The 107,259-nt window shown below is 38.0% G+C and overlaps 3 protein-coding genes across 3 annotated transcripts; 1 reads left to right on the top strand and 2 right to left on the bottom strand.

The window, feature by feature from the left end:
* The first annotated feature begins 36,304 nt into the window (after window positions 1–36,304).
* On the top strand, window positions 36,305–87,715 carry sema4f (sema domain, immunoglobulin domain (Ig), transmembrane domain (TM) and short cytoplasmic domain, (semaphorin) 4F). The gene is made up of 15 exons (XM_041986125.1): window positions 36,305–37,056; window positions 78,284–78,429; window positions 79,128–79,187; window positions 81,873–81,971; window positions 82,417–82,528; window positions 82,684–82,803; window positions 82,907–83,061; window positions 83,144–83,325; window positions 84,251–84,392; window positions 84,485–84,698; window positions 84,893–85,002; window positions 85,093–85,244; window positions 85,515–85,570; window positions 85,724–85,914; window positions 86,025–87,715. Exons 1-15 carry the CDS (start codon window positions 36,969–36,971, stop codon window positions 86,751–86,753), a joined length of 2,556 nt encoding a protein of 851 aa, XP_041842059.1. The 5' UTR covers window positions 36,305–36,968; the 3' UTR covers window positions 86,754–87,715.
* Window positions 87,716–90,638: 2,923 nt separating this feature from the next.
* Window positions 90,639–92,475, bottom strand: LOC121640409 (carbohydrate sulfotransferase 12-like). The gene is made up of 5 exons (XM_041986126.1): window positions 92,412–92,475; window positions 91,921–92,096; window positions 91,396–91,539; window positions 91,014–91,321; window positions 90,639–90,879 (listed from the first exon to the last, which is right to left on the bottom strand). The coding sequence occupies exons 1-5, from the start codon at window positions 92,464–92,466 to the stop codon at window positions 90,639–90,641; spliced, it is 924 nt and encodes a 307-aa protein (XP_041842060.1). The 5' UTR covers window positions 92,467–92,475.
* Window positions 92,476–100,725: 8,250 nt separating this feature from the next.
* LOC121639260 (carbohydrate sulfotransferase 12-like) lies at window positions 100,726–103,915 on the bottom strand. The gene is made up of 5 exons (XM_041984420.1): window positions 103,795–103,915; window positions 102,070–102,245; window positions 101,547–101,690; window positions 101,165–101,472; window positions 100,726–101,030 (listed from the first exon to the last, which is right to left on the bottom strand). The coding sequence occupies exons 1-5, from the start codon at window positions 103,913–103,915 to the stop codon at window positions 100,790–100,792; spliced, it is 990 nt and encodes a 329-aa protein (XP_041840354.1). The 3' UTR covers window positions 100,726–100,789.
* Window positions 103,916–107,259: the final 3,344 nt, after the last annotated feature.

Here is a 107,259-nt window from a genome sequence, read left to right as displayed (position 1 = left end):
CCATAAACTGTAGAATGTCACCCATTGGTTTGTAAACTCCTTCTTTTAACCCTTCCGTCATCATGTTCGTTTTTAGACTCACAATTGACCAGAGGGCAGATAATTGCCTAAATAATTATTGGACAAAAGGATTTTTGAGGCCTGATATCTATGTATGGAGTTTTTTGTATACAGAGATCTTTTGGAACCAGCATCTGGTGTTTGTCAGTGGTTTGGCACTTCTGGGTTATTATCCCTACTTGCAGTGGACAGCCAACTGTTTTTGTATATACAGTCCATGGTGGAACCAGAACAAGTAAGGCTGCAGCAGCAAAACTCCAGAATGCATGTACAAAAGTTTTTTTTTATGTATAATTAAATATTATTATAATTGTTAATGGTGATGTAGTTCCTGGTACTCTGAGACCAGTATTGTTTCTGCCAAACCTTGGTTCATCACATAATTATGATTGTTGTCCACACAAAACGCAAATGAGCAAAACTTTAAAAGTACAGTACAAAACAAAATCAAAATCAATGACAGAAAAATGTAATAAATCCTTAAAAAAAATGTGTTCCTATTGGTATATAATCGCTTTATTAAAATAACTGTTATGCTCTTATTCTATGAATGAGCCATAAATATATCTACTTGTTGTGGGTTGACATGACAACTACTTTATTTGTTCCAGCATTTTTACTATGGTGCCTTTTAATGGAAAAACATGTCTGTGTATAAAATGAGAACCCTCTGAGCTTTAGAAATGCAGTAAGAGATTTGTTTGATAGGTGCTACAGCACTGTTTGGAATAAGTAATGCCTTAAGAAGCAGACGGTACACAATTTGGAAGTAGTTACATGTAGTGGAGTCATCGCTGCACCCGAGGCCACTGGATCCACTTGCAGATGAAAACATGTTTATGTTTGGCCAGCATCCAACTGTCCCTGGCATTTGCAGTAATTTCTATGCCCATTTTTACCACTGGATATTAATAATTGTTAGACACTATCTTTTAGTTTTTGTTAGATTCAAGCCCTGAGTTATTATCTTTTCATCCATACTATTGTTTTATCCTCTAAAATTAAATGTCTTAGGAACCTGTCAATTGAGGATATCCTGCACATTAAAGCCAATTGGACAAACATGTTTTTTTTTTTTTTTAAACCTTTCCAGGAGCATTAAAGGAATTTAAAAAGCAACCAAACAATCAAACAAATAAAAAACACAGCACACTGAAGAGGGCTATTTGATAGCAGGGTTTTCCCTTTCTGCCAGGATATAGTTTGTATCTTTGGACTGATTTTAAGCTGCTGTTAGTTAATATTTCCCATATTATATGTTATAGCCTGTTGACAGTGAAGTAAGCAAAGAGAGTTCATTCAGCTTTACCCCACTTCTGTCGATTTTTAGACAGGAAGACAGATCTCCTTTGGGTGTACCTGCTTCCTGTCTTGCTTAGTAACAAAGAAAGTGTGACCAGCGGCTGCCAAAGGGGTCAACATGCAGCTCTCTGTCAATAACAAGCAGCACAATGTACTGACATTGTATCCCTGGTGAGTTATTAAAAAGTTAGTTAAAAATACATTCTCTACTGTGCACTGGAGACTTTCTTAGCAGTCACCAGAAAAACTAGGAAAAGTGACTCAAACGTCAGATTTTGTTCTATCAAAATAAGTTTAAAATTTTGATTGGAAAACAGTCCCATGAACCCTGGATGTAGACATGCATGTACAGGTGGATATAAGACATGGTTTTAGAATGTGTGCTTTGGCATTGTGCATGTATATGTCAGAAACTGGACTTTAACAGCTCTGTACCACTGATTAACTCATCCTCTGCCCACATGCTGCCAACATCCAAAACACTAATTAGCAAATAGTCTCGCTCTAGTGATTTACTTTACCGACCTGGAACACAACGTCATTTGCGAACACACGCACAGACCTGACTGCATAATGGACAGTCATTTTAAAAGGATGGTTTCTTATCTACTCATGTCTGTATATATGTCATATAGAATATTGTTATCAGTTAAAAGTCCTCATATGCTGCAGCTTTGGACCCAGAAAGTACAGCAATACTCTCAATGTACTTTTCCCTCATGATGAAGTGCAGCAGACATACATGATAATGGTTCAGAAATTAGATTAATCACAATGAAATGAGATTACATTGAACTGGAAAACACAAATATGGTTCCAATTTTAAAATTTTACATAATCAGCCTCTCCTCCTGTTTGGCTTCATATGTAAAAAGCACAACAGCCTTCAAAGTGCCATCAACAGCAAAGTAGATGAGGAAGCAGCAATAACATCTTGTTCTATTATTTAAGGTCATTTAACAAGGTTACAACATCAAGGAGAAATGTCTCCTAACATATAAATTTGTTGGATTCTGACAGCAGAAAGAAAGTTACCGCAGTCTTGAATGCAAATGTTAAGGGCATTCATCCCTGCAGAGCCAGGACAGCAGAGGAAAACACAATGTGGTTAGCAGAGCAATGACAGCAAAACTGACTGCGAGTCTGGCAGTCAGATATACTTGTTGTTTGTGATATACCAATTTAATCTCTTCCCGATTCTATGCAAGGCTATGCAAAATACTATGTATGTGTAAAAGATAAGACTATCACTGTTTTCCAAAAAAGACCCACTAAAATGGACTTTTATAATGTTGTCTAATGTAGGGAGCACAGCAGGCGAAAAGATAATTTAAAGTAACATTTTGAGTTGATTAATGGTCCTCCCTGTGCTGCTGACTCAAGTAACTAAGCTACATTAAGTTTAACAATAAAATCTAAGAGTTTTGAAGCTGAGAAAATAAATTTATAATGTTCAGTCTGCTTTTTGTTGAAGAAACCATGACTTGCATGGGTACCCTGCCTTCTATCATTTCTTGTGACCAGTACAGCAGGTCTTTGCCTGGGACTGCTCAGGATGCAACAGATTCTTTGCAAGATGGACATACTTGGCCTTGCAATCCACTTATCCTGTGCCTGCCTGTCCAAACTACTCAGAGAATTATGCACTGGTCATTGATGATCCGAAAGCATTGTTACATCAGCACCACCCTCCAAACGGTAGGTGGTGATGCTGAAAAAATAAGACAATGCTACACAGCAGCAGTGGCACTAGATGGGTAGAAACTACAATATAAAGATGTTCACAAGTCAAGTCTCAAGTCTTGAGGCTCAAGCTGCAAGTCACTTTTAATTGAATGAGTAATATGCCCTATGACGTTTGCCGTCTGGTTCTATAGGAAGGAATTTAAATTACATGTTTATCCTTTATCTGCCAGCATTTTGTAACAGGCTGGAGTTAGCTCAGAACAAAGCCGCTAGATTAGATGCAATACTGATTGATATGTCTAATAAAAAATGTAGTTATGACTAAAAGACCAGAAATATTGTATGGAAGATTTTCAGACACACTCAGTCGTTTCAAGAGCCAAATGCTAGCAGGTTACTTTCTGTTGCCTCCATGTAGAACAAACTTAAAACAGAAAACAATTAATTACAGAGCAATGGTGGCATGGAATGAGTTACCAGACTTTTTGGTTTTAGATAAAAGTATGGTAAGCTTTGAGAAGAATCTAAATTTTTTTATGTTTACTCAGCGAGAATAACATCGACTGTGTGGAGGGGAACTATTGATATTTTTTTCTGAACTATTTTGAGATTGTGTGATATAAGTCCTTACTCTGCAAAGAGAGAATGTAGACCTACAAAGCCACTGTGCTGGTTGCAACGCTATTGGTAAGTGTCCTTGTGTCTGTTGTCTGTGAATTGTTGTGAGCGTGTTTGTTTATGTGTTTTAACAATAAACATGTTGCAATTCAGTTGATGATTTTACTGAGTCCCCAGAAAGAATAGCTGCTGTGAAGTCAAAACAAATAAAACAAACAAAACAAACAGAACTGATAATAAATGTTCCATCCCTCTCCACTGGCCAATTTCTTGGCTTTACTAAATTGAGAAGACCTGTAAATAAACATGGAAATGTATATGTAGATTAATAAATATGCTCCTTCCACTTAAAGTCACTGAACGTTCTTTCCAAACTGCATCTGGACCTACAGAGAACCTTTCAAAACAAATACTGCAGTTTATTTTACCTTCTTTTCTAAATGTAGACAGGGTGGCCAAAAAGTTATGTATGTTGATATAACTATTATAACTATATTATATATAACTGAAGATTGAGTCGCTATTTCTGGAACATATTTATGCATAAATATACTAGGTTCACAGTTTCAACTTTGTTATCCTGTCAGACATTTTTTTTCTTTTATATTAATTTCTTCTGCTTCGATGGTTGTACAAATGCTTGTAGAGATGAGCCTACTTGCACACTTTTCTTAAAAGTACTTCTTGTTTTTCAAGAATGCGATCAGCTGGGAATAAAATGGGAGGTGCATAACCCATTGAAGTAACACTAAATCATCTGGCTCACCAGATAATGTGAAGTTGTGAAGATCAACCTACATGATATCTTGGCAATGCATATGAATAACATGCCACTGAGGGCACTTTGTGTGTCATTTATATTCATTTTAATCTTTTGCTGTACCATTTTATACTATTAAAATATCATGCCAAATACTTCCGACTGTGGTAAAAGGGCAGGATGTCATTGATTCACAAAATATACGCAGAACATGTACGGCCAGAGATTGTCTCTTTCGTGGTCACTACATGGCACTGTGCCATTTTGCCAACCGCTGGCACCTTATCGATGGCACGCCAAGACAAAAGACTTGGTCACGCCAAACCACAGCCACCACAAGAGATGGAAAGAAGCGAGCCCACATGCAATAACTACAACTTTTTATGACAAAGCCAAGAACAAAACTAAATATTAACCTTGACACAGTCCCATGGATTTGACCTAGAGTAATCCAGTGGATCCATGTAGGTGTCCAGAGCCAGAAATACTGAGTAAAAGTTATTTAAGCTTAATTTTACATTATAGACATTAATATGGATAATTATATAGAATAAATAAATAAATAAATAAATAAACAGTTGCACATGCTGCAGAGCTAATGAGCCACTCAAAATCATTGCTGGATAAATTCCCTTACCTTTACAGCCTTAGTTCTCACTCCATATAATGATACTACTAACAAATTGTATTTGTATCTTTTTATATGGTCATGTGCTGGTTCTCTTTTCAATTATTTCCTTGGTTTTTTTTATTTTATAGTCTCATATAGCTGCCAGCATGACTGAAATATGGTTTGAAAGAGGAAAAATGCTCCAATGTGAAGCTAACAAAAGAAACAAATACATTTTTATCTCCAGCCCTCCCCTTCCTGAACTTTAACAATTGCTGTTGCCTCTCCTGCGGTGACTCTTTCATCCAGATGGTCTAATCACCCTCATTTCTCATCAGTGGTGGTAAACCTACAGCTTCAACTTCTCCCGCTGCCTGCTGACAGAGTTGAATAGGTCTAAAAGAAAGTGAGCCAGAAAACGAGAGGGTGGGTAAGAGAGCACTGATGATGGGAAAAAAAATGTAAGACTAAACAGAATCTAAAAAAATACAGACAACGACAGCTTGTTCTCTCAACTGCTTTTGTCCCATTGGCTAAGGGCCCATCCGGCCCCGGCGGCAACTGATGACATCACAGTGTGAAACATGGCAGGGGAGGGTGGGGCCTCAACTACCTCTTGTCACCCTGGCAACAGGTTCACTTATTTAAATTGTGCAGGCACCTCTGTCAATAATTGCCCTGCAATTTTTCTTTTATCATCTCTGCCTTTCTTATTCTTCACTCTTCTCCAACTCAGATGTAGTTCATCATCTTGAAAGTGTGTACTCATTTTAAAGCACAAGTTTAGTCACAGGTGTCCTTGTCCATATTTCCACCTTCACTCTATCCTCCTTGTCCAACCCTATTCATCTCCTGTCTATACCCTTTCAGAGTTTTCCCTTCTCCCCTCTTCCTACCTTCTCCTTTCAACTGATCTCTTCCTTTCTCCTCCACTCCTCTCCACTCCTTTTAGTATTCAGTGGAGTCTATCGTAAGTGGATTGGTAGTGCGCCCACTTAAAAGGAGTGGAAGAATCACACCACTAATCCCATTGTGATAGAACAAGGGCTGAAGCAGGCCAATATGTCTGAGTGTGTGCGTGCTCAAAAGACAGTGAGTGTCTGCGAGTGAACGACGTTTCAATGTGGAGAAAGTGTGTTTAAAAAAGGGAAGAGAGAGGGATATCCTATGGATGAGAAAGATGGGGGAATAGAAGTCTCTTTGTGTGTGCCTTGTTAAATCAGGCATATAACACAAGCTTTTATAGGAAAGCCTCTCTAGACCTCTGTGATAAGTGGCAGGCTACTCTGATCTGAACATGAAAGACCCAGCACAAGAAAGGGAGAGAAAAGAAGGTGGAGAGGAGAGAAGGTGGAAGAGGAAGAAAGGACATTAAAGCAAAAAGCAAATAACAGAAGATCTCTGTGGTTTGTCCAAAAGAAAATGTCATTTTCTTACTATCTTGGAAACTCTGCTGTTTTACTAATGGTAAAGTTAAGGAGAAGGGAAATTTAATTTTGCATTCATACATCAGTTAACTGAAGTAAACAACAGGTCCTTCAGAAGGAAAGAGTTTTTTGTTTGGCATAATACAGAAGTTCAAGTCTCCTCTAAGCTATGCTTTGCCAACTAGATCTTATGACAGTAAAAACATGTGCTGGTTCACAGGAAAACAAGGAAGGATCTCCATGATGAAGGTTCAGAACCTGTACAGTAGCCACATTTTCTTTCCTCAGTTCTCCTGCGTGACATGGCTCCAATTGTGCTACTGATGATACTGATCTTGTTGCAACCTGATGACTCTGATGCTCATGTAATGATGCCAACAGCTGCTACTGGTGACTAAGATATAAACGCGTATGAAGAGTGAGGCGGGATTAATAAAGTGTAAAAACCTGAACTTCCAGTGAAAGATTGCTAGTTCAGATTATGTCCTGCACTTTTCCACAGCCATTTTAGTTGCTTGCTTTACTAATTCTCACCCACCCACTAATGTTCAGGGATAGGAGTTAAAAGCACACATCAAGGTTGGAAGTAATGTATAAGCCTAGGTTTATATGTCGAAAAATACATTGTGGATATTAAAAGAAGCAAAGAAAATGTGAAATTGAAGTTATGCATGTTTAATAACATAATATCAATTTAATAATACTTGAATAATCATATCAGAGTTTGTGCAACCTGTTGATTTAAGCACAGAAATGTATCACAGTGTTTTGTTCCTTCATTGTGGTATTTTCCCAGATAAATTTTTTTTAAGTTTTTGATTACAAACAAACATGAAATGGAAAGCTTGTTAAATCTGAACAAAAATCTGCATGGCAAGCTTGACATATGTACATTGTTATGAAGTATATAGATGCAACAGTTTTAAATAGTTAAACTGAATGTAATCCTTTAAAAAGCCAATAGGATCATCAATGTAAGGGTTACTAAAAAAGATTAAGTGATAATACATACCCATGGTTTATATAAAGCTGATAACTTTTCCTATTTCAGCAACTTTTTAACTTTTTTATAAAGGGACAATACGAAATAATGGACTGTATGCTTGTTGTTACAAACAAACCTTTCTTTAGATTGAAAGATATGGAGAAACTTGTCATTGTTCATTGTTATTATTATTTAAACCAATGAATCGTAAAGTCCAAAAGCATAGGTTATACATTAGGTTTAAAGACTTAATTTTCCCCAAACATGTCTGAAAAATGATGATGCTTCCTGCAGCATGTAGGTGAAACCACAAATGCTCCTGTCTGTTCTATTTTTTAAAGGAAATGAGACATACAATATTAATTATTATCATTTAGGGCACTAAAACAGTAATTTACTAGAGATGGGATTTATGGCTCTTTGACGGGAGCCGGATCTTGAGGTGCCGTTCCTTTCAAAGAGCCATTCAAAAGACTGACTCGTTTTCACAATATCTTACAAAATTTCACAAAATATATGAATATCAAACAATCAAAATATGTACCTATATGAAATCTACTATACAAGATTAAAAAAATTATAGGAAAAATATAGATGAAAAAGGATAAACCTGAGCAGTCAGTGCAAATTCTAGTAAATGTTTCGGATAGAACTCACAGTATTTGTTTCCAAACAAAACTCTCTGTCGATAGATGCTTCACATGACTGGAGCGTGTTGGACATCAGACTTCTATGATGTCACAAATGTTATTTATTTTATTTTCATTTTACTCAACTGTACTACTTCTTATTTACTTATTTATTCATTTTTTTTATTCGTTCAGTCATTTTTAGCTGGAAGGGGGGTTGGGCTTGGCGTGTGTGTATGCGTGTGTGCGTGTGACTGTGTGAAAGATTTCATTGAGTGTTTTTATTCTTATGTTTTTAATCATGTAAAGAACCTTGTGTTGCCTATGGCATGAAAAGTGCTTTACAAATAAAGTTTGATTTGATTTGATTTGATGAAGGCAGTGTCTTTTTGTTTGTATATAAAAAGAATGGCTCACAAATGAACGACTCACAGCTGTGAATCGGTTCCCGTCGTTCATTTAAAAGAGTCGTTCAAAAGAATCAATTCGTTCATGAACGTCACATCTCTAGAATTTACTGTCCTTTATGATTTTGACAGATAAAAATCATATTTCGTGAGAACACAGATTAACAGCTGTAGTGTTTCTCAATACACACAGAGATCCTGCAGATTATAGGAAGACTGTGTTTATCCTTATCCTTTCATAAAATCTATTTCTTTTTGCCTTGATTTCCATGCTCTCATCATGCCAACAAGAGCTCTTTTCTCTTGCTGTTCCTTTTCCCTTCATCTCCTGTTTTTTCTTTCACATACTCTTCACCCACCAGGATCGAACACACTTCTCTTTCATTTCTGACACTCCTGTTTTCTCCTCTGTGCTCCCACCACTCCTCTCCCTGTGGGAGGTAGGGAGAGATTTATAGAGCCTGAAGTGATATCATTGTTAGTATTTGTCTCCTGATCTCCCCTTTGAAACACAGAGACACACACAAGCAGAAATAATAAATGATCAAACATATGGAGGTGACTGAACAAGGAATAAGCACAAACACTGCCACACACAAACTCCTTTAAATACACACACATGCAAGCATCAACACACACTCTGTAGCACTTTCTTGTTTGCTGTCAAGGGAGTTTGTTCCCACGCTGTGGGGAGTGTGCCTTATGATCGGCCAGCTGTGTGTTTGTGTAGGTGGTGTGTGTGTGTGTGTATCAGGACACTAGGGGCTCCTCCCTGGGGATTAGACTCATGTCTAAGGGTCAGACAGGCCTGCAGTGACTTCCACCCCTCACTCTCTCCACTGCCCCAGCCCGGCCTCTACAAACACACACATACATGCACATGTACATGCAAGGCTAATGATCTTGGGCCAGAATTAGCCAGCATCATTGTTCTCTAACAAACAGCTGATTCCAAATACAACATGGTGTGCTACTGATCATTCTGAAGAATAATCCACCACAGTGACTGCTGCTCACAGCAACCAACATCTTTAACTGGAGAGTTGTTGCAGTAGCAATGGTCATGGTCCATTCAAGACATACTGTGGCATATAAGTCATTTTAATTTCCCAGTGATCTAAATGTTACAAATCAAATCAGCATATATTAACCCATTTTTGTACAGATGGGATTCTATGATTCCTTTTAACGCCCAAGAAACCAACAGCCAGATTGTGATACTATTATGAATTGGACTAATAGGATTTCTGGTGAGACCTGGCAGAAAATAAACTGCATTTTAATTGTCATTTGATAGCTGACGGTTTCAAGATTACATTTTGGCTGATACTTTCTGCATCTTTTGCCCTCCACATGACCTCTTGATCAGTCTAGAACCTAAGCCCTTTTAATCTTTTGTGGTCTATCCTACTCAATACCTACAAGCAACAGCCAGCAAGCTTCCAAAGCAGAAGCAGATATTTGTTTATTGTGTTTATGAATCACTGTATTTGTAGTTTGGTTTTTACACCTGATTCTGCCCTCTCCTCACACTGGAAGAACTGCACCATTCCTGCTGCCTCCAGAAGGCTGGCAAAATAATCTAGGACTCCTCTCACCCAGGTCACCACATGTTTGATCTGTTACCGTCAGGCAGACGATACAGATCAATCACTGCAATGACAAACCGGTTCAGGGACAGGTTTTAACCGACAGCAGTAAAAGAGCCCTGAACAAATGGTTGAGTAGTTGATAATTCCAACTCATGTGCCTTAGTATCTCATATGTCCTTTATATTGCACTTAACACCTGTGCCTTAACTAAAATAAGGGGGCGTTGCAATAACTATATAATATATTATATATTATAGTCTGGCAGCTATTTTTTTACTTTATTTTATCTTATTTACTATATGTTATATAATTTGTCTTATTTATTATGTTGTTGCAGTTATTCTATTTTATTCTATTTTATTATTCTGTTTTGCACTGACTGTAGGGTTTTGTAATTTTTGTTGCACTTTTGCTCTATTGTATTGTATTGTATTGTATTGTATTGTATTGTATTGTATTGTATTGTATTGTATTGTATTGCATTGTATTGTATTGTATTGTATTCTATTCTATTCAGTGAGCTCGTTGGTTGGACATTTTTAGATGTTTTCCACCCCAGAGATAAGGCTGTTATCTGTAATCCATACTGATATTAGATAAACAGAGAGCAGCCTACTGCAGGAAACCTCATGGGGTCATTTAAACAAGTGGCATAGAATCTCTTTCAGTGTTATTTTCCGGTGTTTCTTATCTTAAACCAAATAAGAACTGTTTACTAAACCTAATAAAGTCATTTAATGCCTAAACATAACCAAACTTTATGCTAGAAGACACAATTAATGGCACATAGAAGGACGCAAAAGAATGGTACTCAATTAATGGAATATTATCTTTCACAGCAGGTTTTAATGATCCAATACTAATCTAATTACATCACCTATAAAAAGGAATAGGTGTGTTTAATACTAATTAGTAAATGTCAAATAAGAAGGTGAACATGTGGTAAACATTACAGTCACTATTTTAAAATGTGGACATTTTCGCACAAATTCTGGTATTATTGATCCCTCAAATCAATAATAATTGTCAGACATGAACACCAGTGTTTGTTTTCTGAATGTGTAAAGCCCAGATTACTGAACCAGATGCATAATGGAACCCAGAACTTGTTACAGAATGAACTGCAGTGGATATTTGTTTGTTTTCATGCTAAATTGTACAATATGTTCTGCGCCACATGCAATGCTCAGTTTGTTGTTGATCTACAAGAACTCACCCTTCATATCACGAGTCTCTCATCCTCATATGACCTTGACTTAGATTATAATATTTGGATGGAATAATTTACATACTAAAATAGCATCGGTTACAGATATTGATTGCCCCCAGTGTGAATAAAATCAACCCCATTGATCCAATCTGAGCTAATAACAATTACAACTGGGACTCTGGTGGGGTTAACATGATGTCATTAAAATCTACACTGAAGGTTAAAGGTTGAGATGGATTACAGTTTTTCATGTTCAAATGAATTAAATGAAGGTCAGCATGAGTAAGATCTGGATGATTTGTGAAAAACAAAACATTATACCTTGGAAAGAAAGAATCAGCTACACTTTATCGACTAAATTGTGAGCTAAGGAACTAATATAGATTATTTCTAATTCTTGCTATGAGGCATGTGAATTTTGAACAGTGAACTAAAGATAAAATATCGAGCTCCACCCTTAAGCTGATTAATTGGAGAATGTTTTTTATTGTGAATTAGGGAAGAGGATTACAGAAAGGGATAGACAGGTCTAAGGGCTGTTTTTGAACATGAGTATTAACTCTGTTTCAATCCAATTGTTGTGAGACGTTGTGGCTTCAAGGCATCACTGTTTCTCAGTTGACTGGTTTTGTGGGTCATGCATTTTGGCGTGATCCTGTGACTGTCTAGACGGATGACAGCATGCTTATATGTTTCAAGTACTCTAAAGGCTCAAAGTACATGTGTTCATATTAATATGTACTGTAGTTCTCAGGCTTTTGAGAGCTTGATCTAGGAGCTTATAAGATAGTTAAAATTGGAATAAGGTCCGTTGGGTGATGGGAACATCACCAGAACCTTGACTGGGACACAAAGACATTTTTCATAGTTTAAGGTTACTGATTTGTTTAGTTTGTGACACTGTTGACCTTGAAATTTGATGTCACAGTGTAGTGCTCGGTAAAAAAGAAGAGACTGTGCACAGAAATTCTTACTTTATACACTGAACTGAAAACATGTTATATTTGTCATTGTGGATCCTTGAGAAATACCAAAAGAGGAATATGAAGCAATGCCTACCTTGACTCATGTTTCAAGATGTTTACATGTCTTGTTGGTAAGTGCATATTCTCCTGTATAGTTTTGTAATAATCAAGAAATGTGTTGTAATGTTAATACAAGTTAATGATTAGTAAAGCTCAGGTTTATTTTTTTTAATTTATTTTAGATAAGCTCAGATTTTAAGTTTTCCTCCTGCATGGTCATGCAAACAGATGTGAGTCTGTTTGCATGACAAACTGGAAAATAGGTGGCACATGTAAATAAGACCTGAAAAGAGAAAATTAAACAAAACAAAACAAAATAAAACACTGTCATCTAATGTAAAAGCAAAACCAAATCGTAAAACCAAACTTGTATGCAGAAAAAATTGGTGTGATGAATGGTAGGTGAATGTTTTTGCTACAAGTTTTAGCAATAAGCACCACACAGTTGTTTTAGTTCTTGCAGAGTCCCATGTCTGCTTCACCACTGCTGGTTACAGCTGCAGCTTCACCCAGGTGTAATCACCTCGCCTCTGCCTCCCAACCTCAAGCAGGAAAGTTGACGAGCTATTTCTGTCAAAGTTTTTACCGATAGTGAAGGCAACAGACCAGAGCAGCATGGTTACTAAACCCTCAGAAATGTTGTGCTTCTGGAGTTACAAGACCAGACAGAAAGAATAACTGGTTTTGTTGTTACTGAACGCTCTGGTTGTCGCGGTGTTCAATTCACTTGGTGTACTAGCTGCCTCATAAATACAACCAGACCAAGTTCCAACGTCTCCCTGACCCACTTTCTCATCTACATGCAATGAAGGATCCTAGAGCCCAAAGGATGTTAAAAACATAGCAAAGAAGAAAGCAAAAAATCATGGATGGAAAAAACACATTATACAAATAACATCTCATACATGTTTTAAAATTTCCCTATAGAGATTAGTAGTTTTCATTTCATTATTGATGATGTCATCATGACATCACAACTAATTGACTGATTGCGGCTGCCAACCTCTGATTCCACAATATGAAATTAGATGAATAATTTTACTGCCATCATAAACTCTGGTTCATATTAAGCATTTTTTCTCTTTTACAGTATGTCTTCTAAACTTTAAAAACTCCATCGCCTAAAGCAGGGGTGTCCAGCCAGTCATTGAGGGCCACAATACTGCAGGTTTTCCATGTTTCCCTGCTCCAACACACTTAAATGAAATTAATGAGTCATTGTGCAGAACTTCATAGGCTGTTGGATCCATTTAATTTGAGTCAGGAGTGTTGGAGCAGGGACACATCAAAGACCTGCAGGACAGCGGCCCTCGAGGACCAACTTTGGACACCCCTGGCCTAAAGGGTTAATTTTGTACAGTTATCACATCTGATGGTTTTATACATTTTGCTTCTATTTTATAAAATGTTTAAGAAGTTGACAAGATGTTGCTGTATGACTGCTACATTAACAAGAACATGGTAAAACTGCTGCAAAACATCATACAACAACACAGAAGTACAAGACATGCTGCATTCACTTGCAATTGAGTGTGCGTCGTTTACCACTGTAAATGTCAGTTTTCACTGAATATATAATCAAGTTTGGCTGTCTGTTTCTAGGGTGTCACCTGGTAGGCCAAGCCACATTGTGGGAGTGGACCATGGCCCTCTAGACCACCCCTTTGGCCCAAACCTTTAAGCAAATAAAACTGTATCCTCCTAACAAAATAAGCTTTCTTCTTCCAACTTCCAACTTGTTAAATGGGCTTTTTAGTGCATATGTTAAATGGTGGGTTTAGAAGAAAATAAGGTCTTCATTCAAGTTAGTTAAAGTCTGTGCTTTTAACTAAACATGAAAAAAGGACAAAAAACCAAAAACAACAAACAACAATCTGTTCAAACTGATCTTGTTACAAACTTTCTGTTTGTCCAGAAAAAAATCTTTCTCTTCCCTTAATTAAGACTTGTAAGGGATACATTCAGTACGGGCAATTTTGTTACAAGCAGATTTCTTCCATGTATTAAAAACCAATTTAAATTTCCTGCCAAATGATTTTCCGTCGCAAATTAGCTGTAAAAAAATTGAATTTGAGTAGAGAGTGTATGACCGCAAGGGTAAAATAAGACATAATCTAAACTGGCTCTGAACTTTGACGTCTGCCTTATTGTTGCAGTCAGCCCCAAAAGCACATCCTGACCTTTAACTGGCCAACCTTCCAAGACTTTAAGGACAGCCTGGGGCCAAGTCAAGTACCCCACCCCCCCCACCCCCCCCCCCCCAAAAAAAAGAAAAAAAAAAACACCATACAAAATGCGAGTTTCACAAAGCACCTATGCCACAGAGCGGTCTTAAAGGTGGAAGACATTTCCTCTCAGCTACACAAGAACAAGATGATCCTGAATGTATCAGTTTGAGGCGTTATGGCTGTTGCCTTGGCTTGTCAACAGCTCTGGCGGGCTCTGGAAAGCTGCAGCATTTTGTGGTAGCTGCCGGAAGTGCCGCTGGTATGATTTGAGCTGCTGTCTGTCACCAAATGAGGATCAGCAGGTAAAGAATGAAGTCCTATGTTACTTTACACCCCTCAAAAGCACAAATCCTTCCCATTGCAGGAATATTTTATCAGAAACTCTGTGAAAGAACAGAAGTCTGAAAATGGCAAATCTACACCATTTAGGTTCACATCCATTCATATGCGTTGGTGGGTGTGGTTTTCTACCCCTTCAAGGCGACGACCCACCTATTTGCATCTGAAGGGAAGGGGCTGTGTGGTTTTTAAAATTTTCTTGTGATGTAGAGAAGCACCATCGTGACTCAAGTACGGCTTTATACTACGACAAACAAAACCTGAATTTACCCTGTAGGGGGGCCGTATGAGCCATTTTTGATTAACAAAATCCCATTTTTTAAAAGAAATTGAAGTATTACCAATTTTATCATCAGTATAGATGATTTTCACCACAATTAAGTAATAATGTGTTGTTCACAGCTCAGAAAACACATTTTAGGGTGCACTACCCCTTTAAGTTCTAATCATGAATTACCAAAAGAACTGATAACTTTTATTTTTCTTTACAACAAAACAACATTGGGACATTTTATGTTGAAGCCCACAAATAGCCAACACGTTAAGTTGTCAACAAGCTGCTGTTCAGAGCTCTCCACACCTGCAGTGCTGGGGTTGATTGCTGATTAAAGCGGCATTTGGTGGGCAGACATCCAATCATAGATGGTATATAATTAGCTGAGAGCGAGGTCAACAAACATTTGATTGAAGCACGCACGGAAATGAGGCAACAGGTTATCAGTGTGTTCACAAAGGAAGACAAAAAGCAGGAAGGGGTGTACCTCTTCCAGGATACCATGCATTAACTTGTCAGCTTGTGTACTACTGTGCAGACCAGTGATCGTCTTCACAGGGTTGCCTCTGCAGCACTTAAGCTGTATTGATGGTTTAGAAGCCCTGTACAATTTTCCAATAGGTTATTAGTTCTAAAAGATCAGTGCTTGCATTGCTATAGAGGTTATTTGTCCAATTTTAATTATTATTTTAAAGTATATCTATGGTTGTTGTGGTCGGTATTGATTCATTTATACTGAATGCATGCTGTCAATACTTCCAGTCAATTTGCCCCGCCATTAGTTTGGATCATTTGTTCAGATGTGTATCGATTCTGATATTGAGCAGACAGCACTTTTATTGTGTATTAAAAAAAGGTCTAATAAAGCAGCCAGACAGTGCAGTTTCATGTACATAATAATTTATTTATTTATTTTTATTATAAAGGGCTTTTACATGGTTAAAAACATAGTTCTCATTACTCAGTTCCATCACTTTGTTTTGCATCAATAAGAGGGAAAATCATTTATGACCTTAAAAAAAGAGGAAAAGTTAAAGCCAATCTTCTCACAACGTATGCAGATTTTAATAAATGTATGCAGATGCTGGCTATACAAGTAGATTAACATAATTTACCCCAACTGTGTACAGTATTAATGACTGTAATCAGGAGGCATGTTATTCTCATGCACATGGTAAAATACATGCACATTCTCTTTTGTACACAGCACACACCCTCCCCCCTCCTCTAAATGTCAGAAAGCATTGATTTTGAGATCCTGAAAAGGAGCCTGCAGGCAATTTCAGATTTTGTTTGTGTCTCAACAAAGACATATAAAAAAAACTGACACTATATTTAAAGGTCAAAACTAAAGAATTGCGTGTGTTTCACCGCTTATGTGAGTTTTGGGGTATGTGTAATGGAGGAGGATGAAGCTATATAAAATGCAGAGAAACCGGGTTATAATGATTACTTTAATTAGAAATACCACTGTTGGATCAACCAGTTATAAAAGAAAACAATATAAAACATTTATTTTCTTTTTTTGTGCAAACAAATGATGCATTGGCAATTGAAACAGAAGAGTAAAAAATGTGAAATATATGTACTGTCGTTTGAGCTTCAGACTTTTGTTCATAAGGGTTCTAACAAACATAGAAACTGATGATTTTATAACTAAGTCTCAGGGGAAATGTGAAATGAGATTAAACAATATTTATGTATTGATGCTGATAAAGACAAATTATGGAGTTTTTTTTCCCCTTTTCTTTGTATTTTAATTACACCCAGCACAATAAACCACACACAGTTTCATGTGTACCTCCATTAGAGAAAAACTGATGATTTTGTTTAAAGCGGCACTACATTTAACACTACACTGCTTAAAACTCGGTGCTTCGGACTTGTTTTGATGGCACACTGACATTCATTGTTCATTCCTGGAGCTGTTGTTGTCCTGCTGTGTCCCGAGGCTGAGAAACCTCACTTACAACTTTGTGTTTCAGCTTGGAGCATCGCATAACAACTGCATTTTGGTTTATGGCACCACATCGCGTCCCAGCAACTGGATATCAGCAAGCTGGCTGCTTTGGATGCATATAATGGCTGATTCAGCAAAGAAAAGAGGGCATTAATGAGGGAAGCAAGGAAACAAAGAAAGTGAAAGAGCAAGAGATAAGACAGGAGTCAACATCAGACTGGCTTTTCTCCCACAACAGAACTTAGAGAAGAGACAGGATGTAGGTCGGGATCACAAATCAGACTTGGTTAGATGGTGCCAAAGTGCAAACATGTTCAGTAGTGCTGCTCTAAGGCAAGAGATGACATTTTTTTTTAATCATAATTATCTCATTTTTTTTGGTAAATTCAGCCAAAGAGCCAGTGAAAAGAAAGATGACTGAATTAAACAATGATGAAAACAAATTTTGTAGATTGTACTGGTTTTGACTCAGACCGCCAAGGCTGGTTTTTCACTTTTTTAAAAGCTGTAAGCACTCTATTTGTGTCAGTTTCATAAAATGCAATGAGATTATATTTCTTTATTTAGTCATGTTTCCACTTACATGAAGAAAGAAAAAAAATGAGAGAGAGAAAAAAAAAAAGAGTTTTGTTCCAGGACACAAATCAGTAGATTACAATGTGTGACAGTTTTAAAAACATAACTGGGACTTTATTGGAGTTTCCACTATTTAGTTGGAGTAGATTATTGTTTTATTTGTCTTCTTGCTATTACCTGGCATCAGTATGGTATATCCTTAGCTACAAATAAATTTGAGTTTTATATCAAATGTGTTGCTTTTCTCTTGCGTCTGTAAATCTTCCTTCATGTAACTATAATCACTGAATGTCTAAATTGGTAAAAAAAACAAAACAAAAAACCAAAAAAAAAAAAAAAAAAAAAAAGTTCATCTCAAGCTTGATGAAATATTTAAAATAGACTCATTTTATCTTTTCACATTGCCTCTCTTCTTTAAATGTGTCCCCAGTGATGGTAAAGGACCCCCCACACGCACAGATACTGACATTAATCTCTTCTTCCTCAGTAGGAACCTCTGCTTGGTGAATTTAATCTCAGTCTCAATCCACAGGCATTAATCCAGCAGATGATAGACTTCTCAATAAAGACACACACATACACACATGCCCCCACACGCACCACACACCACGTTAATAACACCGTCTTTATTATATGTGACAATCCTCTTGAAGGGATAGCACCCTCTGAGCCTTTGCCCACATGACACCCGGTGAGACTATGAACGCATGTAAACACACATATGTTCACATGTTTTGTCCGCAAAGCTGCATGTCTTCACATGCATGTTGTATGAATGTTCATACACCTACAGACAATAAACAAACTGCATATTAAACCACAATAATTTCCTTAAATATATTAGTAACTTTAGATGAATTGAAGCTTTAGTGTAGCCTCACATGCACATACAAATACACAAATAATTAAGGTAATTAAGAAGGTATTGCCAAATATAACAAAACATGCTGACTTTCACCACATGCCAACTGAATGCTGTTTATAAGGATTATACTGGTACACAAGTCTATATTTGCCTTGTAATCGCATGTAATCTGCAATTAAATAGACACTGTACATGGGAGACACATAATGTATAATCCCTCTGACCTGGTAAAGATACAGATAGAAACTAAAGTACTTTTTCTCCATATTTTATGCATTGCAGACACATGAACAACTAAAATAAAACCCAACAAAAAGAAAACACTCCCGTAGAACCTATAGAGACTTTATGAAATGATATGCTTGGACCCAGATGCTAAAAGATAGTGACAATTATTATAAGGAGTGTCTAGATTTGCTGTATATTCGAGCTAACCACCAACTTGGGACCTAGCTAAGCTAGCTTGGTTATTTCCAGGGTTTATTCTATATATTCTTTTCACGCTTTGGTTTATGTTTGTCCTTATAACCGTTCTCCAAGACTAAGTTTACACTGCAGGTCTTAATGCGGAAATCCGTTTTTTTTTTTTTTTTCATAAATACGATTTTTTTGGGTTGTTTTGTGGATGCGTATTATCATTTAAATGCTACATCTATCATACTTAAGTGTGCACCGTGCACTTATAAAACAATTTGATTTGAGACTTTAGTTTTCAAACCAGTTGTTTAACTTAAAATTGAATTCAATGAACCATATGACTTAGATGATCAATTTAAAGCATATCACCTCGGGAAACATTTCTACTCACATCTTTCTATGTATACAATTAAATCATTTTTCAGTTTGACAGATTCAGCTTATATTTAATCCAGTTTTCTTCATCATTCTGTGCTCTTCTTTAGACTGGGGCTGGGGTGATTATGAGACCATACCTGCTTTTCCTACTTGCTCAGCTGCTCTTTCCTCTTAGTTCAGTTGAACAGGCAGCAATCATGTCACATTCTCTTCTGCTAATGCACCTTATTTTATATAAAGAGGTGCTGATTGAAAGAAAATTATATATAATTATTAGATAATATAATTATATATTATATAAGTGTTTCCAAATTACAGCATAAGCTAAACTAACTCCAGCTGATTCAATAGTTACGGCTACATTCTAGTGTCCTGTGGGTAGTGTCAGGTGGGTATGTTTATTGATGAGAGAGAGAGAGAGAGGCAGACAGACAGAGAGGTAAAAGATGATTATAATGGAGAATTGCCAGGACAGACTGTATTTGTGTTGTGAGATGGAGTGATGCCAAGAACTCTGCATTAGCCTGAGAACAGAGTGTCATGTCTTGATCCTTCTACAGAACATCGTTCTGGATGCTCATGCCTGTATGTGCAACCGGCATGGTTAATCACTGTGATACTGATAGCTTCTCTCTCTCCCACTATCTGTTCATTCTGTGTCATTTGGCTTTTATCAGCTTCCAGCTCAGCCAATCAGTTTACATATAAGCAGGCCATCCGTCTTGCCACCAGCTCCACAAACCAGTCAGCGGCTGCTTGCTCATCCTGCAACCCTAAATGTCATGTAGTGTTAATGTTCATTTCATGCCCTTGTTTGTAATATAGTGAAGTTTGCTGCAAATGAAACACACATTGCACACATTATCTATGCACATTTACAACAGCCCTGATTTTCACTGTAATTTTTCCCTTCATTTTTTTTTTTAAAGTAATAACAATGATACAATTGTAATGATGAAGCTGACAAATTCAAAACTCCATCTTCTTTTGAATAAAGTCCAGACTTGACTTTTTCCAAATAAATCTTTTGCTTTCTTGGATCCTCACCAGGTTAATGCTTTGAATTCCTAGTTGTGATTTACAGTCATAGAATCATTTGTTTGCATTTTACAAAAATGTAGATACTTTTGATTTGCATTTGATTTGGCTAATCAAAAAGAACTATGCAATATTTACATCTGTTTGTCTTCCATTTTTCTATGTTAAATGCAACTTTAGAGATGAACGTATACAAAATGTTTGCAACATTAGCTATTAATAAACACTATCTTTACTGCTTTTTAATAAAATGTATTATTTTACTACTTTTTAGTTTAGTTTTGTGCTGCTGGAACTGGTAACTTTACATTAAGGTTTGGAAAGGTTTCAACATGCAGCAACTATTTTATTTTTCCTGTTTTGTAAACCATCATTGTCAGTTTGCCTTCAGCTAAATTTATTGCTGTCTGTATGTTTTGATATGTCAAAAACATGTCTTGTTTGACTGATCTTGAGTGCAGTTTCTTCTGAATGTGTTTGACTGGGCACCATGTTGGTTCTACAGAGCAGTGCTGGACTGCAGCCATGATGGCAGATGGCAGCTTGTCTGCAGGGTTTGGATTCCTACAGGGCCTCAAAAACAGCAAACACAGCAGACAACTGAGTGGAAGAAGATACTGTTAGGACAAGGATGCTGGCATTTATTGTTTCGCTTATTGACCCTTGATTCTCTCAGTTACTCAGTTCTTGTCTTCTTTTCCAATTTAGATAAAACATTTTAGCTCAAGTGAAGGTAAGATGTGATTTTAGCATAGTTTGACAACTTTGAAGTATTTGAGTCCTCATAAAGGGTAAGAAATAAGTGGTTTCTCAATGTTTTGTTAGTATCTACATTTTCTGTTCCCATTGCATAACATTTCTTTTTTACCTAAATGTTCCTGGTGTTCTCATTTTGTTTATTTTGCATAGAGCTATGCAGCACATTGAGCTTTAAAATATAAAAAAGAAAATCAGCTGCTGACACAATTTTGGCAAAAAAGAAAATCACAAAGTTGTCCTTGTAATGAAATTATTCTTTATTGTTAAAGAAATCAATATAAAATTAGAAATCTGAGCACTCTAAGAGCAATTACATGTAGACTTTTGTGTGCTTTTGCTCAATTTTTCCTATTCCTACATTTTTTATACTATTTTTGTATCCATTTGTCATCCCTTGCATTTTTATCTCACTCTCCTCCTCCTCCCCCTCCTAATTCTCAACATTTTCTACAATTTTTTGTCTTTTCTGCTTTGTTTTTTTTTGTCCTCCCCTGACTCCATATCAGTCTAAGTCTCTACACTCTCATCTCTCTGCATCCCATTCTCTTCTCCATCTCTCTCCCGAAGCAACAGTACAGTATGTGTACACCCGGTTGCCGTGACAACTGGAGGAGGCCACATGAGCGGGTGGATGAACAAAAAGATCTAGAGACCCTCTTCCACAGAGAGAGAGAGACAGAGAGAAAGGAGTGAAAGAAACAGATGAGATGGAGAGAGAGAAAATCAGGTTTCATTTTTAGGAGAGGGGTTTGGCCTGTGTGTAGAAAATGAGGAGGAGATGAAGGAGGAGGGAAGAGGGGAGGGATGGATAGCATTGGTGAAGTGAGTTCATAAATGAAAGGAAAAAAGAGATGGGGGAGGTATATGGTTAACTGAAGGGGGGGGGGATCTAAAACAAGAAGCAGTGTATCAAAACCAGCAGCCATCTGAAAAATGAAGATTATTTCAAATCGCTCAGATTTTCAAAGAATATCTATGAGGTTTTGAAAGTAATGAATATTTCATGTTTCATGCAGTGCAAATAATATAATAAACACCAGACATACTGGCAGAAGAGAAAAAGCAGAAACGTTAGTGTTGGCTCAAACCATCAATATGTTTAAGAAGCATCACTTGTGGATCATTTGTTACAGGAGACAGGGTTACTTCAGCAAGATGCAGCTGAGAATATAGCAAATGAAATTAAATATATGACTAAACTTGAATGGAAAAATTATTTATTTACCCCCATTGGGGGAATAATAATGTTGTAGCTGTGTTTAAATTAACAGCTAATTGTCAATCAAACAATTTCAGAGGGCAATGGCTGTTGACAAAATGACTTCCTGTTTCTTTTTGTGCTGCAGCTACTTGAAGAAGGTAGTAGTTGTGCAGTAACTAGAGATGGGCTTTATGGCTCTTTGACGGGAGCCGGATCTTGAGGAGTCGTTCCTTTCAAAGAGCCATTCAAAAGACTGACTCGTTCTTACAATATCTTACAAAATTTCACAATATATAAGAATGACAAACAATCAAAATAAGTACCTATATAAAATCTACTAAACAAGATTATAAAAAATTATAGGAATAATATAGATAAAAAGGATAAACCTGAGCAGTCAGTGCAAATTCTAGAAATGTTTTGGAAAGAACTCACAGTATTTGTTTCAGAACAATATTCTGCCCATAGATGCTTCACATGAAAGGAGCGTGTTGGACATCAGACAAATGTAAAGAAGACAGTGTGGAAAAATTTGTATACAAGGGAATTCTTCCATGTAACTGTGCTGTGTAGCAGTGGTGCACATGAGGTCAAGCCTTTATATCCCTTTATATGAGTATTAATCCAGCTTCACTCATCTCATATTGGTAATTGTTCTGGAGCCGTGCTGTCCCAGTCAGTCCAGTGCTTCACCTTTAGCTGTAGCTTTCAGTATTGAAGTGAGAGACCTCTCATTGTCATTGGAGGAGGACTTCATGTGAAATCACAGGGTTAATGTTTGGATTATGTGGGAGAGATAAGAGACACAAAACACATAACTAGAATATAAATTTAGTGAATTATTTTCTTTATCCAGCTGGTTAAGATAAGGCAGCAACACTTAATGTGGTTTAGGAAATCATCAGAGTTTGGATCAGAAATACATAATTTTTTTATACTCACATCCTTTTGTACTGCAATTAGACTCACATATTAGCTGACATGCTTCTCCCTTTTCCAACAGGCTTTTGCTGCATGTTTTTGCTCAAGAAGTTAAGTTAAGAATCTCCTACAATTTATGTTGGAAGTTATGGGAGTTTTGTTGTTTGTTGATGTTGTCTAATTTAATCTAAAAATTATAATACACTATAAAAAGCTGAACTGTAATTATTCTTGCTCCAGCTGTGAAGAAAACAACCAAATGTCTCTTGTAACCACTTTAATCAGCATCTCCAGCCACATTGTTTGGATGATAATTATGTTGCCCTCATTGTAGCTCACTCTGAAGAAGGAGCAGACATTTATTTAGTCTTTCAGACTAAGCTGCAACCCAGTGATAATTAGGAAGAAAAATTACATTTGGGGAAAAAGTCACATTAATTTCCATTTCAAGCCTTTTCCTCATTAAATTTGCTCTCTTTAATTAACATTTACATTCAGGTGTGGATCCATGCATGAACAACATCAACTTTGTTACCAGGCTAATTTTACATTAATTTGTTTTTTCAGTGTCTTATTGGTTGTTTCTCTCAATTAGCTATAATAGAAGACTCCATCAACTCAACTAACCTTTGAAGTCTATAATTTACAGATTAGCTGGCAGCATTTGTGTTCTTATTTGTCTAAGTAAACATAAAGCATGAGGCCCTCTGCAATGTACACAGATAGACCCTTTAGGGCGCTACTGGGAAACCCGTATTCAATTACCCTGCCTTTTAAAACTCATCAGGGTTCTGTGTTAGCTGAAATGGGACAGCCTTATGCAAATATAATTACACCAATTAAACCATGGAGGGGTCTCAGAGGGGGGGGGGGGGGGGGGGGGGGGGGGGGGGTTGTGTGGAAAGACTGGCAGCGTTTGTACGGAGGTGTTGGTGTGTGTGCCAGTGGGCACAGAGATTGTAGCACTGATGTCTCCAGCGTGCATGTGTATGTGTAGATTAATGTGCATATGTGAGTGTTGACATTCTAGGGACAGTGCTCTTCACACCCTTTCCTCCATCCCCCATCAGCACCACCATCACCCCATCCCCCAAAGCCGAGTTCCCTGTCTGCCTGTCTTCGGGGACTTGAAGGAGCTCAAAGGAGAAGCTTGGGATTGTTTGCAAAAGAGATGGAGGAAGGGATGAGGACATGGAGGGAAATACAGGAGGGTGAATAGATGAATGGGGAGTTTGAGTGGCATCAAAATGCAAATAAGCAGCCACAATATAATAAAGAATCTGCAAAATGGGCAATGAATAAACTTTCACTTAATTCAGTGATTCTGGGCTGCAGCTGGAGATCAGCGGCAGAATGCATCGTTTTGGCTTTTTATCCTTACACCATTAGTAGTAAAAACCTTTTCTCAAGTATATATATCATCTAATACCTGTAGTAGACAGCATTTAGAGCACTCTCATTAGAAGAATCAAGGTATTTGGAAGGGGGAATTAAGTTAACAGCTACTAGAACAGGGTCACCAACTTAAACTCCCAGAAATTTTGTGTAACAACGACATTTTAACATGGTCACATTTGCATCAGGGAGCTGCTTACATTGTTAATGCATTTTCTTAATAGCAGACCAACCAGAATAGCTGCACATAACTGCACACAACCCCATTTCAAGATGGAATATCCCCACAAAATCCTGAGGAGTCAAACCAAACTAAATATTCCATTGTGTATATCGTTTATACACATTGTTATGCAGTCAAAAATTGTTATAAGATGTGTAAAAGCATCTATGTCTTCAGATAATCCTCTTTTTCTCAAACTTTAACCTTGAAAGAATTTCAGGATGAAACAAACAAAAAAAAAAAGTGATGAAGGTGTATAAAGGACTGAGTGACTGGCTAAACTGATGAAATACTTTCTGACATTTACTGGTGATTTTTCAGCCTGTTTTCCTGACAGTTCTTCCAGAGCAGATCAGTAGTCCCTGATTTTCCCCCTCAGGGGTAACACCGGGAAAGAAGCCTGTCAAGTTAAATCCATTCCCAACAAACTACCTGTTCATGCAGTAAATAAAAAAACCAGGAAACAGAATTTCTTTTGGCATTGTCCAAATAATGTTCTCAGTCATGCTCTCGAAATAGATAAAATGTGATGACAACACAGTGGAGATGATTATAATCCAAACATCAGCTGCTTTTTTTTTTGTCCTTTTATCTCTGAGAAACAGCACTCCGGGAGCTGCACTTACAGGATATTACAAGACAGCCTAATTTTTAGAGAGAAAACACAACAGGTTAGTATTAGTCTTCTTGGTGCGGTGATGGTGTTCCGGGCCAACTCCGGACTGGTCACCTTGGTAACCCAGATAATAAGTTGCAACTTCCTGCCGATGGGAGAGATTTGTCTTCTAAAATGAGGTTAACATTATCAGGATCAATTTCAACCTAATCTCACACAACAGATGGTTTGTTAGAAGGAACCATCTGGAAAGTCATCCTTGGAAAGTTTTTGGAAAAGGGCGGGCACTCAAAACATATTTGGCAGGTGATTGGATGTGCCATCTGCTTGGCAGAAACGTCCAACAATCAAATCAAGTTTCATTGGAGGGGTCATACAAAAAAATTTCTTCTAAGTAAAACCATCATCTTACTTTGTTTTTGTTTTACAGAGAATAAATGCCCCTCTTTAGCTATAACAGATGAAAAGTCATCAGTTCAGCAACCATCTCAGCATCTTCAGGTGTCATCATTATTGATTGGCAGGGAACTTCAGTAATACTGTACATCCTTCACATAATTTTTTAAATAAAAAAAAATCAAAATGCATCGAAGTTGTTCAAAATTGCTTTATGTTCACTGTTTATTATTCTCCTTCTCTTTCTATGTGCAGACATTCAACACGAGAACAGAGGTTAGCTGAGGTGAGATAAGGACTGAATACTGCTCCTCATGAGAGATGAACCCTAGTTTTTAAAAGGAACCTAATGTTTAATAATACATTATCTGCTCTCATACAGTATTTAAAGGACATATGATTTATTTTCTCTGCTCACATCCTTTTCAAGCTCCCTAAAAAAAAAAAAAAAATCACTCTTTGCTTCTTGGTTTCCCCTCCCTTCCTCCCTTGATAATCAGTCAGCAGATGCTTGGGAGGAACAGATGTCGCTATCTTTCTCCTCTATCCTGCCCTCCTGTCACTCCCTCTCTCCCCTGTCAATTCCCTCTGAATTTCTTTCAGTTTTCAGATGCTAAATCTTAAAATTAAGGGAGCTCTTGTCATTTGAGCAGACACCCATCTGGATCCATCCTTCTCACCACAGGCTAATGTGCATTCTTTAGTCTAAGCATTTCCCCCTTCCAACAATCAATTTAGACAATAGACAATTCTTCGTCTATACTCCTCATTCCAGCCTCTCAGTGCTTTCTCTGTCTCAGACTCCGCCTCTTTACTCAACCTTCATTCAATCAGTTATTTTCTAAGTCAGAGAAAAATGCAAGCACAAAGGAGGCTAATTATACACATACACACATAGAAAGATGATGTACTGAAAAGAAATTTAAATTAAAAAAAGGTATGTTACATACAGTATGCTTCCACATCTCTGTAATACATTGTTCTCTTCCCAAAGATGACCCCACGGGTCATTAATTTGTGCAGTGAAACACAACCTATAATTACAGTGAAAGAAAATGCAACTTCTAGTTAAGATAAGTGCAACTGTATATGAGTATTAAACTAGCATTCTTTGAGATTATAGCATTGTAGAAAATTTGCATTTTAGTTCCAACCATTATATAGTTTAACCCAAATAAAGTAGTTTTGATTTCTAACCTCAACTTTGTAATGTTATTATTACTAATGTCCAACCAGAATCCAGAAAAGTGCTGCTCACAACTGTGCCATCGACCCCAGTCCTTCCTCCTAAGAGAAGTGGCTTGTCAGGAAAGTGCTTGAATATGATCTTTGCTCTGGAGTTAAATATGACTTAGTCATTTCAACTGATTAACTTAATCCATTTCAAACAGGTTGTAATGTTTGGAAATTCAAGCTGGAGTCAAATAACCCTGGACAATCAAGTCCAAGTTTGGTAGAGTTGTTTTTAAAAGAATGCTCACAGGAGATGTTTGGCACCACTAAAGACAAGAAGTTGAGATGCTGAGAAATGAACCCAGGACCTCAAACATGCACCCCACCACTGAGCTACATCCCCTCACAGGTTATATAAAAACACAAGATCGGCTCCTTCTTAAATCTCTCACATGAGCTGTTTAATCCTAGCAGAGTGTAAAAGTTGATTTCATTTACATTGTTAAAAGTACAGCATGAAAAGAAGCCTGCTTCCACTGTGTGTATTGTGCCACACATATGCACTGTGAATTACTTCAGCAGTGACCTGTAGTGCTACATAATCTGTGTAATCAGCCACTGAATCAGCTGAATGAAATAATCTGTGTCCTCCACATAATCATCATCTCTCATCCTCTCAGTACAGGCTGCTGTGTAATTACTCCAATGGGATCTTGCACCGTCTGATAGCGGTGCCATTCTCCCGGCCAATGGCTGTGCTCTTTGCCTTATTCTACTGAGATGAAAAGGAGGAGAAAAAAACACATTCAATAAAAGGTTTTTTAGTTGAAATTTGATTAAGCATATTTCAGAGTATTAGGAACTTTTGAAGAACAAGTTCAGTTTAGGAATGTGGCTGCACAGTGGTGATTAAGCTAAGCTGTGCGCCAAGAGTGTTTAATTAAATGTATTGTGTTGCTGTTTGCTAATCAAGCCCAGGCAGAACATACTGGGCCTCCACATTCAGTTTTCAAGGTGTACCCAGTGCCTCTTGGGTGTATTCACACCTGTACTTTGAACTGTCTATTTCTGATTGGATTATAAGTCACATGTTAATGCTGAGTGTGAAAAGGGCCTCAGGCTAATTTCAGCCATGCCAAAAAAGATTGTCCAAACACAATGCATTTTACCCTGAAGAAAATGTCACGACATGCTCTGTGCTAAAGATGGCTTCTAAACAGATTGATCATGTTCGACTTGAGTACAACCAAAGCTTTCTTCTCCCTCAAACAATAAGGGCTTTGACACAGAAAGGCCTTGAACACTATCAGCAAGGCAACTCTAAAATGTGAATATTCCACATGTGCTTGGGCCCACATTGAAACACAGTATAAAGCCAGCAGAAGCAATCCCAGTCAAAGCTGTGGTGGTGTTTATTGTAAAGGTGTGTGTGTGCAACCAGGCACCCCACAGCAGTTTATCTCCCAATGCTGGGTCCTCTGCTTTTAAGCATGTGTCTACAAAGTCAACTATTTCACTGCATTCAGACCCTGTAACTTTTGCTGATGATGACCAGCATTTTAACCATGTCACAGCTTCTTCTGGCCATGTTCAAACAAATAAATGAATACAGCTTCATATTCATATATTATAACATTATTTAAGAGGGCAGGTTTTGTCATAAAGAAGGAATTAACCTAGTCACCTTAACTGCTACATGTTGCGAATACACAGAAATGATCTCTAAATGATTTGAATGTCTTGATGTGAAACAGTCGTTCTTTGCATCGTAGCAGCAGAAGTGTGCCCTGCAGTGGAAGTACATCACAAACTGGAAAGATGTACCTGTGATGAGGTAACTCACATGGAAGAGAAATTAAATAACATGGATTTAATGACCTTTACAGAAAAAGGAGATGTAGCTCAGAGGCAGAATGCTTGCTTTGCGTGTATGAGGTCCTGGGTTCAATCTCAAGTATCTTTATTTGTTGCTTAAGAACAGATTCATTGGTGGGTCTCAGTTTCCACCTTGTGTTACCTCAAAGTTCATATACCTAATTGTTAAAAGAACCAGTTCTAAAGAAAATGTGCATCATACAACATGTCACCCAGAGTTCATCAACCCTGTTTCAGATGCTTCAACACATTCAGTTGAAATTAAGCAAATTTCCTCAACACAAGCCTGTTATAGAGCCATTAACTTGGGCCAGGTGCAGGATAGTGGCCATGCAGCACTCGAGTGTCATGCAACATACATATTATGCGCAAGAAGATGCATCTTTTCAGTGTGAATTGCAACACTAATAGAGTTGAGCGGATTTATTGTTATAGAAATGTATGCCAGCAATCCACGTAACTGCAATCCTTGAAAACATTAAAAACGTATTAAAACTGCAAATTAAAAATGGTTAGACTTGACTGTTTTTACTACTTTTTGCCCACACCTGTAGAATTGGTCATTTGTCCTGCAGCTGTTCACTTCAAATCAACGACAATGTAAGCTGGTGTTAAAATTCATTTCCTTTTCTTCAGTCCCCACACATTCACAATCACATTTATTCACTGACAATCACTGAGTCTTTTTTCTTTTTTAAATATTATTCACACGAGTCATGTATCAACATCCCAGCAAGCTGAGGGGCTTCACTTTGTACCGAACACTTGTTTCTTCAATTAGATCTCAGCGGGGTGGAGGGGCTAGGACGTCGTACTCGCTGCAGGCTCTCTCCTACTCTCTCAGCTTCTTCACACAGTTGGAGTGGGTTAACAGGATTAAAGGGACATGCATTTGGAGGAGAGGAATGCGGTATAGATTGGCAGTGACTCCATCATCATACTATGTAGTCGGGTAACGCAGAGATAACCCAACACATAGTGTATTTAGGTCAAATTTACACATTGCATAAATTAAACGTACAACTACACACCCTGTGGATGTTAGACGTAAGACTTGGGGGGTAGATAGATAGATAGATAGATAGATAGATAGATAGATAGATAGATAGATAGATAGATAGATAGATAGATAGATAGATAGATAGATAGATAGATAGATAGATAGATAGATAGACAGATAGATAGATAGATAGATAGATAGATAGATAGATAGATAGATAGATAGATAGATAGATAGTTTCTAAATGGGGTTAAAGAGGTGGTGTTGGGGGCTGTGTATCTTCATGCTGTATGTTGATCTAAAAGACTGGTTCATAAGGGAGTTGATGTTGGAATAATCTCCTTAATCTGATTGAGGGCAGACTCATCTTCACAGGCTCAATAATTGATAACACCATCTGCTGTGGAATCTGTCCACCAAATTACAAGGAACTAGGTTAAAGTAGCACTGACTAATTACATTTTTACCTTTGTCTGAGACGAGATGGCTGCTGCTGGGTAACTGTATTTAACACTTTTCTTTCACTGTAGCTTGTAAGTGTGTGTAGCTCTCCAGGACTGTGGATGCTGCAGGTTTGTCCTTCAGAAAACATTATAAGAAATCAGGTGGCTACAGTGCAGGCTGTTGCAGCATACTTCCATGTCACTGAAATGAGCGCTAAGAGGTGATTTTTGTTCATTTAGCTGTTAATTACACACCAGCTGTTTCCATGTTATTGTTTTTTAGGCAAACATTTAGCTATTATTTTTTTATTTCTTCATCTTAAACTTCAAATCATGCAAAATTTTTTACACATGTTCAATGGAGGGGAAAGTCACAAGGTCATTCTTTAAATAAGTGGCCATTTTTCATGCTTAAATAATTCATATGTACGACTAAAGGACTGAATAAAAAAATAAATCCTCTGAAAAATGGTTAAGTTCAAGGACTGGACTGCAAATGAGTAAGAAACACAGCCAATGCTGACAGAAACACTTTGAAAGACCATCAGGAGACCTGGAAAACATTAGCTTAACACCCCATTAAAAGACAAGACAGTCTAGTACCTTAGAAGTAAAATATGAAGTAATAACAAGCGACTTAACAGTACTCAACCATTAAAAACTCCACCATGCTTCAGTTCTGCAAGATGTGAAAGTTACAAAATGAATGTTTGCCACATCTACAGAAATTCTCCACTGCACAAAACAATACACACAAAATGCTGCCATCGCAAATAAATAGAGCTTTAAATTATATGGAGTAAGACTCCGGGCTGGATTCCACTGGATGAGCTCACTGAATCAGCTGATTAGATTTATTGGGATTCAGTTTAAGTGATTTGCCTCAAGCTTTGTTTGTCTCACAAGTAATGACAAGTGCTGTGTAGTTCTTTGACGGAGGAGGACACTGATTCAATGGCCACACTACAGACTTCTCCCTTTAATCTGACCATATTGTGTTTGTGTGTGTGCAGACGTGTGCAGATGTGCTTTCAGCAATGTGTTCACCATGACTTTTGTATGACGCATGAATAATGAATTGCTTGGCGTTGTTTGAACATCTTTAATTCACAACACCAGGAAGGATAGCACACACGGTTCTCCCCAAGAAACTGTATGTATGAAAGAAGTAGCTACTATTATACCGATTAAAACATGTTCATTAACTCATAAAGCATGCACATACATGCATCGGTGGGAGAAAGCTTTGCTTTGTCTGCTAAGCCAAGTGATACAGCACCTCAATAATTTGCATCTGTAGCAGCAGGAAAAGCTCTCAGCTTCTATCTCTCCTTTTTCTTGGATGCATCACACATGTTGTGTTGGTGTCACGTTGGAACAAGTAAATAAAAAACAAACAAACAAAAAGAACAACAGGTTGATGGGTTAATTTCCAGCTTGGGTGAATTACTGGTTAAGTATTTTACCCCTGAATCAGAGCTGAGGTTTGTGTTAAATGTGAGATGATTGCCTGAACATCGTGAAGAGAATGTGGGGACCTAAATACACAATTAATGTTTTTCAGATTAATTTTAGTGGTATAACAAACTAAGCTTTCATTAGATGCGAAAAAAATATTTCTCAGTAACATACAATTTACTTTACTAGAAGACTTACAGGTAAACATTGAAATACTCAGGACTATTTCACATGGTATTGTAACTATAACCTGAAAGGTAACAAGTGGAGATGCTGGGTCTCAAACACAGGTCCTCATACATGCAAAGCAGGCACTCTACCACTGAGCTACATCCTCCCTGCAATGTAAATAATTTGCGCCACTTAAGAACATTTAACTGCATAAATTGTATTAGACATTTCGCCTGCTTCAACATGACCAACCCCAATTAATAGCTCATAATGCGCTTGTGCAGAATTTGACATTAAGCAGTTTTGGAGATATATTTTATTTGAACTAATAGTCTTAGAGCTGGTAGATATCTGAAATCTGCGGTACAGTGGCCCTTGAGCACTAAAATTGGATATCCTTGCTGAGTTACAGCCAATAGCAACAATATATATCACTACAAAACAGAGTTCATTTATATTACACTAGTCAACAGAAACACGTCTGAATCCTAATAATTCTTTTTAGTTTTTTGGTAGATTGTCTAACTGGAAACCTAGGATAAGTACATCACAATATATGGAGTACAAAGATGAAATGAAAGAAAAACAATAGCTTACATTTTCAAAAGTCATGTGGAGATGCTGGTAGTTGAATCCAGTACCTCATACATGTAAAGAATGTGTTCTATCACTGTCACCAGATATCGCATTACGATTCTTTCAATATTCACTGCCTTCACTGTTATTATTAGAAATGTATGTTAAAAATGTATCAGATCCATTGACCGTGATATATACACCCATTTGCAATAGCAGAGGTGCACTAAAATGACATATTTAGAGCAACAACACATTTGTGGTGTCTATAAAAGAGCATGTGTGCATCTGCACATTAAATCTTATAACATTACATGGTGGCAGCTTAATATTTCTCTCTCATTTTTTAATCCTATGTAACCTGCACAAACATAGGCATTCACGAATCAGACAGGTAGAGTGAATCTAATAAAATGCTTTAACTGGGACGTTAGTCCAACTCTCCAGGATTACCTGTGTTCAGTCCCCATTACTTGAATCCCTTCCATCTCTGTTCTGAATAAAACAGCAGAATCCATTGTTGGGGGATTAGAGGAAAAGGTTTGGGATTATTTGTTCCATTTCCTCCTCAACAGAACTGAGGGACGGGGGTAAATCAGCTGGCAAGCAGCCAGCTGCGACACAAACAGCATGTAGTATGTGAGGTAATGACTGACCCCATGCTTGTCCTGTAATCTTGTTAAATGGGACATTGTAAATGAAATGTGCACATACATTTTTTATAGTGTGTTTTCGTGCTTTTCCTTGATTTATCATTTTCGATAAGGAGGTGTCACATGGGGATATGTCAGGGACATGGGAATAAGAGAGAAAGGCAGGGAGACAGAGAATCTTGGGTCACTATATGTGAGGTTTAATTAAGAAAATAAAAGCTTTTAGCTAAATGAATGTGTCTGTGTTTTCTTTTTTCGTTAGTGAATAAAGACCTCCTGTTTCTAAGGGCAGAGGTCTCCTGCCTTTTCTCCTTCCTCTCTGGCACACCATATATGCTGTGATTAAATAAGATCTAATCAACAATATTAATGACAACATGCATTACTTACAGTTACTGCAAATCAGTCTCAGATATGCTAGACTGAGACTTGTATTTCTTCAAGAAAGGCAGTGCTTCTATGTCTATGTCCAAGGACAAGGTCAATGTCACATGTGTGTATGTGTGCGTGTGTTTGTCTGACCCAAAGCTGATCAAGGAGGAGCTCCCTGAGTGATTCAGTCATATAATTGCATTTGCTGGAGGAGGTGGTCTCCAGTCTGTCTCTTCCCATCTCTTTCCTTTGTCTGATTTGCTTTTCGGTCATCTATTCCCTCCACAACAACCGTTCCAGCTTCAACTGATGGCTCTCCGCTATTAGTCACACACATTCACACTCATGCATACCCAGAAAAAAACCTTTGGCCTCAGCCAGTGTCTGGCTATGGCTGACACACATTCATATACTAACACACATTTACAGGCAAGTGGCAATGCATAAACAGCCATGCAAACTAACACACATATTAAGTAAAAGAGTGCAGGGTCACGGATTGCAGTCTCCTTACATCAGGTTCTGAATATTAATGTGTGGGGACACATAAGCAGCCATGGCAATCCTTTTACAGGCATAACCCTCTTTGGTTGGTGTCTGCGGTTAATTTATGCCGAATGGTACCCCCTACTTTATGCAAATACTGTGTTTCAAACTGAACACATGTGTGCAGTGATTTGAAAGCTTCAGTCAGTCTGACAGCATCTGTGTTTTCCCATTTCATTTACTGGTATTTGAAACAAACCTCTGCACCTGAACTGAAATGCTTATTTACCATCTGTTGCTAGTGCAATCCATAAACAGGAGACTGGATAACTACACCTTCTCTTTTAGTCTTCACTCAACCTGCCCAGAGGGGGGCAGCATCTAAGCTCCCTGACCTCTCCAGATGGGCTGCAGTTGGTGGAAACAGTGACTGGCCCATGTATGCTTGGATTTGAACTTCAAAATGACAGTGATAAATTTGCTCACCACGCCAAAAAGCCATGTGTGGTTTTTTTGGAAAATGGCCTCCACTCTGATGACCGCTGTGCCTGTCACTGATGAAGACATCTATTGTGGTACAGAGTGATGTTTAGTCATTCAAAAGTCACCGGCAGCGTAAAGACGCGACATGCACAGCTTGAAATTAATCAGGCTCCATAAAAGATGGCGCCTCTCGCCTCTTAGCTTCTTTTGGCTTTTCTTAAACACTGTGGCCTCACCTCTGACCCCTCTCCTCCTCCTGCTTTGCCCCCTTCGTTGGTCAAATCTTTTAATCCGAGCTCCTCTGTGACCCCTCCCTTTATCTTGACGTCGGGGTGCATGTCTGCTCTCCCACCCCGTGAAATCAGCTGGTCAGCATTGCCAGCCGTGCCGCTCTCCTCCTGGGAGGAAAAAGGAGGAAGCGGGAAAGAGGGCTTAAGCTGCTGCACAATTAATCAAAGTAGATTAGAATACTGGCTGAGCTAGGCTACGGTTAATTGTTTTTTTTTTTCCAAATAACTATTTTTAATTAATTTTTTATGTTTGCAAAAACCTGTAGATCTTGAACCTTACATTACATGTATTATATTCTATAGTGGAGAAATCCCACTCCATTTTAGCTAATGCTAGCTTGTTCAGTTAAGCTAATGACAACCAAAACAGACTTTCAATGAATGTTTGTTTGACAGCTCTGTTAATGTTAGATGCCTGAAAGATAAAAGCAAATGTGTCACGTTTGATCCACAAGTTTCTGACACTTCTGTATCTGTATCACCCAGAAGTTGATACTGAAGTTCTGCAGTTAAAATAATCCTTAAATTTTCAACTTTAAAACTTTGAGTTTCCTAACTCATATTGATGGCACACTGACATTCATCATGCACATTCCTGGAGCTGTCATTGCCCTGTAGACCCTGAGACTAAGAAACCGAACTTCATAACTTTGTGCTCCATCCCGGAGCATCACGTGACATCTGCATTTTGCTATTCGGCACCATGTCACATACTAACAGCTGGATTTAAACACACTGGGAAAACAAAACTGCCAAAGTGCAAGAGTTGTGCTGCTAATGATGCTAATGGTTATGGTTTGTTTAAGGGTTAAAATAAAATGTATATTTTTTTCTGAATGATTTAACATGTCACCTTCACATGATTGAAAAATAAAGAAATTAGGAATAAATAAAAAAAGAGGAAGGTATTTAAATACACAATCAATCAAGAACATTTGTTATTTTGAATTTTACAGAAGGATAACCTAGGATACTTGGACAGAAACTGCATTTGGCTTTGTATCCTAGATTTATTTGCAAGTTAGCAACATTGACAGAATGTCTTTTTCCCCTCCAGAATCAGTAACATGATGTAAAAGTTTCTACAGATTGTAGTTATACAAACTTGACCACAGCTATAAAATAGACATTTCTGAATGAAAAGTCCAGGGATAATGTGACCACTTCCAAAATTATAATAATCTTTTAAACCCTGCAATTATTCGTGATTACTAAGGATTTTCTCACTAATGGAATAACTAATTCTGAAGAATACTCTCACGGTGTGTGCCAATGATGTTCCGAAGAAAAATCGGTCTCCACATGCACCCAAACCTGCCGGGTTCGTGATGTCATCGTCTACCTGAAGGCCCAGTACATTGGTGGGCGGGGCTCGAAAGGCTTGGCTTTTACTCAGCTTGCCTCTCATACAACGCGAGCGCATCTACCACCAGAGCCGGCCACGATCCTCCATATCACTGTGATCACGTTCCTGCGCTGCAGTCTAAGCGACACGAAGCGCTTTCGAGACCTCAACGGACCAAAAAAAAAAAACGAGATTTCCTTATTTGAATTTACATCGATTATTTTAAAAGGAAGAGGAGTAAAGGGTCGCTTCTTGCAGCGGGACAAGCTCGCGAGGCGACACCAGGGTGCTGACCGGGGGAAGAGCGAAGCTCTACGGCTTATTATTATTATAGCCGGGACACTGAACATGATTCCTGCACGAGGTCATGGTACTTTGGATTACTTTAGTTAGTAGTTTCGTCTGAAATACACCACAAATATAACTACAACCTACATCCCGTTTCTCGGTATGAAACGTTTCTTGGGTGAAGAATAAAATCCTCACATTTGCGCTGAGCGGATGCTCACACTTCTGCGCGCTTTGTGCAGATGGCACCTCCCGGAAAACTGTAACCTGTGGCAGAACAATTAAAATTATCACTTCACAATATTCATCCCTGCACTGGACCGACTCCAAAACCATTTAAAAGTCAGATGAACCTGAGAACTGATCAGAAACAGGATGCATAGAAGCTGAAACCACGAGTGCGGGACTTTGGTGGTTGAAATCAGATCTACCGTGACTACAGGACGGGAGCTGACAGGATGGCTGTCGTCGGTGTGATGATCTTTCTCCTGCTGTGCTGTGTGCTCTCCGGAGGCTCTCGGGCTGCGACTCTTGGCGGATTTGGAGGTGAGTAAAAACGGAAAGGTGGAGGAAAACAAAAAGTCAGCGTGGCAAGCTTGCTTACGAATGTTGATAATAGATCTGTTGTTTATAATGGTTTTTCGTTGTTTTGGCATGAGGCTTATTTGCATTTAATGCCTTCATGTAAAAAGGCGCATGGTCTCAAAACAAGCGCGCATGGAACGAGGATGGAGCGACACCTGCAACTTTTTATTGCGTTCGCATGTTCCTGAGTTCTGTTAATGGCATGTTGAGCTGACAGATTTATCCCAGAATGAAGGGAAGTTTAGAAAATGCTGAACACCGTTTTACCCCAAGTTTAGTTTGAATGTGTGTAGTCAAACTCTGCCCCGCACTACTGTTTTATACGCTCAGTGCGCGGAGCCAAACGATGCCTCCAGCCTTCATTGTTGCTTGATAAATTATGATGGTGGTGAAGCAAGCAGGTGCCAGACTTGTTCCGCTCAACCGTAACAAGTACACGGACAGCGTTGGTAGATCTAGACACGTTTCAGCTTTGACATTTAAAGCGACAGTTCAGTAAAACGTGTTTTCCTCTGGATGGACAGATGCATAGAGAATCTGTCTTTTTATTTGTCCTGATGGCAGAGGTCAGACTCTGTAAGCTGGTTGTGATTCAGCATTTTGCTTAGGGTCAGTCTAACAGAGACAGAGAATTAATTATAAAGTAGCAGTGCAGCAGAATCCCCGGCTATAGTGCAAGTTATGTGCTGACATTTAAAGAGTGATAGTGGATGAAAAAGAACCAGACATGTGTTTTATGGCTACATGTCAGAGTGAACAGAAGACAAGGCCAGCTTTTTAACAAGCTCCTTCTTTGTGCTGCTGACCCTCGTGGTCACAGATTTTCCAGCTATCCTGGTCTCTGAAAAACGACTGACAGTTAAACTGGTCCACAAAAAATGAAAGTGGGGCACCGATCACAACATAAAAAGTAACACAGCTATTTTGTATCTCTTTATAGATTGTATTCCAATATTTTTATGGTTATATTTCTTTTTGAAGTTGGATGTTTTGCAGGTAATAACTCTGTGCTACTTTTTTTTCTCCTTACATTTACTTTTCAGTGTTTGGTGCCTGATTATTTGCTCTCGACCTGTTCATTCTCCCTCTGCAATGGGACCGTGTTTACACCATGATCCAGTGAGGAGGAAAAGATTTAGAGGTTGCGTCACTCTGTCCATTTACCATGAGTCTGCACTCAGGTCACCTGACAGTATTAATGGGCTTTGCCTGGTTGATGCAGAAGCAGCAGAGCCTATTGCACTTTAACCCTTTCACATCCTCACATTTGTGATCAACCTCCAGGTTCTAACACTGGAAACTCGCTTATTGTTGGTTCAGGCTCGTTTGCTGAATGAATGAAGTGTCTGTAAGTCAGCTCCCTGTCTCTGTATCATTATGCAACTCTTGCCTGTAGCATACTGGACTCACAACAAATACAGTTTGAGTGAACGCCAACAATGAGCAATCAGCGTGAGAGAAAGAGTGGGAAACCTCCAGATATGTTTACTACTATGCAATGTCTATAATTTACACTATAAAGCAATAGACAAAGAAATGCATGTGTTTCATGAGGTTCCATGCTAAATGTAAACACAGATCTTTATGAAATCCCTTGCAGAGTTAAGGCAATCCTCATCAGGGTGTGTGTCTCTGTGCATGCTTCTTTGTTTGCTTAAGTGTTATGATGACTAAAGAAAGCATCCTTATGTAAGACAGGGTAGAAATGGTCAGGTGATGTCTTTGCGTGTGTTAAGCTTGTTTAAATATCATCTAAGAAACATCTTCTATAAGATGTTGCACTTTAGATTTTCCTGCTATTCTATATTATCCATCTGTCTTGCACCAGAAGAATGTCCTTTTCTGTCGTCCTTATGGGAGTTATGATTTTTATGGTGCAACTAATTAATGTAATACTTAATATTAAATACTAATTAATTTAATTAATAGCCATATGACTAAAAATGTGACTAAAAACAACTCCACCAAACTGTATCTTTGTGTGACTGGACTGGATTTACCCATCTGCCAGCTTCAACCAGTTTCAATGCTTTCTCATGTTAGGGAGTCGCCAAACATGGGGTGGGGTCTGTTGCCCACCCCTGAAGCGACTTGATGGATCAAGGTCCATTTACAATAAGACAAAGCAAAACTATTTCTTCTGTCATGGTTAGATAGAAACTCCTCTGGTACAATACACACAGGCATTATGTTGATGTTGAGGCCACCCAGTGTCCACCTATTTTACCACCTGCATGGCCCACCAAAACTATACTTTTCCCTTGTTTGCAGTCAACAGCAGCTTAACAGAATCTCCATTCAAAGATTTTCTCACTTCAGTAGCCTTTGGTAATCGAAGATTTATTGCTGCCTTGTGGCTTTTTGTTTTAGTTCCAACTTGGCTGGTGATGGCTTCTTTGTGAAGCTACAGTTTGAGCCATCATATCATTGAATGCTGTTGTGTGTGTATGTGTGGGAAGGTACAGGGGTGGTTGCCATTAAAACGGGTCTGCTCTGGGATTCTTGTGAATTTCGAATGCAAGACGATCTTTCTGCTTCACACTAAATGACGGTGGAAGATAAACAAGGAAGCATCTGATTCTCAGTGGTGTGCATGAAAAGTGGGGTCGTTGCCAACTTTCTGGGCCATCAAGTTTAAAAAGATTCCAGAGCGGACTTAAATTATTCCCACCCCTTTCTTCAGATGCTACTCTTCACCATTCTTTAAAACTTCATCTTGATATGTGACAAAAAAAGTGTTAATTTTTTAGAAAAGCCTTAAATGTGGACCTCAAATACCACTGGGTGAAATTTCATCAAATTTAGAGCACTTGTGGTAGGTACAAGTATGAAGAAACATCAGTAGACCTGAAATGATTGATGTTTGTGGGTTATAATCATCATTCCACTTGGTTCCTTGGTTTACTGGATTTTGGCTTCATCAGGTCCAATTAAACATCATATACTGAAGACATACGCAATACAATTCTAATATTCTATTATTTAGAAATCTATTGTATAGATGAGAGATGATTTATATGGTGGCTACAACTGATCCAAAATGCTCAAAAAGTGTGGGGCTATAGATCAAGTATCCTGATACTGAACACAACTCAGACACATTCTGATTAATTGTGAAAGAGCTGAAGATGATCGTGGAGCAATTTCAGTAGTCTCTGCAGTGCTCACATTGTGTATCAAAACAGTTCTGAGTCATAACAATTATCTTAGTACAGTAATTAGTTCTCTTTAGTACATTGATGGATATACAGGATGCATGATGAACATCTGCTTGCAGTTGTAAAAAAATCACTCACTCACTTACTCAGTGATTTCTATGAGGCCATGCTTCAGTCTCAGACAGCTAACTTTGTCTAGGACAGAGGCTGGAAGTGATACTACTACTTGAAGCTAACCATCTAACAGCACCTGCCTAATCCAATGCAGGGTTGCAGGGAGGGGTTGGAGCCAAAACTAGCTGCTGTCAGGTGATAGGCAGGATACACCCTGGACAGGTTGCTAGTCCAGCTCTGGGTCAACGTAGAGACAAGTAAGACAAACTATGTTTTTTGACTGTCGGAGGAAAGTTAATATTTGTGGATTAATTCTAAGATTTCTTGTTTGGTGTGATAATCCAGCTCATGACAAACACAGTTCCTGTATAATGTTTCCATCATCAGGAAAATATCAGGGGATTAGAGCAGGAAGAATCTAACCACCATCTGTCTATAGAGAGCCTTGCCTTTGAGAATCCATTTGAACTCCTTCCATTTATGTGTTCGGGTTGAGGCTGCATTGTTGTCACCCCTGGAGAATATGATGTGGTTTTAAGGACTAAAGAGCTGCTTCCCTTTTGTCATCCCTGCATCCCATTGTCTCCATCTCTGTCATTCTTTTGCAGCCTATTGGTTCTCTCCTTTCTGTAGTGTAGCTGATCGGGTGTGGTGGAGTTGAGTGGTGCCATGGGAATGGGGAAATGGCTTTTAGCGCTTCTTTCAGCTTTGTCTTATAAACCCTTGCATTGACCACAGTCTGAGTGCATAAACAAAAGCTGTTGCATTTTTAAAACCTGCCTTCCTAGCTACATCGCTCCCTTGCTTCATCCAAAATACCTCAAGCCGATTTCTGATGCACAACCTTCCGTCTTTTTTGTTGCAGCCTTTTGTTTTTCTGTCTTTCCTGTGCCTTGCTTTTTTTCTCTTTATCCTTTTCATGACGTTTCTCAAATCCTATCTGAAAATAAACTTAACTAATCTTCAAGCAAAGCTTAAGGATAACAAAGCAAGGTAGCAACAGGTGTCAGCAGGTTTAAGATACAATAGGACTTTTTCAGTTGTAGGATTTATAAGATCAGAAATTGTTAAAGGAGTGTTTAAAATTGGAAATTTTAATCCAGATAAAAAAGAGGAAATAGAATCAAATTCAAATCAAAATATGTCAAACACAAGAGGAGGAAAAGAGGCAGTGAATAAAAGAAGGATCAAAGGAGTAAATTCTCAGCTGTCGTAGGCCACCTACAGGAAATCCTCCCTCACACCTTCTTATATTCAGCAGCAAAGTTCATAAGCTTCTCATACGCTTTGACTCATAATGCTCTCTTTATGAAGCCCAGACGTTGCCTCTAATATGGCGAATTATATTAGCAGCTCACACACACGTCAATGTTCTTGCATGACCTCTTATTGTTTGTCAGTTGTCAGCCCACAGAATAATTTCCGTGGCTGGAGTCGGTCTAAGTACCGGTCAAACCGAGTCAGATGCCAAAGGCCACGCACACTCTTTGTCTCCTTTTCACACACACACAAATAAGTCAACAGATTGACTTTGATTGTTGATTAGGAGGATTTCAGGGATTCTTCACACTGCTCAGATTTTTCACCTTGTGCTCATCTCGTTTGAGGACAGCTTGAAATGCAAGGTATGTTTAAGTCAGTGACTTTGTGGGCGGATCCTGTAGGTGGATTCATTCATTCATTCATTCATTCATTCATTCATTCATTCATTCATTCAACCTCTGCCTTCCATGCTCTCACTCCCTCGTTCAAAAAGATCCTATGAGATTGTTTCTCTATGTGAATAAATGCCTGTTAAAGGTTGTAAAATAAAAGTTTTTAATAATTTAGCAGAGTGTGTTTGAGTGTATTACCTGCAGAGTGTTGTTAAAATGCAGCAAACAGCTGAAGCATGCATCATCGACTCATTGGGATTCAGACCGCTTTTGCTGCTTATCTCCAGCTTTTCCAGCTCTCCGTAGCATGAAATTCCCATCTGATAGAAGGCAAGCTGAAACTGAATATAATGCCTGGTGAGCACTTTTTAGCATTTAAATAAGACACTGCGCTTAAGTTGGATTTATTCATTTTTTTTAAGTAAAAGTTTCTATAATATTAATTACATCTTTTTTTTTTATCTAGCTGCAACTTATAACCATCATCATTCAAACATAACAGTTGTATCAATAGTATTGCTCATCAAATTGAGGCGAAGTAAGAGGAAACAAATGAAGGGAGCTCTAAGTGAGTAGCTATTGATTGCTTTAAACATGGGTGGATTTTCCTGATCCTGGAAAAAAAGGGGTTGAAAAGGATGAAGGGCAAGAGAAAAGAGGGTGAAATTAACAGGAAAAATGATCAGTTAATGAGAGCATTTAAAGCACATCAGACAAACTTTGAGATCAGAGACAGAAACTAAATGATGCTGATGGAAAAAAACAAAGACAGAGAAAGTCATTGATCTTGTCTCACACATACCAACCAGACACACACAGGGTTTGATGTGCATCACACGTTTAATGCGAGTTGAAAGGTCACACAGAATCACCTTGTTCAACTTGAGACCCTGCATCCACTTAACCTGTGAGCCTCTTTGAGATATCTACACACACACTCCCACACACACACACACACACACATGCTCAACTGCTCACAATGAGATGATCCTCTGAGAGTTGGTGGCTGTTTACTCAGACAGATTGGAGATTTGGAAGCAACAAAAGTCATCAGTAGATTGAGCTATCAGTTCATCTGTTGGTTAGTCTGGGTGTGTGTGTGTAGGTTTGAGCCCATCCATTAATGGAAAGTCCAGGATGTGAAGCCATGCTCTGCACTTCTACCTCCCTTTATGACATTTTTTTTGTCATGAAACTTTGAATTATTTAGTGTTGGATTCATTCAGTGTTGCTTCAAATCTGGATGATCCTTGTTTATACTGAAGGTGAACTTGTGTTTATGTGTTTGCTGCTATTGTGCAGGACCTGTGTCAGCAGTAAGGCAAAGGGAAGTGTGTTGGAGGGGGAGGAAGGAAAAACACACATACACACACACATAAACAAACGCACATTCTGACAGATCTCTCTTCTCTCGTGAGTAGAATACTATGCTTCCTTGAGCCTTTTCCTGTTAGATGCACACACAAACAAACACACCCTCCATCACACTACACTTGTTTTCAGCTTTGGATTTCTTCGCTCCAGGTGTTACTGTTTCTGCAGAGGTCCAGAATAGAACTTAATGCTTTATGAGCAGCATGTTCTTGTGTTTGTGTTAGGTGTTGATTTCAAAGGTGGACACATATTAACCTCCTCACATTAGTGCTGCAGTCAGTTTTTTCCCCTCCAGATTGTGTCTTTTGGCATTTTTAACTCTTTGTGACAGCTGGAAGCTGGAAAAAGCCACTATGTATGGAGTTATTTTTGTGTTTTTATTAAATGCAAAAAAAAAAATAGTGATCTGAGAGTGGAAAAATTATCTGAAAGGAAAAAAATATATTTGATATAAATATTTTTCACACTGATAGCAAAAGATAATAATATTTGAGACTAAAAAAAAGTTTTGAGATAAAGTATCTTGTTACAGCACATTTAAAAAATAATTTGACATTTAAAAAAATAATTTCCTAGAAAAAAAAAAACTCTCAAAAGCCTTTCTTTACTCTCAATTATATATTTTTTTTGCTATCAGAGTGAAAACTTTTACTCTCCCAATTTTTTCTCTCTCTTAAAGCTTTTTTCTTTTCTCTCTCAAAACCGAAGTCTTTGCTATCGTTTCAAGATTTTGCTATCGATGTGAAAATTGTGTCATGGGCGGGTCCATGTTACTATTGGTCATTCTCAACCGAATTGACAGCTGGGTGGCGATCATTTCTGCATACTGATTATGCCTTTCTCATTAATATTCATGACTAACTCCTGCTATCCCTGCGCTGTGATCCACCATTGATTCACTGGGAGGTGCAGACATGCAAAAAAAAAAAAAAATCGGACCTTATCACATTATAACGTGATATATTTATTGTAAAAACCTGAAACGTATCACGTTATAACGTAATAAGGTCCGATTTTTTTTTTTTATTTGGGTGAGAGCTCCACGCTTCCGTACTCCGCCGCCAAAAACAACAGATCAATGCATATTCACCATGTCTGCACCTTTATCTCAAAACTTTTTTTAGTCTCAAATATTATTATCTTTTGCTATCAGTGTGAAAAATATTTATATCAAATATATTTTTTTCCTTTCAGATCATTTTTCCACTCTCAGATCACTTTTTTTTTTGCATTTAATAAAAACACAAAAATAACTCCATACTATGTGCAGGCTCCTGAGTTTGAGTGCAGGGAAAACTTGTTAAATACAGTTTTTCTGCCTCCTCACTGCACTGACACTGAGCTATGGGAACAAAGCCATTTCATCAGTGGTGTAGCATGACAAAGCCAATGTTCTGCATAATATTAAGCATGTACATATACAATTTTTAAATTACAGTAAAAAAAAAAAGAAAAAAAAAAGAAGAACAAACTTGTAGACATTCATAGACTTTTTTTTTAGCAAACAAATTTATTTATTTTATCAATTACAAAATCAACTTGGGTAACTTGGACAGCCATGCATAGCCTAACTGTGATTGGTCCCTGTCAGCTGCTTGTGTGGGCTACTTTCTCCTACAAGTTTTTAATGTTGACAGTAAATAAAGCATTTAGGAAGTTAAAGAAAAGCTCACTAAGCTGCTGTTTTCCAGCAGCAGACACTTTGTGAATCCACCTGCAAACACAGTAACCGTCCGGTCTAAAAATAGAAGCTCATTGCTTATTGCAGCTCAACTCTTTTGCAAAACTGTAAACCCAACTCAACTTATAAGACATTAAGGCATAAGGAATTGGTCAAATTTCAAGGTTGGATTACTGTACCAGGAACTGGCTGTGCCTTGGGTCTTCAGGGATCAAAGCTGTATTTATGTTTTGTGCACTACATCAGCTTGATGTTATAAGTTTTTAATATCATATCACACTGCTGTATTCAAAAGCACATTTTTTCCTGAAGGTTTAAGACTGTTTCTTGTGTTTAAATGTTTTTTTTATGTTATGTATAATCAAATTATAACAGCAGAGCTTGGATGAGTCTTACAACAGACTACAAGTATACAAAAAGCAAAGCCATTCAATGTAATAGGAGGTAACATGAAAGTAATGGGTAGTATCTGTCATATACAGTATAATTAAAGGGGGAGTTTAATATTCTTTGAAAATCCAAGTTGTAAGGTTAATTCCTGGGGCATATGCTTTGAAGACATCATTAGCCAGGTGACAACAAAGTATGTACTTTGCATACACAGATTATTACGCAGACTCAGAAATGCGAACTGGACTGTCAGGTTTAACGGGTAATCCAGCTGTCAACTTTGACGCCCTTTGGTTCAGCCAGTTACCAGAGGAAGTAGATATACAACTTACTATTAGAGATTTCAACTACCAAATAGAAAAGCAAGAAAATGTGATGAGGCATATTTTGCTCTAGGTTTGACCAGGCAATGCTAATAGTAATGGTAATAGTCAATGGTGGTTAAGGGACACCGGAGTCTGTTGTATGACTCAGAATATTAGCATCTGACTGTATGAAGTCAAACAAGTTATAAATCCACTTTGGGACTTCTCATCCTGCACACAAAAAAAAAGCCTTTTGACTTCTTTAGAAATAAACTACTCAACTGTCATATATATAGCAGAGTTGTTTAAGTAAACCGGCATCTGTCTCATCGAAGGCATAACTCACCTGAAGTAGTTTGCAGAGTTTCCTGGTGTAAAACGCCTCACACTATAGCAGAGGAATTGATAATTCCTTCTGCCACTGACATGGTTTTACTTTAGTGCTTCTCAGACTTTTTCTGCAGGTCGCCCTCCAATCACACTATCACAAAATAGTCTTTGGTTATTGGCTGCTACTTTGTTAACTATAGTTAAAACCACGATCTATTGGTGTTTTTCCAGTTTCGGAAAAGGGGACCCTGCTGAAAAGTTTGGGAACCACTGCTTTATCTCATGATTGTGTGTGGCTATAAACAAAAACACAGTGTAGGGTGCTCGGATGCCCTGCCACGATCAAGGTAACTCACCTGCTCATAAAGTCAGAGAAGCAGCTCATCTGGCAGACACACTTTTAATCTTCAAAGTGAAACTCAGTAAAACATATTTTAAATATGAAGAACAAACTGCTACTCCGGCTACTGTGTGTGCATGTTTTATTTTGTGTGTGTGTGTGTAATAAACCAAGATATCTATTTCCTGTCTGAATTGTGCCTGGTCTCCCTTTGGCAGCTGAGTAAATCAAAGCACCTCTTTGCACTCTTTCTCCCACACCCCTTTTGTGCATGTGTTTGTGTGTGTGTGTGTCTTTTGGCAGTCGTAGTTGGCACATAACTTTAAGGCCTATTTCATCCACACACTAACACACACACTCGCACACAAAGACAACTTGACAGTAAGGACTACCCTGCTGTGTCTGCTTTGTGTTTATTGATTGATCGTGTCTTCCTCTGCAGAGAGTTTCTTTGGTATAATTTTACATGTGTGTGTTTGTGTGCATGTGCATGTGTGAGTATGTTTTTTGGTCAGTTTTAAAAGTGTAAACTATATTGCTATTATTTATGTATGTTGCCTCCATGACTTGTTGATCCTGTTTTGTTTCTATAATACTCTTTTGACCTTCTGTCGCTTTCTTTTATCATATTGATGTGTGTGTGGATGAATGTGTGTGTACCATGCTTTTAAGGAAAGCAGAGCAACATTGGGAACCTTAATGGCAGGAAACGAGCTTAGGCAAACACAAAGGAAAAACTGTCAGCAGTCCACACACACATACACACACTCTTATTCACAAACCCATGTGTGTAAAAGTGTGAACATTTACACAAAAGTGCTCATGAACAGATTGTGCACAGAAATACTGTTAAGTGTTTTCTTTATTTTGTATTATATCTTATGTTTCTCTATTTGAGAAAAACTCAAGTTTTTAAGAGACATTAAACCTGCACCGGCAGCTGGTTTTGCAAGAGGTGTGTGTGTGTGTGTGTGTGTGTGTGGACAAACTGCTCATTAAATTTCCCTGTCTCTCCTTCCCTTATACCTCCCCCTGGTCTCCCTCCTCTGCTCTCCTTATTGTGGTTTCTTTTAATTGGAGTCTGAGGTGGTAATTACAGGGTGGGAGGGAGGGAGTCTGGGAGAGGATGATGATGAAGGGGAGGAGGAAGAAAAAGGAAGCAGGAGGGGAAGGAAGAAGGAGGAAAGGAAGAGCATGGTAAGACAAGGTTCACTGGAAAATGTGTAATTGATAAGTTTGTTTTATTTCCAAAATGTGGAATTGTCACAGTCCATGCATTGAAACATGAGAACGTATCTCCAGCATGTTGCTTTAGTTGATGAATTACCATTTAACATGACAGGAAACAGGTTAGACACTAATTTCCTATTAGTCAAAGAGAAATAGAAAAATCAAAGAAAAGTGAAAAAATCAACAGTCCCAAATATATACATTATTGTGTAGCAAGATGTTGAATGTTTTTAAAACAGATGGGCGTGAAATATCATCATGCACGGAAATTGAATCCAGTTATTGGGATACTACAACATTTTGTGCTGCAGACCATCATGGTTTTCCAAGTTATATGGATCTTGGTGGGCTCTTGGATCTTCTGCTTTCTCTTCTTTAGTACCACAAAGCAGCAAAAAACATTTGGCAAAGCTACTTTCAGCCATGATGCTGCAAGCTGCTAGAAGAAACGGCCAAAAGTTGTGAGACAAATCTTTTAACCATAAACTGAAATCCCATCTGTTCAGCTGTTATTTTTGTCATCTTGCTATTTTATGGTTTATTGTTTTTTATTTTATTTTAAATATATAATATATATCTGATATATCTACTGAATATTTCTATTAAGATAATGCTGCATATCGCTATAGCTCAGTGAATTCAAACATACACTTACTGACTCCCCCCCCAAAAAAAAAGTCACAGCCAAAAAAAGTTCACACACTTAGCTCTGATTACGGCAGCATTCGCTGTGGCATTGTTTCAGTAAGCTTCAGCAGTGTCACAAGATTTATTTCCATCCAGTGTTGCATTAATTTTTCACCAAGATCTTTTATTGATGAAGGGAGAGTCCGACCACAGCGAGAAGCCTTCTCCAGCACATCCCAAAGATTCTCAATGAGGTTCAGGTCTGGACTCTGTGGTGGCCAATCCATGATGTCTCATGCTCCCTGAACCCCTCTTTAACAATTTGAGCCCAATGAATCCTGGTATTGTCATCTTGGAATATGCCCATGCCATCAGGGAAGAAAAATCCATTGATGGAATAGCCTGCTTATTCGTTATATTCAGGTATCAGCTGACCTCATTATTTGGACACATAATGTGGCTGAAACTAGACCTGACCACCTACAGCAACCCCCAATCATGGTACTTCCCCCACAGGCTTATACGACACTAGGCATGATGGCTGCATCACTTCATTTGCCTCTCTTCTTACCGTGGTGTGCCCTGATGTGTAACATCTTATCCACAACCACGGAATGTGTCTTTCGACATGGTTGTTTAAGAAATAAGCGTTAGTTGGGGTTAAGTAACTTGTTGCCAACTGTAAGATAATCTTCCGTGCACTAGTTATGCAATAGGAAGTATCTATTTGCTTAGTTAAATCCAGGTGGCCAAGAAATGTGTCAGTAGTGTATAATCAGAATTTTTACAGCCCAAATTCATCATTTTTTATGACACATTCAAACACATAATACATTTCTTTATCATTTCTGGAACTTAAGGTCTTACTGTCTAAATTTTCCACATTTGCAATCATAAAGTTGGATTTTTACAGTATATGCATAAACAGTTTGTGTGATCTTTGTGCATATGTAAATGCTGAGGATCTCAGCATATTTCCTTTCTGCAGTGAGTAAACCTACATTAAATGAGATACAGCAACGGGCCCCTCCTGTCTTGCTGTCTGGGACACATGCACACACTCGCATGCAACATTGTTGAAAGCCGGCCGTGCTGTAAGGACACATTAATGCTGATCCACATTATCATAATTGAAGTGTCTGCAGAGCTTGTTTGTGTACTTTGTGTGTGCATGACTGTGTTGCCCATAGGGAATACAACAGCGAGAGCGGCGGTCCAGACAGACACCATAGTTTCATCCTTTTGCTCAACATTACAATGGAGGACAGGCTCCTCTGAAATGTGTGTGTGTGTGTGTATGTGAATGTAACATCAAAAGCTGGAAAAGCTTCCTAAAAGTATTATCACACTGATCTAGAAAGCATGCCAACATTACAGAGCAGCACACAGATGCTGCATAAATGTAGATGGTTGCATCACAGTAAGAACACATTAACTGGGTTTTTCATAGAAAAGGGATCAAAGCTCCATGAAATGACAGAAAACAGAGCGAATATTGGGTTCTTTGAGAGAAAATATTCTCAATATTTCACATAATAAATCAAGTCTACAGTGAAATTGCTTGACACTGATCTACTTGTGATTTAAAGCTATAATTAAAGCTTCCCAATGACATCACACCTCAGAGTCCACATGCAGACAGCACCATGACATCATAGCAGCCTCTGTCTTGGGCGATCTCATTAGCTTAAGTGCTTTTATATAAATGGCTCCCTTGTCCGCATTGAACAGAATGAAAATGAGATCCCTGCAGTCCAGATTTGATAAACACAATGTTTCCTGATATGTTGAAAAGACAGTATGGAGCAGCGTGTTTAGGGCCAAAAGACACAAAAGCCGACCAGTCGACCTACATAATATTTAATCCATCATCGCTGATGTAAAATTATGATCTATGAGAGTGAGCGAGCATACTGTAAATTTGCCCTTTCTTCATATAAATAAACATTTCATCAGTTGATTGATAAATGTATTCTTTGTCATTTAATGAATTAGAAATTGGAAGTTTTTTAGTTTTAGACTTTAGGAAAGACAAAAAAAAAAAAAAAATAGTTTGAGACTAAATGATTGTTAATCTGGTATATTTCAGCTGATTATTTTTATGAAAGTTAATCTGGATTCTCCTTGAGGGATCCTTATGTAGTCCCAGATGAGATACATATGTAATCCCTTGTGGAGGTCAACCCCAGGACTCAGCTGGATATACTGAGAAGTCCTCCAAAGTTAAGTACCTCCATAAGCATCCTAATAAGGTGCCAGAGCTGCCTCAGTTTCCTCCTTTAGACACACAACAGCATCATTTCCTTGTAGCGCTCCCACCAAATTGAATGCAGCTTTGCCTGAAACTACTTTGAAACTAATTTTTGGGCTACTACCCAGAAGTCCTGACTATAGGTTGGTTAATTAAAAAATATTTTCTCTTGGCTGAGCTTCCTTTTCACTACGATTTTCTACAATTCCCGAATTTGTTCTGATGTAGCATCAACTGCCTGTCCATCTCACACAACATTTAATACTTAAATGTTCTCACAGGTGAAAGCAAACAAGTATTATAACCTCAACACCCTGTTTACTCTTCACTAAACTGAAATGCTGTGAATTCTGGGTTTGTCTTACAGCAAGCACAACATCCAGATTAACAAGTATTTTCTCCACTGTCATATCTCCCTGTGCAGTTGCTTCTAGCAGCAGTAGAATGTAGCAAATAAAAGCCTTCAGCTACTAAATCAACAGAGATCTGAATGGAGAGGAATCTTTGAGTGCATAGTTCGTGTGTCATTATTTAAAGCAGGCTATTGCAATGAATGTACGTAAAACACTAGTGTTAAAGACACTGGACTTATCCCACCCAAACATATGGGTGAAGCCAATCTCTTTCTGTGTTAATAGGGAATTTAGGGATGTGACAATGGCTAATGAGCTTGAACCTTATGAGAATTACGTTGATAATGGGTCTTTTTAATCTTGCATGTTTGTGTATGTGTGTTGAGTTCATGTTTGTACTCACAGTATCTGCCGTATGTGTTTGTGAACACACATGCAGTAACTTCTGAAGTTTCCTTCAAGCTTTCAGTGTTGCATGAATGATTAACAACATTAATGGTTCACTAACAGATCCCAGGAAGCTGCTACGCACCTATCTGTGCAAACAGACTTCTCAGCAGATAATGAGTCACATCTTGGATTGTAATGTGCTGTGTGACAGCGAAGTTTCAAAATATCTTAGAATTTGAACAGCTAAGATCAGTCTTTGTGTAAGACAAAGATATTTAGGTAAAAGAAATTAAAATCCCCATGACTGAGGATTTTAACAGTAAAAATAAATCTTTTTCAGGGTGTTAATACTTTTTTGTCCTTGGAGCTGTGAAATAGTTCCACTAGAATCCAAAGAAATGAGACTGTCAGTTATAGGTAAAAAGGCTCTGGAAAAACAAAGGCTTGTGCATGCATGTAGGTGTGTGAACACACGTTTTTTCCCCATGTTTTTGTATTCATTATCTTCTTTCTATGTGTGAATTTTATCATATGGTTGGTTGGTTGTACAATGCATGAGCTCACAAAAGAAAAACAGGCTATGAAGGTGACTACAGTTGAAGGTGAAAGGTTTACGAACGGCATAGTACCCACCATTAATGTCTCTTAAAGCACTGTTTATAGAAGAAAGAGTGTGAGAGAGAGACAAGGCTAAAATGCCAGCGGAAGGTTGACTTTAAGATGAATTAGATAAATTAGTATTTGTAAAGTCTGCACTCATGGTGGGAAATTTAAAACATATTTAGCTGTTTTTTCAGGTTGATGGTTTGGGTGCTAAAAAGCCAGCTTTAAGATTGAAATAAGTTTAGTTTATTAACTTTGACAGGGAAGTAAAATTATGCTGTTGACTGTGCAGTCTTCTGTGTCAGTCATATCGCCTTTGTATTCACTCACTGTCACGTTGGACGTCACAAGTGTGTTTGGTTTAGACAGCCAGGCTTGTTTGCATCATGAGTGTGCAGGCAGTTTGCATGTCATTGATAAGCCTCCAGCAGAGATGCCCCCAGAGATGCTTAGAAAGATGAAGGCAGAACAGGTTCTGTAATGAAATGCAAGTTTTCTTTAAGTTACTCACTTCAAAACCTGTTGAGGACATGTAAAAAGGTAACAGTCTTAAGCAATTTCAGGTGATGAAATTGGCTGAGCAACAGAGAAACATCTAACTTTCTGCTGAAATGTTGCTTGTTACTCCAATTTTACTGTTGACTTCACCGCTGACTTTTACTGTTGACACAGTTGCAGAAAATGTGCAACTCCGTGTGCAGAAGCTCTTCTTTTTCACATAAAAATAAAGATTTATTTGTATTGTCATCCATAAAATGTGACTGATGAGACAGTTAAATAGAAGTTACAAGAGGCTAAAATGTTACAGCATCTTTACAAAAACAAGTCTGTGGTTTGAACTGTCAGAAATTGTGAGTGTGAAGTTGATTTGAGCCCGAAACAACTCTGTTTTGACACATGGAGCATAAAGGAAGACAGAACTACGAAACTAGTCAATTATTTATATTTTGCCCTTTTAAGAGTCTGTTTTTTTGTGGATTTCTTTTGGATTTCTTTAGAGAAGCTCAAACTGTAAAGTCAAGTGGATGTGGATGTGTGTATGTATAAGAGTAATACTTGCTGGATGTTTAAATGTTGCCAAGAACAGTGTGTGAGGAGCCCTTAGTTAAAATGGATGTAAATGTAACCTTTGTAAAATGTGTTTTGTTATGCTTCAAGAAACGTTTTTCTTGCTGAAAGCACTCACTTTTATGATTTTTCATGTTTTTATCTTTATGCCTGCTTATCTGTTTGTGTGTGTGTGTGTGTGTGTATGGCTTGTCACCAAGGCAGTCCTACTGAAGCACTCTTTTTAGCCTCAAAGCAATTAAGCTCCAATAAAGATAAGACATAAAATTCAGTTACTGCTATGAAAATAACTTTTGTGGACCCCAAACTGTCAGCCAGATGCTTTTATTTCATGCACATGGAGCTGAAATTTTGTTCTGACACACTCCGTCATGCCAACTTGTAGATGCTTATATGCACAACGTGTAGGTGCACCTGAAAATTCTAAAGCTGGCATAGATGTGACAATTCTTCCTGTTCTGCTCATGCAGAAGTGGATTAGCGGGTTAACTTTTAGCTAAAGGACAAAGCTTTCCTTGTTAGAGCAACCACACACACAGACAGACACACACTCACACAGACACACACACACACACACACGCACACACACAGGGATCTTAGTATTTACAAGGAATGAGCTTGGGGTCATTAATCTTACTTTGCTTGGAGCAACCCGACCAAATTCAACCTTACACAGACATTGAATATTCATGGTTATGCAGAGCTGCATGGACGCTCACGCACACACTGACATGAAACGTGTAGTTTAATTTCTCCATCTTGTTTTTCAGGTTTACGTGAAGCCTCTCCCTTGGTGTTTATTAGCTTTAAGATAGAAGGTACCATTTAAGCTCCGCCTTCAGGTTTAGGCCTAGATACAGGTGCAGCCACATATTTGCATGCTTTCATGTGTAGAAACGTGTAAACAAATGCAAAAAGACAGGGTGGTGCAGCTTACCTGGAACACTGTTGTTTTCCTCTGTGGTCACAGGGAGTGATTTGCTCTTCTGTGCACGACTGTACTTTATAAAATGTTAGAATGTTGTATGAAAATGCAAAAAAAAAAAAAAAGAAAAAACAAATAGACCTGGCAGATGATTGTTTGGGTGGTAAAGGGATTTTTAGTGCTTGAGAAGAGGATTTGAGGCCTTGGGGTGATTACAAGGGCAGGCGATTTAGAAGATTAACATGGTTCCTCTTATTGTCACTGTTGATCCAAAGCTTGTCTTTTGACCAAAACTCAGTCCTTTGTTCACGGTTATTAAATGCATTTTGAAATCTGCTGTTATTGATATCTTGAGTCATGATTATTGGTGCATTGATACTCTGTGTTAGTTGGCTTTTAATGCTATATTTGGTAAAGACAAACCTTTGCATGTACTTATATTTTATAGTCAGAAAAGTCTTCACACTAAAGTTTTAAAAAGCTGGAAAACCAGTATGTTGACCAGGTTATTTATAGTTATTGATGGTTGGAAGATACCACTGGACAACAATACAGAGATACTGGTATAATATTTTTATTATTACCTTAACAAAGGATTTTAGGCTTTGGAATAGAATATGAAATAAAGAGAATAAAATACATATAAAAGATTTATACTGGAGAAAATTACATCTACAAGAGTAAGTATGCAAAAAAAATTGGATGAAGTGACATGGTTCCATGACTTGAACATGGAGGGAAGGGAAACAAATATAAACAAAAATGCAGAAGATAAAAGAGAAAAGAAAATGAAACAGTATCTCTACTTTCAGTAGAATTTGGAATAAATCAATAGGATGATGGTTGAACCCATGGATAGAGAGAGTTCAGAAGAAACGCAGGCTAAAAGGACATTTTCTCATCACTAGAAGAAAATGAAAGTGGATGTTAACAGAGGAAGGAGATGAGAGAGGCAGGGCAAGAAGTCAAGACGAGCTGTCAAGTCTTATAAACTGATGGCGGCCTGAGAAGAGGAGAGCTGAAGAGTTTTTTTTCCTTCTCTTCTGTCTCTCCTCTCTCACCTCGCTCTGTCTCTCCCTTTGGGTTGAATCAGGCAGGCGGTTGGTTAGACCTGATCCAGGGGGAGAACTATCATCAGCGGGCACTAATCTGTGTGACAGGAGTTTATTAGATGAGAGCGACCACCCCTGCTGGCTTACACAGTGGATGGAGCCAGTCCTGACAGAGTGGTGGCTGAGGGGAAAGTCACTCTGTCGGGAAGGCAGGAGAAGAGATGGTGATTTAGCTTTGAGAAACTATTCACCCACAGAGGGAGGAGAAAGAGATGGAGGGATAGAAGGAAGGGATTTATATTTGTTTGCTCTGACTTGAAGGTAAATTAGAGGCTCGGGAGAGATCGGCTGTCTTTGTTTGAAAGGTCAACACTGGTGATATGTGCAATGAAAGCTGAAGCTGTCCATGTCAACATCATTACACTGCTCAGTGAATGAGTGTGTGTATTCCTCTCTCTACCCGGACACACACTGCCCTCACACATGAATGACTGATCTTTAGTGCTGATTACGCAACGACACAGCAGCTCTCCAAAGTTTTTGTTGTACAGTGTTTCCTTAGGCAAAGGGAGGATGTGATCCTTTTAGTACTTTGCTTCAGCCCTGGATGCTTCTTCTCTTTTTTCTTCTTTAGGTACAACCTTTCAGTCATTTAGATTTATGAGTGGTGATTTTGCAGCAGAGAGCATTGCTGACTCACTTCTCTTTGTATTAGAAAGAGATATTTTTAAACATGAACATCTCACAATGCAGCAGAATCAGGTGTGGACAGTTTTCAGACAGGCTGGTTATGAATGCATAAGACAACAATAGGTTTTTACTTAAAATACTCCTGGGTGGCTGTAAGGTGGAGTACACAGAGCACATGCTTGATGCTCGCTGAGGATGGCAGATAAGGTAGAAGACAGACTCTTTTAGATAGATTTAATCACTTCATTCACAACACTAAATGCTGTACCAGACTGTCACGGCAGATAGAAACTATGATTACATGCAAAGAAAATGCCATTTCTAGTGGGTTTGAAAGCAGTTGCATGTCAATGGAAAAAGTGGCATCAATAATGGTTATTGTTGCATTGTAAAAAGAATGTATTTAATCCCTAACCATCTCCAACAGTTACCAAGTGATCTTACACCCTATAGCCAACCAGTAAATAACAAAGTTTTGCCATAAGTTGTTTTTATATGTAACTATTACTTTCTGTAAAATGGCTTTCATCACGTCACTTGGGAGACTTGTTGATTTAAGTGTATCTGTAATATTTTGAGTGTACACAAGACATAATTCAGGTTAACATTACAGAATGCAGGCAAAAAAAATCTCATTAAGCTTCTTGAAAAATATATAATTGATATTAGCTGGTAAATAAATGTTGAGGGAGATAATAACTAAAATAAAACAAGTGAGTTGGAATCAATATGTGTTTAAATAAAAGAGAAAAATATTAACTCCAAGAAATTAACAAAGAAACATATATAAAATACGTGTTTAGTTAGGATAGTATCTGTGATTATTAATAAAAAGGTGGGGACTGATTATTTTAAAAAAATGGAATTTGCTGAAGGAATCTTTAGATTGGATGTAAAGTGAGGGGGTGGAGAGCACTTGGGGATGCAGGTTCTCTGTAACAGCCTGGAGGCAAGAGACATGTTCAAATGTATGAATCTGTGTTTCCTTAAATCTTGACTGGAGCTGTCTTTTTTTTTATATAAATTAAGTGATTTTCTGTGTTCATTCTGTTTATTTTTCTTGTAAAACAAGCCAAAAATTGAAGGAGACAAGGAGCTGCTCATTGTCAGTCTCTCTTAACTCCTCCTTCTCTTTTTATTCTCATCATAATGAAGGAACTTGAGAACTGCCCCGATCCCAACTGGATCTCATTTAGTCTTGTGTAATCGGTGTCTTCTTTCAGCCTAAGAAACGGTTGTGTTGCTTTGGGGCACTGAAGTGGTGTGTAAAAATCTAAGCTGATCTGTTTCCTGTTCTTGTAGTAGCTTCAGAGCAAAACTAAGCACTGATCATATCAAGCACTGATAAATATAATTTGCTTCTCTGTTTGGTGTTTTGCATTGCACACATTTTATTAAAGAGATGTATCAAGTGCGTTTCAGGTGAAGCACATACACACACACACACACACACACACACACAAAACAGAAAACGTAAATCCTTTTTATTTGAGAGCATTTCACAAGCTACTACACTGAATTTATCAACTAATTCTTAAGAAAATGTATTTTTTTCCTCCAGGTTTGGTACTAAATAACTCAATGCTGCGATTTATTTGAATCATACTTTTCCGTTTTAATGACGAGTCTATCAGACCGTGATTGCCTGTCTGTTGTTTTGGCTCAAATGACCTGCACAGGAAGCACAGTGCTTAATGAAGCCATAACCTCAAATCCTGCTTTCTGACTAACATCAATAGCCACGATGCCACCTGCTCTAGTTCCACTTCCTGTTGCAACTGAGAAACAAATTTAGACTCCAAAAGGCCTTGTTCTGTGTATCTTGTGTGTATGACTCCCCCTCCAAACGTGACTGAGGAGTATGAAGTTCATAAAAAAAATAGACACACAAACATACACACAAAGTTTGAACCCAAGCAAGAGCTTTTCCTGCACTACCCTAAACAGTGTGCGTCCCCATTGTATTGGAGATTTGGTCAGGAAGGAAAGCCCCGCCTCTTTATTTCCCTTTGTCGCCCAGAGTGACGATGATATCACAGAGAACCCTTGAGCTGCAGGGCATCGTGGGAAATGACCTTAGGACCTGTAAACATGAAGATGCACACAGGCACACACCAAACACATTTGCATTGTGCATACATGCAAAGGAGAGGTAGAAAAAAAAAAGAAAAATGTGTATAAAATCAGGGTAGAGGGCTGGTCACATGAGACTTGGTTATATTCTACTCTTGTCAGCAGTTTGTCTCTAAGTTTGTGTGAGAAAAAGGGTGGAGCAAGGGAATAGATAAAGGGATGGAAGGAACCTCACTGACATGATTAATGACCAGACATTTGATGCTGTAGTGTTTATTCTTGTTTGTGTGTTGATACCAACCTTAGTGTGTTTGTGTCAGAATTACATTAACATTAACTAATGCTCATGAAAACAAACTCCAGAGTGCTGCTGCACAGATAATGTGTGTTTGCATCCATTATGCTGTAGTTGCAAGGCCTTAAATTGGTCACTAAAATGGTTTAGCTGAAATAAAAGTGTTGTACTTTTAGTACTCTTGTATCTTGTTCAGCTCAGTATGAAGACTCAAAGTAAGAAATATAACTAAACCTTATGCATAAAAAAACAACCCACAAAGCATTTCAGGTTTGTGCATTTTGCTTGTGTTTATATTGTGTGATAGCTGGTCTTAAACAACATTAAATGCATTTTCAGTGAGTTTGGGATCTTATGTAAACAGTGAGGGATAATGTAGTGGAATCTTTAGAGATGAAACCCGTCCATCCATCCACTGAATGCATCTTTGTTGAGTACAGCATACAGGCAGCTGCTTGTGTCTTCCTCACTTCCTCTCAGCAACTGATATTTTCTAAATGTCAAGCTTGTATTATCTGAAACCTGCAGGCAAATATAGGTTCTTCACTGTCATAGCAGTATCTCACAGCAGAAGAGAGAAAAGAAGAAGCCCTCTAAATGGCAACAGAGACTAACAGCTTTGTGTCTCATATTTTCCAGTGCACACTGTCAGATTTTTGCCTTAAATGTACAAGCATTTATCCATGGGTCAAAACACAGCATTAGCATTGCACATAGCCAGTCAGTGAGGAACATCATCCTCTCTCCATCCAGCCATACCAGGGGTGGAGAGTATTGATTTTTGACAATGATTAATTATATGAGATGAATAACGGGATTGCTTTGTGTAAGTTATTGCATGTGTTAGTTTTAATGTAACACAGTTGAAAAATTAAAGATATGAAATAAAAATTGTTTAAAAAAATCAAGATGATTGTTTTGGGTACTTTCACTCCCAAAGATACCAGTAATAATGGCAACACTGCAAGAAATGCTATCTTTCCACTTCACCTTCTGAATTGCTTTCCTGTTTGCAACTGCTTGACATCTCATCAAAATGAGTGGCATAGACAGTTTTTGTAGGAGGAAACTGACTGGCTGGAAAGGTACACCTTGCAATGCGAGAGTTTTTTTTTTTCTTTTGCAAGGTGTGAAAAAATATGCAGAAACTGGAGCTGTAGTTTTGTATTAGCAACTGTTTTCTGCTGCAGGAAAGTATCTTAAACTTGATACTTGAAGAATGAAAACACTTCCTGTAGTTCAAGCCTTGTGTGGCATCATATATATCTTGTAGTCCTGAACAATATTAAAAAAAATATATATAATTGCGATTTTTTTTAATATGGTTTGCAATTTAATCTTTTAATTCCAGCTTCTGTTCAGTGTTCATACAAAAATATATTTTTTGCATGAGATGGAGAATCACCACAAGAAATGACATCTAAATATGAAGTGCTCTATATTCTAACAAGGACGTAAAGCTGAGCTATGAACAGCTTCACTTACGAACCGTCAGATGCAACCTGCATGAAAACACTGAGTCCTGAAGGTCACATTTCCTCCAGAACAGGTTTATACTTTGTCCTTGTAGTAAAAACTAAACAGTTTGATGATCTTTATCTTATTTACACCACACAAATACACTGTAAACAAACTGTATTTTAAATTTTAAAATCCAGACTGGATGCATTTTTTTAAACTCTCTCTCAAAAAAAGGCATGTCAGGTAAAAAAGTATTTTTGGTCACCCCAAGTTTAAATAAACTGTGGCACAAAAAAAAGTCTGAAGTGAGTGGACTTGTAAAGCGGTGGACACTGCAGGTGAGTAACCAGGATCAGGCACCATGTTGCATAGAAATGAATCCCTCTCATTTGTGCATTGCAAATTTTAGCGTTTTAAATTTTGATTTCAATATAAAAACGATTAATCGATCAGCCATGATATCTTGTCTTTTGTTAATATTTAAAAGAAAGCACACACTAATAACCAGCAGCCACTCATCGGGTCCTGAAGCCCCAGCGCGCCCCACCAGCTGCTAGAGGGCTGAACTTTACATCACCCATGATGTTCTGCATCATGAAAATCTTCACATAAACAAACTTGCATGACTTCTACATTGCCCCTTCACTGCTTCACCTTCTTCCCCCCCGCTGTGCTACAATGCTCCAACTAACTGGCTTTTAAAATAAGGGTTTTGGGTTCAGGAAAACCCCATGCTTCATGTTTAATGTTTCAGTGCAACCTAATGATGTGTGCGTGCTGAGTGTATCAATATGTGCATGTACACCAGCTCACTGACACTGCAGTGAATCAGCACAGGAACTTCAGCCATGTGAAAATAACACACATCATTTATTTAGTACTGAGTGTCTTTGTGCGTGTGTGTTTAGGGTGCTGTAAGGCCATATGCTCTTATCATTATGTTGAAGTGGCGGCAAACTATTTGAGTTGATGTTTTGCATGTTATATGTGAGAATAATCTGCTGATGTGACAGCAAGATTTCTCATGGAAGGGGTAATTCTGACATTCAAACTTACAAAAAGGAAGGCATGCACACACACACACACGACTTAACTCGGAGGAGTATCTGATAAGGATCATGCTTATATGCTCAGTTTTAGGCTGACATTTGCACACTGTCACATATGCACTAATGTGTCACTGATAAAAGATGTTAACTACAGATTAAAATAAATGAGTGTTAAATAGGAAACTCTGTGATGATGTAATGCTTAGCATCGTCATAGCCTGATTTGAACCTCACCTCATGAGTTTGCTTGCTGTCTCCGTGCATCTGTGGGTCCTTTCTGGCTTAATCACACAGTCCAAAAATGTGCATGTAAGGTTAGCTGGGGTTTTTAAAGTATCCATAGAGTAAGCAAGGGTGAAGTATTTACTTAGTTCGTCTCTGTGTTCGGCCAATAATGGGCTGGTAACAAACATTAAAACTGATATGCTGTGAAAACTGTGGAGAATTTAGTAGATGTAGCCTTATAACGAAAGACTCTGAAGTGGACACAATGCATGATGCAAAAAGAGCTCTAGATATATTATGTATATTTATTTATGTATATTTATTCATTATTTATATTAGTATGTCAAGAATTATGGATGATTTGCTTTTGTGTTGATATCAAATACCAAGTGTTGTAAATGTTCAAAATATTGAGGAGTGAGTGGAGATGCTCTGGAGTGCTGAATTATACAATGTCTTACTGGCTGATTTTCCATAATTCGTACTAGTAAGTTGGGCAGGCTATCTTCGTTAAAACATAAAAAATTTCAAAGGCAAATTTCAGTAATATCTGGGTTCTCACGTGCACCCCTCACATTAGATTTCAGGGCTGAAATGTGAGAGTTGATTTCATTAATGTGTAAGGAATAGTTGTAACGTTGAAGTTTTAGTTGACCAAGAGCTGATTGGTTAATTTGGCCTTGTCTTCTGTATTTCCTCCAAGGCCTAAGGCACAGACTTGCCTGTGTTTGTGTATAAAATGTCTCCTCATTTGGCTGCATCAGTGGTTACTGCAGCCTGTGCAAACAATTTATAATAGTTTAGTTGTATTACCTCCAAATATTTTCAAGTTGCACAAATTCAATAACGTCTATATTTTTATTTGTGTCATAGCTGTGAATCAATCAGAGATAAACTTTTTATTTTTCATTTTTATACAACTGTTCTCTCTCACTTCCCTCATTCTTTCGCAGTGAGCAAGCATCTTTCTGGTTGAACGAAGCGGCAGGACAAACAAATATTCCTGCCATAGAACTGAAAGTTATATCTTATCACCACCAGAGCCCACATATTAAATATAAATATAGGTCATCACCCCTTCCCTAAATAAAACAGCCCTAGCAGAGAAGTACTTTTGTAATAGAAAACTACAAAAGATGGTTGTGGAAGGGTCTAGAGAAATAGAAAAACTCATTATACGAAGCACATTGAGGTTCTTCAGATGTGTGTTGCTATACAGATGCAGGGGCCTTTGACTGTGCCGAAATAAAGCCTATAGCAGTAGAAATTTGAGTGTTTAACCATATTAACTATTGTTATAACACATAATAACACACGCCCTGATCTCTTTGTCCAAATATTTTGTTACTGCATGACAGTGTGTTTGGTTGCAGGTGTGGCTCCTCAAGGTAGACAATGAATTTAGAGCCTCATAACTTGCACAGTCAGATTATTTCTCATGCAATTTCTTTGTTTTCCAGTTTGATTCTAGCATGATTTATGTTTTACCCACTTAATAGTATTAAAGGTATAAGTTTCACAACCTTTTGGATCAGAAAAAAATCCTTCTAATATTAAATATAAACGCATGGGTGTCCAGCAAAATTGAAGACTGACACACTGATTACCTGGAAAGATGACATTTTCATCCAGCAGCACACATGTTTTATCCAAGTTATATAAGACACTCATGCTCTTATAAGTAACTGAATCTGTGATAGCCGGTGCATGCATGTTGTATGATGCTCCTTCTGCTCTTTCCATTTGGTCTCTTGATCTTGAGAGCTATCTGCAGGACAAACACAGATATGAGCTCTTTAGACCACAGAGGACCCTGAGCAACCGTTTCACAAGAAGAGAGCAGTTAACCCATCGACCTTTGCTGCTGTATATCACCTTAGACACGTGCACTGAACCACAACAGCACTGCCTGTAAAAGCAGACTCTGAAAATGGCCCCGTTTGAATCACAATGCTGTATCTGTCCACCCTGCACTTTCCATTTGCGTTTGTCACGTCAGCAAGTTCCTGCCTTATTGCACAGAGAGACTCGTGTGTCAGTCTTTATTGATATTCCAATATGTCAATATGGAAAAATAGTCTTGTGCTGGACTTACCTCCACTTGATCGCATTATACCTTGAATCACATTCATGCCATGTTCATACACATGACTTCACTTGTCAATTTAGAGCACATCTTTTTTAAAGATTTAAAAGACAATGTAATTTTATTGATTCTCATCCATGAAGTTCGTAACTTAACTTAGCAACTTATATATAAATATATATATATATATATATATATATATATAAATCAGCTTTTGAGCTGAGTTTAGAGATGTAAGCTGCTTCTCTGCTGGGGACTGAAAATGTACCCATGTGCACTTTATTTATTAAATTTCATTCATTGTGAAGCTGCAACATTTTGCATAGTGAGCCAGTGAACCTATTATACCTTCCGTCATTTAACTGGGTTGGCTGAGCAGTTGCAAGAGGAGGTGTTGATGCTTGTCCGTCACAGACCTAAGTTCCTTGAGCATATGAAGCAGAAATGCTCCTCTGCAGGGGCGGTGTGATGGATCCATGCCTGTGTGCAGTTTTGGTGACAAATCAATGTTTTTTTTTTTTTTTTTGCCAATCTTGTGCATTTAACTGCTGACTGTAGCCTACAAAGATATTTAACTTTATTTAACTTATCATTTACTTCTCTTATATTAATCAAACAGTTTCCTCTAACTATTTGCATAATTTGTTAGTACTTAATAACTTAAACAAGTTCTCCCTCTTTATTTACTTTGGCATAGGAGTGTGCAAATTTATATGACTTATTTTTTTATTGTATTCCTTTTTGTTGCCATTCTTTACCAAAATTAGATTTATTGTAACAATAACAAAAAGAGCTTGCTTGTATTTGGTCTTCATATCTGGACTTTTCCCCATATTTCCATTTTCTGTTCCTCCTCTCTTTCCCTCACTCTCCCTCCCTTAATTTCCATCCCTATTTTACCTTTATTTATTCAGATTCTCCCGTGACTTCTCCTTTTCGCTTTCTCTCTGTTTCTCCCTCCTGTAGAGCTTCTGTTGTGTGATTTGGTGGTATGCTAAATACTCTGAAGCTGCTCACTGACACACATGCTCAGAAAGAGGGTGGTAGTGAACCTCTAGCAATACAATATGAAGGAGGATCAAACAAACTGGGATCCAGCTGACCTTGATAAAGCAGCCAAATATGGAGGGGAGGATGGAGTGTTCTCAGCCTCTCTTTCTGCCTCTGTTTTGGAATCCATCCATGTTTTATTGTGTTATTTGACCGATCTGGTTTGAGTGCAGCCGCAAGGTCTTTCCTTGTACTATCACTCCTCTGTTCTGTTACAGATTCCACATAGTTATCAGTTGATGTGGAGCTAAACCCGTGTGAACGTATCAGTATCAGTATTTGGATGGAGTCAGGGTCAGAGGTCATGTTTGTGTCGATGTCTGCTGAGAAGCGCTCTCATGTAAACATACTGCGAGCCACATGGTGAGGTGTATGTTTGTCTGACTTTAGCTTTGTGGAACACAAGGTAGCTTGGAGTGTATTAACCAGGAAGAGGCTATTTTTTTTTGTAATGTGAAACAGGGAGATGTACAGAGTCATTTCAGTCTGCGTACAATGTGTTCACTGTTCTGTCCTCAAAATGACAAATGAAAGGAGAGGAGTGGGGAGCCAATGTGATGTCTGAGAGCATCTCTTCCCTCTCAGATGGAGCTGTTTTAGGTCTGAGCTACTGTCTGGAGAAAGGCCAAACACTGTTCAAGGGAGGAAATGCAAGAAAGATTTACACCTGCTAACACAATACTATAGAGCATTAACAGATTTTTAAGTATTATTCTTCCACAATAAAACTTGTTCAGACATCAGTAATAAAGGCTTTATGCACACAGTTCCCCTCACAAACACCCACATCCCCTCAGGGTTGGTGTGCTAAATGTTGGTAGCTTTGATCCATGGTCTGTGTCAGTGGCCAAACTCGTTCCAACACATTAGCTACTTTGTTCTGTGTCAAGAATAGACCCACTTCCAGACACCATGAATGCAGCTGGTGTTTTGGGGACATAGACATGATGAAGTTATTCTCAAGACACGTTTTAATGATTTTGAACTGTTACAATTACCAGTTGAATTCTCTTCATACTGGACAAGTCTTTAAGTTAAATTTCTGTCTGGTAACACAATAATATTTCTAGGTTTCATTCACAGTGAATCATGCATTTCTTTGAATAAAGTTGCGTCTTGTTTTGCATATAAATTGATTTTTTTTTTACTAAAATCTACAATTTGGGACTCTGGTCACACATGGTTTGAGCTCTTACCACCAGGCAAGTGTTACAAAACAATCCAGTCTCATGCCAGCAGGCTGAAGAATTGTCTTTTCCCCTGTAGCTTGTACTGTAGCTTCCATCATCCCCCTCCCATCCCACCCAAGCTACTCAACCACTTTTATGACTATTCAATAACTTTTAGATTTTTTATTTTATTGCTTCTTTTTAACATCACGTCTAGTGAGACATTGTTTACATGCTACCAATGTTTTTAAACACCTGAGTTTTAAATATAAATTAATTTTTATAGTCTTATTTGACATTTATAGATGGACTTTATAATTTTAATAAATCTTATGGTAAAAATGGCCAGTCTTAAATTTGATTGTACTTGTATAATGACAAAGCTGATTGATTGATAATGTTAAGTGAACCATCACAGCTGGGGGAATCTTTCTGAATTGAGGAGTTTTGTAAAGATAAGGTTGTAAAAACAAGATAATATCCAACAAAAGATCCAGATGCTCTAAATTAAAGAAGATGGTCAATATTGGGCTGATGGAAAACCAGTCGTAAAACAAACAAATGGCAAGGACCAACAGATTACTATTAGAGGCTTTTTCTCATCATATGCAGGTGCTATGATTTGTTTAAAGTAATTACACTTTCAGAAATAATTTGGAGACAAATGTTTTGCACTGCAGGTTTAATAGTAACCACCCTCTCACTAAGACCAGTAAACCCAGCTGGGTTTTAACATAATATGTGATGGAAATGTGGTCCATGGAAACAGATGTTTATGACACTGTTAGAGGGTTAAGTTGTGGGATCAAGGATGTGGGCTCACCTGTGTGTGTTTCTGTGGTTTTTCCAAACTGGCTTGATGGATGAGTGGAAATTTTTTGGCTCTGCCAGATGAAAGGTAGATCTTTTAAGTTTCCACTAATGCTTATGGACCATGTGCAGGACTGATGGGCCTCCTCATGTTTAAGTTAAATTGCTGTATTTTAATACTTTTCCAATACAATACTTTGCCTTGATAGGATATGTGGTAGTCGAGGAAATATGTGAAGAAAAATTTGGACACAAAGAAAATTAACTGTGGTTGGAGAATACAACTGTTCTTACACCTGGATGCATTATTATCATCATTACCATTGGTCTGAAAAGTGCATTGGACACTTGACTCTGTGTATTCCTACAACATATTTTCACACAAGCAACATAAACACAACCCAATGAACATGTTACTTGATATTCAGGACTTATTAAACATTTAATACATGAAAACTTAGTTTTAAGGCACAATGGGAGATGACCTGTACTATCCTCTTATAGAGGATGACATCTTTGACTCAAGTCTCACCTCAGCTATTGTCATTAACAGGTGTCATTAACTGTGGTTATGAAAGTAAAAACAGCTTTTCTCACTTCCTCATGACACCTCTTCACCTCAGTACTTTTCCACTTTCTTTTCCCACCAATTTACATCTTGCTGAGAATTGGATCACTATTAATAATGTGACCTTTAACCTCTGAGTCTAGCCTAAGGGTACAATGACATCATTACTGAGGAGAGAAACAAGGAGAAGCAGATGATGAACGGAGCTGAAGTCAGGGTGAAAAGAAATAAAGAGATAGGTTGATAATGATACATAGCTGAGGAGCTTATTTATTTTAATACAGTATTAACAAAAACTGGCGTCTTGAATTCTTCATCCTCAGCGATCCAGGCCAACAGGCAGATGTACCCATTATTGATCAGCTCAGCCTCCCCCTCCCTTTCAGTCTCTGTTATCGCATGGTTCACTAAGCTGTTTTTTGGCCAGTCTCCCTCGTTTTCTTTGTGCTGGAGTCCATTTTTGGTAATTTTGACAGCTCAGTTTAAAAGCAGAGGAAGTGAAAATGTGTGACTCAGTCTACAGGAAATCAGCTTGGTTAATTATTAGATGGGTATATGTCAGTTCCTTTTAAATGTAGGTGTCGTGTTACCTTTTACGTATGACACACAACTTGGTTTTCCGTTTAAAAGCCAATATAGCACCAGTCTTTGTCAAAGAAATGAAATGTCTGTGGTTTTTCAGAGGTTTGATCAGTTTCCAGAAAAAAATATCAAGGTTGATGTTAAAAAGAAAACAAACAGTCAAACAAAAGTAGAAAACAGCTTTGATCATTTAAAGACTGACTGAAGTACACCTGAGTGTGTGCTTTTGGTCTTTGTGTTAATGGCTTTAGATCCAATTGATATTTCAACTCGAACAGTGCGTAATCTCCGACCTTTGGCTTGTGACCCCAGAAGTGTTCAGTCACTCTTTCGTATGTGACCATGACCAGCTGTTGCTTTGGCACACACATGTGGTATCTGTCCTTTGTGTGTGAGTGGGTGAATGTTCCATCGCATGCAGATGTTAGTTACCACTATGAGGTTTCCGCAGTTTTAATGAGAAATGTGTGGGGTCTTTGTGTGGCTGTGTGCACGCTGCACAAAAACACAGCAGACTTAAGGCTAGAAGAAGCAGATGAAGGCTTTTGCATGAATTGTGCAAACACACATGCGTGCAACCTTCTGTGGTACTGCAAACAAACCAGACATGATGTGTGCATGATGTGTGCAGCCTGTGTGCTGTTTACCTGCCAAATAAACCTTAGCACATGGGTGCTTTCCTGTGTGTGTGTGTGTGTGTGAGAGAGAGAGAGTACCAGCTTTTTGCCTGGATACCTCGTTTTCATGCTTTTTTTTGTCAGTCTGCTCTTGTTTACTGTGTAGCAAGAGAGAAAACATCTGTAATTTTCTCATCTGAGCTCCTAACACAAGCTGTGTGTTTGTCCAATAACAGATTATATTATTCTCTCATATTTAAAATTCTCAGTTTTGATGCAACTTGCTGCAAGCAGAGAAACTAAATAATTCTCAGATGGTTCCTCACCTTCGGGAATTTAAACACACAAATGCATGATTGATCCTTGTACGAATATAGTCTGTACAGAATGGTATTATTGACAGAAAGGAAACAACACAACTCATACACTGGTCGCCAAACCTCTGCAAGTCAAGGTTTGGTGACATACAGATTGCCCTAGTCTGATAAAGAAGAAAAAAAACTGAAGCTAAGCTGTGACTTTACATAACAAGCTGTTTTATTTCAAACTGTGGACAGTGAGGACAACTCTTCTATTGTAACAGATATGTCTGCGCCTGTTCTGTTTGGCTTTAAAGACGCAGATTTTCCACTTGTTTAGTCTGAATCCAGCAGCCAGAACTTAAACACAGAGAAGCAGGTGAGTGTGTGTCTTTGTTTGAAAAGTGATGTTCTATTATAGTAATTCCCAACCTTTTCTTCCTGGAAGTCTCTTACCCCTCTCATTTTTATCCACAACAAAAGCTGCACCCACATCCCTTTTGCATGTGTGCACATGCACATTAAAATAAACATCTCCAAAACTGAATTGGTACCCCCCCCCAGAACAATCTGTCACACTTCTCTTTCCATAAAGCACCAACAGTTTCCTTCAGCTCACACGCTTCTGTTCAGGGATGAGACGCTAGCTGTGATGTTTATGACAGCCTATTATTGGCTTTTGTTTTTATTACAATCTGCTGAAGCCTGTCTTTGGCAGGTGTGTACTGCTGAATGGTGGAATCACCTAAATCTGTGGGTTTTACCAGTCTGGATAAAACACCTTGACTTTCGGGCTTCTAAAACCTTTTGTATGAGCTCTGAAAATGTTTCTTTGACACGGAATCAGAGGTTGGGTAGTTATGATTACTTTTCTAAGTATACACATCAGCATCAGTAAAACTTGACTTTAATTCGTCTTGAAACACATTGATTGGTTCAGAAAATTAGGGTTGCTGTTGGTGTGTGATTATTTGTTTATAAAAGAGAGTCTTTGCTTTGTCCAACTGTAGAAAAGTAGCATTAAATTGTAGATGCACTCTTTCCAGTATTATTTAATTTCTGGCAATTTTATAAAAACAAACAGAAGCATTTCTCCACCTGACAGCGAGTGTACCTCAGTGTGTAGCATCAGGGTTCGGTTCACTTTTTACATGTTATGATTTTGTACATGTGCTAGTCAGATTTTCATTACATCTTTGGAGGGAAGGCCTTGTACACGCCTTGTGATCCAACCTCAACATTTAAATACACAGGGGTATGGAAGGATTTAAATGTATGTGCTCCATGGAAAACTGCAGTTCATGTAAGTGAGGTTAAATGCATTGTCAATAACTACACTATGTGCACCAGCACGGACATGAAAGTAGTGGCTATTTTCCTTGTGGTCTCAAATAGAATATATATATATATATATATATATATATATATATATATCCATAGATATTGCTGAACGTAGAGTTTAAAGGAGGAAGAATCATAACAGGGAATTATTAAGTATTTGCATTAAGGCACTGAATAGCTGGAAGAGATCAGTAGACTGGGTATTGTAAATACCTATATGATATTATCTGTCTCTTCACACATGTGCATTACAAGATTATTTTTAAAAGGCTTAATATTTCTGAAATATATGCTGGGACAATAATTATGCAACGCAGTGGCTTCATTATCTAGCACTTCAGTTTTACTTACTGTAAGATAAAAATAGCACAATTGTGTTGACTCTGTGACTCATTCATACAGAAATTGAGTTCTTCATACACACTGGGCTTCATGCACACTCTTTCCATGTGTAGACTGGTGAATGTTGCCAGCTTTAAAACCAACACACTCACTCTCTCACACACACACAGCCACACACACACTAATCCTGCAGGGCATGGACGAATTTAGGGCAAGCCTGATTAGTAGTGCTACCTCTTATCATCCATGGGCAGAGGGAGAGAGGATGGGGGTGGGAGACACTGGGAAATTGAGGAAGTAGAAGAGGTGGTTTAGTGCTGGAAATGGGAAGATGGATGGGAAACCATTTAAATTTATAAAAATAAAAACACAAATGTGCACCTTACCCCACCCAGAACAAAAGAAAACAAAATAAATAAAAACAACAAAATGCTAAATAAAAATTAAATATTTAAAAAATTGAGGAAGATTATCAGTGTTAAATAAGAAAATACACAAGCCTTGTCTTCCTCCTCTTGATCTCTACATCCCTTTCTTTGTTTCAGCTACTCTCCTGCATTTCCTTTTGATCCACTCTCCCACTGCAACCATATAGGTGGTAATTCCTCACTCCCCCCAGGACTTTAACTATGTGTGTGAGTTGCTGTTCCCACTAAAGCAGAACCTTAAAGTTATTACAGGGTGTTAGGGTCATTTGGCTTTTTTGATGTCTTCACCTCTGCGTGAAGAAGAGAAAACTCAGAGTGGAAGTGAGCAACACTCAAGTTTGGTACTTGTAGCAAAGATTTATGAGAGTTCACCTTCTGGTCAGACATGCTTATTGTTTCTGTACTGCTGAAAACTAAAAGCGGTAAATTTGCTCATGTATCATAGGTGGATATTTTACTGATGCTCTGGGAAAAGTGGGCACATACACTGCATACACCCGTCATCGCTGCTGCTCTGATCCAGCAAGATAAAAAAAAGCATAAAACATACATGTGCAATAAAAATGGACTTTTCAGCCTCCTGTTTTTTTTAATCTTGTATCAAATATTTTTAGGTTTTAGAGCAGTTTTTGCTCAATTACAGATTCTGAATATTTTAGAAATGAGAATATTAGTTGATTGTATCTTTTTATTATTTTTTACGTAAACCATTATTTCATTAATTTTTAAAATGGGTTTCAGCTTTTTAATAAGAGTATTTAGGAGTATTCAACATTTGACTCCCCTTTTTTTCATTGTGTTTTCCCTCCTCTACACTACACATAGCTTTGCCTCTTTTTCTCTTTAGCTTTTCAATCCATGGAAAAGATGATTCCAGTCCAAAATGTATACACCTAATTAGCATTTACAGAGTAAAGAGCACATTGCAAAAATCTCCTATTAATGAATTACCAAAATGTGTTATTGCATCCTTTATAAACTGCTGCCAAGGGGAACTCTTCCAACCTCACAAAATGAAGCTTATATGGTCTTTATAGCATCAATAAACGATTAATTAACATAGGGCTGGTTTTCAAATAATAAATGGTTTAGAAAAGACCCTCATTTAAAAGCTGAGCCACATTCATTTTAAAGGTTTGTGGTTTCTCAGTGTTCTGCTTTCTGATAGTTTTTTTCATTGACATGTTTATTTCTTTTGGTTATATTTTGTTATAGTTGGAATTAAAAGTCTCAAGGCTTTCACAAGTGACATGATGAAATTTGCAGACACACTGTAACGTGGCTAAACGCTTTACTGTGGCTCTAATTTGTCTTTCTGAAAAGAAAGCAAGCTGCCAGAGGAAGACCTTGCTGCAACGCTTTCACCGAGCAGTTAAGATCACTGTCATATATTTGGTATATTACACCATGTAGTTTTTATGTCAGTTGAGACATTAGTGCTGCCACACATTTTTAAATACTGAAGCGTGATTACTCTTTTACAAGAAAAAAGCATTCATCTAATAAAAGTTTGATCTCTTTGGGTGGACCAAACCGCAGCAGTAAATTCAATTAAATTCTAATTTCATAGAATAATTGTGTCACAACGGTTTAAGGATTCTATTGTTGTGGCTTTCAGCTGCCTTGATATGTAGTGACTGATGCTAACAAGAGCCAAATAAAAGACAGATCATACAGCGTTGATGCTTTGATGCCCTTGAGAAACAGATTATTGTATGAAACAAGGTCTAAAACTGACCATGACTACTACAAGAGGAGGACTGTGTGTCTCTCTCACTTGCTGTCTTTTAATCTTCTGTCACACATACAACAGTTTAAACTGATGTTTAGTCAATGCAAAACCAGAAAAAAGCATGGAGGGGAGGAAGACATCAGCCACATTTTCAATTTTATTTGTTAACACTTTCTTTGCCAATGCTGAAACTGAATTTGTACGACTGTGTACATCCCTCTCTCTAACTCTAACAATGTAGAAACAACTCTAGAGGCAGGATGTGCCTGAACAGCTGACTTCAGTCATCAGTCAAAGAAAAGAAAATGAGCCACTTGGGAACAATAACAAGTGGTTAAACAAAAGCATACACACACACAAACACAATCTTGGTTACTATTTTTATTGTCTAGACACTGTACCAGCCACTGTATTTGTCTAGTTGTGAATTATATTCAAAATCAGCAAGTATATAAAAAGCCTTTATGCTTGTGCAGATTAAACAGACTATAATTGTTTTGTTCTCAACCTTCATTTTTAGTTATAGGAAAGCTTTAGACAGATTTATTTGTTTACACTGTGGGGTGACTGCCCCCAGGGGCTGGCTCCAAGACAATTCTGGCTCAAAAAGTTACAACAAACAATAAATAAAAACTCCAAAAAACATATATACAGTGTTTCTGCAAACATTATTGGCACAAGATTCACTTAAGTCCATGAACTGTTAGAGAGGGGACTGATTAAGCCTTTATCTGCTACTTAAGCCCTTTTCAGACATAAAATCAGTAATGACTCCATCTATTAAAGCAACTGCATTCAGGCACAGGGAACATCTACATTTGTGTCTTGTGCTAGTGAAAGATAACCATAGTGCACATTTATTTATCTATTTATTGACAAGATATGTCAAGAAAAAATAGCTGATCATACCCACTGCTGTCGGAGCTCTTGTGGATTCACTGAAAGTTTAAGAGACAAAAGTAAGTTATGATATTTCCAAAGAGGAGATTGGCAGAATCATGATAGTTTCCTTAAAGTAAAATGTGTTTTATCCTAAAATCTAACGATTAATCCTTTATACACTTTCAGTAATGATAGAAATAATATGAAATGTGGTCAGATATTTTCATGATGAGACCATTTTATCTGGAATACTAAATTTCTTCACTTCTTTTTTCTAAAGCCCAAAAGCTAATGCTGTATTTAAATGAGAGTTTTCCACTTTTGGTTAACAGAAGCTGTCTGTTATTCGATGCACAGTAATGCAGGCTGAAGTGTTTTCATGAAGCAGGTCAGCTGCTAATGGTTTTGCCGTCTGACAGTCTGCCAAACGCTGGTGTATTCTGTTAACCTGTGAAGTAGGCCTGCCCTCGTCTGCTGTGGAACAATTCAGAGGAAACCGCAGCTGGAAAATTTAAAATGGCCCTGAGTGGATGATAGCCCTATAAATGTGTGTCTCTACACAGTGTGGGATTGCGGTGAGTTCTTGCAGCTGGGTCCTGTCTCACTGTGGTGGCTGTGTGTGTGCTAAGAGACTGTGGGGGCAGGAACATGTGCACCTCTCTGCATCTCTTCGCTCCATCCCGTCAGTTTTGATTGGCAGACCAAGGAAGGAGGTGTATAATTTATCACTTCCTACTTGTTTCAGTCCCACTATGCCCTGCAGTCAGAGACTAAGGTTGGTCCACCATAGCAAAATTCAGTTTATTAAACCCTTAATGGACATCCCCCATCACCACCAACATGCACACACACACACACACACACACATACAGCCACACACAGGCTCTGCTGGTATCCCTCCCTGGAAGCCTCTCTGTCATGTTTAATGTATAATAAATGAATGATTCATGGCAGGGGAGAGAATTTTGTATTTTAGGACTACTTATTCATTTATACTCACACCAGTCACTTTTTACTTGGGGTGAGATTTTTTCAGCACATTTAAGGTCATCAGGATTTCTGAACATATTAATAAAACATATCATTAAAAATATAATGTTCACTTTGATATTTCCAGGTAAAACCTTCATGTGGTTTATTGTTTGAGCCTTTCAGCACCTTTGTTAATAACCGCTGTGATGATTTTACCATTTATTGATCGAGGGAGGGGAGGGAAAGCCTACAGGGAATATAGTGCTTCATATATATAGTGCTGTGCTTCATATTCTGACTAAGCTGCTACAGTTGATATGAACACATTGTACATTGGATATAAATGGGAGGCAATCTGTTCACCTCTTGGTGTGCTAATCTTCTTTTCTCCATAGTGCAATGTGTAGATTTTAAAGGTTATAGCCTATAAATAAATCCCTGGTGTGCTGTTACATGGATCACTCACTGCACACATGCACAGCTGCATTTACACACATAACACATGTGCACATGTTGATGGGAAGTAACGATGCACAGACAGAAGGGAAGATTTGATGCTTCTACCCAACCTGTAGAGTACTCTCTCTTCATTTGTGACATGTCAAGTCTAATTTATTCACACAGCTCTTCTAATAAACAAACAGCTGCAAATGTCCTGATCAATCATATTTTGTGTTGTATCTTTCTTTAATAGCTTACCTTTTTTATGATGGTTTAGAGGTGTGTATGTGCATGAGTGTGTGTAACAGTGGCAGATGGTGGAGCTCTAGGACGCATCTCTCTACATTAGTGTGCACAGCAGGTGGTGGCATCGTATGCATGTGTGTGTGTCCTACACAGCCAGTGAGGACCAGTTCACAAGGACACAGCTCCAGATCTTGCCTTTGGCCTGTGTCACTAACACTCACGTCTACTTTGCTGCACATGTGTGCATGCATGTGTGTATTAGTCCAGCAAGAACTGAGACTGAAGAAGTGGCGTCTTGAAAAGATGGATGAACAACAGATGAAGGAAGTGACGAAAAGGACAAACTGAGGGCAGAAAGGATGAGACTGAGTGGTCTCATGTTTTTATTGCCATGTTTTTTCATTTCCTTCTGCATTCTTTTGAAGTCGGATTTGATTGACAGATTGAGGAGGAAAGTGTTTATTTCAGTAGCTTGAGGTCTCAAAGTTAATGAAGGACAGCATGCTTAGAAAACTTTCAATCAAGGGCAGCATGAACACACTTTACAGTCCCTCAGATAATGTCGGCCACTGTAACGTGTTAGAGAGACTTTTATGATATTGCTCCATGGCTCCGCCCTCACATTGCCTGTTTTCCAGGAAGTGCAAAAACTGCAGCAAGAGCCACTCTTCCTATTCACTTGCCTGAAGGCCTTTAGCCGAACAGATGGCTACTTGGTGAATGAGAAATGACATTCATGTGAAATGTTGCAGGGAACAGACACAGACTGACTGGATGAGGAAGTCTGGATGTAGACAAGAGGAGAGAAAATGTCTGTGATTGGGTTATAGGCAGATGTCAGCATGTTGGGATCTTTTTTTTTTTCTTTTTTTAACTACAGAAAAACACAGGCGGACACGCAGACAGGCTTTAAGTGGAAAACCATGTCAGTGCAGAGTGCTGTTAATCAGAATATTCTGATGTGGTGCTTTGAGTCCCATCCATAGCAACAGAAACAGAGGATGATTGTGCCAGTTTGAATATTTTAGTCAGCAGCTGCTAAATTGGGGGTCATGTTCCTCTCACTCCATTTGGAATCTTCAAAAGGATTTCCTTCAGGAATTTAATTTTTTGTGCAATTTATTTTTTAGAAAATATTAAGTCTTAGCTCTTACTGCCAGCTGCCTGTCAAAGGAGATCAAATCAACATTTTGTGCTGTCTCTCCTGCTATTGAATACCATTCTCTATAATTGTGGCATAATGTCACATTCTCAGCTGTACCTGCAGAATAATACAGGGTGTGTCCTTATCCCTCTTCTGAATTTCCCACATTATTAATGCAGTAAGAAATTCCCAAAGGAATGCTGCTTCTCCTTTTGTCTAATAATGACATGATGAGCTTCATTTTAGGTCTGAAAATTTAAAAACAGTTCAATTTTGTAAGTTAAAGGTTCAGTGTGTAAAATTTTATGGAAATAATTAAAAAAATGCAACATAATTCTTTTTTTAAAGGGGGTTCATTATTATAAACACTTTGCAGCCATCCATTTGTTTCCATACCTGCTTTAACAAATTATGGGGTGCAGCAGGGGACTGGAGCCCATCCCAGCTGCCACCAGGTGAGAGGCAAGGGAGACCCTGGAAAGGTCACCAGTCCACCACAAACAAAGAGTAACAACTACAAACACTTACACCTGCTCCCACAGTCAATTTAGAATCATCTATTAACCAAACAATCATGTCTTTGTACTTTTGGAGCAAGCTGGAGCATCTGGTGAAGATTCACATAGACAGAGAGAACAGGTTAATGGAAATCCTTTTTTACTTATACATGTATGTGGTAATAATTGGTTTCTGATCAGTAGACGGCAGAACAGCTTTTTGCAAAACAGCACTCATATGCTATCATCTCCCCCAAAGCGTACTTATAATTTTTCCCCAGACAGCTGATTACATTTCAGCAGACTCAGCTGACACACTTGAAAGCTGATACAACATATTATAATGCTTCTTTTGACTTTTTGTCATAAATCCACAGATCAGCCTTTTAAAGCTCATTTATGGTTGTAACATTATATTTTAATAGGTTGTCTTTAGTTGTAAGAAAATATTGTTGAGATGCTCATAAAATGTTTCTTTCATGTGTGTAAACATGATGATTAACACAACATCTTGTAATTGTGAGTCCACGTGTTTGCTGTGCGCAAACATGGGTCTACACCTCATTGCTGCCATCAATCATGATTCATTAATTGTGCAAGTTTAGTGACTAATCTGTAGTATTTGTTCTGAGGCCTGTATTAAGAAGCATGATTAGAATACAGTATCTGTTTGTCAGCTGGGTTGACTTACCTAGACATTCAGGATAAAAAAATGTACTATGAAGCTTGTTACCAATTTGGTAATTCAACCCAGGGTTTGGTCTGCGGATGTCTGCGCTCTCTGAGTGCTTCTAATTTCCAAGAAGTTCTTTAGAGGCTCAGCAACTGCGTGCTAGTGCATTTGTGTTGTAATGTTAATTCTTCACCGTGAAGGCATGAGTAGTCGTGGTTCAGTAAATTCATTGTTCTGCAGTTATGCCATGTGTGACCATGCAACCCTAAACAAGCTAAACGTACTTAGGATCAAGCCTAGAACAAGTATGTTCAAGGCTTTCTATCCTAAGCCTCTCTCATGATCTGCCCACCAAGTTTGACAGAATGAGCCACTTTCTGAGAGACCTGGTTGGTCAGGAGGTGGTGCATTTAAACTAGTTGATCTTTTGTCCAGAAAAGGAGCAGGTTAGCCATTTAGCGTAAGTTGTCATGGTGTTAAGAAGTTAACCAGCGTCGTAGTACAGAAAACCACTCGGTTAACTCCAAAGTTACTTGATTGAAGGAATTCCAGCTTCATAGTACAGGCCTCTGGTTTGTTGGTCTGTTAAAGGTTGAATTAGCATCACATGCTTGACTGATTAACATTAGGATTTAATTAGCCCTGTCTATCACCTGTGGTACCTGTTGGCATCATTTCAGTGCAAGCTGAGGTTTTGTGTATGCTTAACAGGGTGTAAAAACCAATCACTGGCTCCTCCTTCTTTTAATGTTTTGTTCTGCCACCCAGCATGTCCAGCTCTTTTTTCCATGAAAGCCTAAAAAGGTCAACACTGTAGCACTTTGAAAACACAACTATACCTTTCTCACTCCTTCACATACAGGTGCAAACACAGTCTCCTACCGGTACTCCAGAGATGTCCAGCACACAGCTGTCCTCGTTTCTCTCAGCAGCTGTGATATGAGCACACACTCTCATGCATACAATGCTTTGTTCTATGTAGGAAGGAGTAGGAGGGAGAGCGACTGAGTGAGAAAGCAAACAAGAGCTGGAACGCAATTCAAAAGCTTCGGGGATTTGGTTCGTGTGATACTTTTTAGAGGAATAGACAAATATAGCTGATTTTACACACCATGTATTATGTAAAAGATGATTCCACGATATATTATGCATTACAATAATAAATTATTTAGACTGTTTTATTTTCCTCAGGAGTGGATTTTCGTCTGAAAAAAGATGCAATTTTACAGATAGGTGCAACCAGCCCAGAAGGATGTTTAAAAACACTGTCAGAAAAAATATCAGTGTATATGACTGTAAGGGAAAGAAAAAAGACACTAAAGTAAAGTGAAAAAGGTTGTTAAACTCGGCTAAAGGGTTTTATCTGTGACGCTGGTTATGTTAAAGGGCAGGATGAACGGTTTACTCTTATCTCTTCTATAAGTGTCAGCTCTCAATCCCTCATCTCTTCATCTCTTTAGACCGCTTGTTGGAAATGTGGTGGTTGATTGAAATCTCCCAGTCAGTCATTTGCTTTCACAGTTAAAGTTATGAAAAAGGGAGTTAACAGTTTATTTATTTACATTTTCTTTCTTTCTTTGCAACTAACTGAGGAAATCTTATTGGCTCCTTTTTAGATCCTATTTTTTTTTTGTCTCATCCTCTCTCTCTCTCTCTCTCTCGCCCCACAGACATCACTCTGGGTCCAGAGATGTTAAAGAGTACGACCAACTTTAGCACCTTCCTACTGAACCGCTCATCAGGCATGCTATTTTTGGGCGGCAAGGATGCCATACTGGCCGTGGACACAAACAACTTGAACCAACAACCAAAAAAGGTGCTGATAGTTGAACAAGTGAATGTCCATGAAACAACATTGTATAATAGAGCTTAAAAGTTTGTGCAAACCTTAGAATTTTGTGTTCTTCAAAAATTTGATATGAGATAATAGATTTTTATATTTAGGGAAACAATCTTATATTGCATGTCTATGTGTGGCATAAGTGTGTGAACCACTGTGGAGGCTCTTTAGGTGATAAATGAGTCAGATGAGTCTGAATGTAAAGGCTTATAAAACCGTATCTAAAGACCTCATTAATTCACAGATAATGTGGAAATGTGATGTTTACCTTCTTTAGAAGTGGTGGACCTACAGAGATCCCTTCAAATGCGTTGGGTCCCAAATGAATCCATAGTAACCTTAAGTGACAAAAGACTTATTTAAAATTTACTGATGATGAGTCCATTATCAGAACACCAAGCAACAGTGGTGCATGTGGCGAGGCTGTCAGCAGGAAGCAACTGCTTCCCAAAAAGAGCTTTTCTGTCTATTTGCTAAAGATAATGAGGAAACATGGAATATAGCTTGTGCAAAAAGAATATATGGATTGATGAACTTTGTTAAGGCACTTCATGTCATATCTAAAAAAACATGTTCCAAGAAGAAGGACCAGTGATAAGTCTAACATTGATTACCAATCAGCTACTGATTGCCTTCAATCAGCTTCTTACTCCATCTCTTACTTCTTCTTCCAGATTATTTGGGATGTGCCAGAGGATAAGAGGAAGTCTTGTGTGGGAAAAGGACAAACAGAGGTGAGACTCTTGTGCAGGTTTTTAAATCAACATAAGTTTAAAGTGTTTTTTTAATGGGTTTAAACTCTTATGGTAAACATTTTACTGTATTATACAGGTAATTATACCAATGTAAAAGTAATTGTGTGTATTAAAGTTGAGGGTTCATGTTAAATCCCACTAAATAGTATAATTATGCCACCTGCTAACGTAAACTGGTGGCCTACCTGGGTTATCTCTTTAGTACCGAATGAAAGGTATGGTGTCATGTTGTTTCCTGTTGGTGCTAGTAATGACACTTGACATGAGTCATATGATGTGCCACAGCTGTGCACTGTTGGTTAGTTTTGGTTTTTTCTGTCTCAATTTTGGATGTAAAACCTTGTATTCAAGTGTGAGTCACCAATTCCTGGCCAAATCCAGTTTAATGATGAATTGGCTTTTAAAATGAGCCTCTCTTGTGTTACCAAAGGCCAGTATAACTTTTTCAAAACCTGTCACTGTGCCCCTCCAGCAGCTATTAGTGCTGCTGCTTTACTGAGGAAAATCATCAGCCTCTAGCATTTTTAAAATATTATTTAAATTCGAACATGTTTGTTTTGCTATTGCATAGAATGAAGCTGTAGAATGAACAACTCTAGGCTTTTGGCCACCAGATTGGAAGTTCTGGGATTGAGGCCAAGGCCTCATTAGGTTTTTGTGTGTGAATGTGCAAAGACACATAAACACTAAGATTGAGAGTGTATGGGAAGTCACAGATGTCCAGTAAGTGTCTATAGAAACTGATTAATTAGAGCGTACCATACAGTCATACTGCTCACAGTAAACTAACGGTACACACAGCCTGTTGAGACATGTTTCAGCGATTTTTTGGTTTAACTACAAAGGTTTAAAAAAAAATCATTCTGTTTCCTCAAATGACCTTTTTATGCTCAAAAGTGCCTCAGTCCAGAAATATCAGCTTAAATCGAAATCCACAAAACCAGTGGAAGATCAGCAGTTTATCAAAAGGAAAGTGCAGTTGATTTTGAACTATTTTATACACTCATCATCAGCTTTTTATTCTTTTTTTATACCATAAGAAGGCAGGGACTGATAAAGGCAGGAAAGAGGAGGGTTTTTTTCTGCGAAAACATTGATCAAAAGATTACACGTGAGTCAGAATGGGAAGAAGGACTGAGGGCAGAAAGGGTAGAAAACAGGAAGGGAAAGAGACAAATTAAGATTAGACCAAAAAGACAATAGACTCAACAAAAGACTACCTGAGTGTGTGTGATTGTGTGTAGGTGATCAGTTAAGAGCATTTTGTAGTTTCTTTTTCACTTTTTACACTCCTTTAGAAGAATTTATTGAAGGTATTCACTCATAAATATCATTATTAATATGGTATTCCCAAGCTCCCTATATAGAACGTTAAGGGTTACCTCACTACTACGTACAGTACGTTACTAAAACAGGGTTAAAATAATGATGAATTTAATAGACTCTTGTTTGAGTTTTCACCTAATAAAGTCTGAACTGTGGAACTGATGGATCAGCATGAAAAACTTTTAGATGTTTTAGTTGTAGGAATTTTAAATTGATGTTATAACAGCTTTTAACACAAAAAGAATAGTTATACCCAGTTATAATTATAAATATAATACATTTAAGATGAATCATAAATAATGACATATAGCAATTTAAACCACCTCATTGCCAGGTTGTGAAGCAGGGTCATTTGTAAAAACAAGGTTATTTTGTGCAGATGAAGCGATGAATCCAGAGCTGTTCCCATTGTTACCTACCTGAGCACAGACTCTGCCTTTCTCAAGTGTTGTGCCAACACTGGATCTGGCAGGGAGGGTGGATTGCGATGACATGATCTGTGCACCAGAGAGGATCAGGTCTTTGGGGAAGCAATGACTCAGGCCTGGAGCTTAAACAGAGGGGCAGGCAATGCTACGCACATACAAGCTTGATGGAAATGCTTTAACGGTAACCATGGTAGAAGAAGGGGGGGGTATTTTATTTTTCCGAAACAGAGATGTCAGTGAAAAGAAAAAAAAACCTGCATTGACAAAAACTGTACCAGCAGTGTTGTGTCTTTATAAGACCAGCAATGCAAAGAAATGCACGTATTATTTATGCATGAAGATGATTGGTCTTGTGTGTGAGCGTGTGTGAGTAAGGGTGGTCTTTGTTAGGTAGCAGTGGGAATCTCAAATGTCATTTGAAACCGTGGGGGTCTCTGATTTCCAGTCAGAATCATTGACACCCCAGCTGATGTCAGAAGCTACTTTAACCTCTTTCCTAAACCACAGTGTTAGTTCATGAGCAAAGAAGCATCATGTCTTGTTGCAAGGAAAGAAAGAAGTAGCTATATTTATAACACATAAAAAATTAAACTGATTAATAACTTAAGTTGAACTTGAAAGGATGTGAGAACTGTGCAGTTATACTGTTAAATAGTCTAAGTCTATGCCTGTTAAATAGTCTAAGTCTATGCTGAAGTCAATCAGACTCAAAACAATTAGATTTAAAAACAACATTGTCAAGCTATATTTTATCATTTCATATACTTATTAATTGTAATCTGTAATTGATAATCTAACTGAAATTAGATGCATGGAAAAATAAAGATTCAACTTCCTCATTTTCAAAGGTGATCCTGAAAGTTAAACTCTTTTCTTTCCTTCATTTCTTTGATTATGTCTCCCCCTGCAGGTGGACTGCAACAACTACATCCGCCTGTTGGAATTTCTGGGAGATGGACACATCTACGTGTGTGGCACCTACGCCTTTGACCCCCAATGTGCCTTTTTGGTTAGTGTGTCCATCATCTATGAGTAACTGATCAATGTGATCAGACATGGCTGGCCACAGTTTATGCAAATGTTTTTTGCATATGCATAAATAGCTCTAAATTAAATCATGTGACTTAATTCTGCACTTATTTTCAACAACTAAAAGTACAAATAGAAAGTCACAAGCATAGTATGTGACAGTATTTGAGCTTGTTAACATTAAAAGTCTTTTTCAGATTTCCCATCATGCACCCTTGAGCACCAATGTCATTAAAGATTTGAGCATTAGAGAGCTTGATTGCAGTCATTATAGTGACATTTCAAGCAGCACATTGAAGTAAAAAGACAAGCTATAAGAGATTAAGAGAATAAGAGTTTACTTAATGGTAGTTGATTTTAAAACATACATACATAAATAATTTTCTCATTTTAGTTTTAAGTTCTGCTTCTCTGTCACCCTTCAGGAGCTCTCCTCCTTTTCTTTGGAAAAAGCTGAGGATGGAGGGGTGAAGATGGAAACGGGAAAGGGCAAGTGCCCTTTTGAGCCCAATCAACATTACACAGCTGTTATGGCAGGCAAGTACAGCTGGACTGTCGCCTTCTCATCCGATTGCCATGTTTATTTTCTGCTTTACCATCATTTCAACTTATCTGATGTGGATGTTTTTTAAGTAGTTACTGCATTTTCAGAAGGCAAGTTAAACTTACACCTCTCACCATCTTTTCTCTAGATGGTATCCTGTACACAGCAGCCACTAGTAACTTCCTGGGAACGCACTTCGACATCTCCCGGGCAACTGGCCCTGAAAACGACCGCATCCGAACTGAGCGAGCCATCAGCTGGCTTAATGGTGAGTCACACATGCACACATTCGCACTTGCTGACAACACAGACACCCAGTCACACTATCTTAAAGAAACAGGTGAAGTTTTTTCTCTTGTGTGTTTCATCAGATCCAGAATTTGTCAGCTCAGCCTTCATAGAACAATCTGCAGATAACAATCCAACAGGAGATGATGACAAAATTTACTTCTTCTTCACTGAGATGGCCAAAGAGTACGATCTATACACCAAAGTCAAGGTGTCAAGGGTGGCACGTGTCTGCAAGGTAACCCAATATCTCATCTGAATGATTCATTTCTTTGTTTGCATAGAATGAACTGAATTCATAATCACTACTGTCTCTTCAGTCGGATGTTGGAGGGATGAAAACGCTGCAGCGGCGTTGGACCACCTTTCTTAAGACCCAGCTGGTCTGTGAGGACAAACCGAGCGGTCAGCGCTATAATGTCCTAACGGATGTTTTCACCCAGCAACACACTCCTGGTGATCCCAGTAGCACACTCTTCTATGGACTGTTCACCTCCCAGTGGTAAGCTGAGAAAGTTCAAGAGCTAATAAGATTATAGGCATCTTTATTTTACAGCTAGGAGATGAAAACTTCTAAATCATTTAAAGGTTTTAGATAAAGTGTCTTTCAAAGTGTAGAACAACCTAAAAGATCAAGACAAAGTGTCTGAGAATCTCAAATTGATGAAAAACTAAAGACAGATCAATTGTAAACCACTGTATTCAGTAATTATGCTAAGCTAAGCTAACAATCCTCGGTGGTAATTTACGTTGTTTGAAATGTTCACTTCTCTTAATCACCCACTACATAGTGTTAGCTATATCGAGCACTTTCCAGTGATAGAACCCAACAGCTGTTAATGAATTTTGCACACTACTTGACATTTAAGATATCATAGTTCTCAGATGTTCTCAACAGGTTACAAAAATCATAAAATTAACTATGGATTTTGAGCTATGATGGCCTTAGCTGTTGGGTCCAGTATGTTTAGACAGTTTACAGCTTCTGTGCTCTTTTTTTAGTGTGTGCTATGACTGATTATTGTGTACCTCATCAAATAAAAAGTAAGAGCTGAAATTTCCAACAGTGCTACAAAAGGGCTGCCTCAGTATATAGTTAATTATTTGGTGCAGCAGTAAACAATTTCAATTCCTCATCTGGTGAAACCGTTGAAAAAAATGTTAAAAAGACAACCTGGCTCATCTAAACTACATTTTAACTGAAGAGTAGAACATGAAAAGTCATCTTATTCTGATGGAAAAGAAATAAGTATATGACATGTGCAAGTTTTTTTTTTTTGTTATAATATATAGAGTGAGCCATGTTGGTTAGGCAGACTAGATTTAGCCCCAAAAAACCATGATGACGGGCAAAAAAAACAGAGGGTGTGTGTTTAGAAAGTAAAACCATTGTAAATGCTAACTAGTTTTTATTTTTCTTTTCCCAGGGAGCCTGAAGCGGTGTCAGCTGTGTGTGTTTTCAGTCTTTCTGACATAAGCAAAGTGATGGAAGGTCCCTTTAAAGAGCTAAAAAAGACTTGTGAAAACTGGATCATTCCTGAACCTGTCCCTAGTCCAAGGCCTGGCCAAGTACATAACCTTTGCTATTTCACCTCACACAGTGCCTTGTGTTGTATTCTAAAGTAAAACCATTAATTACTTGTATTCTTTCTCCTTTTTAGTGTTTGAATGATGCTTTAAGAGTTGAAGGATTTGAGTCCTCCTTAAAGCTTCCTGACAAAGTGCTGACATTCGTGCGAGACCACCCTCTGATGGAGAACAGTGTCACTGCAGCACCTCTGCTGGTCCGGAGGGGAATCACATACACCAAGCTGGCTGTAACGCTGACTGGGAATGGAGGAGAGCAAGGAGGAGCAGTGCTACATCTTGGGACAGGTGAAGAGAAATTATAAGACGTCAGTTTGATATGCAGATGGAGCCAATGAAAGGTCTGCCAAGATTGTCATGAAAATATTGGAAAGATGTAATCAAAAATTAAATGATCTCCATCAAAGTCTGTAATTTATTTTATTTCCATTTAAAGTGACATAAATAACATCTTTATTGCAATCTTTGTTCTTTTGTTGCAGACCGTGGAGAGCTTCACAGGGTGGCAGTGGTGGGCCAGAATGCCACCTTACTGCAGGAGATTCCTCTGTTCACATCACAGGAGCCTGTTAACAGTATATTACTCCATCAGGTAGAGCCTATGGATCCATATTCCTATTGCAGCCACACAAATATCTATTAGATTGCTCAGTGATTCTGTAAGGTATCCCTGTGTTTCCAGGATCAGGCGCTGGTGGTTAGCCCCGTGTCTCTGGCTCGTGTCCAGGCTAAAGGCTGCGCTTTGTATACCAGCTGTGAGGTGTGTGCCAGAGCCAGAGGACTGGGTTGTGTGTGGAGCACAACAGATAAAGCCTGCAGGTCCACAAAAGCAGAGTGAGTACAGAAATATGACAATGAATTGGAAGACATCCAAAAATGAAAATCAAAGGCAGGCTGTATAAATATTAGGTCATAAAATGGGTCAGAATTTGTTTTAAACAGTTTTGTTTATCACACTATACCTGCACTTTGTTTTAAACATCTGATACTAAGATTGTCTGTATACCTTTGGGTATTTATTTAAAGCAGTGAAGACATTTAAGTATGGTATTAAAGCAGATATGTAAAAAGTGACGTCCAATGATTATTACTTTGTGTTTCCAGCCCTGGTCCAGGTGATGTGGTGGATGCTGCCTTGAAAAAGTGTGATGCACGAGAGGGTAAGTGTATGTTGGTGCATTTTCATATTTAATTTAAAGATCGTAAATCATGCAATCATTTTTTTCTTTTATGTTAAATCTGCATAGTAAAATTACAAATGAAAAACTTTCAGTTTTGTTATTCAGCTCTCTGCTTTCTCATCTCTCCTCCAGGGCGTTGCGACCCATCCATCAGGGAGCTGCGAGTCTCCATAGGCCTGCGCCTGTTGTTGCCATGTGTCCAGTTGTCTCCCAGGCCCTGTAGTTGGGAGCATCCTCCCCACAGACATACCAGGCAACATCACTCTGATTTGGAGGTGGCTGTTACTGAGGACAGTCTTGGAATATATGTCTGCACATGCCAGGTATGCAAACTGTACAAAGAGAGGACTACTACTTTTTTTTAAACTTTATAACAGAAAACAGACCATAGACAAAGTCTCTTCTTCTCTTATTTGCTGTCTTTCTAACACAGGAGGGAGGACCAGGTGTAAGGGACCCAACACCTTGCCAAAGAGCAGCCTATCAATTAACACTGAAAGACCCCAGCGCTGGAGGAGCAGTGGCAACTGCAGGAAGTCGTCATGTCCTGGCTGTGTACATCTTTTTCTTCTGCGGGGGTTTAATACTTGGCATGTGCCTCCTGTACTTTTTAACCTCAAGGCGAAGCAGTTCCCGCGAGGGCCACGACCTGCCAGATAATTCGCTGTCATCAGAGAAGGGGCGGGACTTACTGGGCTCCTCAGCCACTCCCCAGTCCCCGAGCAGTGACAGTCTGCTGTCTGACGGATTCCGGCTGACAGAAAAACGAAATGGGACCACAACTTCAACTACTACAACGACACTGCTCAGTAATCAAGGAAATGGTAGTCACCATGGAAATAGTTACAGCGGCACCCTGATTAACAGTAACTCCAGCAACGGACATAGAAATTCCCAATATGGTAATTGCAACATGAATAGCAGCGGCCTGAAGCTTACCTCAGAAATTTTAGTAGCAGACCGGCTTGACGGAAGGACGGGGGAGTTGGAGCACGTGAGGCCTGAAGGGGGAGAGTGGGAGTCTCGGGAGGGGGACGAAATGGATGAGGAGCTGGGAAATGGGTTTAGGGAAGATATGAAAGGACTAGAAGAAGAGCTTTCTAGCTTTCCGATGTTTAAATCACCAGCACCTTTAGTTCCGTGCGAAGAAAGCTCAATATAAAAAGATGATACAAACACACTGTTGACTGAACCACTTTGCATCCTCCAAATAAACTGAGTACCACTGGAGGTAATGCAACGTGGGGATTGCCAAATGCCTTTTGGGAGCTGTGGGATGAAAAGACACTTCAGAGATTCATGAGAAATTTAAGTGTATGTCAAAGCATGTGAGAGAGCTTTTATGTACGGAGAGACGTGTGAGACAGAGAACATGTGGGATTGGCCTCTAATTGTGAGTCACTCAGAATGGGAGCCACAGCTAAATACATGTTTTGGATGTAAATTTAAAATGTAAATACAAGCAATCTGAACTGGAATGTGAACATGAGAGTGAGCTGGTTGTTGCGTAATTCCAATGTTACAAGAAAACAAAGATGAAATGTCTGTGTGTAGACATGGAAAAGCCATATTTCTCCTTAACTTTTGTTGTATGGTCTCTCATCTACTTCTCCTGATTGCACTGCAACAGAAAAGTGTACTTTTCTCTCTGCACCTTTCTCTCTTTCTCATTATTTGTGTTTCTCTCTCTCTGGAACTCCACTCATGTCCCAAACCTTGATGGATCCAAAAGCACCAAAGGACCCCTGAGCCATAGTCTGCCCAGGCACACTGCACTGGTTCTGAGCTTCAAAGATGAAGAGATGTCACTGTCAGAGAGACTAAGAAAGCATAAGTTCAGTGCAAAGCCTTCAGTGACCTGGATGGGGCTGTCCCTGTCTGCAATGCAGCTGATAAATTTCAGATCATCAGATTTGTGTTTAAAAAATTGAAGGTGCACAACCGATACAAGAAAACTGTCAATGTTCAGACTTACCATTACTAAAAAAAAATAAGACAAACTTCTTTTAAATGATCTGAAATTCATTTCAGTGTCAAAGAATGGACCTTTTTAAACTTAAAACCACCATCACCTCATTTTGTGAGTTCCTGTCATGTTGTTTTGCAATAAAACATTAAACAGTTGTTGGTGTCTTGTTGCTATATTTTCTGCTGAAATCCTGGTTGCGAGAACAAACTGATGGATAGACCGAAACTGTGAGTAAATTTGTTCCTCTTAATATGTGTGATGCCATCTACAAATGTAAGAGAGTGTGTGTGCCTGTTTGTTGAGGAAATGTGTGCATCTCAGCATCTTTTTTCCCTCATGTATTTGTAGTTAAATGTTACTTTCAAAGTTTACTACTTTCAATATTCTTGTCAAAGAATTGGATGATAAAGGAGCATCCCCCAAAGGTTTGATTGCTAAAGAAAGCTGGCTCCAAAGCTCCTGGAGCTGATTTTTTAAAATCACTGCGTACTGTGTACCCTCTGTGATTAATCAATGTTCAGTTAGAGGCTTTTTCAGTTCCACAGCAGTAAAGAATAGTACAGCAGGCATTTCATTCTATAGCAGTAGACCTACACCATAACTTATAATGAATGTTTTAGACATGATAAAAGAACATCCACCAAAGATTTAATCTTTCCAAGCCCAGGGTGAACCCAGCCTACACACACACATACACACACACACACACACACAATCACACGAAATCCTGATCCGATTTAAGCAGGTGTAATGGATGTATGGATGGATGGATTTTGATCTCTTTATGTTTAATTCCATCAGAGAATCGTCAATCAGTTTAAAGAAAAAAAATCTCTGTGCAGTTTGGCTGCATTGTGCTGCTTAAAATGACATCAGCTTTATTTATAGACCAACACAGTAATGTAAAGAGATAAAAATTCAACATCAATAGTCAAATAATGAGTTAATTTAAACATTCCAGCAATTCCCAAGGCTTTTTATAACTAGAAAGTCTAAAAATCCCTTTTATAGCGCTAATACTGCTTCCTCCTCCTGTTTTCCAGGAGCAGAATTCTGAACCAGTACAGTAAACTGTAAGTACACGTCAGTCCTGTGTTACACAAATACATCTTTGATTGGATCTGCTCTACATGGAGTAAGATGAATTCTTAGGCAATTTTCAGTTAACTCAGTTTAAAAAAATGGAGAAATGTGATAGTTTGAATGAGAAACTGACAAAGCTCAGGGACAAATAAACAACAGGCTTGTGCAGAACTTGATCACAGCTTATTGGGGAGATTAATTGTATTTGAATCAGTTGTGCTGAAGCAGGGAAACATTTGAAACTTGCAGAACAGGATTTGAAATGTACACCCCTGCATAGATTAATAGTCAAATGTACATACTGAACATATGTTTAGATTTAGAAATGTAAAATTATATTATCCTGGGCGCTGACATGTTTGTTTTTTGTGTAAGTTCTTCAAATAATTCTGTTCTCAGTTCAGTGGGAAAACTCTTGAAACCTTTCAGTTCACTTTTCAGAGCAGGATGCTTATAATATTTTTACTAAGTTTTAATCCACCTAAACACAAAACTGATCAAATACAATGAAAAATTCTATATATTATATATTAAAATGTTAACTTTTTGAGGAAACCAACGGGGGAGGTGTAAACTAATGGTTACAGAGATAGGCTTGGGTATGAAAAACAGGTTCAAGACAATAGAGGTGACCCCTTGTGGGCCCTTAAACAAGGCCTTTACCCCCTTCCCAACTGCTCCCTGGGTACCAAAACATGGCAGCTTACTTAAGCTGAACACACCCCCATCAAAAGCAACACCAGAGTGACAACAGAAATTTCTCAAATGAATTACAAGTTAATAATTTCAGGATTTACTTATTTAAAGATTTATTCAGATGTATTTAAACTTAAATAGTTGTTCTGCCTTGTTAATTTAAACAGCATTCCTCAGTTGGCAACATGCATCTTTTTATATACAACTGTGACGGCCCCTTCTTCTTTGTGGCCGTGTTCTTTATTTATGTGTGTGTGCAGGTGAAGCTGGAGTGTACCTGGCTGTGCGTGCGTGCGTCAAGGGCCCGACGCACTGCGCATATAAAAAACTCGCCAGCCTCATCCCTCTCTTTTCCTCGCTCTGCTCCCAGGCCGCACCTGCGCCCGCTGCATCTTGCCTTTTGCTTTACTTTTAGTTTAGCTTTACACCATACAACACTGCAGTCATTATACTCTTTCACACAACCATGCACGCACCTACACTTCTGATTTTGCAGACAGCCACACTTCATGGTTATCTTATTTTGCCTTAGTTTTGGTTCATCTTTCGTTAATAAATGATCATAATTGGCCTTATCTGTTGTTTGGCGTAATTTTGTTATAGTCGTGAGCCGGGTTATGACACAAGCTATGAAAGAAAGGTCTTAAAAAAGACTAGCAAATCAGGAACACACGAATTATCTCAAATATTTCAATTCATACAAACAAAAATTAAAACATTCTAACTAAATGACAGCACAACCAATCAACCTCTATTATTTGAGCAGAAAGAAATTTTTTGAAAAATGAGTATTTTAATTGAAAGGTTTTATTTTATAATGAATATAATGAACTTCAGTTCTGAACTGGAAGCACAGAATGCATGTATAATGAGCATATGTGGATAATCATTTAACTTAAACCTTTAACAGCCTGTACCGCTTGCTAGCACAAAATTTTTTGTGACTGTAATCAATTTTGTTAAACATTTTTGGAAATAAACTCCCCCGAGTCATCTTGGTTTGGGTACATAATACCCAAAGCAAGTTGTTATCCCATTACTGTTTCAAATTCCAACCATTTCTCCATTGTTAATATATTAATAACTTTCATCTCCACTATTTGTTATAAAACATTGTTGAAAGGAAAAGAAAAAGGTGAAAAAAAAAACAAATTTTTTTTTGCTTTTATTTTAGTGCCAACTATAAAGGGTTAAGAAGTTATAACGTTTGCAAAAGTAAGAAACAACACTTGTACCATTTTTGTGAAGCTGCAGAAACTGTTAACCAGTTAAGGAAATTAATGAAATAATGTCCTCATCTCAGTCATCAAGCAACACTTTTGGTCTTCTGTATTCAAAAAGCCTGAAGTCCCCTTCATAGAGCTTGTACAGCTTCCTCCTGTCCTTCAGGGGCACCACTCTGAACCATTCTTTAATAAAACTGTGAGTTGTCATATTGTCATAGGATGGAGGGAACTTAATTTCGTCCTCCAGTTTTAACATCTTCAGCAACTCTTGAGCATCTTCCTGAAGTGTCTCCTGATGTCCAACAAAGTCATACCTGAGAAGGAAATAAAACAGTTTTGTAAACTTTGTTTAGACTACTGATGTCTTACAGTTGTTTCAGAGTTGCTCTTTGTTGTTTTAAGAAAGTGGTCTTTACCATTTCAAGTCTGCAGGCAAAATTAGACTTACTCTATAAAGCAGGGGTGACACAATCGATACATCTGCCTCCAGTGGGGCTCAAAGGGCTCCATCTTCTCTGTCTTTGGGTCGAGTAGGTACTGAATAAAGTTGTAAAATGAGGGACGCACACTTAATGCAAATGCTTCATCTGCTGTTCGTGGTGGATTGGAGAGGTTGCCATAAAGTTGCAGAATGTATCTGCCGAAGTTTACATAAAAATACTCATTGTGATGCTGGAACTTGTCTCGGTAGGCAGATATGAGACGAACAAAAGGGTCTCGAACAAACAGGAATTTTGTGTAGTGCTTCAACCTCGCCTGTATTACAAAACAAACATCAGTCCTCTATTTGCAACAATCAGGTGACGTTTGATATCACTGCATGAACTCACCTTCATCTCAGTCACTGGGAAGGAGTTCAGGAGAGTGAAGTTGTTCATGAAATGGACTGAGTCAGGATCAATCGACTCTGGGTCAGGATATGGCTCGTTCTGGTTCAAGACAAGCAAAACCCTCTTCCAGTTGGTACATGCCACCTACAGATGTAGATATGAATATGAGTCCAGAGCCATGCTGGTGCTTTGTAACGTGCACAACAACAAAAAACTACTTTTCAAGTCACAAGGCAAATTTTAACTGGGGTTTCATCCAGTTATCATAGGACCACATTTACTAAACCAGGTAAAATGTTTTGGTCCAGTGTGGATTGCATGACATCATGAAGGGATTCTAGTGTGATGTAAATTTCCTCCAGTGCAAGTTTAAATGTGTTTAAATGTGATGTTAAGCTAAAAGTTGTGATGGATATAGTTAGAATAATGGACAATGGGATGCATTGTGTCAGTGGACTGTCTGCACAAAGCCATTAAAACAAACATGATTGTTTCTTTTGGGTATGTAATGTTTGCACATACAACCTTGGGAATGTAACAGTAGACGATGCCATGAGTGTCGTCCACAATGAGATTCTCCAACTCTGTGTCACTCAGTTCTTCCAAACTGTGTCTTCCCTCAGTAAACACCTCTTTGTCTGCATCACATAGCTCTCTTAGCAGCTGCTTTCTAAGTTGTTTCTGCTGATGGATCCCTTCTGCTGTAATAATGAGAAGAAAAAGGAAAATGTGTTTTAAATGACTAAAGTTGTCAAATTGTTAGTGAGAAGTAAGTTTGCTGAAAGGTTGTTCCTCTCACGAGAAGGTGACAGGTTGTGGTGAATGTGAAAAGACAAATATTTGTCTTTTCCAAAGCTGAACTGAAGAGCTGATCTGTGTGACATTTTATCAATCCAAAATAAAGCAAACATGGGCAGGGTTTGGAGCTCCTCTCTTGCTCCAAATAATTCACAGAAAGCGGAGTGCAAAATACAAGCATGCCATGACTGAAGCATATATGTTTCTATGAATCGTACCTTTCGCGTCTTGAAACACGTCCCTTGTGTATGATGACAACATGATAAAAAACATGGATCCCAAAAATCCAATGGATAGATAAAATCTTGTGCGTGCCGCCATGACATTTGACGTTTTATAGTGTTTCACCCAGACCTAATGAATGACAAAGATACACTGAAAATACTAGTGAGGGCAAATTCATTTGAAAATCAGACAAATTGTGAATTTCTTCTCCCTCCATTTAAATATTATAACACTAGTCATTAAACCTACATGTGTCAAAACTCTGTACTCTAATTCTAAAATATACATCTAATTTCATGCACTTGTTCCGGCATGTTTTTAAATTTAATAATTATATTAGATCAATAATACAAGAGATATAGTTTTAAATTATTTGAATATAATAACGCCACTGTTAGTTCCTCTTATGCACTTTTTAATGAACCCTGCACCCCAATGTAATGCTTTTGTTCTATGTAAAGTATGTTGAATTGTCTTAACATGAGATAAATAAACTTGCCTTACCCCCCGTAGCTCTGAGATGCAGTGTGATAGCTTGGAGCACGGTGTATGAAGACTGAATTTTATAAAGCAGAATAGTGACTACAAAATCCTTTTTCAGTCTTTACAATAAAGCCACACCTCCTAGTTTATTTGCTGAAAAGAGCTGAGTCACATTAAAGTCAGACCAACAATAACCGACACTCAGTGGCCATCAGCAGTATTGCACTTATAGGTTCATTGACATCTCTTAGCAGATTAATTCACATGTTATTAATAATACAGTTTACCTACAGACTGCCTTTGCATTGGCTTCTTTTTATATGTTATTCAATCATCCCAATAAAGTCTAATTCTGACCTGCACTTTAGATTGTGTCGTTTGGTGAATTGAGCATGTCACCATGCAACACAAGCTAAATGAATACCGTACACAATAATCAAGAAGTCTGTTGAAAAATGGTAATGAAATGAATTTTGTATTTTATGAAAATAAATTAATATAATTATTTTGTATGGCATGCCCAGGGCGACCAAGTCCCACGAGGCCCAGGCAGGGTCTCCTGGGCCGGAGGGAGGCAGCCCCCAGACCCAGGGGCACCCCCCACCCGCCCGGCCCCCACCACAGCAACCCGGCCACCAGCCCCAGGCCAGCCCCCCGATAGCCCCAGACTCCCCGACAGCCCTGGTTATTATATATTATTAAGTTATACGGAATCATTTAAGTGACTGTTGTAGTCACAGTGAGAGCAAATGTGGTGAGATGTGCTACCTCATAATGATATTTAGATGTGAACATGCTTTGTACGCATCATTTGTTGAGTTGTTGGTGGTTATTTTCAGCTAATCAACATGCAAAATCTTTAATAATGAGGTCAGTGAGTCAGACATCCGCAGGCACACACTTGCTTTTCCCCTCACACAGTAATGTAATGGGATTGACGACAAAGCAGTCATTAAGAAGGACTTTCCAAAGTAAAAAATTACGGGACGTATAGCTTATAAACTTCTAGCCTTTTTAAACAACCACTTGCATGAGCAGTGTCAGTTTTTTGGGGACTGCACATAAATGACACTTAAAAGAGCCAAATCTTGATCATTCCAGGGTTGGTTTGTATTGGACTAGGGTTTTTCGATGGAGACATGTTTTAGTACACATAGAAAAATCCGAATTTCTAAACACTGTAAAACCACCAGTGATGCATATCATGTTTGGTCTGTGTGGACACTGATTCACATGAGAAATGATGTCAGTAACAGGAATTAAACTAACACTGGATAAACATCTATGCAAAGATTGTATTTTAACTAGTGCTGGGCACATTAACGCGTTAATCGAGTTTTAACGCAACACGTAATTAACGCCATTCATTTTTTAAATTGCGCGTTAAGGTTTTTTTTTTTTTTTTGTTGACAGCTGGCTTTGATGCCAGAAACATGGCGTCCATGTCTCTCTTCCCTGCTGCAGCTGTGATGATGTAATCAGGAGAGAGAGGGTTTATTAAAATGAAGAGATGTTTTCTTTCTGGAACTTAAGAAAGAGGAAGAAGCAACGTTTCTCTTTGTCAAATCCATGCAGATGGACAGAACATAGTGATTTTTGGATGGGAAACTTTTTATTTATTTATTTATTTTTAATAAATGCGGTTTTAATTTATGTAAGACAGCAAAGGTAAGACATTTTATGAATATGTTTTTACAAACGTAAAGCATAAATCGGGCCTTCTTCTGCCTCTGGTTCGGTGAATCTTGGTCATATCGAGATGAAACTTCCAGCTGTGGAATCTGTGAGATGTGAGCTTTCAGTAGAGAAATCGTTTGATTGTGTTCATGTCGTGGGGTGGACACGGGGAGACATAATTTGTGTTTACATATTTTTCTGACTTTATGTAGCTGCTCTTTAAATTGTTTGTTGTCTTAACTGTGTTTGGTGGTCATAGAAATGGTTTTACTGAGCTGTTAGCTGAGATTCTGGACTTTCTGTGGATACCACACATGTTTGTAGTTACATTTATAGACCTGACTTTACCCCCGGAAACGAGATGTTCCCCTTAATTCTAACTAAAGCTAAAAATGAAAGTTTAGAGAATTTATAGGCCAGAAATCTGGATAATGAAGCAGTAAAGATGCATGGATGGAGGTTATTGAGCATATTGTGAATATTTCTCTCTCCTCACCATCTAGAAGCTGTGAGATTCTAATCCTGCTTTCTGTCTGTTCACCTGATGCTGATATTCATCACATATTGTTCCTTCTGTGTTTAGAAGGAAGCAGCTTCACAGTTTTAAATTCATCCTGCTGACTTTTTACCTTTTAGTTAGTAAATCCTGAACATTTCATCCTTCTTTGTCATAAATATGTGATTTTATAAATATATATGCTGAAATATTCTAACTGTTGCTGTTTAAAGAGAAAACTGTTGCTAAATCTGTTTGTGTTTAGTGCAGAGGTCTGCAACCTTTCCAATTCAAAGAGCCATTTTTCCCTCAGCCGACTAAATAAATCTCCTTTAGAGACGCAAATGTTATGAGACTTTTCAAAAAGGCAACTTAATATATATATTTTTAATAAAGAGCCACCATAGGATATTTGTTATTTTTGAACAAGAACATTTTTATTTCCATTTTTAAAGTTTTAAAATAAAGAAAAACATAAAACCTTTATAAAAAAAAAAGAGGATAAACAGAATTTCTTCTGAGGGATGTAGATAATTGTGGAAAATGATGTAAAAAATCCCTGGTTTCCAACCTAATGACAAGAAAGATAGATTTAAAAAAAATATTTTAGCCATGTATGTAGAGGCATTGTGGAAGGTCCAGAGAGACACTTGCAGCTCCAGAGTTGCAGGTTGGAGACCCCTGATGTCGTGTTTGTAAACCAAAACTTACTGCATTTTCTTTATATAGCTGTATGCCTTCTTTTAAAGGAAGGAGACGTTTTGCGCATAATGATGCGATTAATAGCGATTAAAAATTTAAATTGCTGCCCAGCACTAGTTTTAACATAGATGTTTTGAATATGCCTAATTGGGCAGGTGTCTTTATGATGTTTGTTCACTCCTGTCCAGTTAAGGGGCATCAGAGCATTTTGGTTGCTTTATCACTTTATCAAATTTAATTTGATTGCATGGTTTGTAGATCATACAATATTTGAGTTCTGGCATTGTCATATAAGTTATACTGAATCATTAAAGTGACTGTTGTAGTCACAGTGAGAGCATATGTGGTAAAATGTGCTAGTTCACACATTTAAAAAAAAAGACATTTTTGAAAATAAAACAGGCCTTATTGTCTGTATGCAAACTTATAACAATTCAGCAGAAGGAAACTGGATTCACCTAAATAAAAAGGTAAAATTAAAAGAGTTGCAGTGGAAAGACAGAGAAATGGATGACTTAGATTAGATTAGATTAGATTAGATTAGATTAGACTTTATTATCTCACAGTGGAGAAATTCACTTGTTACAGCAGCTCTTGTTATAGAATAAAGTACAGAGAGGCAAAATAAGGTGAACATGCATCACAGCAAGAAAGTGCAATAGAAATTATTTACAAGTCTAAGAAAAGCAAAAATATGTACCGTTATAATATAAAGATATATATATATATATACATATGTACACATACATATATATACATACATACATACATACACACATACATACATACATACATACACACATACATTATATATATATATATATATATATATATATATACATATATATATATATATATATACATACACACACACACACACTACATCCATACATAAAATAAAATAAAATATAACAACAACCTCACAGACTATATACATATTTACATGGTGATGGTGGGATATGACTTATAAAAAATTAAAATGATGACAAATTTGCTTTCTTAAAGATGATGCCAGAACTTTTGTTTTGTGCAGGTCTAGAGAAATGTAAACCTAAATCCTAGTCGAGGGCGGATAAAAGTGACAGTATTACTTTAATGGAACATCATTTTTTAAAAACTAGTGATACAGGAAGAAGTTTACATGTTCCTAAAATTAATGTTTTATCATTTTATAAATGACTTGCAGGCCATCTCTTTAGATAACTCCCTAACAAATTGTTCTATGTGATTTATCAATACACATGCAGTGCTCAAGCAGGGAGGATGCAGATCCTCAGATGCAATTCTCACCAGTTGCAGCTGTAGCTCATAAATTCATTTACTCCACTGGCAATGCAACCCAAACAAGCAGCATTTCCACTCACCTTCAGTCTCTCTGTTTCTTGTTTCAGTTTTTCATGACTTTCCTTGAGTTTTGCCACAAATACAGAATCATTACGTAGCAACATTTAGGGACATAAGCGGCAGTGGCTATAATTAATGCATGTACTGGTATTAAAAAATAATTTGTGTAAATACTGCAAAGTTAAAAAGGAATTAAGTTACCAGCTGGCCCCTTGTCCAAAAGGGAGCTTGTGAAGCCGACCAGACTCAGCAGAGTAAAAGTAAGCAAGATGGCTTTGGTGGTTCTGGCATCTACCACTCCTGTGCTTCTGATCCAGGCTGCTGCTGCCTCACTGTTGTGAATGAGGAACGGATAAGAAAAACTGCTCAGATCACAGGTGATCGTTCAGGGTTTCATCTGTAAAATATAAAAGTCAGAGGTCGCCTGCTCTGAACTTACCTGCGATATAAGATAATCAGTGGAACAAAGTGAAGAGAGAACACACTGCTTTTATACACTTATGGAGTCACCCCCTTTTGTGTGTGTTTGTGTGCAAGTGCATGCATGTTTCTTTCCTGTCTATAGGCTCTTTTGTTTTATTTTCAGAGAAATTTTGTTTATGCAAATTCCTGGATGTTGCATCTTTCCAAGCCCAGGGTAAACCCAGCCTCTCGTCCGATAGCTCCAACTCTACTTTATTTATGTAGCACTTTTAAAACAACAAAGTTGGCCAAAGTGATTCATACCAAAATAAAACAGTAAAACAATAAAAACAAAATATAAAAAACATATCTCAACCAGTGTTAAAAGCCAAAGAGAGAGAAAAAAAAAGTTTTAAACCGTGATTTAAAAACAACAAATGAAGAGGCCTCCTTAAAATGTGGAGGCAACTAGTTTCACAGCCTCTGGCCTGAGAACGTGTTTCATGCAAAGCCGGCTAAACAGGAACACGTCGTCCATTGGCTGTCAAGCCGGTTAACACCCTCTACACCATCCTCCTCTGTGACTGGCCGCTTCTTCCTCCGTCTGCAGACCAACCCTCCTTCGTCAGGATTGGACGCTGTCACTCCCGCACTTCCTGCCTCAAGACCTATCCAAGAACACCTGGATCTTTAAAAGACTGAATGAGGCTGCATTCGGAGCAGCTGTGATCCATTGTGGCCCACAGTTTGCCTTGGGATTGTTGGAGAGACTCTGGTCTGTGTTGGTGAAAATTGTTGTTTAAAGCCGTTAGATTTCCCTTTGGTAGTTTGGATACACAATTGTGTTTTCTTGTAGTGAATTGAGAAGAGACGCTCTCATAATTTTGAGTAGCTGATTTAAGTGTAGTGTTTGTTAAGTATAGTCTCAAAAGGAGAGCTTTTGTTTGTATTTTGGGAGATAAGACCTTTTGTTTGTTAAGCTAATTGTTTTGGTTGCTTTATAATAGCTCTAGATTTGTTGTGTTAAGTTGTAAATTGTTAACCTTGAAATAAGGACACCTTTTGTTATTAGTTTTGTTAATAGTTTGAATAACTGAAAACTGCACTGATAATACCTAGGACACTTTTGTTTATTCATTTTTATGTATATAGATATTTTTATTTGCCTGAACCTGGGATTTATGAATAAATATTAGTATATCTTTTAGTTTGAGTCCGGTGGTTTTTTTTGTTATTGACCCCGATTCCCCTAGTTTTAAAAGGGGTCATACCACCAGCTACAGAAAAGGCTCAGTCACCTCTAAGTTTCCTCTTGATTGAGTGACTTGTCCACTGATCTGAGAGAGCGTGGTGATGTGTAGGGCTGTAAGAGGTCTGCCAGACACTGTGGGGCGAGACTGTGGAGACACTTAAAATCAAATAAACGAAATTTGAAGTCAAATCTAAAACGAACAGGTAGCTAATGAAGGGAAGCCAAGACCGGGGTAATATGCTGTAGTTTTTTAGTACCAGTTAAAAGTCGAGCCGCTGCATTCTGGACCAGCTGCAGCTGATCCAGGGAGGCCTGACCAAGCCCAGTATAAAGTGTGTTACAGTAGTCCAAGCGATTAGAAATAAAAGCGTGGATTAAAATCTTGAGATGATGCTGAGAATGAAATTGTTTAACCTTTGACAGTTGTCTTAGCTGAAAGAAACTAGACTTGACCACTGAGCTTACCTGTGAGTCAAGTCTTAGGTTACCATCCAAGCGCACCCCAAGATTTATAGCTGTAGGCTGCAAATAATCAGCCAAAAATCCCCAGTCAGCTGGTCCCTTGTAAGCATCATGGGCCCAAATAGCAACACCTCAGTCTTTCCATCATTAAAATGAAGAGAATTAAAAGCCATCCAAGCCTTCATTTCCTCTACCCAATCAAGTAATGGTTTCAGTGAGGGCGCACTTTTCTTCAGGGGTAATTAAATCTGGCTGTCGTCTGCATAAAAGTAAAAGGACATGTCCAGCTTTCAAAAAAGTGCACGGAGGAATTGAAGAACACTCAGCAACTCCAAATTCCAGCTGCACCGTTCTGAACCAGTACAGTAAACTGTAAGTACACGTCCGTCCTGTGTTACACAAATACATCTTTGATTTTAAATCTTTATTTGTATAGCACTTTTAAAAAAACCAGGTTTACAGAGTGCTGAACAGCACACAGCAAAGGAAGGTAATAAAATCAACAATGAAAAGATACATGCACGAGTACATTTTGAAAATAAAGTAAATAAAAATGCTATTAAAAAGCCAGTCGATAAAAGTGTGTTTTAAGAAGTGACTTAAAAGATGATACTGACGGTGCCAGCCTTATCTCCTCAGGCAGGTCGTTCCAGAGAGTGATTGGATCTGCTCTACATGGAGCAAGCTGAATTCTTAGGCAATTTTCAGTTAACTCAGTTTAAAAAAATGGAGAAATGTGATAGGCTGAATGAGAAACTGACAAAGCTCAGGGACAAATAAACAACAGGCTTGTGCAGAACTTGATCACAGCTTATTGGGGAGATTAATTATATTTGAATCAGTTGTGCTGAAGCAGGGAAACATTTCAAACTTGCAGACCAGGATTGGAAATGTACACCCCTGCATAGATTAATAGTCAAATGTACATACTGAACATATGTTTAAATTTAGAAATGTAAAATTATATTATCCTGGGGGCTGAAATGCTTGTTTTTTTGTGGAGGTTCTTCAAATAATTCTGTTCTCAGTTCAGTGGGAAAACTCTTGAAACATGTCAGTTCACTTTTCAGAGCAGGATGCTTATAATATTTTTACTAAATTTTAATACACCTAAATGCAAAACTGATCAAATATACTGAAAAACTCTTTATACATTAAAACGTTAACATTTTGAAGAAACCAATGGGGGGAGGTGTAATCTACTGTAGTGGTTACAGAGATAGGCTTGTACATGAAAAACATAGGTTCAAGACAATTAAGGCGACCCCTTATACAAGGCCTTGTTTCAAATTCTGACCATTTCACCATTGTTAATATATTAATAACATTCGTCTCAACTATTTGTTATAAAACATTGTTGAAAAGAAAAAAGGTGAATTTTTTAAATTTCCTTTTTTACTTTAGTGCCAACTTTAAAGTGCTAAGAATTTATAACGTTTGCAAAAGTAAGAAACAACACTTGTACCATTTTTGTGAAGCTGCAGAAACTGTTAACCGGTTAAGGAAATTAGTGAAACTCACACCAGCCCAATTAACTAAATCATGTCCTCATCTCAGTCATCAAGCAACACACTTGGTCTTCTGTATCCAAAAAGCATGAAGTCCCCTTCATAGAGCTTGTACAGCTTCCTCCTGTCCTCCGGGGGCACCACTCTGAACCATTCTTTAATAAAACTGTGAGTTGTCATATTGTCATAGGATGGAGGGAACTTAATTTCGTCCTCCAGTTTTAACATCTTCAACAACTCTTGAGCATCTTCCTGAAGTGTCTCCTGATGTCCAACAAAGTCATACCTGAGAAGGAAATAAAACAGTTTTGTAAACTTTGTTTAGACTACTGATGTCTTACACTTGTTTCAGAGTTGCTCTTTGTTGTTTTAAGAAAGTGGACTTTACCATTTCAAGTCTGCAGGCAAAATTAGACTTACTCTATAAAGCAGGGGTGACACAATCGATACATCTGCCTCCAGTGGGGCTCAAAGGGCTCCATCTTCTCTGTCTTTGGGTCGAGTAGGTACTGAATAAAGTTGTAAAATGAGGGACGCACACTTAATGCAAACGCTTCATCTGCTGTTCGTGGTGGATTGGAGAGGTTGCCATAAAGTTGCAGAATGTATCTGCCGAAGTTTATATAAAAATACTCATTGTGATGCTGGAACTTGTCTCGGTAGGCAGATATGAGACGAACAAAAGGGTCTCGAACAAACAGGAATTTTGTGTAGTGCTTCAACCTCGCCTGTATTACAAAACAAACATCAGTCCTCTATTTGCAACAATCAGGTGACTGTTGATATCACTGCATGAACTCACCTTCATCTCTGTCATTGGGAAGGAGTTCAGGAGAGTGAAGTTGTTCATGAAATGGACTGAGTCAGGATCAATCGACTCTGGGTCAGGATATGGCTCGTTCTGGTTCAAGACAAGCAAAACCCTCTTCCAGTTGGTACATGCCACCTATAGATGTAGATATGAATATGAGTCCACATCCATGCTGGTGCTTTGTAATGTGCACGTCAACAGAAAAATTACACTTTTCAAGTCACAAGGCAAATTTTAACTGGGGTTTCATCCAGTTATCATAGGACCACATTTATTAAACCAGGTAAAATGTTTTGGTCCATGTGGATTGCATGACATGATGAAGGGATTCTAGTGTGATGTAAATTTCCTCCAGTGTAAGTTTAAATGTGTCATTGAGGTTAGGCTAAAAGTTGTGATGGATATAGTTAGAATACTGGACAATGGGATGCATTGTGTCAGTGGACTGTCTGCACAAAGCTATTAAAACAAACATGATTGTTTCTTTTGAATTTGTAATGTTTGCACATACAACCTTGGGAATGTAACAGTAGACGATGCCGTGAGTGTCGTCCACAATGAGGTTCTCCAACTCTGTGTCACTCAGTTCTTCCAAACTGTTTCTTCCCTCAGTAAACACCTCTTTGTCTGCATCACATAGCTCTCTTAGCAGCTGCTTTCTGAGTTGTTTCTGCTGATGGATCCTTTCTGCTGTAATAATGAGAAGAAAAAGAAAATGTGTTTTAAATGACTAAAGTTGTCAAATTGTTAGTGAGAAGTAAGTTTGCTGAAAGGTTGTTCCTCTCACGAGAAGGTGACAGGTTGTGGTGAATGTGAAAAGACAAATATTTGTCTTTTGCAACACTGAACTGAAGAGCTGATCTGTGTGACATTTTATCAATCCAAAATAAAGCAAACATGGGCAGGGTTTGGAGCTCCTCTCTTGCCCCAAAAAAGTGAAAAATACAAGCATGCCATGACTGAAGCATATATGTTCTTATTAATCATACCTTTCTCATCTTGAAACACGTCCCTTGTGTATGATGACAACAGGATAAAAAACATGGATCCCAAAAATCCAATGGATAGATACAATCTTGTGCGTGCCGCCATGACATTTGACGTTTTATAGTGTTTCACCCAGACCTAATGAATGACAAAGATACACTGAAAATACTAGTGAGGGCAAATTCATTTAAAAATCAGACAAATTGTGAATTTCTTCTCCCTCCATTTAAATATTATACACTAGTCATTAAACCTACATGTGTCAAAACTCTGTACTCTAATTCTAAAATATACATCTAATTTCATGCACTTGTTCCAGCAATTTTTTAAATTTATTAATTATATTAGATCAATAAGACAAGAGATATAGTTTTAAATTATTTGAATATTTCTAAACCAAACTTTATCTGAAACCTAAAAATAGGATTTCTTTTTTAAATATTACTCGCTTAGCTGCATAGTTCTCCAAAACATGATCCAATGCTTTTGATACTGTGCAGTTCTTCATTATGCTACCACTCTATGCTATGACTTAAACTCTGAAGAGAGTGTCATTTTTTTTTTATCCCAACTGGCTAGAAAATCAGTGTGCAGGTGAATTTCTTATCACACCCAGTTTCTTTATAATTCTGAAAAAGCCACTGTTAGTTCTTCTTATGAATTTTTAATTAACCCTGCACCCCACTGTAATGCTTTTGTTCTATGTAAAGCACCTTGAATTGTCTTAACATGAGATAAATAAACTTGCCTTACCTTATGTAGCTCTGAGATGCAGTGTGATATTTTGGAGCACGGTGTGTGAAGACTGAATTTTATAAAGCAGAATAGTGACTACAAAATCCTCTTTCAGTCTTTATAATATAGCCACACCTCCTAGTTTATTTGCTGAAAAGAGTTGAGTCACATTAAAGTCAGACCAACAATAACCGGCACTCAGTGGCCATCAGCAGTATTGCACTTAAAGGTTCATTGACATCTCTTAGCAGATTAATACATATGTTATTAATAATACAGTTTACCTACAGACTGCCTTTGCATTGGCTTCTTTCTATATGTTATTCAATCATCCCAATAAAGTCTAATTCTGACCTGCAATTTAGATTGTGTCTTTTGGTAAATTGAGCATGTCACCATGCAACACAAGCTAAATGAATACCGTACACAATAATCAATAAGTCTGTTGATAAATGGTAATGAAATGAATTTTGTATTTTATGGAAAAAAATTAATACAATTATTTTGTATGGCATGCCCAGGGCGACCAAGCCCCACGAGGCCCAGGCAGGGTCTCCCGGGCCAGGGGGAGGCAGCCCCCAGACCCTGGGGGACGCCCCCACCCAGCCCCAGGCCAGCCCCCCGACAGCCCCGAACATCCCGACAGCCCCAGACTCCCCGACAGCCCCGGTTATTATATATTCTTAAATTATACTGAATCATTAAAGTGACTGTTGTAGTCACAGTGAGAGCAAATGTGGTGAGATGTGCCAGCTCATAATGATATTTAGATGTGAACATGCTTTGTACGCATCATTTGTTGAGTTGTTGGTGGTTATTTTCAGCTAATCAACATGCAAAATCTTTAATAATGAGGTCAGTGAGTCAGACATCCGCAGGCACACACTTGCTTTTCCCCTCACACAGTAATGTAATGGGATTCATGACAAAGCAGTCATTAAGAAGGACTTTCCAAAGTGAAAAATTACGGGATGTATAGCTTATAAACTTCTAGCCTTTTTAAACAACCACTTGCATGAGCAGTGTCAGTTTTTTGGGGACTGCACAGAAATGACACTTAAAAGAGCCAAATCTTGATCATCCCAGTGTTGGTTTGTATTGGACAAGGGTTTTTCGATGGAGGCATGTTTTAGTACACATAGAAAAATCTGAATTTCTAAATACTGTAAAACCACCAGTGATGCATATCATGTTTTGTCTGTGTGGACACTGATTCATATGAGAAATGATGTCAGTAACAGGAATTAAACTAACACTGGATAAACATTTGTACACAAGGGCTCTATATATTTTAACATGGATGTTTTAAATATGCCTAACAACTCTCTTTATGATGTTTGTTTAGTCCTGTCCAGTTAGGCAGTTTGGTTGCTTTATCACTTTATAAAATTTCAGTTGATTGCATGGTTTGTCAATCAATCGCAAAATATTGATATAAGCTTTAATTGAGAGCCAAAATGATCATATTTTCAATGAATACTCTAAACCATGATCAACGTGCTTGTTTTGCATGACAGGAAGCACATCTAAGCAGGAAACAGAGTCTGAGCTCTGCAGTCCTTGTTGAAGGTGAAGGGTTGCTAAACTTACAAAAGCTTCTAAAAAAACAGAAGGTGGCAGCAACATATACACACTTGTTAAATATGTATAAACAGGACATGATGCTTTTTTTTATCTATAACTGGCCAAATGTAAATGAAGTCCATAAGTTTTTTCGGAAGTTATTTTAATACTGACAACAAATTTACCCTCAAATCTCTGAATAACTTGTGTATTAGAGCTGTTTCTCACACAGAAGCACCCATAACATGCACAGGAAGATGTCGTGATTTCATTTCTGTATAAAGAGAAACGTAGAGGCAGACAATGAGCACACATCAAAAATAAGAAAGCATAATATTAAAAAAAAAACTGGCCCTATTGTCTGTATGCAAACTGAAACAATTCAGCTAAAGGAAATAGCATTTAGCTACATAAAAGGTAAAATAAAACCATTTTTAACACCTAAATAGAATAAAAGAGTTGTAGTGAAAAGAAAGAGAAAAAGAAAGAGAAATGTATGGCTTATAAAAAAAATACAAATGATGACAATTTTTTTTTCTTAAAGATGATGTCAGAACTTCTGTTTTGTGCAGGTCTAGAGAAACGTATAAAAATATCTGGCTGAAGAATAATAACTGACTCAGTATTGTGTCAGATAAAGAACCAGAAAGATGGCAGCTACTTCATTTACAGGCAATGCACGAGAGGAATCTGAGCTTTTAGAAACTTGCAATTCAACATATTTTAAAAACACTTTTATCAAGTCTTGTTTTTTAGGATGTTAATGCATCTTCAGATTGAACAGAACATTTAAACATTTCTTCTGCAAGGACATGCCAACTTAGTGACATAACTTGCAAATAGTTTAGTATAAGCTGATCTGTCAAGTGCTATAGAAGAAAGTTGGATTGCTGAAGTCCATACTGAAAACAAAACGAGCTACAACAGAAACCTGAGAAGGGTTAACAAGGTACTTATGTTTTTGTTTTATCCATAATTTCGTAACTTTTTGCTACATGATTGAGAGATTTCATTATTGCTTTCCTCTGTTTGTGTCAGGAGTCATTCAGAAAAGAGGAGGCAAGTGTCAGGAGGCAGGCGTGCATAGGAACCATGATTTATTAAACAAAAGTTCAGCATAGCAGGTTATAAAAAACAAAACCAACAACAACCAAATCCCAGGGAAATACAAAGCATAGCAAATGGACAGACTGGAAACCAAGACAGAAAAACAACAAACCAAATTAGGATCTCTCAAAAATTTCTCATTTATGTAGTTTCAGTGAATAAAATCCAAATACAGCGAATAGCTAACAGCTCCAGCCTTCTGGCCTCATATTTGTACCCTTTTAAGAAAATACAAAAAGAGGTATTTTGAGATAACATATGCCAGTCATTATCCCTTTTTCCTTTTTGGCCTTTTTTTTTTTTTTTTTATTAAAAAAGAGAAATCAGTATATATTGTCTTTTTTGCATCAACAGATTTCAGTATACATATCTATTGAAAGGCAGTGAATAGTTACAGTTCATCTTGCACCTTCTCAAGGCGACTGATAATTTGATCAAGGTTCCTTAATTTCCCTTCTAGATCATGTATTTTCACATCTTCCTCCTCACTTTGCTTGTCAGTGTAAGCCTTAATTTTCTCCAACAATGCTTTTGTCTGGACCAGAAATGAATCCACAGGGGGAAAGTCATCAGGTAAGTCCAGTTTCTTCACCAGTTCCAGCATTGGGTTCATGTAGTTTGTATATATACTCAGGTTGTCTGCAGATGTGCTCTTTAATAACATGAGCTTAGCCTTGGGAACACAAAAATGACACAATTACATTTATGGAAGGTGCTTTTCTTTAAACCAGTGGTACAGGAAGTAGTTTACATGTTTCTAAAAATAAAGTTTTATCTTTTTATCAATAACTTGCAGGTCATCCCTTTTGATGTATAACACCTTAAGAAATTGTTCTATGTGATTTATTCATGCAGTGGAGCACATGCAGTGCTCAAGCAGGGAGGATGCAGATACAAGAGGACTTAAGTTCATGATACATTAGCATAATGACAAAAACCATGTTTTTGTCATTATGCTGACTTATCATCATAAATTTTCACCACTTGGAGCAAGTGGTGCAACTCATAAATTCACTTAGTTCACTTAGTTCAGCTGCAATGCAACCCAAACAAGCATCATTTTCACTCACCTTCAGTCTCTCTGTGTCTTGTTTCAGTTTTGCATGGCTTTCCTTGAGTTTTGCCTGCAAATACAGCAACATTTAGGGACATAAGTGGCTATAATTAAGGCATGTACCAATATTAATAAAGAAATAATCAGTGTAAATACAGCAAAGTTAAAAAGCAATTAAGTTACCAGCTGGCCCTTGTCCAAAAGGGAGCTTGTGAAGCTGACCAGACTCAGTAGAGTAAAAGTGAGCAAGATGCCTTT

Source organism: Melanotaenia boesemani, chromosome 5, assembly GCF_017639745.1.
Source record: "Melanotaenia boesemani isolate fMelBoe1 chromosome 5, fMelBoe1.pri, whole genome shotgun sequence".
NCBI lineage: Eukaryota > Metazoa > Chordata > Actinopteri > Atheriniformes > Melanotaeniidae > Melanotaenia > Melanotaenia boesemani.
The sequence above is the reverse complement of the archived record's forward strand: the minus strand, read 5'-3'. Positions and strand labels throughout refer to the sequence as shown.

What these genes read in the sequence shown, in the direction of transcription:
- sema4f (XM_041986125.1), top strand. Translation starts at nt 36,969, where the DNA reads ATGGCTGTCGTCGGTGTGATGATCTTTCTCCTGCTGTGCTGTGTGCTC. An exon ending in ACAGTATATTACTCCATCAG is followed by an intron (nt 85,003 to 85,092) that starts GTAGAGCCTATG and finishes CTGTGTTTCCAG; the next exon opens with GATCAGGCGCTGGTGGTTAG. An exon ending in TATATGTCTGCACATGCCAG is followed by an intron (nt 85,915 to 86,024) that starts GTATGCAAACTG and finishes TTTCTAACACAG; the next exon opens with GAGGGAGGACCAGGTGTAAG.
- LOC121640409 (XM_041986126.1), bottom strand. Translation starts at nt 92,466, where the DNA reads ATGTTTTTTATCATGTTGTCATCATACACAAGGGACGTGTTTCAAGAC. An exon ending in TCTACTGTTACATTCCCAAG is followed by an intron (nt 91,540 to 91,920) that starts GTTGTATGTGCA and finishes CTACATCTGTAG; the next exon opens with GTGGCATGTACCAACTGGAA. An exon ending in TCCCAGTGACTGAGATGAAG is followed by an intron (nt 91,322 to 91,395) that starts GTGAGTTCATGC and finishes TTTGTAATACAG; the next exon opens with GCGAGGTTGAAGCACTACAC.
- LOC121639260 (XM_041984420.1), bottom strand. Translation starts at nt 103,915, where the DNA reads ATGTTCGGGGCTGTCGGGGGGCTGGCCTGGGGCTGGGTGGGGGCGTCC. An exon ending in TCCCAATGACAGAGATGAAG is followed by an intron (nt 101,473 to 101,546) that starts GTGAGTTCATGC and finishes TTTGTAATACAG; the next exon opens with GCGAGGTTGAAGCACTACAC. An exon ending in TGTCACCCCTGCTTTATAGA is followed by an intron (nt 101,031 to 101,164) that starts GTAAGTCTAATT and finishes TTTCCTTCTCAG; the next exon opens with GTATGACTTTGTTGGACATC.